The sequence below is a fragment of the Lolium perenne genome, chromosome 2, assembly GCF_019359855.2.
Source record: "Lolium perenne isolate Kyuss_39 chromosome 2, Kyuss_2.0, whole genome shotgun sequence".
Classification (NCBI taxonomy): domain Eukaryota; kingdom Viridiplantae; phylum Streptophyta; class Magnoliopsida; order Poales; family Poaceae; genus Lolium; species Lolium perenne.
The window spans coordinates 73,608,470-73,752,648 of NC_067245.2; the positions used below are offsets into that span (position 1 = coordinate 73,608,470).

Below are 144,179 nucleotides of genomic sequence, written 5' to 3' on the forward strand. Positions count from 1 at the left end.
TTGATTTAGTGCAGCAAACAAAGTAGTAAATAAAATAAAGCAAGACAAAAACAAAGTAAAGAGATTGGGAAGTGGAGACTCCCCTTGCAGCGTGTCTTGATCTCCCGGCAACGGCGCCGTAAATTTGCTTGATGCGTGTAGTTGACACGTCCGTTGGGAACCCCAAGAGGAAGGTGTGATGCGCACAGCGGCAAGTTTCCCTCAGTAAGAAACCAAGGTTTAATCGAACCAGTAGGAGTCAAGAAGCACGTTGAAGGTTGATGGCGGCGGGATGTAGCGCGGCGCAACACCAGAGATTTCGGCGCCAACGTGGAACCTGCACAACACAACCAAAGTACTTTGCCCCAACGAAATAGTGAGGTTGTCAATCTCACCGGCTTGCTGTAACAAAGGATTAGATGTATAGTGTGGATGATGATTGTTTGCAGAAAACAGTAGAACAGTATTGCAGTAGATTGTATTTCAGTATAGAGAATTGGACCGGGGTCCACAGTTCAATAGAGGTGTCTCTCCCATAAGATAAACAGCATGTTGGGTGAACAAATTACAGTTGGGCAATTGACAAATAAAGAGGGCATGACCATGCACATACATATTATGATGAGTATAGTGAGATTTAATTGGGCATTACGACAAAGTACATAGACCGCTATCCAGCATGCATCTATGCCTAAAAAGTCCACCTTCAGGTTATCATCCGAACCCCCTCCAGTATTAAGTTGCTAACAACAGACAATTGCATTAAGTATTGCGCGTAATGTAATCAGTAACTACATCCTCGAACATAGCACCAATGTTTTATCCCTAGTGGCAACAGCACATCCATAATCTTAGAGGTTTCTGTCACTCCCCCAGATTCACGGAGACATGAACCCACTATCGAGCATAAATACTCCCTCTTGGAGTTACAAGCATCTACTTGGCCAGAGCATCTACTAGTAACAGAGAGCATGCAAGATCATAAACAACACATAGACATAAATTGATAATCAACATAACATAGTATTCTCTATTCATCGGATCCCAACAAACGCAACATATAGAATTACAGATAGATGATCTTGATCATGTTCGGCAGCTCACAAGACCCGACAATTAAACACAATGAGGAGAAGACAACCATCTAGCTACTGCTATGGACCCATAGTCCAGGGGTGAACTACTCACTCATCACTCCGGAGGCGACCATGGCGGCGTAGAGTCCTCCGGGAGATGAATCCCCTCTCCGGTAGGGTGCCGGAGGCGATCTCCTGAATCCCCCGAGATGGGATTGGCGGCGGCGGCGTCTCTGGAAGGTTTTCCGTATCGTGGCTCTCGGTACTGGGGGTTTCACGACGGAGGCTTTAAGTAGGCGGAAGGGCAGGTCAGGGGGCCACACGAGGGGCCCACACTACAGGCCGGCGCGGCTAGGGCCTGGGCCGCCCTAGGGTGTGGCCACCTCGTGGCCCCACTTCGTCTCCTCTTCGGTCTTCTGGAAGCTTCGTGGCAAAATAGGACCCTGGGCGTTGATTTCGTCCAATTCCGAGAATATTTCGTTACTAGGATTTCTGAAACCAAAAACAGCAGAAAACAGCAACTGGCTCTTCGGCATCTTGTTAATAGGTTAGTTCCAGAAAATGCACGAATATGACATAAAGTGTGCATAAAACATGTAGATATCATCAATAATGTGGCATGGAACACAAGAAATTATCGATACATCGGAGACGTATCAGGCTGCCAGCAGCAGAGGGCGTGTGGCCACCACGCGCCGGGGAGGGGGCCACGCAGGCAGGGCGACGTGGCGCACGGAGGACCGCACGGAGCGGTGTGGCGACAGGGACCTCGAGCGCCTGCGCCGAGGCTGATCTCCTGATGCGTCTGCCGACGCGTGATCCAAGGACTGGGCGGGAGAATCCTCCTAGGATCTGGCGCTAGGTTCGTCATCTTGTGCAACACCATTAGAATCATCATTTGAGCTAAATTCTTTATGGTTTTCACTCAAATTTTTTCTGTCAACTCTTGTTCATCAAGTGCATATGCAGGGGCAACATCTACAGGAGCATCATTAGTAACAACAGGGACAGAAGGCAAAGGCATATAGTCATTAATGTGTGTCTCCCTATGAGTGGATGTGAAAGGTGAATCGGTGGGTAAAAGAAAATTTTCTTGACGGATACGAGAACCAGTATTGGGGTTGAGTGAGGCAAAGGGAAAAAGATTCACATCAAAAACCACATCACGGGAAATATAAACACGCCTAGTGGAGGGATCAAGACACTTAAATCCCTTGTGGGGAGAGCTGTAGCCAATGAAAACACACCGAGTAGAGCGAAAGGCAATCTTCCTTTTGTTATAGGTGCGCGGATTAGGCCAGCAAGCACAGCCAAAAACTCTAAGAGATTCATAGTTAGGTGTGGTTTTGAGAAGGCGCTCAACTGGGGTGTCATGATTTATCACTTTGCTGGGAAGAAGATTAATCAGAAAGGTTGCTGTAAGAAAAGCTTCATCCCAGAATTTAAGAGGCATAGAGGCATTGGCAAGTAAGGAAAGACCAACTTAAACTATGTGACGGTGTTTGTTTTCAGCAGACCCGTTCTGTTGATGAGCATGTGGACAAGAAACATGATGAGTAATGCCAATTTTCGGAAAGAACCATGCAACTTTTCATACTCGCCACACCAGTCAGTTTGCATACTAACAATTTTCCTATCAAAGTTGCGCTCTACTAACTGCTGGAAATTAAGAAACACTTGAGACATCCGACTTCTTTTTAAGCAAATAGATACAAGTGAATTTGCTAAAATCATCAATAAAGCTTACATAATATGAATGTTTTTCAACAGATACTAGTGCTGAACCCCATACTTCAGAGAACACTTGTTCCAATGGAACAGTGGAAACACTAGTAGAGACAGGGTATGGTAATTGATGACTCTTAGTTAGCTGACAAGAATCTCAAATGTATGGGTTTATTTCAGGAGAAAAGAAAATTATATGCTTTCTAAGAACTTGATGCACCACAAAAGAGGATGGATGTCCTAGGCAGCGATGCCATGTAGATGAAGATGGATTTATTGTAATGAAGGCTTGCTTGGAGGACCCAGTAGAGAATAGCACTGGTGGGTATAGATCATCATGACATGGACCTTCAAACAGAGTGCTCCCGGTGGCCAGATCCTTAATCAAAAAGAAAAAATGATGAAACTCAATGAATACATGGTTATCAAGTGTGAATCTATGGATATACATAAGATTTTTATATGCACTTGGGACATGAATAATGTCTTTAAGATGAAAAGAACTATGGGGAGTACGCAATATAGAATGACCAATATGACTTATTTGCATACTGTTGCCATTGATCATGTGCACATGATCACGACCTGTGTACTTCTCCTGGGTGGATACTTTGCTGAACTTGCTTGTAATATGATTTGTAGCTCCAGTGTCAGAATACCAGTTTGTGTCCACATCGTAGGATGCCAGATTTTCACCCTTGTTGTCTTGATCATCTCGGCGACCACCACCATAGAGCCTATCACGCTGGAACCTCCACCAACACTCATTGGCAGGATGCACATGCTTCTTGCAGATCTGACACTCCACATCAACAAAAGGAGTAAGGATGCGGTCATGGCGACGTCCATCATCACGAGGCCCATCTCTTGGACCATCATCCCGGCGCTTGGGCCGGTCATCATAGCGAGGACGTCTGTCATCACGATCATCATAGCGAGGACGCTTGTCATCATAGCGAGGGTGCTGGTCATCACGTCTATCACGGCTGTCATCACGGCGGTCGCGGTAATCATCAGGGCGGCGGTCATCACGACGCTCACAGTAATCATCACGTCGGTGATCATCCTGGAGGGCACCGTATGCTGGCGGGCGGTCAGCGGTGCGGCGTACCAGATTTGCAGAGGAGACAAATTCTTCTCCCATTGCATCTCCCAGCTTGTGCATCTGATCAAAAGACTGAAGCTGGCTATAGAGGTCTGTCAAGGTGGTCGAAGGATTTGCACGAATCGCTGTCTTCATATTATTGTAGTCATCATCAAGTCCACGAAGGATGGACCATGTCAGTTCATCATCATCAAGTGGCTTTCCTGCAGCAGCAAGCTCCGAGCTAAGAACTTTCATCTTCGCAAAATACTTTTCAGCGGACATACTTCCCTTCTTGGTATCATTGAGGGCAGAACACAGATGTTGGGCCCTAGCCTTCGACTGAGATGTGGTGAGAGAATTGATGGTTTTCCACACCTCAGCAGAGGTCTCAAGTCCAAGCACGTGAGAGAGCATCTCTGGTGATAAATAGCCTAGGACATAGTGCAGAACGTGTTGATCTCGAGCTATCCATGGGTCATATGCAGGGTTTTCAACTTCGCACTTGACGCCATCAGTGTCCACTTCAAGAAATTATGCTGGAGCTTTGTCATCCCCTTCAACGAGCTAGAGAACACGGGCACCGCGAAGTGCCGGGACGACGAGGGCCTTCCATATCAGGGTATTGTCGCGAGTCAGATCTGTGCTGGTGGCGCGCCAAGGGCAGCAGCCAGGGAGGAAAGCGACGAGGAACCCATCTAGGTTTTTTTTGGGTTGTTTTGATCGCTGTAAAGGATGTCCATCAGGTTTGCAGCGGCGGCGGCAGCAGATGGCTGCGACGGCGGCTGGTTATAGATGTATCTGGTTGCTGGTTTTCAGGGCGGAAGCGGCAAAATATGCGGCGGCGGCTGTAGTTTTGGACGTTTTGGTTTTGGGCTGAAGGTGCGGTGACTGATAACTCTGCGGTGGCAGTTGTCTATGGTTGTTTGGTTTTGGAGCGGCAGCGGCGGCGGTGATCAGGCAGCGATGTCGAGGAAGAGCGGCTCTGATACCATATTAGCGACAATAGGTTTTAAGTTGAGCGACTTACCCTTCTGGGTGTCGGCTTCGTGTTTATATAAGATGAAAGCCCATCAAGTCATTGTACAGGGAGGGGGAGTTCAATAGGTATCGGAGTACTACTCCATATACGGTATAGACAAAACTAAACCGAAACTATAACAAACTATGTTTAACACGTATAACTAAAGACATGGGTTGATCTCCTGTTCATGCATTTTCAGAAAAGATAAGGGGACACTATAGAGGATATTAAATTAGTAAGGAAAATGAATTAATGATAAAGGACTGATTTGGATTTTGGACTGCACCGGATATGAAGGGAGCATGCTGCTAAAGCGGACTGCGTCGTTTGGTATCAGAGCCTCGTTCGTCGAGGTCGGGGTCTTCATCATCGTCGAGCTGTGTCGCGAGCGATGGAGGAAGGTGTGCTGCCTGGTAAGTTGCGCCACCGGCGGCAAGGAAGTGATGGCCAAGGTGCGTGGCCATTGCCGCGAGGAGTTCATCATCCATGTACGAGTCGTCGACAATGTGCGTCATCGATGGCAACATGGAGGCAAGTCACCGGCGAGGTGCGGCACTAGTGGCGAACAAGAAGGCGAGTCGTCGGCGAGCTGCGTCACCAAAGGCAAGCACGAGTCAACGAGCGTGTCACGTCGGCGCGCTTGTGGTGAGGGCTTAGGAGGTGTGTCTCTCGGAGAGGCCAGCGGCGACGGCAGCAATCGGCGCGACAAAGATGGCATTGGTGGCCATCTCCGTGTTGCCTCGATGGCACCGTCGATAATGGGCTTCGAGCGAGGAATAAATAATAACAAGATTAGGGAGGTGATTGTAGGAACTAATCTTGTTAGTTAGCGTCTGATTTTAGTTCATGCATGTATTAGATCAAAGATAGCACATAGGCTACGGCAAGTACATACGTGGGTACACATGCAAGCTGATGTGTCAGTGTTAGTTAGCTAGCTATATGCAAGGCGCATTGTGTTTGGCCTAGTCGTGTGGCCGTTAGAGGAGTCGCACTAGTGCTGAAAGTGTGTGAGCATGCAGCTAGTTAGTGGAGAGATTAGTGGATCGTGGTTAGTTAGTGCATGGCGTGAGTGGCCGGTGTGGTGCTTAGGTTGTTGGCCTGTGAGTTCGTATCTTGTATGGCTATATAAGTCTGAACAAACGAATGAGCACTGGTGGAAAAAGGGGCTTTGGTCGCGGTTCGCAACTGCCATTAGTCGCGGTTGCGCAACCGCGACCAAAGTAGCGCGACTAAAGGCCCCCCCCTTTAGTCGCGGTTCTTACGAACCGCGACTAAAGGCCCGTCCACGTGGGCCGCAGGCGAGCGCCAGGGCGGAGGACCTTTAGTCGCGGTTCTTCTGGCCAACCGCGACTAAAGGCCTCCGCAGGGTTTAGGGTTTAGCCCCCCTCCCCCTAAATCTGGTTTCTTTTTAATTTGTATTATTTTATTTCTTTTGGGTTTTAATTTTGAAGGAGTTTCACATATTCTATGGTACTACATACATGCATATGAATGTACAATTTCAAACAAATTTGAAATTAGAACCAAAAAGAATTCAAGAGGAATATACAATATATATTCAATATCGGATGACCATATACAATATATATTCAATATCGGATGACCATATACAATTTTGAACAAGTTAGTTACAAATTCTGGTGCATATAAAGTTCTACGTCATCGTAATGGTGTTCTCCTCTAGGATCGATGACTTCCCTCGCCAACCATCCAGCTAGTTCCTCTTGAAGTGGTCGGAAGCGAGCTTCTGGACTAAGCGTCTTCCGGAGGTTATTCCTCAGGATGTTGTTCTCACACTTCTGGTCCCGCTCATTGCAGTATCTCCGGATCCTCTCACAAACATAGTATCCACATAGATTGGTCCCCGGTGGCTGAATATCCCCAGTCGTCCGCACTGCCATTTTAAAATGTAGCTCTTTTTTGAATTCACCGACCTTGGTATCTACGAACCGTCTCCAAACCCTACGAGGCAAAGAAAAATAAATAAACAAGAGAGTTATTAATTAGTTACTTGATATTAGGAAATGATGAACGAAATAGGCCGATCGATATAGAGCGCAAATGAATGAAAATAATTACTTTTGCATCATTTTTCTCATGTCGGCCCAAAGCGCCGGATCCATATTCAGAGAGTCGTGGACGAGAACTGAGGAGGTCTGAACTTGAATTACCATAAGAATCCAGTGGAACCTGCGGACACGATACATGCACGATCATGCATAACTCATCGATTAGCCACATACCATGCATGGAGTAAACAAAAGAGAATGTGCTCAAGACAGAAACACTCACCCAAAATGGTAAGGAAATAGAATATCACTTTTCTGTTGCTGTTTTCTAATAAACCGCCACAGTCATCCTCCACGTCGGCGGGGTGGTGTTCTAACACATGTGAATTAACGATGTGTGGGTCAATGAACCCAACATCATGGATGTTCCTTATTCGCATTTCCCGCTTCTTCATTCTGCATAATAGCGTACACAACAAGATAGTTAGGACAATATATATATATAGTGCAGGCAATGAACGAGATGGGGTAGAAATTAATAAATCACTTACAGAACGTAGCAACTGATGATAGATTTGTCGAGGTCGCGCAGATTGAACAGCTGGAACAATTCACTCAGATGAATTTGTACCCAGTAATGTTTGAAGTGATGCTCATATCTAACTTCCGCATAGATATAGTCTTTGGCATTTTTATGTTTTATGTAACCCTTGTACCAATTTAGCAGACCTTTCATTTGTCGAGGTAGATCCTCTTCCTGCGCAGGCTCGACGAGAGGGCCATTCTTCACATATGTAAATACTACGTCCTTCATTGGCGCCTCATCAAGGCCTAGCGATTGCATGAAGAGTGATACCTAAGTCGGCCGCTTGTTCTACGGCACTCGTTACAGTCAATCCATGTGCTGCCGCAGCTGCTATGATATCGGGGCATCCGGATCGGCGGCTTGCACTATGAGCGGGGCGATCGATTGTTTACTTTGTTCCCCGAGCTGGGCAACTTCTTTCCCCCTTTCTAAGTTTTTCTCGGCCTCCTCCAAGGCTTTCTTCTCCGCCAACTCTTGGTTCCTCTTGAACGCGAGTGCTTGCCTACGAAGTTCACGTAAATAGTCGTCAGGCAGATTCTTCGCGGCTTGGGACGGTGTGTTCAAAAATGACTTAGCCCACTGCTTTTGCTTCTCAGAATATACTGGCTTGGGCTCGCCCTCTCTTTTCTTCTTGCACTCCTCCTTCCATTTCTCATGCTGAGCAGCCACGGCCGCTGCATTTTCCTCGACACTAAGTTCCCAAGGCCTCGGGATGAGAGGCTTCAGTGATGGCTCTGGTATCTTTGTGGTTCTAGGTACATAAGGGTCCGGGTTAATAACCCAGACTGCTTCTCGCTTCTTCGCCGGAGGTGGATTGGGGCGGTACCGGTGTCTGATCACCCGCCGGACGAGGACTGGGGGGCGGCGTCTGCTTACCCGCCGGAGGTGAATTGGGGGGCGGCGTCGGCTGACGTGAATGAGGTGTATTAGGTGAAGCACCACCACCACCACCGCCACCGCCACCGTCACTGCCACCGCCACCGTCACCGCCACCGCCACCACCACCACCGTACGGGGGTGGACTTGTTGGCGCCTCGCCTGGAAACTTGATAAATTTCTTCTGCCATAGAATGAACTGGCGCTTGACATCTCCAAGTCTTTTCACCCCTTCAGGTGTAGCAATGTCAATGTCCAGGTCCTCAAACCCTTGGACTATCTCCTCCACCGTGACACGAGCATAGCCATCTTGAATGGGGTTGTTGTGGTGGAGTGCTCCAGGTGGTAAAGCACTGCCGATGGCTACCTTCATGGACATGTTCCCGATAGGATAATACAGATGACATGCTTTCATCTCCTTTATATCGTCCACGGGGTAGCGAGGAGGCTCCGGTGCAGTAATTTCGACCACCAGAGGCTCCGATGCAGTAATTTCGATCGTCGGTGCACCAGCCGGTGAGGCCTCCGTGGAAGCCACGCTGCTTCTTCTCCGCTGCTGGCTTCCGAGATCCATTGGATGATCTTCATGCTGCGCCCGAGCTGCATCTCTTTCGGCGACTAGTACACTCACGGTTTTCTTCATCACATCCATTTCCGTTACCAACTTCGCCACAACATCTGCATCCCGGATCCATCTTTCTCTTACGGCTTCTGTAACCGTACGGGTCATCGTTCTGGGGGAACCCTACTTTCCACGGAATGGGCCCCATGCCTCGTATACGTCCTCCGTGTTCAGGATTCCCGAGGGCTTTTGTCAGGGCGTCGTTCTCTCTGTTGAACTTGATCCTCCCCTCTTGAGCTTCCCTCATTGCCTCAATAAGCTTTTGGGTGGGTGTAATTATTTTGCCCCGATAAACACACTCCCTGTCTCCGGGTTCGGCGATCCCCCATGCCCGTACCACCAGCTTTTGGCCCTTGGGTCCCATCCCTCCGTACTGACGGATTCCTCGCGCCCTCAGCTCGTTCTCCATCTTCTCCCACTTAGGCTGCCAAAAGCGACACCCTCCTGGCCCCATGATATGATTGTACTCCTTCTTGGCCGCATTCTCCTTATTTTTTTCGATATTTCAAGGAACTGCTCCGATTTCTTTTGCTTCACAAATTCTGGCCAATCATGTTGCAGTTTCTCATATTGTCCTGTGAAATCCGGAGTCTTGCCCGGCTTGACAAAGTCATGGGCTAGATTTTGCTTGTATTTCCGGAATGCGTTGGCCATCCTAGAAAGAGCGAACTGTTTGACTAGCTTGCACCTCTCCTTGTTTTCCTGAATCTTGTTACCCGCCTCATCGTATCTGCGGTATTCCGGAGGTAGAACGAAATGTTCCATAAGCTTCTTGAAGCAATCTTTTTTTGTTCTCTTATCGACAAAAGTGAAACCAAGACGTGCCTTCTTTGGCTCATTCCACTCCTGGACGGTGATCGAGACGTTGTCTCTAACAACGGCTCCGCATTGGCTGACAAACTTGGTGGCGTTCTTGCTGGGCTCCAGCGGCCTGCCGGTTTGTTCATCGACAACATCGATGGTGCATGTTTCGTTTGGTTTCATCGTCTTGGTTGCGCCACGCTTTGACGACGTACTCGATTTTTTCGACGATCCGGCCGAGGGCTAAAATAAGAAAGAGAGTCGCGCGCGTTAGTACACACACATTTATTCAAATCAGTTAGTTTGTATCACCAGACGCTCAATATGTATATATATATACCTCGGCGCCGGAGGTGGTTGCTACTTCCAATTGAAGATCGTCGTTTATCGACGTTTCTTCGGCATCATCTGCTTGCTGACGGCGCCCTTCATCTTCACCCTCAAGGTTCAGATAAGAAGAGATATCATCTTCTTCTTCTCCGGTCGGCACATATAGAATATCGCCTTTTATGATGCCGAACATATGGTCTTCAGCTTCCGGATCATAGTTGTCCAGAATCGGGTCAGCTCTATCGTCCGCCATATGTCAGTCCTGAAAACATGTAGTCAAAAAGGCGGTGGCAAAAGGAGGGGGCGAGGAAGGGGTGCGCGCGGAGTCGGAGTCGGTGACGAAAGGGCGGTGGCGAAAGGGCGGCGGTGGTGAAAAGGCAGTGGTGGTGCCGCCCCCTCTCGACCCAAAAAAAAAACACCGCTCGTATACGGACGGGGCGACGAGGGGCTCGCTGCCCCCTCCGTATACGCGCGGTGGTTAGTTTTTTTTTACACAATCTTTACTTCATTTTTATTAAGTCAAAATTTTAGTTTTTTTTAAACAATCTTTACTTCATTTTTATTAAGTCAAAATTTTAGTTTTTTTTAAACAAAGTTTTTAATTAAGTCAAAGTTTTTAATTAAGACATAGTTTTTAATTAAGTCAAAATTTTAGTTCTTTTTTTAGTACCCATTTTAGTTCAACTTTTATTAAGTCAAAGTTGTAGTTTCATTTTTACTAGTTTTTAATTAAAAAAACTTATATATAGTTAAACAAAGTAAAAAACTAAAAAACTAAAAAAAAAAAGAAAAAAAAGGCAGGCCGCGGGGGCTCGTCTGCGCGCTCCTCCGGACCGGCCCATCTCTCTCTCTCTCCCGCGGTGGCGCGCGGCAACGGTCGGCGCGCGTGTGGCGGCGGCGACGATGACGTACTCGGGGCGGCGGAGATCGAGCGGCGGACGACGAACTCGGGCGGCGGACGAAGAACGCGCGGCGGTGGACGACGAACTCGGGCGGCGGACGACGAACGCGCGGCGGAGGAGCTCGATCGGGCGGAGAAACGAAGAATGAACCGCCAGGGCGCGCGCGCGAATTTATAGCGGTGACCCTTTAGTCGCGGTTGGGGTCCCCAACCGCGTCTAAAGGGGTACCTTTAGTCGCGGTTGGCCTCCCCAACCGCGACTAAAGGGTATTTTCGGCGGGTTTAAGTTTCTCGCGGAAAATACCCTTTAGTCGCGGTTGGCGCGGCCCACCGCGACTAAAGCTATTTTTCAAATTTCTTTTCTTTTTCCGAGATATATCAATAAATTCAGAAAAATTAAACTAATACATTTCAAATTTTTTAAAATACAAATAATATATCAAAAAAAAGAAAAATAAAACTAATTCAATTTAAAATCTTAAAAATACAAATATTATATCAAAAAAATTAGGAAAATAAAACTAATTCAATTCAAAATATTAAAAATACAAATTATATATCAAAAAAATCAGAAAAATAAAACTAATTCATTTCAATATGTTAAAAATACAAATAATATATCAAAAAATTCAGAAAAATAAAACTAATTCAATTCAAAAAATTTAAAATACATATAATATATCAAAAAATTCATAAAAATAAAACTAATTCAATTCAAAATCTTAAAAATACAAATAATATATCAAAAAATTCAGAAAAATAAAACTAATTCAATTCAAAATGTTTAAAATACATATAATATATCAAAAAATTCATAAAAATAAAACTAATTCAATTCAAAATCTTAAAAATACAAATAATATATCAAAAAATTAAGAAAAATAAAACTAATTCAATTCAAAATGTTTAAAATACATATAATATATCAAAAAATTCATAAAAATAAAACTAATTCAATTCAAAATCTTAAAAATACAAATAATATATCAAAAAATTCAGAAAAATAAAACTAATTCAATTCAAAATTTTAAAAATACAAATTATCAAAAATTCATAAAAATAAAACTAATTCAATTCAAAAGTTCGTTGGCCCCCTCTTCCCGCCTCTTTCCGCCGACCCCCTCTTCCCTCCTCGTCTTCCCGCCATTTCTTCCCTGTCTTCCCGCCTCTTTCTTCCCGCCAATTGTTTCCCGCCAATTTCTTCCGGCCTCTTTCTTCCCGCCAATTTTTTCCCGCCAATTTCTTCCCGCCACTTTCTCCCCGCCTCTTTCTTCCCCGCCTCCCCGTCTTCCCGCTCCCATTTTTCCCGCCATTTGTCACTACATATAGGTAGCCGGCTTGGCCAGCATCACATCTCTACAATATCTCTCATCACTCTCTCATGGCTTCCACCGCACCCACTCTAACCTACCGGCGGGTGGAGGAGCTTTGCGCCTCGAACTACCCTTGCCCTCCGGCTACCGCGTCCCTGCCGGCTGGAGCCTAAGCGCCGGCGGCGTGCCGGTCCCTCCCGTCCCTCGAGTGCTGCGCGCCGGCGGCCATCACGAACCACTACTACCTCGACCTCACGCCGGAGCAGCGGATGAATCCCCGTTGGCATCCCGATAACCAGCATACTTGGGACGCCTTCTTCATCAATCGGCGTGAGAGGGCGCTCGCCAGGTATGAGGAGGACGGTCTGCCTCCTGGAAACTTCCACGAGGCCGGCCGTCGGCTATGGTGGTACGGCCGGACTCTGCAGAGCGTTATGGACTACATCACGGCCGGCGATATCCCCCGCCTGCGCTACCCTCAGTTCGAGCCACGAGCGCCGCCCGACGACAGCGATGACAGCAGCGGCAGCACGACGCCGGCAACTTAGAAGGCGACGACTACCGGTACAACGGCGGCGGCTATGAAGACTACGAGTATGCATATTATACGCCTAGGCAGGAGTATGACTAAATCACTCCAAATTTCATGTATGCAGGAGTATGACTTAGTCACTCCAAATTTCCTGTATGAAGGAGTATGACTTAGTCACTCCAAATTTCATGTATGCATGCAGGAGTATGACTTAGTCACTCCAAATTTCATGTATCATCAGTGCTATCTCGAGTCAATTGAATCATTCGAAAATGGACACCAAACACATCACGGGTAATATAATTCACATGATTCATTCAACAAAGTTTGGTACAATAAATTATTACACATCATTTCTTCCCTTGTGTCCCTGCTTGCTTACGATTGTGCCGTATCCATGGAGCATCCTCATCATTTAACTTAATGCTTGGGTCGGTGTTCACTTTGAAGGGCGGAATTTCAGCAAACATATTATAATCTTCGACATGTCTGTCTTGTCCTCCACTCCCACGATGTTTCTTTTCCTGAAAGAACAATGTGGCGCTTTGAATCATCGCATGATGTACCGATCGTTTTCTTATCTTTCCGTTTCCTCGGTTTGCTACTCATGTCCTTCACATAGAAAACCTGAGCGACATCTTTCGCTAGGACGAATGGTTCGTCAAGGTAACCAAGATTGTTGAAATCCACCATTGTCATTCCGTATTGCTGGTCCACCTTTACCCCACCTCCTGTTAGCTTGAACCATTTGCAGGAACAAAGGGACCCTAAAGGAGGGTCCATAGTCAAGTTCCCATATCTCCTCTATGTAACCATAATATGTGACCTTTTGCCCATTCTCGGTTGCCGCATCAAAGCGGACACCACTGTTTTGGTTGCTGCTCTTTTTATCTTGGGCGATCGTGTAAAATGTATTCCCATTTATCTCGTACCCTTGGAAAGTCGTTATAGTCGAAGATGGTGTCTTGGCCAACATGTACAGCTGATCTACAACCTTATTGTCACTCATTAAATGTTTTCTCAACCAACTGCCGAAAGTCTCCATGTGGGCCTTCCTAATCCAGGATTCGGGCTTCCCGGGGTTGTCCGAGCGTAAAATATTCTTGTGTTTCTCAAAGTACGGAGCCACCAAGCTGGAATTGGTCGAAGCTGTGTGGTGTGCTTCGATCGAGAGAATGGCCGTCCATACATATCATTGATTTCCTTCCGATCGTGCCTTTTCCACTTAGTCTCCCCTCGTGCCGCGATTGAGGAAGACCAATCGGCTTAAGGTCAGGAACAAAGTCAACACAAAACTCAATTACCTCCTCATTTCCATAGCCCTTGGCGATGCTTCCTTCGGCCTAGCACGGTTACGAACATATTTCTTTAATACTCCCATGAACCTCTCGAAGGGGAACATATTGTGTAGAAATACAGACCGAGAATGGAAATCTCATCGACTAGGTGAACCAGGAGGTGCGTCATAATATTGAAGAAGGATGGCGGGAACACCAACTCGAAACCGACAAGACATTGGATCACATCGTTACAGAACCGTGGTAGAACTTCTGGATTGATTACCTTCGAGAGATTGCATTGAGGAATGCACATAGCTTCACAATGGCTACTCGAACATTTTCCGGCAGGAGCCCCTCAAAGCAATCGGAAGCAATTGCGTCATAATCACGTGGCGGTCGTGAGACTTCAGGTTTTGGAACTTTTTCTCCGCCATGTTGATTATTCCCTTTATATTGGACGAGAATCCTGACGGGACCTTCATACTGCTCGAGGCATTCAAAAAAGATGACCTTCTCTTCTTTGGTCGTAGCGTAGCCGGCACGACCTTGAAACCGTTCCGGATGCCGGTCATCGGGGTCTTTCAAACTTTGCTGGTCCCGCCGTGCTTCCTTTGTATCATTTGACTTCCCATACACGCCCAAGAAGCTTAGGATGTTCACGCAAATATTCTTCGTAACGTGCATCACGTCGATTGCGTAGCGGACTTCTAGGACTTTCCAATATTCTAGCTCCCGAATATAGATTTCTTCTTCCACATGGCTACGTGCCCATCAGCTCCCTTCGGAACCGATTGTCCGCCAGACCCTTTCCAAAGATGACTTTCAAATCCTTGACCATATCAAATACCTCAGGCACCAGTGTGTTCCGCAGCTTCGGTCGGTGATCTGCCTTGCCGTTGTAATGCTTGCCTTTCTTTCTTCTTTGGATGACCTTTCGGAAGAAATCGACGATGCCCAAGGTACACGTTCTTCTTACAATTTGGCAAATGTACACTTTCGGTCTCATGTAAGCGGTGCGTGCATGCATTGTATCCCTTATTTGACAGTCCCGAAAGGTTACTAAGAGCAGGCCAATCGTTGATGGTTACGAAAAGCAACACTCGTAGGTCAAATTCCTCTTCTTTGTGCTCATCCCACACACGGACACCAGGTCTGCCCCACAGCTGTAAAAGTTCATCAACTAATGGCCTTAGGTACACATCGATGTCGTTGCCGGGTTGCTTCGGACCTTGGATGAGCACTGGCATCATAATGAACTTCCGCTTCATGCACAACCAAGGAGGAAGGTTGTAGATGCATAGAATCACGGGCCAGGTACTATGGCTGGAGCTCGCTCGCCAAAAGGATTCATGCCATCCGTACTTAGACCAAATCTTATGTTCCTTGCGTCGGCTGCAAAATCTTTGAACTCTCTGTCGATCTTTCTCCATTGCGTTCCATCTGCGGGGTGTCTCAACTCCCCGTCCGACTTACGGTCCTCTTTGTGCCATCGCAACAACTTGGCATGCTCTTTGTTCCTGAACAGGACGTTTCAACCGTGGTATTATAGGAGCATACCACATCACCTTGGCGGGAACCCTCTTCCTGGGTTTCGGCCCTCAACATCGTCACCAGGGTCATCGCCTCGATCTTATAACGCAATGCGGTGCATACCGGGCATTCATTCAAATTCTCGTATTCACCGCGGTAGAGGATGCGATCGTTGATGCATGGATGTATCTTAAGAACGTCTAACCCTAGAGGGCTGACTACCTTCTTTGCTTCGTACGTAGTGGCGTGCAACTCGTTATTATTTGGAAACATATTCTTCAACATTTTCAGCATGTTTTCAAATGCCGAGTCAGCTACACCTGCCTGTGCCTTCCATCTCAGCAAATCCAAGTGTGCAGCCCAGCTTTTTCGGACCATCATCGCATCCGGGGTACAGCGCCTTCCTGTGATCCTCTAACATGCGATCCAAATTCTCCCTCTCTTTTTCAGTTTCGCAGCGTCTCCGTGCATCAGCAATGGTCCGACCAAGATCATCAACGGGATCATCACGTGCCTCTTCTTCACCTTCCCCTTCACCTTCCCCTTCACCTTCAGCATCCTCCATGAAAGTATCACCGAAATGAGCAAGATAGCTTTCATCGATGAAATCATCCCCTTCTTCATCTTCTTCCATTATAACCCCTCTTTCTCCATGCTTGGTCCAACAATTATAGCTTGGCATGAAACCGTGCCGAAGCAGGTGCATGTGAACATCTCTTGAGGAAGAGTAACCCTTCTGATTCTTACAGTTAACACATGGACAGATAACAAAACCCCCCTGCTTGTTCGCATTAGCCACTACGAGGAAATCTTTCAAACCCGCACTGAACTCGCCGGAGAGTCGGTTACCGTACATCCATTGTCGATTCATCTGCATTATTATAATATAAAATATATAATTAACCATCATGCATTTGTTAAACTAACTAGCTACAAACAATATAAATTAAACAATGAACTACACACACATGCACATTTTATCAACGACACATCAAAGGTTCAAGTTGCTAACCGCGATCGAGGAGGAAAAAATAAATGAGAAAGCTCAAGTGTGGCTCCAACACTTCATATCATGTTTGTTTCATGCTCTTGGGGCATTTCATCAAACACCTTATGTGCATAAGAGGAACCAAAAGCAAACCTAACACCCACTTGTGAAGCTTGTGAAGAGAATGGCACCAAATGGCTAAGTGTTGGCTGCTGGGTGGGTATATACAGGGGAGGGGCTTTAGTCCCGGTTGGCCTGGCCAACCGCGACTAAAGGCCTTCGGGCACCTTTAGTCGCGGTTGGCCTGGCCAACCGCGACTAAAGCCCCCCACGTGCACCGGCTGGCCACCGAGCGCCCAGGGCCCAGGCCTTTGGTCGCGGTTCGCCTCCCGAACAGCGACTAAAGGTACCATTAGTCGCGGTTCCTGCAGCTTCGCGACTTATGGGGCTCACCCGAAGTCTGTTTTTCCACCAGTGGAGAAAGATGATCCTGCGGGCAGAGAAACAATGTAGTCTTTATGAGTGCCAAGGATGAGAGTCTAGGCAAAGCCTTTATGTTCTTTCTTGGTACCTGTCTGCGTGTGTGTGTTTTTGGGTTTTGGTGTGTTTGTGAGAGATCGTGAGGGAGAAGAGGCCGGGGCTGCAAAGTGCAGCTTCTTCACGGACTGCTGGTGTCCGAGTCATATCCCTCCTCATCAACATCCAGTCATCATGTAGTTTGGGACGCGACCGGATGATCATGTCAGCTTATGGAAATCCAGTATGAGAGGTCGAACCACCAGAGGAAGCCTTTGTGGGAGAGGACGCTCTCTCTTCTGACCATGATGTTGGAGGACTCCTCGACCCAGTTGTACATGTCCACCGTGCAGCGGATCGTCACGCAGCCGTGCTCTGCAAGCACCCATGGGTTGAGCTCAGCAACCATGAGATTGCTCCGACTATAGATGAGGCCGACAGAGTGGTGACACTTGAGTCCTACGCCGTTGGGGACGATGCTCAGCTTCTTGCGGACCAATGGATCGCAGTTCGCAGAGGTAGTAGGTCCAGCCGATCTCGCTGTAACCGCAGAGAAAGATGCCGCAGCGGTGGCGACCGCGATGTACGAGAAGCTGAAGAAGTCGATGGGGAGGAGGGCGCTACTCGCGACGGTTACGTGTGGGTGGGAGGGGAGCGGCGCTTTGTTAAAGGCGGAGGACATGTCGGTGGATTCCTGGAAGATATATTCCTCGGTAATCCCAGACCTACGGAATTGTTCCTACAGAAAAACCTTACGGACGGACGTGGACTAAATTCCTGCTTGGCCGCCACCTTCGGGATGCTGTATACAAGATGAACCACTCCTGCTCCTGAGCCGCCGAAGCCATTGCTGGATGCCTGAATCGGAGGAATTCGAGAGATTAGAGTTTCGTGTAATGTGAGCGTGGATCATTTTCTTTTCTACTTAGCTTATACTATTACGTAGTAGTAGCAACAACGGGCCCTTACGAAAGAAAGCCCGCAGCCTAAATGAAAGCCGGAGCTTACAGCAGCTCGACTTGTGTAGCTGATCACTATATAGGCCTGGGCTGGGCTTAAAGTTTTACAACCTGATACTGCCGAGTACTGACTTGCGCATAGGCCATTCTAAAAACAAGAAGTTCATGTTCAACAAAAAAAAAAAGTCGAGCATGTGTTCTAAAAAAGGATGGAAATAAGTTATTAAAGCATGTCCACTTGACCCCCTACAGATAAAAAATGTTGCACAACCGCCGCTCCCATCACATCAATAGCGTACGCAACGGCGTTAGTCCTAGCCACCTGCCTGTTCTTGCGCGTCCTCCCGGCGGTTTCCAACCATTCCCACTATTTCTACCTCTGCGGCTCTGCCTCTTCCGCAGCTCCTATTTCCTCACTTTGCCGCTCAAGCTTCGATCTCATTGCCTTCTCTCCTAACAGCCACGCCAAAACCGCCACCAGATTAGACCATGGTCGAGCTCGACATGGGAGATAGTACCGCCACAAATGGCTTTCGCAACCAGACCCTGCTCGAAGGGGAAATCTATGCGTTGTATGAGGTGACGTGGCCCCACCGAACATGCGCACATCAGGTGAGTGGTGGCTCGGCGTGGGACGGATCAACATCCCGATGGAGCCGCACGATGTTGCGCAGGCGGCGGCGATCCAACAACACTACTAGGACAAGCTCATGCTAGACGGCTAGAGCAGCGAGCGGATCCCCACTGGGACCCGGATAACGGCATCACGTGGGACTCCTTCTTCCGACAACACCGCTTGATGGATCTCGCGCGTTACACCAGAAAAGGCCCGCCACCGCCGAACAAGAACACCATCGTGCGCAAGATCTAATGGAGACACCGGGACGTAACCACGGTGCTCAAGCACATCGCAGCCGGAACAAGCCGCGCCTCACCTATCCCCCACCTGGGCCATGGGTGACGTGGAGCCGCGTTCCCTGAAGCCCCCGAAGAGACTTGGGGCGCGCCGGACGTTTCTTCGCTCCTAGCCACGTGACCCAAAGCCTTTTTCCGTCTGGTGTGGTCCAATACGGTGTCTGGCAGCCCGAGCCCGTCTCCACTACACAAGAGACGCTACGGGAGCACCAGACGGAACCAAAACCCACGTCGCGAGTGGCGGGCCAGCCTTGTCAGCGACGCAGATTGCCGCACACATGTCGCCTACCTCTAGCCAACGTAGGAAAATTAATTTCCGCCCAGCGATATTGTAGTTTCCGAGACATCTCACTGCGCCTTGTTCTGTGTGTTGGCGTTAATGCGCCTCACCGCCCCCTCCCTTGCCTTCAGCGTATAAAAATGGGGTGGTCGCTCATCTTCCCTCACACAAAACCCTAGCACCACCCATCGACAACCCTAGCCGCCACCCAACTTTCTCCTTCTCCATCCGCGCTCCATGGAGGGTTCAACTGGTCGCGGTCGTGGCAGGGGAAGGGGCGGTCTTGTTGCACACTCGCCTTCGCATGAGGAAGAGGAGTGCCCCCACAAGAAGTATTTCGAGTTCGTCGTCCTCATCAATGATGACCCTTTCGGGAAAAAGAAGGTCCTGGACAAGTTCGTTGAATTTCTCACCGGTCGGGAGCCAGTCGAGGTGACCCTATGGCAAGCAAACTGCGGCTTCTGTCGGTGGACCGTGGAGGTCTTGTTCGACGGGAAATACAAGATGTACCTTCACACCAGCTGGAAGAAGTTTGCCCGCGTCCACGACGTGGAGGTCGGTTGCATGGTGTACTTCTACGAAGGCAACAACGAGATGAGCGTGAAGATGTTCGATAATGAGTCCTGCCGTATCCACTACTACAATGACGGCAACGACGACGTCAGCGAAGAAGACGAGGGCTATCACAACCTCTAGTTTAGGTTTCTATGACCTACCTTGATGTTTTTGAAGGTTTCTGGATGTTCTTCATCAGCCGTTTTTTCTTATGTAAAGCGACAAAGCATCTCCGAAATTATGAATAAAACGTTAATTCTAAATAAAAGGATTTTTAAGGGTCACTATTGGGGACACGGTTGAAGAGGAAAGCTTCCAAGCGCGGCACCAAGGTGCGACGTCTTTGAAACGATGAATCTGTCACTTTTTCTAGACCGGGGCACGGCTGCAGATGCTCTTGAAAAAGCCGAACCTCAACGAAATACAATTTGACGCGATCTCTTGAGCAGTACACGCACACGACGTGCCTGGTTCAAAGTTGTATTCCTCTTTCGTACCATGCCATTGGCATGACACCGTTGGTACGTCCAGGCAGGACATGAATAATAGGGCGACAGTTGGTACGACTGCCCTACCATGACAACTCATGTGGACCGATGCTTAAACAGCAGCACATGGCCGCAACATGGCCCAATCATTCCAGCCAGCCAGCCTTCGTATCGCTCACCCGATTAACAACCTGGCAGCCATATCTCCAAACAAACATTCAGTGGTTTAGAAAAATCAAAATGCTTGTTTGGTTTCCACTGCCAATTCAGAACGCTCCGTTGGTTTGTAACCAAAGATATTGATGGAATGAATCGTTTTTTCTTTTGAATCGGCGCGTTGTTTAGTTCTTGCGATGCAGAAACCAACAGCTCCGAGTGTGAAGAAGAACTGAAGTTTTGCCGGCCACAAATGCGTTGTTCTTGGGCGCTGAACAGAGTTAACCTGTGTGTTTGAGTTTTGTAACTGCGGTTTTTAACTTTTTAGGACGCAATTCGACCGATGAAATACAAATTATTGGCGTCGCAGTAAGAGAGCATCAGAGACCATGGTTGCACATGTAGTTCAAGCATGAAGAAAGAATCAAATAAATGGTCTCATTCACAGCAAGAACGAGAGTATGAGCAAGTACATGATGACGACCACGAAGAATGGCACGCCGGCGCACGTACTACGCACCTCCCTCCCACACCACAGGCACACACACCGCCGCGACACATCCATACATACACTCACACCTCCACGCGAACACACGCACCCACCAAGACGAGGAAACCAGACGACGACGGACGGACGGACGGACGGACGGACGGATCTAGCAGAAGAGGTATCCGACGGCGGCGGCGGCGAAGGAGGCGGCGGCGAACGGCAGCGCGGCGGCGGCGTCGGAGGCGGGCGCCGGGGCCGGGGCCTCGGCGGCGGCCGCCGAGGCGACGAGCGCGGCGGCCATGGCGGCGACGGCGACGAACTTCATCCTCAGACCGGCCATTGGGTTCTTGCTTCTTGGTGCGGGGAGGACGGAGGCGGTGGTGGGTGGTATCTGGCGGTGAGATCTCTCTAGGGAGAAGCTAGAGAGATGCTGCACGCGGAGGAGGAGGAGGGCGGCGGCTTGGGTTGGAGGTGGGAGGAGAGGCGAGCAGGGGGCGAGGGTTATATAGCGGCGAGGTAGGTCGCGTAGGGTGGCCATTTGTTGGGCGCGCCGCGTTCGGTGGTTTGCTAGGCTGGAGTTACGGTTAGGCCGCCGGGATCCTCTCTGACTGACCACGCGGGTTTGGGGTTTGAGTTGAGCGCGTCGCATGGCGGCGGGAGCGAAGGGCGCGCGCGCGTTCGGCGTTCATCAACGTGCACACCGCCGTTTCCTTATTGTTGGTCTGACTTTTGCTCTGGGTTGAAATTTTCTCTCTCGAGGTTGGCACGTCTAGTTTCGAAACCGACGTTCGAGAGCGTGTATTTTTCTCGATGAAAGCTGACTAACGTGCACGAAATACCCATTATAAACATACGGAGCCTATAGACGGTAGTACTATTTATATTGGGGATGGGGGTGGGGATATATATCTAGTGATCTCACACTTCAAACGTTACCATGATAGCACTACTCCTCAAAATTCAATTTTACAAGTGTCTAAACTTTTTTTTAAAAAAAAAAATATGTGAGTGCTCACAAGATATTCCTCCTATAAAAGCTCCAAGACTACCCTCTCAACCAGGCCATCTGAAGGGGGCAAAATGATCTGATCCGTCCGTTTCAGCCGCACAGTAAATTCTGGTTCCCACTTTTACCTACAGCCGTCCGATTCAGTGATTTTTTTCTCACCCGCTGCTGCTCGTTGAGGGTGTATGACGTCTGGGTCCGCGCTTAAGTGGGACCACTTGTTTGCTACGGTGGGCATCCGGAGTCGCGTCGCTCAGAAAATGAAATGCAGCGAAAACCTAACCTACCGCGAGCCTCTCCTCCCAATCCCGTGCCTCCTCTCCTCTCCCCCAATCGCGGGATCCTCTCTTCCTTCCCAATCAGCCGCCGCCTCCTCTCGTTTCTCCTCCCCAATCCGGTGCAGAGGAGTGGAAAGGGACGGCGGCGACCCGTGCGGCGCCAGTGGTGGCGGACTCGCCATTCCCCGCGAGCGAGGAGACAGGGACGGCGGCGACCCGTGCGGCGCCAGTGGTGGCGGACTCGCCGTTCCCCGCGAGCGAGGAGACAGGGACGGCGGCGACCCGTGCGGCGCCAGTGGTGGCGGACTCGCCGTTCCCCGCGAGCGAGGAGACGAGATCGGTGGGGCCCTCGACCTGCGCGAGAGGCGGCGTGCGGCGTGGCGGCGGCTCCTGTCCTCTCGGCTCCAGGGCTCGAGGTTTTCTTCTCCCCTCACGTATTTGGGCCTCTCGCGCCTAGCGACGGCGCGGTGGAAGGTGGCGGCTGGACAGGGCAGTGGAAGGAGGCGTGCGCCAGCCCCGCCGGTGGTTTCCTTCATCTCCACGCGGCGGTTGGCGACGCAGAGATGGGCGACGAGCCGCGGCAACGCGCACGTCGTGCATGCCCCTCCTCCTTGGCATGTTCTCTGTCGGGCAGGTGAGCTGTTGCTTCTTTTCTCTGTCTTGGGTACTGCGTTGTGGGCTACTGAGGCCCTCACGTTGATATTGGATCTGCAGCAAGCAACATGGAAGAAACTTTGTTCCCACAGCACAAGTGCACGAGAGGAGAGGAAGAGCACCAGACTTGAGATGTTGAGCGTCACAGTGACGCAGCCCGCTCGCCATGGCAGGTTGTGAGTGAGTTTTGCTCCTTCTTTTCTGAAGTTTCTTCGTGTGATTAAATGCTTTCGTTATGTGATTATTTCACAGTGCAGATCAGGTGCAAAACTGTGTCATTTAGATTTATTTTCAGTGGAGTATCCTGAACCACCAAAGATTTTCTTTTTTACAGAGCATGCAAGATTGAGGAATTTGATTGGAGCGCTTCACATAGTGGTCTAAGTCTCTGGTTCCTCCTATGCCAATGTCCCTTTAGTTCCGATTGTATTCACCAACTTTACACTTTCTTCCTGATTTTGTTTTGTAGTCACAATGCTACATAACTCCAGAAATGCTCCTATTCTACAAGTAACCAAATATGTTAATATTGTAGTTGTTTGTGTCATTTAGATTTATTTTCAGTGGAGTATCCTGAACCACCAAAGATTTTCTTTTTTACAGAGCATGCAAGATTGAGGAATTTGATTGGAGCGCTTCACATAGTGGTCTAAGTCTCTGGTTCCTCCTATGCCAATGTCCCTTTAGTTCCGATTGTATTCACCAACTTTACACTTTCTTCCTGATTTTGTTTTGTAGTCACAATGCTACATAACTCAAGAAATGCTCCTATTCTACAAGTAACCAAATATGTTAATATTGTAGTTGTTATGCCACCTTCAGGACACATGTTAATAGTTTATTTTATATTTGAAACCTGTCTTTGTTCGTCTTTAGACAAATGAAAAGCTTGAGTGTTGCCGAGTCAAAAGAACATGCTTTTCGAGACAATCATTCCGGTTCTAATGTTTACTAAATTTTGGAAAGCTTTTAATACTACTTGATTTTAACTGTCTGGCTTCAAATAGATTTATTATACAACAAAGTAATGTTGTGGAGATTTTGCCAATGATATTGATCTAATTGGGCATGAATTTTTTCCTCTTTGTGTACGACACATGCTAGAGAATGTAAGGAACCTTAAAAGTGTTTTCTTCTATTTTGCGGTTGACAGAAATCCATCATCTGAACAATGGGGGCATGGCATACTCTCTGCAGCTCACTACGGTAGGGAAGTACTTCACGTCATGTCCAAAAGCCGAGTGTACGTCGACACAGCGGGTGGGGTCGGTGTCACGTCCACTGACTGAGCGGTTTGTATGGACCTAGATATATAATTTCTATTTTGAGTTATTTGTGATTTTTGCTTGCTGAAACAATCTGATGTTTTTAATAGCTTCCAGATCATAACATGGTGGTAAATGGAAACTTATAAAATAAATTTGTTTGCAGGGTGTTGCTGAGCTGGGATGAACATTCATGGATTAATATATGTCTATATTTTTACTAGAAGACGATGAAGATTTGAATGTCTGCATGTAATGCTTCACAATTTTACTCCTTGCTTTTGAAGGCTCTGCATGCTTCTCTTCCAACCAATTACTTACTAGGTACAACTTTATTCCTTTACCACATCATAATTGTTTTATTTACTCTTGGCGTCCATGTTTTATATTAGTACATATCCATGTATAGGCTCAAGGTGCTAATATATGCATTGTGCTTTGTGTTGATTCACCGGTTATTTAATACCGAGTTGCGTGCGTGTTTCCTTTTTAAGAATGTTTGATTTCCATGCAAACAGTGTCATATATGCAAAATGCCAAGTTAGATTTTTGCTAAACCATAGTACATACATAGCGGCAATGCTCGTTTAGTTGAGCTGTATATATGTCTTTCTAAGTTTGTGTAGTTCAATATATTTCATTTAATTGTTGAGAAAATTAGCACCTTCCCTATATCTCCTTCCATGTGCACTCTCTGTTGTGTTTTTGGTTTGCAGTGAGTAAAGGTGCAGCTTTGTTGTTCTTCCTTGCATTGAAGCATGTCGACTAAACCTTCTGCTCCTATCATGCCGCCCAAGGATTTGTTTAGAATGTGCTAATAAATATAGGTCTATGGTGTTCTCCGCTGTTGTAGCAGCAGTAGATGAGGAGCCCTACGATATCCTATATGCCCAACCTATGGTCTAAATTTTATCTACGTCTATGTATGCCACGAACTACTGACTGAAATTAAAATTTATCTGCTTTTATGCATAGCCGATATTCTCTACATATGTTTTGAATCGCTGGTGTTGTCTGTATTTATGCTGCATTTGTTGCTGTCATCTGTTTCATTTTGTGGGTTAAGAAAAAATGAAAGCAGATCTATTGAAGATATCTTTTTTAAGTACATCGGCTTTCTATGGTGTGCTTTCTGAGAGGCATTTGTGTAGCATGTCTGCATTTACTTTGTTATTTTCAACGCACATGCTCACGACATGGGTAGGCACTGAATGATTGTATTGGTCTGATGGCCATCTTTTTTATTTAGCAATTTGAGTATTTCAGCTTACTCTCAGAGATCTATCACTTGCTTAGCTATGTCAGTGTTTTCTTTTCAAATATCTTAAGGAAATGGGAGCTTCTTGGCCAAAGTATTCTGTTTGAAGCACATGTTGCTTCAGGATTTGAGCTGTGTTCATGTGCAGCTATAATAAGAGTAAAACAGAACCAATGTTTCCATAGATCAAATTTGGGACTAAACACTGACGTCTGCCTTATGTTACTGCCCTATGCTATAATTTCTATTAGATTTGAATTTTCTATGCTATGTCTATGAAGTTTTGTCTGCATTTAAGACCTGCTGCTGCTCCATGGTAATCCTAAGGTAAATCCACATGTGGTAGTTCAGATCCCAACATCAAACAATCCTCTGTTTTTTCTGAGAGGCATTTGTGTAGCATGTCTGCATTTACTTTGTTATTTTCAACGCACATGCTCACGACATGGGTAGGCACTGAATGATTGTATTGGTCTGATGGCCATCTTTTTTATTTAGCAATTTGAGTATTTCAGCTTACTCTCAGAGATCTATCACTTGCTTGAATATTGTTACACATGGCTTGACTAGTTGTAACCGGCGACGAAGGTGCCGGAGACTGCCGGAGATGACCGAATATGTCACTGAATCCGTTTTACAATTTCTCCTCTTGAGATATGACAATCATTCCCAAACCATGTATTAGCTCATGCCCAGATTTCATTCAGAAAGTAGTCTGTTTCCGAAATGTGTAGATGGATAATTGTTCAGATTTTGTTCTCAGGGTTCCTAATTTGCTTACATATAAGAGTTGCACATATATACATATATTCTCATGCCAATGCATATATTTGTCTCGTGAATGGCAGCTGCAACAGCCTGACAGTATGTTCCTAAGATTGTTGTTGCTGAAGAGATGATTGCATGTGAAGAACTGCTACAGATCAGATGGCAACCTTTGATCAGGTTTTCACCTTATGATCTCTTGGAGTGATCTTACCATTCTATGGCAACCTTTGATCAGGTTTTCACCTTATGATCTCTTGGAGTTATCTTACCTTTCTAATGTGTATTCGTAAATTTCCATTTTATTTTGCTTCTTTGACTTTTTTACATTTATGCGATTAAACCTCTCATTCTCTTTGAGTTTTTACATTTCTTTGATTTGTCACAACGAAGAGATGCTTGATGAATCATATATATACTGATATATATATGTTCCTTTCAGGTTATCAACAACAGGTTTGGCATCGTTGAGGCTGCCTTTTTTATGTTAGTATTTGTGCTAAATTTTTGAAGCTGCTGCATCGTAAAGAATTGCTTTGAAGAAAATATGTATTTGGTTCTAAGATAGATGTGTTCAATTTTTTTAATTTGTTGAATAGTATACACGCAGCGTTTATTATTGTTACTGTTTAAACTCTGAATTATTTGAGCTGAAAAATACGAGTTTGAACCTGAAAAGTTATGAGTTTCGGCAATGCATATGCCTCCGATTTAGATTCAACACACGTACAGAAGCATGCTGTCACTAAAAAGAATGACATCAGTTTGTTGATAGAATAGGACTGCTAAACTGCCTTGAGTTCGTTGATACTGCTAAACTGCCTTGAGTTCGTTGATACAATGACAACATATGGTTCCGGCCATGGGCAGTGATATGGTTCATTTATTTTCTCAAGAAAAGAAAAGTGCTTTAGTTTTTTTACATCTATTTTAATTTTTGGTGCAAATGGGGTGGCATTTGATGTATGCAGTCAATGGAGATTGACCATGATGATGGCTGCATATGAGTGAAGAAGACAAATGCTCTGGATGATGCCAATATGTACAAGGATACAGGGGTGGGTCTATCAAATTCCTGCTATGCATCTCTGATACTGGTTAAGGTGAGCTGTGGCGGAGAGAGTTACATTGGTATTTCATTTTCCATATCCTTGCATTTATGCATCTTACTCAATGAATGTGTTAACAAGCTCATATTTCAAGGGATTGGTCATTCATGGTCCGTTCAAAATGGTTTCATGGTCCATATTAAAAGGGATTGGTCATTCATGGTCCATATCCAGAGAGTATTGTATACATGTTATTGCAGCATTGGTACATTCCTTTTAGGTGAAGTAGAAAATGGTTTTTTGTTTTGTATATAGTTGGTTGTAGTAGCCAGTGAATAGTAACCCTATCCCATGAATATCCCCCAAGCCATTGTTTCATTTTGCATCTCTGATTTCATAGTAGCCAGTGAATAGTAACCCTATCCCATGAATATCCCCCAAGCCATTGTTTCATTTTGCATATCTGATTTCATATTCGGGCTGACATAGCATATTCTCCTTGTGCAGAAGCAAAGTGCCATGGTTATCATCACTGTTTTGGAGGATATAGACTCTATGCCTCTCCATCCCTTGGGCTTCTTTGAGTGCCGAAGTGTTTCATGCTGAATGGTACATATAATCTTGCGCCGTTTTTGTATTTGGAGTAAAACAGTGATATATTATGTGCAATTCAAAAACGGTACATTTTGCTTTCAGTTCTTATGTATATTTATTACTAGCAGTACAAGTTTCCTTTGCTCTTCCCCTAGAAAAGAACATTTTTAAATTTTCCCGAATGGGGATAATTATTTTTGACCCTTTCTCTTATTTAGGTTGGTGTTGGCATGTGCATGGAGGGAATAATAGAGCATAATCCACTTGTTTATTATCTAAATAGCATTCTGTGGTCAAAAGATTAAAGCTGATGTATGCATTAGAAATACACATGGTCCCTGATGTGCCGTAAATTATGTTTTACTCCTCTCATTAATCATTTTAGACAAAGCTTTTCAACTTCATAGATCAATGCATAAGTTTAAACTTGAAAGATTAAGTTATAATTAATCTGGTCTAAAGTGCTTCTGCCGAGGCTTTCTTTATGTACTTCCTGGTTTCAGTAACCCCATGAGATTTATTGATATTTTTATATCTACAGGGTCTATGTTGGTTGATGATATAGACCCACGTAGCAGATCAGGCGTCAGCTTGACTTTCTTTTCACCATGCCCCAATCTCTGAACTACTCAATTCTTACATGGAGTAATTTTCTGGTTAAAAGGTACTTGGTAAATGGAGCACGGTGCTGGAGGGAACAGAGGCGGCTGGACGAGGCAGCGGCCCGATGGGTTTGGGCTGGTGCAGGGAAGGGGGGCTGCCGTGCGTGCGGGAAAAGGTGGTGTTGGTCATCGCGGGAGCTCGGACAGCGATGGCGGTCGGACAACAGAGTGGCCCCTTCTCAGTGGAGGATCTTCTCTTCTCCGTCCTTGACTTCCTGGCGATGCGGTTTGCCGGGTGAACAGAGGCGTCTAAACAAGGCAGCGGCGCGATGGGGCTGGGCCGGTGCGGGGAAGCGAGGTTGCCATGCGTGTGGGGAAAGGAGGTGCAGGTCATTGCAGACTCATCTCTTCCCGCCCACTTCATCTCAACCAGGCAGCATGACCAGCAGCGACGTGCCGCTGCCGCCGAAGCGGTTAGGGGTCCGAAGCTGCTCGCCGAGCCCTGTCACCGCAGGTGTTCTGCCAGAGCGCCGCAACTCCCTGCCTCGACAAGGAGGCGTAGCATTGATGGCGGGCGACGACCGGACCAGGCAAGTCCATCCCCTCTCCTATCCTCTTCCATCTCAGTATTTGTTCCTCTATGCGTTGTCGGCGTGGCAGTGTATACTCGATAGCGTGTGGCAGTGGAATCTAGGCGTACAACACCGACATCTTGGCGTGGTGAGTGCGAGGAAGCACGCTGCTGGCTGCAAAGCTAGCTTAATTTAGCAAGCTATCCAGATCGATTGGATACTTTTTTTTCTTTGGTAGCACGCTATGCACATGTCTCTGAATTCTTCTTCTCTCTCAGTGCTGGGAAATTGTAGAACAGATAAGCCATGGCTGAGATGTATCTCACCGAGAAAAGCTGAAGATGGAATCATCTATTTTGGGTGATTAGTCGGCTTTCAGTTTCAGCTCCTTTTTTTTTGAAATGGGGCAGCCCCAGCCTCTTCATCAATTTCAGCTCATGTGTCTCCCATCTCGTCATCCACAAAATCATGGAAGTTGGAAAGAACCTTCAGCTTATGTAGAAGTAGACATGAAAGTGTGAAGACCTCAAATAATACTATGAGAGCATATGATATACTTTTAACAACATGGCATCAGTAATGAGCAACTTTCTTCAGATTTTCAATATATCTTGTTATCTTTCTATGTTTGGGAGTCGAATAATGTCTGATTGGTTTTCCATATTTCAGCTGAAGAAGTACTTCAACGACACCGGAGATTTAATGGACATTCAGATGGTACATCATCATATTCCTTGCTCACCTCATTCAAGTTATCCGCATGCAGTAGAATTTATGCATTTACTGCTGCCAGCTGTTCTGTACTAATTAATGTATGTTAAATTTCATTTTCCCAGAACAACGTTTGGAATCAGCTGATCCAGTTTGAGCTCCTGTGATCAAACCACAATATTTTGTCGATCTGCTCCATTTATGATCACGATAGTTGAGCATTTATTCATCTCTCAAATATTTTCTGCGAATAAGTCTTCACATAATCATATTCTCTCTTACTGCTCTTTTAATAAGAGACTTGCTCGTTGCTCCTCATAAAAAGAACAAAAATATTGATATTACGTTGTATAATTACTAATATTTCTGACCGCTCACAGAATTTGTGTTCATTTTGTTTTCTTGTCAGTATGTAACAAGGAGGCAGTATGTCATAGTGGCTGATTTGGAGGAAGGATTTATATTTTTTAGCTTCCCATTATGATTGAATAAGAACAATAGATTAATTTTCCTATTGGCAGCAGACACGTGCTGATTGACTATTCAACATTAGCTTGCAGTTCACTATCAGGGCCAAAATGAAGCTGCAATTCACTCGCATAGTCCTTCTCATGAGGTATTTCTTTTCCTTTGACCTGAAATAGTAGTAATAGTGGTTCCAGGAGGCTATGATGGTTTTCTAATTAGCTATCCCTGCCATGAGGTATTTCTTTGGTTTATTTTAATCATTTCCATGCTGTCAAGCTTTTGGCTTTTGGCTGATGATAAATATTACTAGGCAGGACCTGGAGGTATTCTGACAGCTGTGAATCGAGTGCGAGGTCTTCCTTAGGTACCCGTGCATTACTACCTTTTTTTTTTGAAGTAGTGCAATTACTACCTTCTCAGCTGGTGTTAGTTCATGTTTGGAAACTCTCACAGCCACTACTCGGTTTGATTGATGTGTACTTGTTACAATTTTCAGTAGCAAGTGTGTCACATATTTCCAAATACCATGAGTCATCTTTTCTGTTCGACTTCTTACTTCTGATTGATATATTTGATTTGTATCTTCTGCTATGACATGTCTCCGCATTTAGATTGACCATATCAGTGTTACATGTACAGTTATGCCATCCTGATTCCAGTTATGCCATCCTGATTCCGCCTTCTCTTTGCTTAGTATATATATGTTTAATTCATGTTCCAGTATGTGCTGCAAAAATAGTTTTATTGTTATATGCTAAATAAATTAATATGGTCTGACTTAGCGGTGGACCAAATTAATTTATTTTCCTTTCTGAAGCCTCCATTTCTAGGTAGATATAAATCGCGACATCGAGCACGTGACGAGTTTATCTTTCTCTTGCATGAGCAAGAACAAGCCAATTGCTGCATGAAAGAGATAATTTGTTTGCCTTCTCTAAAATATTTACTTTTCTTTGTAAAGTTTTAGCCTATAAATATAACAGTTAACATGTCAGTAATCACACCAAGTAATGGCAGCCTCGGCTATATATAATAAAATAAAGTATTTGCCAGATGTTGGTTGTCATGTTTTATAGTTCTGTCCATGCTGCTTATTATGTGTTGTTCATGCTTTAACTTGTTTCTCATGCAAAATTATTCAGCCTTTTGTGCAAGCTATGGTTGATTCTGCTACAACATACATATTGGTCTTAGGACCAACACTGTTGCCAAGTCGGGTGGGACGGGTAAGAAACCAAAGCAGTAGTTGGTCTGCTATGCTATGTCTGCACATGATGTTTGTATATTAGGTACAACCTAATTACATTGTGTATACACGTTTCTGATCTTCCATACTGCTACGCAATTGTTCTGTTTCTATATCATTCCTTTAGAAATTATGATATATATTCTGAATTTCTATTGGCAGGGTGGTGGCGATGGTGCTGTCTTGACACACTGGCAAAAGATGAATCGGTTGCAGATTAAATGAAATTGTTTTATTATGTAGCTTCTATTTCTTGGTTCAATGCAATCTGGTATTTTTGCCGTAGAGTTTTATGTTGACATTACTGTCACTTCACTTGCAATATGGTATTGTTGCCACTTCAAAATTTGCATTATTATTTGATCAAATTCAATCTCGTGTTGTTCTGGATATTTCCTCGCTATTTCCGTGAACAATGAAATATATACTAATTATTAATACTAAAATAAGATGAAATTATGGTTCAAATTGTGACTTGATTATGCCATTTGCGCGATAGCGCAACGGGTCATCTAGTGTGTTTATAATCCCCAAAGAATTTCAAAACTAAACTTGAAATGCACTCAGAGAAACAAAACAAAAAAAGGCAACGACAAAAATACAAATAACACTATTTACGTATGAATTTGTCTCTATTTTTTTGTTGCAAGGAGTTGTACTGAACGGGTTAAACAACATACCATGCACCTGGCGGCCCCATTGGGTGAAAACGGTGTAAACAGATCATTACAACTCCTTGCAAACAATTACTATCCCTAAAGTCACGTTTTGTGCAACAAACAATTTGACTCATTGGTTCATACAACAATGACCCCAAGAGTTATTTTGTTGGGTAACTCACAGTTTGGACCATGTAGTGTTCCAACGGTTGCAATTGCACTATGTGTGTTCAAATCATCATGCATTTGACACATGAATGGCTTTGGGTAACTTTTCATACTCCCTCTGTTTTTTATACAAGGCCACAAACTAACATTTCAGATACCAAGAAAATATAGCTTAAATGAACCAATTAGTTATGTTAAAATACTCGCGTAGTTTGGCTAATTTAACATATTGCATGTTGTGTCTTTTTCTCTATGGATGCATGAAATTTTTGCACTAATGTACACCATTTTGCGAGGTGGAATTGTAATCAATTTTACACGATTAGTTTTGGTGGCCTTACATGTTAGTAAAGTATAATTTTAATAGTGGCCCTACATATAAAAAGGAGGAAGTACATAAGATGTGTACAATGGGCTTACATCGGAGGTCTACATAAGATCGTGTTGAAGATGTAACTTTCTTTTTTGCAAGTTTTTGGCTAAATTTAGAGCTGAAATTCGGTGTTGCTAGGCTCCAAAAACTTGTTCGCCAAAATCACGAGGACAGCGGAAGAGATCTTGATAACAGATTGGTCACCAGATTTTTCGTGTAGTCATAGCCTCGTCGGGATCCAGAGGGTTTCCTTGTAATTTTTCTTTTGTTTCTGAACCTTTCTGTAAGTTCGGAGATTTAATATATCATCCCTTTCGCAAAAAAAAAAATAGCCTCACGGTGACATCAAACGGAGCAGCAGCAGCTCTATCACACGGAGCCGCAGCTCAGAGGATCGGAGGTGCATGTCCATGGACGCATGGGGAAGACCAGCCTAGTGGAAACAGCTGGCTCGACGGTTGCCGTTGGACCCCCAGCAGAATTAGCTGTCAAAGCTCGTAAATAAATAGTCCCGCCATACCACTGCCACCGGTGCATAAAAAGAAAAAGCCTCTTCTCCTCTGTCTATGGCCCTCCTGTCCGTCCACCACCGATTTTGCGGCGGAACGTCGGAGCCATTTGCGGCGAATCGCGACAGTATCACGTTCCAGTAGAGAATGTAACCGTAAACTGGCAAGCTCAAGCTGGGTTCAGCTATGCATGATCGCAGCCTGCTAACCAACGCTGAGAACAGAGAAATCCAGTGCCTAGTACCTGCAGGTACCAGGCAGGTAGTACTGTAGTAATCTGAACGAGCACAGCACACCACGGAGTTAGAAGAGGGTGCTGAAAGTCGTGGCGTTAATCAATTTCCTGGATGCAGCAAATTCGGCAGCGGCTTTTAACATGCGTTGGGTACAACTCCTCCTGCTCGTGGGGTAGAATTTTATGTTTCATGGCGACGGTTATGGTAGTCGGCCGTCACTGCTTTTGCGGCGTGCGTGCGTGAACCGCCTTTCCTCGCGCGTCACGGCAGAGGGTGTGCACGCCGGAGTTATGGTGGCCATCGCAGGTCGCAGCACGGCCGTGGAGCGCGTCGTGGGTGGGGGAGCTCGCGCTGTCGTGCTGCTACGGGAAAAGGGGTCATGGTGTAGGACTTGTGGGGTTTAGACCACTCTAGCAAAATCCTGGAAAATGAGGCAAAACAGTTTCGGTCCACAAAATGTGCACCGAAGCCTATCCCGTGATAACACTGAAGAAAATATCCATCACCACCGGTCTCACCCGGAAGCTTCAAATACCCAGTTTTTTGGCCAAATTTCCAGCACCCCGATAGGGACAAAAAAAAAGGCGGTTGCTGGGATGCAAGTTTCAGCTCCCATCGATGACATTCAACCGATGAACTCGCTGGAGTCTAGCCAAATTACGGCGAATAACTAACAAATTTGTTGCCATTCTCGAGCTGAGAAGCATGGTGCCATCGCTAGCTTCCTAGATGCGTGCGTGGGCGGGCGGGCGGCCAGGGCGAGGAGTAGATTGTTGACGGCGCAGGCACGAGGCGGCTAAGGCGAGAAAGAACAAGACCACGTAGGGGAGAAAAAAATAGAAGATAAAAGGGGGAAATCAGGCAGGTGGTTCCATGATGATTTTGAGGGACATTATTTGTTTCACTTGACCAATTTTTTTTTATCCGGTACATTCCATACGTATTTTTGGCCAACTCGGCTACCGTCCTAAAAACCATCACGAACCCACATGGTATCATAGGTCTGTGACATCTTACCCATCCCCAACCGGCTACCTTTGATGCGTCTTTCCCACAATGGCGCGCTTCCTTCCGGCAACAACCACATTAAGCTCACGTCCTCACCATAGCGGTGGCATCCAACTAGTCTTTCCCAACCAGCTCGGCCGCGATCTGCCTCGCCAATGTCATCCTAATTGTCAACAATGACAAATTAGCTCGAAATGCTTAAACTTTTTGCTCGAAATCCCTGCAATGATCCTTTAAATAAGCAGCCAAATCTCTAGAAGCCCCAAACATGGAGTACCCAATTCCTTCGAACTTCTTCACTACTCATCGTTTCCTTTTTTGCGATCAAAGAGCTTTATATATTACTTAGGAAGCTGGGACGATATTTCCCCATTTCGAAAAAAAGTCTATCGCCCAAGAGGACGGGCATAATTCTAGTACTTTGATCCTCGTAGCTTCCTTCAACTCGTGCCAAAACTGGTTGGCCCATGTGCATTCAAAAGGAGTATCTCCTCCTCATCGTTTCCCGGCTTTAAGCATAAGCCCGAAAGTGTCGGCTTAAACAGCCCATCTCGTAAGCATTCAAGCCGGGCCGAACGCCCGAAAGCTCGCATGAGCGATCGACCACCAAAGTCCACCAAGTTGCCCTCATCACAAAGAAGAAGTCAAGTCCAGCAAGTCGCTCAAAAAAATCAAGAACCAAGCTCACCAAGTCCGCTCCCCGCAACCAGGCACCCACACCTTGTTGACACGCACGCGAAGGCGCGCACGCAATGAGCCCCTTCCTGCTCACGCCGGTGGGCGCCCGGCTCGCGCCGGTAGCTCCGCCGTCAACGCTCTCGCGCCTGCTCCTCCCGCTCCACCTACAAACGCGCCGCGCTCACGCCCGCCACTCCCCGATTCCTCACCGCCGCAGCAGCAGCTACCGCCTCTTCGCCTCCTCGTCGGCCCCTCAGGTCCGTCTGCCTGGCCTCTCCGCCCTACAGCCTCTAATTCGACCTGTTTGAGAGGCGGTGTCCGACCAAGTGTTCGATGGAATGCCTCGTCTGGCTTTGGCTGATGGTGTCGCCTGTGTTGCAGATGGCCGCGCCTGCCGATGCCCCCGGAGGATCCGCGGACGCGTTCGAGGTCATCCGCGCTCACCAGGTGCGGCGGCCCTTGGCCTGTATTTGCTTGTGATAACCTCAGGACGCGATTGCTGTACAATTGAGTGGTTGACTCAGTTTGGCTGTTTTTTTTAATTAGAAGTCAGATAGATTGGCAAGAGGACTAAACATTGTACTACTGTGAACCAGGATTAAAATTATTACTACCTATAACTAAAATGTTGACAATCAGTATGGCGAGGGGGAAACCTACTATCTGACAATTCATCAAATGGTTGACTGAAGCTGGCAGCCGGTGGGTAGAAAGCTGGAAGATGGATGAAGGAGATCGGGCTCTTTCCTCCCCTTTTGCAAGTTTTGTTTGGTTCCGTAATAGTCATCTCTGAAGTGGCCTTTCTTAAGTGATCTAGCTAGTGTGCTCAAGTCACAGTGTGGGCTGTTTGTGATGGAATGTTGAACCTGACCAACAGTCCAACACTAGGTTGTTACTTCTTATTTCATTGATGAAAGTGGGAGCTATGCTCCTTTAATCAGCATTCCCTACCTCAACCAATGTCAACTAACTTCACAAAATATGATCTTGCCGCTCCTACTAGATATTCGAAAGCCTGTAGAACAAGTACGTGCAACATCTAAGACAGCTCTGAACAAATATCTTGGCTGTTAAGTTGATCAATAGGACTCTTAAAAAATGTACTCCAGGTTTTAATGTTTCACCAGCTCGAGATCTCTCTTATTCACCCAATATCGTCGTAATTATAGGCAAAAGCTGCCCGGCTTCCTCCTGTGGAAGAAATACGAACCATGCTAGACAAAAGTGTCAGAGGTGTCCTGGCTACCCATTCCCAGGTATGTTACGAGTATTCTTCTATTTGGATTCTTACTGGATATGCATTTTGCCTGTCTTTTCCTGGGTCTACCGTTTAGAATAATATTGAAGCTGGTTGCACTGGTTGCCAAATTGCCATGTGGATATGTGGAGTGAGCTAGTCCTTTTTCCACAAAGAGTTTGTCTTATTTTATTGAAACTTCACTATTTTGTTTGATGAGTCCACCACTTTCCAGTTTTCACTGAATTGTTGCATGTACTTGGCTAATACGTCTCGCATATTTTACACATTATGGTATGTAGTTTTGAACCATGTCATAGGGTTGTCTCTTTCAAGTATCTACCTTTTCTGTTTCCTGAATGGAAAAGGATTTTTTTCCCTATCTTCATCTGTTGCCAGTTAGTCGATTGCAGAAATAGTAATTTAGAGCTTTAGAACTACAGAGTAGCTGAGATTGCAGAGCTCTTCATGGAGCTTGTTGGAGCATGTATAATATGGCATTCTTATTACAGGAACATGTGGGCTATCCATCGGGTTCAATGGTTGATTTTGCATGTGATCAAGATGGTTCCCCCATATTAGCAGTGAGTAGTTTAGCAGTTCACTCAAAGGTAAGATAGTCTTGTGCTCTCATGATTATGTATACATTTAAAACTACCTGTGCATACCGTTTGGTATGAATGGAGGCCTTACGGATTTGGTGCCTTTACTCCCAACACACATGATAATATTCACACTGGAAGGAATACTACTACTACATACTTGTGGACCTAGAAGGCAAACGATAGATAGACATAAAAAATGTAAATCTGATGGCCTTTTTTCTGTCAAAAAAATAGCGTGCTGCTCTAAATATACTAAACTCAACATGCTTCTCTAGTTTTATTTTATTATTCCAATGCTCTCTTTTTTTGCCACCATATTGCAGAATCTCTCGGGAAGTACCAAGTGCTCTCTTCTGGTTGCCAAAGACCCAGAGGACAGAACAGATACTGTAATCACTGTATATGGCGATGCTACACCTGTAATTGCCTCCTGTCGCTTGCCCCTTATTTTAGTCTGCTTTTGTCCCTATAGATATATGTACCGATAATTGCTAAAGTATACTGGACAGCACATGCTACCTGATAATTGAGTGATGGCTCACTTTTTATTGGATGTTCTATTCCAAAGGTTTCTGATGAACAAAAAGACGCAGTGAGAAGTGCATACTTAAGGAGGCACCCTGAGGCTTTTTGGGTATGTGTGCTAAACACTGTACTGTTTCTAGTCTAGAGTAATTAAAGAATATCTCATTGAGTTATAATCTATGAACAATTTCGAAATCAAGGTTGACTTTGGTGACTTCCGTTTTCTGCACATCAAACCAAAAGCTGTCCGTTACGTATCTGGGGTTGCAACAGCTCTCCTTGGCTCCGGAGGTTTGTGACCTGCCTTTTTGAAGTTCCAAGTTAAAAACTAACATCCTATCCTTTTACAAATGATCAGCAGCTCAAGCTCTAATAAACTGATCATTTGTATTTTGTTACTTCAAGGTCAAATTCTGTAAATGCGAAATACAATATTATTTGGTGATGATGGTGTCTGAGATAATATTCTGTTCTCTACATTTCCAGAATTTAGTCCTGCTGAGTTCAAGGAAGCAAAAGTGGATCCTATATCACAATTCTCCGCTCCTATTACAGTATGTTCTTATATTTTGTGCCTGCATACTAAATCTGTTGAACTTTCATTATGCTCAAGTTTCGCTGTATGTATCCCACAGGGCCACATGAATAAGGATCATGCCGATGATACAAAGCTCATTGTGCAACACTCGACCAATGTTAAGGCAAGTTACTATAGAGATTATTTACACCGTGTTTGTTAGATAAAGAAACATGGTGTTTGGTCATGAACGTCAGTCTGCAAGATATACTATAAAGCAAGTTGTACCTATGTTTGTTTGTGAGACAGTTATACTATGAACGTTTTTATTCGTTTTGTCTTCAGTTTCTTTCAGTTAATAAATGACTAGTATTTGAGTTAAGTAAGTTTAGTTCAAAAATTTTATTTGTAAAAGTAAATATTTTAGTTTAAACGTATGATTCCTACTGTCTTTTCTAAACATATAAGCTAAACATATGCAAACATCATGCAGAGCTATGCCAGTCTTGACTCAGGAAAACACCTGCACATTCAGACCAGTTTACCTGTGAAAAAATCAACTAGTTTTATATGTAGCTGATTTCTCTCTTCATCTGCTTAGTCTCTTGGGCACCGTGAAAACTATTAATTGCAGTATGTCGAGCCTGCAACACGACCAACTGGGTTCAGACTTTAAATTGCGAGGCATTACAAGGCGTCACTTGTCAGTGCTAACTAGTAACTGTCTATGCTTTGTATCCCCCTTGTATTATCAAGGCGTCACTTGTCAGTGCTAACTAGTAACTGTCTATGCTTTGTATCCCCCTTGCATTATCTTGATTTTGACACTTTAGTACTCGTAGAAAATGTTTATATTCCCATTTCAGTATATTGAGGGATGACAAATGTAAGCTATTTCAGGTGGATTTTGCTCATATGCTGGATGTGGATAGCCTTGGTATCAATGTGAAGGTAACAACTCTATGAAGATGTGCCTTATTCTTTATTGCTAAAAACATATCACTGAATCACACTGATGATTTCTGGACATAATATTCCACCTTCAGAACGGCAATTCAACCGGTAAAATGTCATTTGCACTCTATTTATGGCTTCATCAGAACTGAATACAATATACTCCCTCCGGTTCAAATAATAATTGCCTAAAAGTGGATGTATCTAGACATATTTTAGTGGGTACATACATCACCGGAGGGATTAGATCATTTTATTTTTTAGGGTTGTGCTCTAGTTGAACAATGATGAACATTGTTTTCATGTCTTTTAATTTATTTGATCCGATATATTCTAGTGAAATCCAACCATGTGGTAACTTGTTATCAACACTAATCTAATTATGCAGGCTGGTTATGATGGAAGTGTTCTGAAGCTGCGCATACCTTTCTCTAGGCGTGCACAAGACAGAAAGTTGGTCCCCTGCTATGTTATAATTTTTCTTATACTTATAATTGATGCATACTCTATGCTCATATCTGCTCCTCTCTTCATAATCATGTTCTTTAATTTGGGTTTAAACATGATAAATGATAGTAATGTATTTTCTTTTCTTGTCCTGTTCCACTGTATGCTTTATAACTGCTCTGTTGTTCACTGTATATATTACCTTCTTTGGGGATGATTACACTTATTTTCACAAAAAACTCCTAGGTCTATAACCTGCTGAATTACGATTTAACAGAAAACTATGACATGGTTCTTTTAATTATTTTTTTGACCAACTCTAAATGGTCTTGTTCTTCTTTTGTACGTAGGGATGTCAAGACACTTATTGTGGAAATGCTACAGGCTGCAAAGGCCTCATCGTCGCACGCTGAATGACCACTTTGTTCCAGAAGGACATGGCTTTGTCAATGTAAAGAAAATCAGCTTTTAGGTTGCTGCCCAGTCTCAGTGTCAATGAAGATGAATGATCCACAGGAAATTCCATGGTTCCACACATCATTCAGTACCATTGTGACAGCGAACTTTGTGAATTATTTCCAGTAGAACTGAAAGAAATGCAAAGCGACTTGTATATCACACTCGAACTGTTTTGCACGCATACGTCATACACGACTGAGGTTGTTGAGCAACATAGGTCATCTTATTAAAAAGGTTCCATATGTCAAAATTGTATACTCGCCCAAATTAATTGACGCAGCTAAGGAGTACATTTGTCTGGGCAAGTAATGTACTGGTATCTCGCCGCCGTGGTACATTTGTCTGGGCAAGTAATGCACTGGTACTCGTCCCCCAAAGGGATTTGAGGCGTGTCCTCCAAAGCCGCTTTTTGTTCGGCGCGCCCGATACGGTGTCCGGCGCCCCGAAGCTGTCCCGCCTCACAGGGGACGCTCCGGGCACGCCGAACACAACGAAAAGCGATGCGAGCTTCCACATGTCAGCGACTATTTTCATAAAAACCGTTGGTTCGCGTGTTTTTTCTCGTCGCTCCTTCCCTCCGACGCCTCTCACCCCTTCACCGCCGCTGGATTTGCCGGTCGTTTCGACGACTAATCTCTTCTGAGAGTCGGCACCATCGTCGCGGCTGGCACTTTCGCCGGTCGTTCTGCTGCCGCCGCTTCGCCCGCGCGTCCCAGAACGCGGCGTCTAATATTAATCATATAATTTTAGTCAACTGAGAATATTGTTTGTCGTACCATCAGGATAAGATCATATTGATGCTCACGGATTGCTTCGACTCCATTGTTTCTTGTCTATTCCATAGCCCAGCAGCACCAGCATTGATTTTCCCCACCAATATATTGACTTTGTTATCTTCGACAAGGAGGATTATTGCCTTACTGCTACTTGGAGAACACTTGGATTTCTTGTTAAGTGATTTTCCTTCAAAAGCTTTGCATGCTTTCCTTCCCTCCTGAATGCCTGCCCCTGAAACCGATGTCCTGCCGCCCCATGAACAGTAAATCCATTCAACTTGACTATTTAGTTCAAAGACCATTAAATCATCATCTTGCTCGTCATCTATTCTCCTAACATTTACAGTAAGAACCTTCTATATCACCGACAGTAAAATCATAATGAGAACTGGACACATCATCAGGATCATCAATGTGCACCTCTTTTACAGTAAGCTTGCAAGGTATCTTGAATGCAAATGTTAATCCTTCATTCTCGTTGCTAACCACAGTTAGAGTACCACCCATCAACTCCACCTAAATCATTGTGGAAATTCATTAAAATAGTTAAACAATTTTATAAGTTACAGTGGACCTGCTTTAGTTACAACTAACATTGAAACAATTATTTTTGTGTTCCCAGGTATTAGTATTTAATACATACATAAATAATGTAGTAACTGTGTCTTTTATATGAATCGGTAACTGGAATTGAAATAAAACATACCAATTGCTTGCAAATCGCTAGTCCAAGCTCTGTCCCACAATATTTTCTTGCATGATCAGTACTGGTTTGCATATACCTCTTGAATAGAAATGGCAAGGACTTTTCTGCAGTTGAGCATAAGCTGAGAGAATCCGCATTAGGAAAATATAAAAACACACATTAATTTGGAGACACTCTGAATTATTTTATTTGATCCAATCTTTTGCACCTTTTTACCTTTTCTATTTAATCTACTATCAGGAGCAAAAGGATGAGTGAGACACAAGAAAATAAAGGCGTTGCAAATTCAAAATCCTGCAATATATGATAACACTGCAGTAGACATTTAAGGTGAGATGGACAATTTGAAGGTCAAGACTAATGATGATGAACAATAAATAACATTGCCAATGAACAATATGGCTCCATAAGAAACTGGAAAACAAAACATCACCTCAAATCCTGAGGTTCTAATGGTTATGTTATTAATCCTGCACCAAGTTCTCCAGCAGAAAAACACTGTCAATGTCAACCATAGCATCTGATATCTCAAGAAAAAAATCAGAATCATTCAGAAGCTCATCGATCTAAAAAAGACCAACTGTACTCAGATCAGAACATCATAAGAAGCTAAATGAGCTAAGCATCAGAAACACATGTACCATTTGCATTTCTTGTTCTACCATTTTGTTCTGCTTCTGAACTTTACAATATACATGAGATGATCCGATTGACCAATGTCATACGTGTGGCATGTTTCATTGGACTAAGTATCTTCTGTTTGCATTCTTCCTGTTACCTTGTTACCTGACCCAGGTATAGTGATTATTGTTGTTCAAGTAGGGAACGAGTCTCCAAGATCACATTTGGCTCTAGTCTGCGAATGAATGCTGGATAAGAAGATGAAGTCATAAACCAACGCATTATCTGCAGCTTGAATCCTTGGAGGCCTACAGAGATTTTCTCTTAGAAAAAAACTTCGATGTGCAGACCCAAATAATTTGCCCCGCAAAAAAATTGGTTATATGTTTCCTGTTGGTGACCAAACAATACACAAGCCATTCAGTCAAAAATTATATTGTGGCCCAACTGTTTGCTTGCTTTACTGTGTAACTGTCAACATGTTGTGTTTTCTTTTGAAAGGATGTAGTCTATAAAAAATTTCATATATTATTTCATTGAGATAATTGTATTTATCTAGAAATCCAAAGCGAGCTACTATTTTGTAAAGATTGGCATAGTGGACTACACCTTGAGTGCTTTTAAAGCACGCCCATATATCTGAAGGGAGAACCTGGATAGTAGTTGAAAATAGGAGGGTAAGAGGGTTATATATCTTCATCCGCAATAATGGAATATTACTGCATATTTCCACTCCAAGACGAGACTGAAATTCTTGCTATGCCTTAATTTTCAGTTATTTACTACACATTTTGAATATGCCTTGCTCCCATATTACTCTGAATGTTAAGAGGTTCATCTTTCTTCCAACAGACGCTCTTGCATGTGTTACTTTTACAGTTTTGATATGCTCCAATTTGCAGATAAATTGAGACTCAGCACTACGGGATATATGCAGGTATACAATGTTCAACAACTTCAGGTGTCTCACATGTACCCATGATTTTTATATTGTTTGACTATGGCTGTTCGGTAACATGTACCCAGGTCGTATCTCACCTGATCCACTCTCCCATGTACAGCCCCAAGGTTCTTCTACTTCACATGAATCAAAAACACTATTGGGACCATCTCCCTAGAAATTATAAAAGCCTCAACAGTCAACACCGCACAATGTTCACGCAGGACAACAAATACAAAGCAGAGACATTAAATCAAACACTTGAAGAGCAATCCACTTCACCTCATCATACTGTCGTGGAGAAGATCTGGAGCGGGGAGTGGAGATATTCAGTCCAAGCAGCGCCGAGATGCCCGGAATTGTGCCTGTCCTCCTCAGTCGTCTCCTAGAATCAGACCACCCTGCGAGATCCGAGCTGCAGAGGCATGACGGCGGCGCGAATCAGGAGGATGGGCGGAAGGATTACATCGAATCATGATGGCGGGAGGCTCGAGAGGGAGGACGGGATTGGTGGAGGACGCGGGCCAGGCGGTCGAGGAAGGATGGGACTGGTGGTAGCATGTAGGGAACCAGGCGGGTGAGGGCGGCGTGGGAGGGGCACGGGTCCTGGAGCGTGGGAGGCGGGTGGAGGAGGGTGTCCACTGCGGAAGCTGCAGTAGAGGACGATGGGGCGGAGAGCGCAGCCACAACCTCGTCTACCATGCTCCACGGCGAGCGGCAGTGCTTGTTGCAACGGCGGGAGATGGATCTCCATGGCTGGCCTAGGAGGTGGGCGGGGAAGATAGCGCGTGGAGCACGAACGCGTGTGGGTGGGCGGGCCGGTGGTGGCAGTCAGGGTGCCCAACGGCGCACGAACTGGGGGAGAGGTGGAGATCGCCGGCCACGGAGTGCGCTTTGAGGGATATACGACACGGACCACGGACCGATGGACGAAGAGGGTGCTAATGATTTGCTGGGCTTGGCCCATTTGGGCGCGGGCGACGCTCGACGAAGGACCCGCGATGACGACGAAAGGAAACGACGTAGTGGCAGAATAAGGAACACATTCGTTCTTTTTAAGTAGTTTTTTAAGTAGTGCAGATGACTGAGTTTTTTTAATACTCTAATAAAAATAGGGCCTCGGTTGGAATATGATTAGGCAGCGGCGCCCCTAAAGCGCGCTAGAAAAAAAAACATCTTCCAATGCTAAATCCGACGCGCTTTAAAGGACTAGTACAAATGCCCGTGCGTTGCCACGGGGCTTAAAGTATCTTTGGTTGCCACAATATATAGAAATAATTTATGTGAAGATATCCAAGCTATCGTAGGAGAGCCGCCACCAGCAAGGCGAGCTAGCAACCCTGCAGATCAGCCTCTAGGTTTCCCTGATTTCTTAAGCTCAGATCATTTCATGTTAATGTTGTCTTGGCTCTTAAGCTCAGATCATTTCATGTTGATGTTGTCTTGGAAATGTTCACTGTCCAAACCAAGTTCTTTGTGTGGCTACTCATATAGTTATAGGTGCATACTCGTGACCACTTGCTGCGCAAGACCACCATCAATAAGAGTTATCACAAATAAGGGAATAGAATACTAATATTGTGTAATTATCATTTTGGAGTCGTACAACCATTTCCTCAGCTACACACATGTATCATATTGGCATCTTTCACATATCATTCCTTTTAGAAAGTTATCAATCACTTCTCTTATATTGTTAACTTATATTGTTCACTCGAAAACTGTTTATAAGACTGAATGAGTCTATGCCATGTTTAAATAGGGTAAGAGGTTATGCAGGAAAGTTTTATTTGTTTGGATTTTAAATTTTTAATTGAATGAAAGCCCTATTAATAAGTAATATAAAAAGTTATTTTCCAAATGTATAGGAGACAATGTAACAATTTTTTTTGAATAAAAACTATAATAGAACTGAACACATGGTGAGTCTAACTCCCTCCTCTTTCGTTCCATATAGTTATTGTGTTATTCACTTCTCTTATTGTTCTGAATAGAGGAGTCGATGCTATGTTTAAACAAGATAAAACTTTATGCAGAGAAGTTTCTTTGATGGAATTTTGAGTGAACATAAGGCATGCCAATGACATATAGAAGTAATGACTGTTTTCAAACACATTGGAGGCACTAACATAAATTAATTTCAGAAAACTATAGACCAATAAGATTACTATACAAACATATGAAGGATGTGAATGGAGCCTTGCTTTCTGCTGAGGAGCTGCTTTGGTTCGTCTCAAAAATCGAAAAAGAACTCGAGAGTATGGATTGCTTGCTGATCGTACCATGGGGCTTGGCTTCCAAATTTGAATTTGTTTTTTTTTGGTTTGTTTTCCTCATCGATGGCTCTTGCCAGGTTCAAATTCTAGCATCCCGATCAGATCTCTTTCAACATGGTGAGTAAGTTCTGGTTTTGCAACATTTTAATTGTTTAGTGTTCTGCTATTATTTTACCTCTTGTTTCGAACGCATGCATCATTGTTATTTCTCAATTTTATCAAAATATAATGTTAATTATCATATAATTTACGGAATGCAATAAGCAAGGGAAAACTGAGCAATCTAGGTAGTTGTACTCACTTCCGTCTTCACCCATTTCGTCAAAGAACTTCAGGCTGCTAATTAGGGGTGCAAAGAACTTCAATGAGAACTTCCATACTCACTGACTCACTTATTAGCACTTCAGGCTGCTAATAATAACGGAAGCTAATTAGACAGCTCTTCAGCACTAATTCAAATGAATATATTAGTACCTCAGAGAGTTGAACGACAGTAGTCTCTGGTACAAAGAATGCTCTTTCATCTGAAGGTGGAGAACAAAGGTCTTCTTCTTCATCATCATCAGCATCCACAATAAGAGATTGTATATGGGAGTATTGACTTCAGTTATTGACGAACAAACTGATGAAAGGTCATTTAGACAGATTCATCTCGTTTGCCTGCAAGGTTCATATTAGTAGTACTGACTTCCAACCATTAAAACATGAAAAGCAATCTAAGATGTGCACAAAAGTTTGCAAGATTGGTTTGAAATACAGTAGCTTGATGGAGCAGGCGGGTCTGCGCTGGCCGTGCGTGGTGAGGAAGCAGCGGCCAATCTAGCGAGAAGAATTAGCAACCACTCAAAACAAAACAAAATGTAGTTGTATATTTTTCATAGGAGAGAGAGAGATCTTAGCAACGCAATTATCTCTGAATGGTCGAATAATTATCACACCACATTTTCCTTCACCTCATATTCTCTTCAGCGCCATTGAATATTTTTATTTCTAGAAGATTGAGCAGCTACAAGAGAGAACAAAACTTTGCTAATGCCAAAGAGGGACTGAGGAGCAAGCAAGGCAGCACATGAGATATATTGGATGATCGTGGAGGGAGAAAACTTTGCTAATGACAAAGAAGGCACAGTGTATAATGTGGGACTGAGTGCATGCTATATGATCAACAACCTGGGGCAAAAAAATTGCCGCAGCATGAGTAAGACAATTGCTATTTATCAATGTTAAAAGAAACAGATGGAACAACGGCTATACTACAAATCAAAAGTTCAGAACTCATGCTAAAATAACCTACAAGATACTGTACTGTAATTTTACCAATAGCACATTCTTTCAACTCTGCTCCTGCAGAATGTTCTTACCAGGATTTGCATGGCAAAGGCTAAGGTTGTGTTCCCATACTTGATTAATCTACACCAATGGAGAGTAAAGCATAAATCAGGTAACGATGCGCATGTCGATGAACCAAAAGAAGATACTTATAGGTCAGAAATCTAACATATTAACGTGGCCGAATAATTGAAAATCTGCATCTATGTTGGTCCTATAACTGCTCATGGATACTAATTAAACTCAAGATCTAAAAAATCTTAATTCACAACTATACCGAAGTACTTCACAATTCCTCAAAAGTGCTTATCCTCGAAAATATTCAGGCTAATTGGAGGGAACCTAAAATACCAAGGCCTAGCAGCAACAGAGTTGATGTGTTCAGTATAACTGAATTAAAAGGAACAGAACTTCAATACACATCCATTAATGTCTGTACAAGCTTATTATACTGGCTAGCAAAAAATAAGTGAGGTCGAATCCATAACTATATGACTTTTAATGTAAGTCTGAACAAGCATATTGCATCGAGATATATAGACTCAATATAAAATGGCACTCCATACCACTATACTTACATATATGAATAATGAATCCCAATAATTCCTTTCTTCATGTCCGCATTCTTCCAATTAAATCTTCATTCAATAATGAATTCAGAATACCTGTAGGCACAAAGCTCTTCCAATTTACTAAGTTACTATTGTCAAACTTGAGGAATAATGAGATTTCTCAACATGTTTTCCTCTTGTAAACGATAAGTGTATAAAGTGCTTCATATAGATTATTATGACATCTCCGAGTAAATTACCTGCACCTTTACATATATATGCCTCATATATTTTTTGGTAAGGGGGCTCATAAATTAGATGCTCATACTTTTTCATTAAGATGCAATAAAGGTCAATGATTCCACAACACAATTGTTTCCAACTTGAATGGATAGAGAACTAATGCTAGTTTTCATGCCAAGTATCTAACGTTTGGCTGATGCTTTCTATATAATGCATACAAATGTCTAAATATAATGACCATAGTGAACCATCATACTTTGCGTGAGGTTTTGGCAAGCAGTGAAACCAGAATACATAACATGTTAACAAATGCAGTAAACGATTATGAAACAACTGCGAGAAAGATTTTTAACCTTGACCATTCCAGTGCCACTATCACATACAAGCAGTTGTATGTCCTCACTGTCAGTGTCAGCCATTTTCTTGTTAACTGAGAACTGAGAAGTCTGCGAAAGGTAATACAGTGCATAGTTCGTTCATCTTCTTAAGTAAGAAGTTTGCCAAATGTAATGCACTTACGCATTACTCTGAATCCTTGTCCTCTTCCTCCACTCTCTTCAAGCGACCTTGCCTTGTACTTGCTGCCGCCGCATGGCCAGCACTGACGATGGCCCCTCCCTGTTCACGCTCAATAGTAAAGAAAAGGTCATCAGTTAGTGTGCAATCAAAGTAAACCATCAGATAAAGCTACAATGTCACTGGAATGGTCAAGGTAGTGTGCAATCAAAGTAGGTCCTACTTAATGTGTCAATACCTAGCTGTAACTTATTACTGAAAATTAGTATTTTCTATAATATACTCCTATCCTTGTACTAAAATCCATTGATTTCACCTCTTGTAGTTCTAAACCGAGTCATACAGGTGCATTACTATTCAGAGTACAAATAAACATGGCACCATGTTTAATACATTGGAGGCAGTCGGAGTTCTTGGTCTCCTTGCGCTTGCAGACCATGTCGAGGACAGAGTCGATGAGCTTGGCCATACCATGATTCTGATGCTTCTCGCACAAAAATTGAACAATCCCCTCTACTAAACCATAACCCATCCCAGAGTAGATAAAGTTAAGTCTAACTTCCAGTGGAGTCTCCTATTTAAGCACCACGAATCTTATTCCAGAATATTACCCCATGATATCAAGAGGGGAATTCGGATCTGGGCTTCCATCCATGATCTCGGGGACCTATGCCTCGTTCCGCGTATCCGTGCGTTTGTTCTTGTTCATGGTCTGGGTAGTACGCCTAGCCTCCATGCCCCCGAGACGAGCGGTGGAGGACAGGATCAATGCAATGGAGGCGGTGACGACAGGATCCGGCTGCCGGTGTGAGGAGGCGTTGGAGGAGGTCGGAGGGGCGTCGGATGCGGGGGTGAGGTGCGGGGGGGGGGGGGGGGGGGAGTAGGGGCTAGAGCAAAGGGCGCGTCCGCGGGCGAAACGCGGTGGGAGCGATGACGAAAGGGCTTGATGTAGTGGGAGAATAGAGAACATGTTTAGTCTTTTTAAGTAGTAGAGATAATAATCTGAAGAGACTGTTTTCATCCTCCATTGTCTTGGATAAATGTGCTTTCAACATGATGACTAAATTCAATCGGTCGATCCCATGTTAAAAACCCACTGTCTGGAAATGGCGGGATCGACATCATAACTGGCTCTTGAGATGTAGCACAACAGTAACAAGTACTACACTCGTTACAAAATGTATGTCATTTTAGAATGCTAATTACATTTTGGAACAGATGTAATAGCAATGTAAGTGTAAGAGATAGATCCAATTAGTAGCACCAACTGTTGTAATTGTAAAACATTATTCACATCCCTACCAGTACTACGTATTGTCAACAGTGGGGGGTTTAGTAAAAGCAGTAGTGACAACGAAAAAGTGGAAATATAGATTTGATATTGTGAATCAAGAACTCAAAAGTAAATACATATGCTATTCTTTCAAGATGTTTCTGAAAGAATATTGAAATAGTTAAGAGAAAGAAAGTACCCTTTCATTCTCAATATGAAGGTTTGTTTTATTGTCGGCACAACATTTTCATTCAGCGGTAAAACATTACCTGCAAACACGATATATTTAAATACTCATGTTCCCACAAAGATTCACAGGTAGACTGCAAAATCCCAAGCTGAATACAATAGCATTTTTTTACTGTAATAAAATCCCAAGCTGAATTGCACCATACCTTTGCAGCTTCAGTAATGTACACATATCACCATCATATTGGCATATCGCACAAATACACATGGAGTTGGAAGTTGTGTAACCCCAATAAACAAAATAGGGTAGTATTCAGATTTTGTAGGTCCTGTGGATCCAATACTAAGCGCAGCCTGAACATATTGAGATAAAGGTTAAGTCGCTAGTTGTAAACAAACTCATACATCAGAAAACTGATAGCATAAATCTGTACTGTATTCATCCCCTTTGCCTATAGGGGCCACTTTATTAGTACTGACCCATTCATCAACCGGAACTTTCCAACCACAGAAAAACGAAAAGCAAGCGACCAGTTCCGTTTCTCAAACCAGTTTGGTAGATCCATCCAAAAAAAAAAAATCAGACGACATCAAAGATCGTTTGAAGGGGAAAAGACAACTAAAGATTGAGCCTAAGATCAATTAGGTTAGAGGAATCGATCAAAAAAAAGGAACAAAAGGGGATGAGATGGCCTCACACCTTGCTGTTGGGAGCGAGCTTGGATTCGCAGGAACTTGGTATCGTCGCCGGAGGATTTGTGCAGCTCCTTCCCACGCGTTCGCGTCAGCAGGATTCAGAAGTGTTGGCCTGGATCCTTTCCATCGCCAGAGAGGTAGGAGATCCGACGACGGCACTCTATGGCTACCGGGCCATCCGATGCGTGTGTGCCCGCGGTGGCCATCGATGTCGCTCGCTCGCTGGCCTAGGGACGCTGCTGCTCCTACAAGCGGGTCGTGGAGCCGGAGGCCTGAGGCTGGTCCGACTATGGGGTGGGTGTGGACTGTGGAGCAGCGCGAAGGGCTGAGGCATGGATGTATGGCGGCGCCGCGGCGGGGAGATATGGAAACAGAAAGCGAATGAGATGGGGTGGGTGTGGAGCTTCGATGGTTGACAGGGAGCGAAAGATCGATCAATGGAGGATTTGGTGGCGGAATTTTCGGAGCCCTTATTTCGCGACGCGGAGGAAGAGACCGACGAAGGGGTGACCGAAACAGACGACGTATTGGTTGACGACGAAAAGGTGGGCAGAATAAGGAACCAGTTCCTCCTTTTTAAGTAGTGTAGAAAACGCGAGTGAAGATGCTCCGCTCGAAACCAAAGTGTTTTTTTTTTTTTTTTGAATCTCAGCAGGAGAGCTGCTGGTTTCATTTATAGAAGGAGGAAAAAAACTGTACAAACAAGTCCGGTGGTTAAGACCACCAAGGTCCTAAGCCTACTCTCGCCTCACAAGGTGCCGCGCCCCGGCAAGCACCCAACTGTTAGCCTCGTCCGAGATGAGGTGGACAAGGCCAGACACACTCAACTCCTTATTACAAAAAACACGTCTGTTCCTCTCACGCCAGATCTCCCACGCTACCAGGGTGGTGAGTGAGGCGGCACGCCTGTCCGCACCTGCCAGCTTGGATACCACCCAAGAGAGGGCGAGATCGTCGCCGTCCGGTTCCCTAATGGCTGGGCAGCGAAACAACGAGGCTGAGCGTTCCCACACTTGCCTAGCCCAGGGACACTCCGCGAAGAGGTGCGCCGGAGTCTCAAGGTTTCGCCGGCACAAGGGGCGTAAATGCGGTTGGGCATCTGAAAACGTAGCAGCCTGTCCGCTGTGAAGACCCGACGCTGCATAAGGAGCCACATGAAGAACTTGCATTTTGGCGGTGCCCAGGTCGGCCAAATGTGGCGTAGGGGGGACTGCTGGGAGCCGACAAACTGTAGCGCATAAGCGGAGGACGCGGAGTATCCACCGGAGGAAGACTTCCACCGGAATGTGTCGTCGGAATCTGGGTCAATGTTGCAGCTTCGCACGACCTGGCGAAGTGCAACGAAGTCTGGCAGCAGGGCTAGAGTGATCCTTCCTCGCAGATCCAAGAGCCAATGGTCGCCCTCAATAGCATCCGCCACCGTTCTGTTTTTGCGCCTAGACGCCTCAAAGAGCATGGGCCATCGCTTCCTGAGCGGCTCCCCAGCCCAACTGTCAGACCAGAAGCTCGTCGCAAGTCCATTTCCAATGGCAACCTCCGTCATCGAGGCGAACAGGGCCTGGTCAGAAGGGGAAGGCGGCTCCAACAATCCTTTCCAAGGCTTGTTCGCCCCTGTCTTCGCTTGCCAGATCCATCGCATGCGAAGGGCGTTCTTGAAACGATGCAGGTCCAAAACCCCTAGGCCACCAAACTCCCGCGGGCGGCAAACCAGCTTCCAGGCAACCCTGCACTGGCCAGGGTTGCAGACGTCCTTCGCGGCCCAGAGCCAGGCCCGACGCAGCCTATCAATCTGCTCCACCGCCCAAGCAGGTAGGGGGTGCGCCGTCATGAAGAAAACAGGCAACGCCGAAAGGACGGCCCGGAGCAGGGTGAGTCGGCCCGCTCTGGACATAAGCTTGCCCTGCCAGTGGCCAAGTCTAGCGGCAATCTTGTCGATGAGAGGCTGGATGTCGACTCTCCGCAGGCGACGAAGTGAGAGGGGCATACCCAGGTAGGTGCAAGGCAGCGTGGAGATCTGCAAACCGGCCGGTTGCAGGATGGTGGCGGTGTCAATGTCGCCACAGCGTATCGGGATGGCCTGACTCTTAGAGAGGTTGACAACCAGCCCGGAGACTTCGCCAAAGACCTGAAGGATGGCCTTAGCCGCAGAGACCTCCCCAGCGGTGGGCTTGATGAAAAGTGCCACGTCGTCGGCGTATAGGGAGCAGCGGATGGATCCCGCCACCGGAGAAAGGAGGCCGTCGTCGGTGGCCAAATCGAATAGGCGAGATAGCGGCTCCATCGCCAGGATGAACAGAAGCGGGGAGAGGGGGTCTCCTTGCCTCAGTCCACGTCTATGGGAGATGCTGGCTCCCTCTTCACCATTGAAGAGCACGCGCGAAGAGGCGGAAGAGAGGAAGGCAGCAATCCAGTTCCTCCAACGCACCCCGAAGCCTCGCACCCGCAGCATGTCAAGCAAGTACGCCCAGGAGACTGAGTCGAAGGCCTTGGAGATGTCAAGCTTCAAGAACAGCGAAGGTGTCTTTGAGCGGTGCAGGCGTCGGAGGAGAGCACGAACGTAGATGAAGTTATCCTGGATGCATCGGCCTTTTATGAAGGCGCTCTGCTCGATGCCAACGAGCTCGTCGATCCGGGAGGCGAGTCTGGTGGCGAGGACCTTCATGAACAGCTTAGCGAAGCTGTGCATAAGGCTAATGGGGCGGTAGTCCTTGACGGCGGAGGCGTCGGCCCGCTTAGGCAGCAAAACCATGTGAGAAACGTTTAGCTGGTGCAACCCCGCAAAGTTGCCGTCCGCAATCTGCTGGAAGGCTAGCAGTATGTCAGGCCCAACCAAATCCCAGGAGGCCTTAAAGAAGTTGGTGATGAAGCCATCGGGGCCGGGTGCCTTGTCCGCGGGCATAGACTTGACGGCGTCGTGGATCTCGTCAAGCGTGAAATCTGCGTCGAGCGCGGAGAGGTCAAGGGTAGATAACCCAAGCGATTCCCAGTCAAAGGTCACAGCCGCAGCCGGAGCCGTGCCCAGGATTGCATGGAAGTGTCCATCGACAACCTCCCGCTTCTCCTCCTGCGAAATGGCGTCCGTGCCACCCTCGCGACTGAGCGAGTGAATGAAGTTCTTGCGTCTTCTACCATTGGCCTTGACATGGAAGAAGCGTGTGTTGGCGTCCCCGGCACGCAGCCAACACACCCTAGATCGTTGACGACAACGGATGCGTTCAAGCACCGATAACCCCAGAATGCGGGATTTCAGCTCGTGACGAAGGGCGGCCTCCTCGGCAGTGAGGGCCCTCAAGTCCTGTGCGGCATCCAGCAGCCGTACCGTCTCCTCAGCCCGCAGCAGCTGCTCCTTGACGTCACCGATGCGTTTCTTGTGCCAGGCTCGAAGGGCAGACGCCGTTCGGGAGAGCTTTCAGTGTAGACGGATAAGCGCGTTGAAATGATTGCAGGGCTGGACCCAAGCCGCAGCGACGGTCTGTGCATAGCCCTCGACGTGCGGCCAAAACGCCTCAAAGCGGAAGCCATTGTAACGCTTAATCTTCCCTGCACAGGACAACACAAGAGGGCAGTGGTCCGAGATGGAGGACGAGATGGCCGTGAGCTGGGCCGTGGGGAAGGAGGTGTCCCATTCCACGTTGCAGATGGCCCGATCAAGGCGGACGAGGGTGGGTGGGTCTTGCTCATTACTCCAGGTGTATCGACGGCCCACCAATTTGATGTCCTTCATCTCCGTTATGTTGAGCATGGCCCGAAACTTGGTCATGAGACGTCTGTTGAGCCGGTGGTTGCTCTTGTCCGCAGCAGACAGGATGACGTTGAAGTCCCCTACAATGAGCCAGGGACCGGTGACTGAGTGTCGCAGCTCCGCTAAGTCATGAAGGAAAGCCTCCTTATCCGCATCAGCATCGGAGGGCCCGTAGACGTTGGTGAGGGTCCAGGCTATCCCTCCAGCCCGGCTCACGAAGGTAGAGGTGATGGAGTGGCGCACGGAGCTAATGAGCTGGGCGTCGTATATGTCCGGGTCCCAAGCGACCAACAGACCACCCCTAGTCCCCTCAGCCGGAGAGGCGAAAGCCGAGCGGCAACGGTTGCCCAGCGAATCCCTACGAACATCATCAGAAAGGTGAGCTAGCTTCGTTTCTTGGAGGCAAACAATGTCGCAAGCCGATCGCTCGATGACACCACGGATCGCCGCCCTCCTCGAAGGGTTGTTAAGACCTCGCGGGTTCCAATCGAGAAGCTTAAGGTCTAAATCCATCGGAGACCAAGCAGACAACAAGCATGGAGACACAGAAAGGTTGCACGTTTCACATGAACGACCACACAGGTTCGGAAACGGGGACAGGCATCCGGAGCTAATCTCGACGGGGATTTGAAGGCACGGCACATGCGAGGTCCGTCAAGCTCGCGACACACACACACAGGACGGCTACAGCAGCAGGGGTCCAGCACAGGGGAGGCCCTCTGCGACACACAGCGAAGACGATCTAACATGGAGAACGGGAGGCAACGGCTAGCACGATACCCTGGGCCTAAGCCTCCATGTCCAGGATGGACAGGAGCTCAGCATCAGGCAGTGCAACCCGCGCGCCCTGGAGCAGGCCGGTGTCCTGGCGGATGCGGGCGATCGCCTCCGCGTCGAGTGGTGCGGGGCAAGGCAGCGCCGCGGCCCCCATCTCTCCATCGGATCCCAGCACGAGCGGCGCGGCCTCCTCGAGGACGCACGGCAGGGGCCCACCCATCTTCATGGAGCTGCAGAGACGCGATGAGCGCCGCGATGGCAGCAGCTCGCCCTTGGACTTCCTGCGACGTCCAACCCTGGGCCTCGGCGCGGCGAGCGGCGGGACGGCACCCATCACGGACGGTGGCAGCAAGCTCAGCACCTTGGCGAGGAAGGTGGTGACACCATCCACCTCCAGCGCGCCAAACTTGGCCGCCAGCAGGTCGAGGACGTCCTTGTCAGCGTGCTTGCCGCCAACCTCACGCTCTCCGCGGTCACCGCCAGACGCCGGCGACAGCGTAGCCGCCGCGCCAGGCAGCTGCGCCCCAGGCCCAAAGAGGACTTCAGAGCCAAGGACCCCTGTGTCGCTCGGCATCTCCATGGCGTCCACCAGTTGATCGCTGTGGAGCTGCTCATCCAGCTCCGGCCACGCCATGGGCGCCGGGGTCGACCACCCCTGAGCCGCATCGATCTCGATGGCCACCGGGTCTGCGCGCGCAAGGTCCTGCCAGAAGATAGCAGGGTCAAAGCGCACAGGCAACATGTCCACCTCAGCGGGCAACACACAACCGTGCAGCAACGCCGGCTCGGGCTGGCGCAGGTCAGCATGCGAGGCCGCCAGGTTAGCGCCCAGCGACGGGTCCAAGACGGACAGCCCTGCAGGCTCGGCGACAACGGCGGCGACAACGCCATCCTCCTGGGCGGCTCCGTCTTCAGCCCGGCGGCGCCCGCCACCACCTTGACGCTGCTGCTGGCGGCGGTTATAGATGTTACCGCCGCCGTTCCCCTGCTGCCCGCCGCGGCCCGCGCGGCCAAGTAGAGCGTCGCGCCAGGGCCGGCGAGGACGGCAGCCACCGCGGCCAGGGAGCTCGTCATCGTCGTCATCACGATCCTCGCGGCGACGAGGGCCAAGGCGGGCGCGCATGTCTGGCGCGTCGCGGCGCGCCCTCTGGCTGGCGTCCTCCACCCCCAGCCTCCACTCAAAACGCTCCGTGGGGACGTGCGCGTCGAGCAGCGCCACCTCCGGAGAAGGGACGCCGGAGGCACGACTGCTGGGCGTGCGCCGGTCCGCCGGCGCGAAGTCCTTTGTCTTGTCGAGGTGTATGAGCAGCGGCTCCCTCGTGTCTTCAAAGCCCTCCTCCCGGGGTGTGCCGTCGGGGAGGGAGCAACGCAGTGGCGGCGCCGCGCCCATGCGCATGAGGAAGGATGCGTCACATGCGCGCGGGATGTCATCAGGGCTGCACGCCCAGCACCAGACGTAGCAGACCTGGGCGTCGTCAAGCGCCTCCGAGCGATACTCCAGAACATCGACCTTGACGGAGGAACCCAGCACCTGCTGCATGACATCCTTGGTCCAGAAGTTGAGGGCGACGCCCTCCACCGCGACGCGGCAGTAGTAGCGCCAGACGCGATGCGACGCGCGGATGGAGGCTTGCTGCCACGGGGCCATGGTGAGGGCGATACCCCGGCAGGAGACCACGCCGGCGTCCATGGCCTGGTCTCGGTGCCAGGACATGTCGAAGCGCACCAGGAAGCACCCAGGCCGGAGCATGGACACCTGGAACCGCTCAGCAGGGATGTTGCAGTCGCGCGCCACTGCTCTGGCGACGAGCTCGTTGGTGAGGTCGCAGCGGCGCTCGGAAGCGGTGAGCACGACGGCCTTGGAGTGGAGGAGTTGCGCCGCGCTCTCCGTCTCCGGCGTGCAGACGATGACGGCCGTTGCACTCGCCGGGCGCCGGTGCGCCTCGCCAGGGCGGGCCGCCATCAGCACGGGCGGCGGGGCGGAGGTGCCGAGGACGGTGGCTGGAGGCGGTCCTTGACCGTGCGGCACGGGCTCGGGCCCGCACGGCACTCCTTGGCGATGTGACCGCTGCGGCGGCAGGAACGGCACCGGACCGGGTCGCGGCAGTCGGAGATGTGGTGGCTGGAGCTCAGGCACTTGAAGCACTCCCCACGCGGACGCTTCTTATGGTGGTGGAAGCGGGAGGGCCTCATCACTCCGGTGGCAGGAGGAGCGTTGGCGCGTGGGCGGGAGGCGGCCGAAGAAGGTACGGGCGGCGGGCGCCTCCGTCTCCTCGAAGCCACCACTTGCCACTCTAAGCTTTGGTCTTGAATGCCCAGGCCAGGAGCGAGAGGGGAAGGGGGTGCGCGCGCAGGCGGCGATTCCAGCAGGGGGCCGGTCCGTACGACCATGGAGCGCACGCGCAGCTGGCCTCCATAAGTCCTTCCTTGGATAGCCACTGCCCCACGCGGCGTCGCAGGGCCATTACACCCCGGCAGGCTACCTCCAGCCGGCGGCGTAGGGGGATGGGGGCGCGTCTGGCCCGAGGCGGCGCAGATCTGGATCTAGCCGGGAGATCCGCTCCGCCCATGGGATCCGAGGTTTGACCCACGGACAGGGGAGCGGGGGGTGGCGGCATGGACAGGAGAGGTGGGTGAGGTGGTCGCCGCGGACCGGCCGGTCGACGGCGAGAGGCTGGTGGCTAGGTAGGTGGCCGCCGGTGGCAGAGAGCGGGAGCGGGTGCGAGCGTGCTCCATTATCTCAGAGCTCAAATATTGGGACTGCTTCCAAAACCAAAGTGTAACCAATGTAAAAAAACAAAGTAACCAAATTTTCTGTTGTACCCGCTGTGCCCATCGAAATAAACCCAGGAGGTGGCTTTGCGTCGAACTGAACCCCACTCGTACTTGAGGACGGAGCCCCGACCACCGTCCGCCGTCCACCACATCTCCCCCCAGCCCGGCAGCGGATCTCCTCGGTGGCGCGCCTCCCTCGCCGGCGAAGCCAGCTCCCGTAGGCGAGGCAAAGTGGGCCGCCCGAAACCTAGACCGAGCGGTCTGACATCCCCGACGCGGGCGCCGCCGTCGCACCTCGTCCGGCCGCGGTACAACCTCCGCGCCGCCCCCGAGCTCCTCCCCGTGCGCGCTCCTTCTTCCTCTCCTGCGAAAGAAACCGCAGGGGCAGGAGCGGCCAGGGACCGGGGGTCGAGAGGAGGGAGTAATGGAGTACAGAAAAGTGAAGGATCAGGTGAGGGTAACCCCCGCAATCTAGAGAAAAATGCCGCTCCTCCCGCCAGATCGCCGTGGGACGAGCCTTTAGGCTAGATCGCTGCCGCGGCGTTTTCTTCCTTTTCCTCTTTGCGTGCTTGTTAGTTTTCTCGCCGTAGGGTTTCAAGATTCCTGGTCTACTGAGTTTTTTCATGTCACTACTAGTAGATGGCGTTTGTTTGTTATTAATTCGATTAAGGACATTTGGAATGTTGAGGGTGTCGGTCGTCATCATATAATTGTGGTTGCTGGCTAGTGCCCAATAAGACGGTTTCGTAGTGTGACCAGTAGTGCGTGGATGCAATTGCAGTTCTGGATTAGAATTCCGCAGCAAGTGCCGTGTGCCTTACGGAGTTAGGGGAACATTCCAGTGTTTTGTTGGTGACTGACTTCAGTTTGTTGTAAAGTTCGATAGTAGGTCGCCGGGAATTGATTTTGGACATTTTGGTGGCTGGCTCAAGAATATTACTCCGTATGTTATTGTGTCCATTGGGGTTTTCTAACCTATATACTACATGACTGATGAATTAAACCTGTACAAACGCTCGTTGTGGATTAATGATAATATAGATGTACAAACCAGCACACCTGAGAACAACACTCTAATACACTTGTGGGCATGCTTTGGTTTTATTCTTTTTATGTGATTGCAAGGTTCAGGCATGCTTGCCAGATTGTCTTACAATTGACAGTAAGTCAGTCTATAGGTGACCGATGTTTCCTCTTATAACATACAACATCGATTGGTAAACCACATTTGCATTTTTAAAGGGTGAGTATTTGAACATAGGGTCATTTACAACTTCAGCCATTTATGAACTTATTAGTTTGCACATTGATCTTCTTTAACACTGGAGCATCTTACTGGAAGTAACTTGTTCATAGCAAGTTTTATGAGTATATTATGGCAGAGCTTAAACCATACTATGACTTACCTTTGAATATGATTAAAGTTGCCCAGTCACTTTATCATGTTGATCTTCACCATTGCCCCCTGGTAGCCTAGGACTAATTAAAACTTTCATGCTCTGGCTCTCTGGCAATGTCTTGCCCTATCTGTTTGAACTTGGAAGTTCCGTGTGTTACAATAGACTTATGCTTGTCAATTGTGTTGTGTGCTGACGAGCGCTGTATTATCCTGGAAATCTAAAGGAGACTTATGATGTCATATTTCAGGACATAGAAAGCCCTGATGGGAGGTCCCTTTCTAGCAGTAAGTTCCCGGTTCATCACTGAAATGTTCTCTTTGGAATGTCCTATAATCAGGAACCTCGTTCTTTAATGCATGTATTATATACAGCTGCAGCATCTTCCACACTTGGCGACGCAGGAGGTTTGAAGGGCAAGCATACCTGGAAGCAAAAGTAATAGTTAATGTTCCATCTTTCTGCCACATCACATAGTTTCAGAAGATCAGAAAATTTACTGGCAAATGTCGTTCGTTGTGGCAGGTCCATTGTTACAGTTGCATTGACATTACTAACAAGTTCCCAGGCAATACTGATTGTGTGGTCAAAAAGAGCTGGAAAGTATGAGTATAGTGTCACAACAGCAAATTTTTCTGTGAGTATTTGAATTATTTTTCTCTTAGTAACAGTTGAGGCAGGAGCTTTTCCTTTTGTTCTCTTGATACCATGATTTTAATTATCTATCTAATTCTTGTTGTCTAGGTGGAAGCTCTGAAATGTCTATTATCACTGGTAGCCCTGTACAGAACATGGAACAGTCAAGGTGTTACAGAAGATAATAGGTGACCATTCTACCATTATGTATTGATTGAATTCGAGTATTTACTGTATTTTCAATACTCTCCAGTGATATACCATCATTATTTTCAGGTTAAGTACATCACTAGATGAAGTTAGTGTTTATCCTATTCCCGCCGCACTTTACATGGTAAAGAATCTATTGCAGGTATTCCCACTTCTGAAGTTTTTGTGCGATAAAATGATGTTGTATTTGCAAGAACAAAAGCTTGACACATGCTTCTACCCCCTGTCAGTATTACATCTTTGCTTATGTGGATGCACCAGCTTACCAGATCCTGAAGAACCTGAATATTATTAGCACTGGTGTCTTATACCGTATCATTCTAAAGAAGAAGTAAGCTCTACTCACTTAATGTGGCCTGGAAGCTGGGAATAAAGGGATATGATCATCTCTGCTCTTTTTACTACTGTTGCCGGCATTTTTATTGCATCTACTACCTCTGGTCGACTTTAATCGACGCGGGAGTGTGCCTGCCATTACTGTACTTATATCTTCCCATTGCGTAGGCACTTTCGTACAAAACTGGTGTAGTATAATTCAACTGCTTGCAAACTTTTATCATTATGCAGGACACAAACATGAAATGTGATAACCTGTTATTTTTTTAATAAGTTCCTAGCATGAGCTCGCCATTGTAATCCATGTGTTCTTTAAGTGCCTTAAATGTCTTTAAATGTTCATCAATTTCATCTTCATTCTTTCCAGAACACTTCATGACATTTTCTTCCCCAGCAGGCATCACCTGTTTTCCATCGTTTATAGTGATTGTTGAATCTATTTCCATCACTGAATGCTTTGTGACCAGGTTAAGTGAAATTCAGTGGGCTGCATTTATTCTTCTATGTGCTGGCTGCACTACTGCTCAGCTTAACCCCTCGTAAGCAACATAAATTTCAAAAAAAAATCCATTGCTAGTGTTTCATAATTTCTCTAATCAATATGTTCAACTAACAGAAATAATATGCCCCTTTCAGATCAGACCATGTTCTTCAAACCCCTCTTCAAGGTTGGATGATGGCAATTGTAAGCATGCAAGAAAAAAAGAAATCATCTAATCTAGTAACTTGGACATGCTAGAGGAAGTTATTTCAACTCAACTTGCTGAATGCTCTTTCTTTTGTAGGTGATGGCTCTTCTGAGTGGATTTGCTGGGGTATACACAGAAGTATGTAACTTTGTGCAATTGCTCCTATTAGCATATGTATCTTGCTTTAGAAAGATTTATTTGATTCGACTGCCAAGGGAACTTCTGAAGAGTTTAAAGACATATATTCATCTTTGAACAATGCAGGCTATCATCAAAAAACGTCCTTCAAGAAACATCAATGTGCAGAATTTTTGGCTGTACATTTTTGGAATGATCTTCAATTTAGTTGCCATCTGTGTTCAGGACTTTGATGCTGTCATGAATAAGTCAGTTGTGTTGTAAATTGCTTCGTTTCATGTTATAATATTATATTACAATGCACAATATTGATTATTTTAATTTGATCGTGCCATCTAATGCAGAGGATTTTTTCATGGCTACTCATTTATTACATTTCTGATGATCCTAAACCATGCACTCAGGTACTACAGTTGGATCTTCGAATTGGTTGAATGTTGATTCCTTGGATTAACATTACTTGTGGCTGTTTTGTTTTGCTTCCAGTGGAATTGCTGTATCAATGGTGATGAAGTATGCTGACAACATTGTCAAGGTACAGATTGTAAACTTCTACAGCTGCTTTTGTTGTTTAAATGATGTGTTATAACCGTATTTGCTACGTAAAATAAACATTCTATTAACTGTAGCAAGTCCATTATAATCTTTTTTTTTTTTTTTTGAGAACACAGTACAACGCAGACGCTCACAAACACGCACGTACAAACACCCCTATGAACGCACGCACGCACACCCTACCCCTATGAGCACCTCCGAGGGACTGAGCCGGCATATCTTGAGGTTGACGAAGTCACCACTGGCGCCTCGCTGTTGACGGGCACGTCACGTACCACTGAAAGCATAGCGCCGGTTAAATCCTGGAATAAATCCAGGTAAATGCAAACACCCATGTCAAGTCTAGGACTTGAACCTGGGTGGGCTGGTTCCACCACAAGGGACCTAACCACCAGAGCCAAGCTCTGTTTGCCAAGTCCATTATAATCTTGGATGTTCGTATCAAATATTAGCCCCCTCCTGTTTTTATTTGAACTTTTTTTTCGGAGAAAATATGTGGTTTATATACTTGTTGCATGGCATTTGAAATTTTCACGCAGCACTAGTTCAACTTAAGTTTAAATGGCTATCTCATTGCATTAATGCCAAGTAAAGATTTTTTTGGATCTTTCTATTATAAATGTTTGGTGCCTTGATGAACTACTGAAGTAGATCACCGAGTTAAGCAACTATGGATTGTTTGTCAGTTAACAGTCCTTTTTCAGTGGTGCGGCTGCTTTGTTTACCCTTACAGTTAGATGCGACGACAATATTATGTCCGTGCCTCCTTGGTAGGAATTAACTTGCAACATTTTGTATGCTCACATTCTGCTATCCAGAAACTAGAGCATTCCACATTATGTTATCAGGGAATATGTTACTCCATTATCCTGTCAGCCCACATTGTGTTATCAGTGAAGCTATGGTTATAGAGAGACCAACTAAATCTCTTCACTAAACAAAAAACACATTCCGTTCATATATTTCTAATGGAAGAAAACTAGAACGCATCAGCCTGTTATCCTGCAGTGTAGGTTAATGGTCTTTGGATATCAAACTTTCTGATATCTTTTGATGCTGTGGCTATTGGATTTGAGATTCTATGAATCATTCAATGCTGTAATAATTATTGAGGCAGATCAAAAAAATTGATGATATCACACTATTTTTCAGTCTTTATATACTTCAACTAATGTATTTGATTGTCTAACCATGTGTCTGTGCATACGTGTAGGTGTATTCAACTTCAGTCGCAATGCTTCTGACAGCGATTGTATCGGTCTTCTTGTTTGGCTTCCATCTATCCCTTGCATTCTTCCTCGGATCTACGTAAGTCCGGATGGAAGTGCAACGACATATTATCTTGATTGTAGCATTTTAACCCATGATGTGGCCTAACAAACTGATAATATTCCAGGGTTGTTTCTGTCTCGGTATATCTGCATTCTGTCGGGAAGCCACAGCCGCAGAAATGAGTTCCGCCCCCGTCTCTCCAAGAGTTGGCAGAGAACGCTTTGATGTCATTGTAGAAGGGTTTATGGATAGCACCGCCAACATCATTGCACAACGTCGAAGACGCAAATTCACCCTTGGCCATGCCACTGTTCTTGAGCTAAAGTTCTGAAGGAGCACTACTTAAATTTGAGCATCAATGCCCATCCAAGGGTTACTGACCAACAACCTGTTGACGTATCACTTCGCTGCTGTTTGAACAGCTTGAGTGGTTTAATTTTGATTTGTGGTTGAAGTGGCGTTAGTTTCCTATCCGGGGAGGTCACTGAGATACAATTTGTTTTCTCCCGCTAGCTTGTGCTGTACAAAAATCTGAACATTGACTGCGTGCAGCAGCAGCAGAGCCTCTTTTGCCACGATTGAAATGGCCGCTATTGCAGTAGCTTGTGCTAGCCTGTAGTCAGAAGGAGTATAATAACAGTGGTTGACGTGGATGAGGGCTGACTAGGAAGAACATACTTCGATTTTGGAGATTTGCTTAAGTTTGGATGTATCTATACACTAATAGGTGTCTTCGGTTCATGAAAAGATGTCAGTGGTTTGTCTAAATTTGGATGTATCTATACACTAAAAAGTGTCAGATACATCTAATGTCTAGATATTTAGATAAACTTACGATATCGGCCAGAGATAGTATATTTTTTTTTCTAGAATACACAAAAAAGCAACTACAAAAGGATCAAAAGAAAAAAGAAAAACAGTATGCCCGATGGGGACATGGAAGCAACCCATGACAACGACCGTTAGCTGCAACCGTACAGCGCAAACATAACCGAGAGGAAGCATCAATCCTTCCAGGCAGAGGCAGAACTCACTTACTCACCATGGCTCCCGCATCGCTCTATCAGTGCCTCGTCTGCCTCGCCGTCCTAGCTGCTACCGCCACCACCGCTACCTCTCACTCTCAGTGCCTCGACAACCCTCCGGATCTGACGGCCGGTGGTCACCAGGCCGGTGTTGTCGTCGACGACCTGGCCGGTTTCAAGGCCTACGTCACCGGCGATGTCCACTCCCACAGGGCCATCGTCCTCGCCTCCGACGTCTACGGTTTGTGCATTTTGAGTAAACTGTTTATTGAATATGCATGCAAACAACTAGAGTGCAACTTAGTTTCCCTGGCGCACTGTTTTGATTTTCCATTTCAGGATTCGAAGCGCCCTTGTTGAGGTACGAGCTTCTTCTTGCCGTAGTTCCTTTCCCTAATTTTTATTGCTCCTATCTTCCCTCTTGATGATCAGAAAAATTGTCAATTGAAAAGTTATTTATTGCGATATGATTCGGAAAGTGTCTTTGGCTCCTGAGCTCAAGTGATCCCCTTATTTAATAAAGTCACGAAAAAATATTTTTAAGATTAAAATTGAACGAAAACAGATCTGGACATAGTCAATGATTAAACCTACAATAAGGCAAAATCGCAATGCGAAGTTCTTCGTGTTGTGGGCTACACAAAAAATGACAAAATCTGATAAAATTTGGAGATTTGAATATATGCATACTCATTTTCACAGTTTTATTATTTTTGTGTCGCCCAAAATACAAAGTATTTGAAATTAATATTCTGCATGTTTGTTGGATGCATCATTAGCTACATCTGGATTTTTTTTTTCAATTTCTTTTGGAACTCATAAATGTGATTTTTAAAATTTTAAAACAACATGATTGGCTGATCGCTAGAGCCTGGTAGCCAAAAATCTCCACTTGATATTTTGTTATTCAAATTACTCTGGAATGAATAAAAGCCTTTATACTTCGTCGTGGGTTCACGGAAATGAAGGAAAATTGCCGACAAAGTTGGTGAGGCTGGATACTATGTTGTGGTGCCCGATTTATTCAATGGACAACCTGCCACTAATAGTACTGACATAACAGTGTGGCTCCCGGCTCATTCTCCGGTAAATCAACTTTATTGATAATAATCTGCTGGAAATTCGTTTTATCCTGTCTTTTTACCCATACAAATCGATTGTTCTTACAGGTAAAGGCAGCTCAAGATGCAAAACCGATCTTCGCGGCCTTGAAAAGGGGACAAAATTTTGTTGTTGGAGTTGCGGGCTATTGTTGGGGCGGTGAGTGAAACCAGAACAAGAGAATATGTTTGTATTGTTTGACAAGCTAAGAATACAAAACCCTGCAAGATGAAGATAGGAATTATGCGAATATGATTATTTTTATTCCTTTGTTCAGGGACAAATTTTGGTTGATGCTCTCTTCCTGTACTGAATTTAATTAACAGGGAAATTCGCTGTGGAGGTGGCGAAAACGAACGAGGTAGAAGCAGTTGTCATCTCCCATCCTTACGCAGTAACTGCTGACGATATGAAAGGTGAGCTTTTTTTAAAAAAAATCCTTTTCTATGTACTTTTGTTGGTGAAGACCCGTCTTCTGATATTAAGTTCAACTGCCACTCAGAGGTCAAGAACCCCATTGAAATTCTTGGAGGTCAGAATGACACTGTTACACCGCCAACATTGGTGTATCGGATTGTGCATACCCTGCGGCAACGAAATGAGGTGAGTTCCTGGTGATTCCACTCCAGACATTTCAGTGGAATAACTAACATGGAATGCAGGATGTTTGTACTTGCCTTGTTATGCTTTGCATGATAGTCTGTAATTCGGTTTGAATGGATGTAACCGAAGATTCAGTTAGAATAACTGAAACTAAACCATAAACCCAGAAGGCAAATATCATCCCGGTTGCAGTTTGCTAGTTTTAATTGCTATCAAAACATTTGGCGTGTTAGCACTTGTATAACCAAGTTTGAGACATGCATTTAGCTGTAGATCAGTTAGAAAATTGAGGCTCTAGGTTTATTGCTGTTAACATGAACAGATTTTTCATGTTCTTTAGCAAAAAGGAAGATTTTTCATGTTCTTTAGCAAAAAGGAAAAACTATTGACCCTTATATGACTTCGCATGTTGCAGATTCCATACTATGCAAAGATCTTTCCACGAGTTGCGCATGGCTTTGCTTGCAGATACAACGCTACCGACCCGTTCGCAGTCAAGACAGGTGAAGAAGCGCTTGCCTTAATGCTCGATTGGTTCCACAAATACTTAAAATGAAAATACCTCATCATGCAATGATGCGTCTTTTACAGCTTTGTACATCAAAATAAAATTTACTTGCGTCCACATATAAACTTACAAAGCTAGCCATGCAGATTATATGGCTATGATCTCTTTACAATGATACTCTATTTGTCCTGTGATTTTCTATACAGCTTTAAGTAGTGCAATTTTCATCAATTCACGTGTCCAATGCACGGGTATTTCGCTAGCTGAAATGTGCAGACGGCAGGGTGATTATATATGCTAGTTATTTTTCCAAGCATCCATCCCAGGCGAAATATATTCCAAATACAAAATGGCATTAAATCTTTCTTTTTAAATGTTTGGTGGCTTGGTGGACTACAAAAGTCGATCACGGATTTAAGCAACTATGGATTGTTTCACTCAGTCCACAGTCCTTTTCCAGTGGCGTAGCTGTTTTGTTCATCCTTACATTTAGATTACATCTTATAGCATGCATGTTATGCATGTCTACATTCTGAACCACAACAACATTATGACCATGCATCATGACTGCTTGATAGAGACTAACTCAGCAGCATTCTGCATGATCAGTTGCTCACATTTTGTTATCAGAGAAACTATGGCATTCCATATTCTGTTAGCTGGTGAAATATGTTACTCCACTGTTCTGCCAGACCGCATTCTGTTACCTACCTGAGAAACTCTGGTTATAGACAGACCATATAGATGAATTCACTAAACTGTGAACAAATTCAGTTCGTCCTTTCTACAGGAAGAGAACTGTAATGTATTAGCCAGTTACCCTGCAGTTTGGACGGCCAATGGTCTTTAGATATCAAAACTTTCTGATATCTGTGATGCCGTGACGATTGGATTTTAAGATTCTATGAATCATTAATTAAATGGTCTAATAGTTATCGACGGATGAAAGTTATTTTTGATATCACACTACTCCCCGGTCTGTATAATTCACCCCGTAGTGTATTTGGTTGCCCAGCCATGTGTGTCTCAGTGCAAACATGCAGGTGTATTGTACATCAGTCGCAATGCCCCTGACAGCAATTGTATCTGTCTTCTTGTTCGGCTTCCATCTATCCCTTGCATTCTTCCTCGATCGGGTCTACGTAAGTGCTGACGGAAGTGTAGCAACAAGTTATCTCGATTATAGCCTTGTAACCATGATGCGAGGCTACCAAACTGTCGGGAAGCCACAGCAGCAGAAATGAGTTCCACCGCAAGAGTTTTTTTTTTTTTTTGAGGAACCCACCGCAAGAGTTGGCGGTGCCCTCCTTAATTTTGCTCTGTGACCAAGCTGACGCTAGGTTCTTATCAGGGGAGGTGGCCGAGATGCCGGCTATTTCTTCATGCCTCTTTCTAGACCTCTTTAGCAAGTTCAGGCCTTCAGGGCCACTTACTAATTGGTGCAGCGAGATCTCAGATGTATGGGTATGCGGACGAGAGTAGTGTTTGTTCCGTGCACGGGACCACCCATTTTGTTGCATACCAATTAGTTTAAGATTTCTGAAACTTATAATAAACTAGCAGAATGCCCGTGCTTCGCTACGGAGAAAATGGCAGTTAATATGTTTCATATGTATCTAAGGGCAGTGCCAGATACCTCGCCATGTAGTATACAATCTATGCACACACAAGTAAATGACCTTTGATTTGTTCATATCTTCCATAAATATATCAGTAATATAGATAGGAAGATAGTAATATATCTTTATGATACTTGACAATCGGCGGCTAGGGCGATGATAGTCAGTGGCGATTGGCCACGGTGCAAGAAGAACTGAAGAAGTGATATGCAACGCCCTCTACGACAGATTAGGATGGGGAAGCGGGGCGACTGGACAATTGCGATAGGTTTGTTAGTTGCAACCAATTTACACGAAGGAGTTTGTTGAGATAGTAAGTAGATGTTACCGAGGCAAAATTATCGGGAGTGAAGGATGTGAAGGATAAGGACTATCAGTTACAGGTGGCATTTGGTTTGTAATTTTTAGAGGTGTGACGCCAGTCATTTGCACACATTTCACCTAATAGTAAAGATAATTTTGGTGTCATATAACTTATATTTTGTTAGTCAAATCTCTAACACACAATGGGATGTCTTCTTATATATAACCCCTCCGTTTTGTATTACTTCCCGTTCTAGGATTTTATAGTCAAACTTTCTCAATTTTGACAAGTAATATAGAAAAAATATCAACATTTATCATCCCAAATGCTAATATTATAAAAATATAACTTATTACAATTTTAATACTATATGTTTTGCGTTGTAGATACTTTTATTTTTGCTAAATATTTGGTCAAACTTTAGATAGTTTGACTTTGATTAAAACCCAAACTCAGGATATGCAATGTAATTGTAAACGGAGCGAGTAAAGTAAAAATGAAAGGAGTACATACATTTCAAATTTCAATGACATCGAATTCTAGGCAGACGAACCAGAGGCGGCCATTAATGAAGCTGATGCCATGGTGATAACTTGTCGGTAGCTGTGATCTGCTTCATCAGCATGCGGCACATGCATTCGACCCATCCGATGGTGCTTGCCACCGTGATCACACTGGACACATCTCATGGTAAAAGATTTGAGAACTGCTATGGGGATTTCAACCGGGAATATCTTGTGGCAATTCCACGCGCTGCGTCCTAGATGTACGACCGTGCCTTGGAGTCCTAGGTGGAGCAGAAATATGTTGCGCGTTTAGTCGTCCTGAACAAGAGCTGCAATGGTGTAGTGGTGCCTGGTGGGCTGGTCGCCCGCCTGATGGATTATGTGGCAACGATTTCTGGGTGCGGTAGCAGTGTGAGTGACACCCGTACTTCTACTGTGAGGAACGGTACCGCGGCACGTTCGTCAGTAGTTTCCAGTTCTGCCTCGGCATCAGCTCGCTCGGCACTGACAGCCCACATGATCCACTTTGGCACCAAGAAGATCTGGGGACGGGTGTGGGTGGCGCGTCTCGCTAGCCCTCCCAGCATTGTTGAGGGGGCTCCTGGCCTCCTGCTCGTCAGTGTCATGTTCCGGCTAGACGGCCAATAGCCTTGCTAAGCAAAGATCATGCGATGCTGCTTCGGAAGAATCGCGACACCGACGACTTTGATCACGATCTAGATGACTGACCTGGCCGTTGACAACGCCTTGGTGGTGGTCGGTGGTGGACTACGGATGCTCCTCCCCAGCGTGATCGCCATTTACACGTCGGTGTTGCTGCGCACGATCAGCATGGGCGATTGCGTCTCTCCAATTTGTGGTGGCCATGGGCCGTCGGTGCGGCGTCCACATTGCTCTCCATGTTCCTGGTATCAGGTTGCAGTAGGTGCTGATCGGCGGTATCAAGGTCACGAACGTTTGCGATGTCGTCGGCGCGAGCAAGGCATGGGCGTCGGCACTCATCTTCCTGATCCCCGTGTATTCTTGGGTGATCGTGGTTGGTCCCTGGAGTGGCTGGTACCCTACAAGATCTTCCCGCTAGAGGTGCGGTCGACTTCTTCTTCGTTGCGTGGCGCTGGTCACCATGTCATGGTCGAGAGATGAAGGCGGTGCTTTGACTCTGCACAAAAACAAGAGAGAGACCGTAGGTGCGAGGAGAGGTGTCATCATTGTCGAGAGATAAGTTGTTTTGATGCTAAGGATATGTGAGAGAATCGTGGCCATTTTGTTAGACTTGATAGTCATCTGTTTTGTGTATGGTTCCCTTTTTTCTCTATCTGTTTTGCATGGATAACACTTCGCTAACTTTTTTTCTCAGTCTGTTTTGCGTGGATAGCTCTTCGTCCACGCCTAATAGTAGAGATTAGTAAGCGTGGATGGGTTGTTTTGTTAGTTGCGTTTTCTTTGTTACGTGGAGGGTATTATTGTCCATCCTGAAAATGTGACACCAGGCATTCACCAGTTTGCTCTTAATAGTAGAGACTTAATGAAATCTAACAACACGGATCCTCAAAGCATGAAACAATATGAATCTAATGGTATAAATATGCACGGGACATATGCATTTCTGTTATGCAAACATGCTACTAGGAATTCTCAGCAGACACCCTGCTTCACACTTAGGCAGTGTTTGGATGCTTAGAATTGGGCTCTGAATTGGAGAATCTGGAATTGAGGGCCGAATTCCGCTGTTTGGATGTGTTGTGTATTGGGTTCTGAAATCACAGCCCAATTCCGTGCGTACCCCCGCGGGCCAACTTAACACATCGCTCAATTCAGAGGTCCACAGCTCTGTATTCGCTCTGAATCGGTCATATCGTCTCTCTCCCGAAAACACGAGCGCGAGTACGAGGACTCGCTCGTCTCCAGTCGTCGCCCTCGCCGGCGAAGGTGTCGCGCCGGCGCCGCTGGGTAAGCTCCGCCGCCTGCCCTCTCCCCCTCCTCCCACTCCGCCCGCCTTCCCCTGCCCGCTCGCCGTGCGCCAGTCCTTCGTGCGCCCCCAGCCGGCCATCGTGCCAGCCCTCCGTGCGCCCCCAGCCGGCCGCCATGCCAGCCCTCCGTGCGCCCCCAGCCGGCTGCCGCTGCCAGCCCTTCGTGCGCCCCCAGCCGGCCGCCCCGTCCCTGCCAATGATGTGCTACCGAGGGTCTTCTTCGTGCGCCCCCAGCCGTCCCCATTCGCCGGCGGGTCTCGATTTGGCCAGCAGCACGGCTCCTCTATGGAGGCTTGGGCGCGCGTGCTCTGTCTCACTCGATCTAGTCTGACCTGAGAGCGTTGATCTCACCTCGATCTGATATGTATATTTCTAGTTGTATGATGTTCAATCCCTCAATCTGATCTGTAGATCACGCTGTAGGCTGTAGCTAGTTGTATATTTTATATTTTATACATTTAAATTTTGCAGATTCTGAGTACAAGAACTAAAATGAGGATAATTATTCACTTTGTGCTATTTGTGAGACATTATGTATCCATTTTGTGCTATTTTTTGTCATGTGTCTTATATTTTCTGGATTATTAACATATTATTGTGTGAAAAATAATATTGAGAAACTTCTGAAATATACTGGTTTATTTTCATTCATATTACAGAGGTTATATTATTCAAAGTCAAAAATACTCTCATTTCCACACATGTGATATCCAAACAACATTTGGTATTCCATTAAAATCTGAATTCTATAGCTGAATATCACGCGCATCCAAACATCATTTGTAGTATTGAATTGAATTGGTTGATTTGGTTTTCCATTGCCAATTCAATTCAGAGCCCAATTCATTGTAACCAAACACAGCATTAGGGCATGTTTGGATACTTTTAATGTCGTTTCTTGCATCCACAGATGCAAAAATGGATAGTTTGGTTGCCATTGTTGGCGCTCTTGGCTATCACGAACTTTAAAGCACCCTCGGGCCTGTTCCCCGAGGAAGTCTTGATTCCACCGTTCTCGCTAGGAGGCCCTTGCGGGCACAAAAGGAGGGAATACGTGCGTGGGGGAGAACAATGGAGATGGCGGGAGCCAAAAAAATTGGCACCACGTTTAGCCGTGAAAAGTAGCCTCACCGCCCTCTTAGTCGGCTATGGTAGACGCCCTGCAATTCTTCCACCCTTCAGGTCAATAAGGTACCATCTCAATTTGTGCAACGTTCTTCCCCAAAAATGGCAAGAAACTTTTCAATATCAGACACTCAAATCTTCGAGTGATGATCGAGAGGGCATCCACTATTTAAGATCCTTGATCAGAAGCCATTCAAAACTTTCCCCCACCCAAGTTAAGCTATTTCTTGCATGTTGCATTCTGCACAATCTTAGTGTGGGGTGTTGATGAGTTCTTTCCGGATGATATTGATGTGACGCCTGAAGAGGATGATGTTGGCCATGGTGTCAGTGCTACTGATAACGAGGCCTAGAGGAATAAGAGTAGACTGACGCTATGTAGGCTGGTAGAGGCAAACCCAATATTTGAAGAAGAAGAAAAATAGGAAGATCATACCGTTGTGTTCTACGAACTATTATTTGTGTGTTTAACATGTACCTATGGTGAACTTGTATATGATATTAGTTAGGTAACATCTTGAGGAACTGCCATTTTCTCGTAGCTAGAGCTGTGCTAATTTGGTGTTGCATGCTTGTTTGACATGCTTACTATTTGTCCCATATGTTGGCTGTTAGTTCACTATAGTGTGTGGTAGTTGCTCCACTTGCGAGAAATGGTTACCATAACACCAACATGTATGCAACCAAACAATCAAAATTGACATTCCCTACCTGAATCTAACTTTATCGGCAACCAAACAAAATACACAAATAAATCGAAAATAAATTGTTAACAACCAAACTGAATGATGCAATATGAATTTTGGACTTGGCCCGATAAATCATGACTCCGGGAAGAAGATGTCTCCAGATATTAAAAATGGTGCGAGTATCCAAGCAGGTCTTCACGGAGACAACTAGGAAGAGCTATGGTTGCGATTTTCAAAGAAAATTTAGCCATGCCAGCTCGTTGTGTAATTCAAATTTAGCTACCCCTTCAGCTCAGATTTTGGCTCCGTCCCTGCTTGAAATTACCATAACTTGGTAGCTAGCTTGTGCTGCTGAGGCATCTGAAACATGCAGCAGCATCATCTCTTTGCCAAGGCCTCACGGGCTGAGATCGAACGGCTGCTATTTCAGTAGCTTGTGCTAGCGTGAACCCGGTAGCTGCGTCTTGGAGCGCTGGAGCAGCGGTGCCTCGTGCCCGGCACATACGGTGCCCGGCACATACGGTGATAGGACGGCACGGCACGAGGTGGCAAACACGGGATGCCATGCGATGCCACAGAAGCCGACCCGTGAGGCGCCGATTGCTGCACGGCTGCTGCCCCGCGCCCGCGGTGCCGGCGGCGACGGGCTGGAGCTGGGATTTCGCGGCGCAGCTCAACAGCCGACCGGTGATGGAGACGAGAAACCACGCAACGCAACGTCCACATTCGATGGTCAAATCACACAGCTGAGCCTCGCTCGCAGCACTGTGTAGATGATCAACCCCGGGTGCTCGGCCATGCCGGCAACAGTGAGCGAGAGCTACCTGACGGACAGATACGCCTGAAAGAAGCACTCGCTCCCCATTCCAATTCAAACGACGATGATGCGCACAGCACGCTAACTTCTTCTCAATTATCGAAGCCGTCTTGTCGCCTTCAGACAGGAAATAGTACACCCAAACGTACAATCCCTGTCTCCGCTGCGGCTGCACTGCAGGTGGTGTACACTCGCACGGAGTCACACACGCACGCACAACTCCATCGCACATTCACGAACTACGCGCCCAGCGTCACATTTCAGGAACTCGATCACAGGTCGCCATGGCTGCTCCAGCCCTGCTCCTCCCTTTCTTGTTTGACGAATCGCTCTGTCCCCCTCTCTGATGAAAGGCTGCCGGAAGTGGCCAGGGGGGGGGGGGGGAAGAAACGTGCAATGAGGTCGTGCCAAGTAGAAAGGCCACGTGCTTTATCTCTGCTGCCGTATGCCATACCGATAAAGTACGGAGGAGAGACCACAGCACAGCCTATAGTCGTCTCTTGGAAAAGCTGTATATCATCTTGAAGAGGGAATTCATCTTGAACATTACCGTTTCAGTTACCTATTAGGCAGTGTTTAGTTGCAAAGAATTGGGCTCTAAATTGGGGAATCTAGAATTGAGGGCCCAGTTCTGCTGTTTGGATGTGCTAGATATTGGTGCGTGGAATTGTTGCCCAATTCTAAGCACAGGCCCGCGCGGGGCAACTTTGGCCGTCGCCCAATTCGAAGCTCTCGACCTCCATATTCGCTCTGAATCGAGACGGGTCGCTCTCCTTCTCTCCTCTCCCGAAAAAAGTACGAGCTTCTCGCCCTGCTCCGTTCCCGTCGTCGCCGCCAGGTACCTCGCCGCTCACCCTCTCTCCCTCCGTCCCCACTCCGGCCGCCCTCCTCCGCCCTCCTCTGCCCCTCCCATCCCTCTCCCCCTTGGTCCCCTTCCCCCGGGCTGCCCACTCCCCGCGCGACGGTGGCGCCTCCTTGCTCCGGCTCCCCTCTCCTCCACCAGCTCGGATTCCGACGCCACCTCGCTCCTGGTCGGCCATCTCCGGTGCCGCCCTGGCCGGCCCTCTCCGGCGTCGCATCGCCTGGGGCTGCCCTACCCCGCCCCTCCCTCCCCGTCGTCTCCCTCCCTGCCTCCGACCGCTGGGAAACCGCCGCCGCCTGGAGGGATCTCGCGCCGCCGATAGGAGGGCCGGCATGCAGCAGCTCTGCAACCGCCGCCGGTGACTAGGGCAGTATCTGCCTTTTTTCGTTTTCTAATTTATTTCCACACATGTGACATCCAAACAGAATTTGGTATTCCATTGAAACCTAAAATCTATAGCTGAATACCACGCGCATCCAAATAAGATTTGTGGTATTCCATTGAATTGGTTGATTTGGTTTTTCATTGCCAATTCAATACGGAGGTCAATTCTGTGCAACCAAACAGGGCAGGGTATATCTCCAGCGGCCCAACGCAAAACTAACACGAAAAATGATCGCGCGCGTCTGTTTGCGTCGAGCCGTGGACATCGAAATAGTCGCCAGTTCACGGTTATCCGTTTGCATCGGGTGGCAGCCCCAGCACCCCGGCGCGTTCTAGTTGCGATTTTTTCATTGCTTTTGATTGCAAGATAGATATATACATAGATTTTCATGCATAATTTAAAACATTGCAAAATGAGAAAACCTAACTAGTGGGTTGTGATGGCTCTCGTGTTCGAAGAAAGAACATACAATCACCCAAACTAGAGTTCCATGCGTTCGCGGTTTCTTCGCTGCAATGGAAGAACATCTAGATACCTACACTAATGGCTTCAACTGGCACTTGCCTTCTTCGCTGCAAAGAAAAAAAACACCCTAAACCTAGAACTGGTCGTCGTTGCTTTCACCGGAGTCATTGTTGTGGTAATACCTGGGGCAGGATGAGTCGTCGAACACACCAACGCTCATATCTCCATCGCCTTCGTAGCGACAAAGCAGCAGTCTTGCCCATCAAACAGGACCTCGGCGGGCCACTGGCACTCACCGCAGTTGTCTTCCTGCAGGTTCACGGAGGCCGGCTCCCGGCCGGCGAGAAACTCCACGAACTTATCCGGGAGTTTCTTTCTTTCTGTAGAAGGGGTCCTCGATGATGTGGACGACGGACTCGAGGTGCATGGAAAATAGGCACTCCCACTCCATATGGGAGGGTGAGCGCGCAAGCGATAGCGAGCGTGCAGATCTAGCATGGCCGCCCCTGCCCTGGCCTCGGCGGCCGCGTCCTCAGCCTCGGCCCCTAGGACCCCGCCATGAAGCGCGTGGGGAGAAGCTGGATTGAGAGAAGGTGGATGGTAGCGCTAGGGTTGGGGATTTGGAAGGTAGCTAGGGTCGAGGAAATGGATGCCCCCAGCACCCCTTTTATACGTCGGAGGCAGCCGAGCGGGCGGTGGCACGCATTAAGACGAACACCCATTGCTAGGCATGGAGAAACTGCATGCGATGCACGGCCATTAATTCACTTGGCAGGATGCGGAAGCGATGTTGCCCGCCAGTACTACCGCACCGTGCAGAAGACGAAGCAGACGCGGTCGCTGCCAGGCGGGCCCAAGGCAGATGGGAGCGGTCACGTGATGCGTCCATGCAGCATCCGCGCAGACACATTTCGACCCCAAATTTTGGTCGTGTTTGCGTCCTCGTTGACATGCCGAACATTTTGCGTTGAGCCGATGGGCTGGGGTGCAGGCCTATTTTTCGACCGCACGGACGCAAACGCTCGTCTTGCATCCGTTGACATCGAGCCGCTGAAAACGCCCTTATACACACGAACTTTTTGTTTGTTGATTTGTATTCGCAGTTGTGCCTGCCGCACGATCAGAATCTACGGATGAACTTGGTTATGGATTTTTTTAGAAGACACAACCTTTATTGTTGCGAGTTCGAAGATCAGTATGTTTGCGGATAGACGATTATAGAATGCCTATACATATATCAACCAACGGAAAAGAAACATCACGTAGCAAAGCCTATGATGGGAGTCCTCTAATGTGCTGCATGTCAACCAACCTGGTTATAGAGCCCCGCTGATACGATGGCAGAACGAAAAGTCATAGGCGAATCCAATGTGCAACCAAAAGGATAACCCGCAAAATATTTGTACCTTTCATCTTGTTAAAATTTAAAAATAATATTGTTTCTATATATCCAAATAGACTAACATGTAGCTGAAACATCAATGCGTATTCCATCCTTAGTTTTTTTAAATCAAATTCGTTCAGCCAATTTGCAAACACATTGGTAATATTTTTTGGTGAAGGTATATTACATGCCATATGCACCTTGCGCCATGCAATATGATCAAACGGGCAAATGAGAAATAAATGCTTAATATTCTTCTCTGAGGCACAAAAATTCCTATCAGTTTATTTTAGCCAAAAGTTATCCTTTGTGAGTTAAGTTTTATGTTTCGGCAAGTACATAATTTTTGGGAAGGTGGGGGGATCACACATAATAGTTTGGGAAACTAGGAAAAATAGGTCATAATGAAACTTTGCAATACAATATCATAGAAATAATAGAAAGCAAAAAAATAACACATATCAAAACTATTTTTTAAAAAAAATCACAAATTTTAGCAAGAAATTTGGAATCCATTATTAAAGTGTGTTATTTGGATGATGTTATGTGTCGATGGATACATGAAATGCAATAATAGATTATTTATAAGATGGAATCTCCATAGCATATTATCTTTTTAACAATTTCTTTGATTTCAAATGTTATTCTCCGACTTTTTTTTTGACAATTTATGATTTCAAATGTTATCCTCCCAATTTTTGGGAACTATTTCCACATTTTATTTTTGAATGATTTAACTATTTCCATTTTTCGAATTTATTTCCCATTTTCTTGTAAATATTTATATTGTGTTTACTATTTTTTAATCTAAAACTTGGTGATTTTGACTCCTATTCCCTCTAAGAGGATGTTTTTCTACATAAATACCGCATAAGCCGAAAACAACCCAGTTTTTAGCATTGGGCAAGTAAATCTTATAAACAATATTTGCACAGAGGGTTGGTTATTGAACTCTGAGTCAAAGAGTTACCTGGAAGAAACTCCATTCATAGTTGAGGCGAAGGGCAACAAGCAAATGAATAAGACCATTCCAGTCATGTCCCTCAAACGCTGTGTGGCACATGCCCCGGAGAGACCAAATGGGGACGCCGACGTGGCTTGCCGTTTTGTTGGGGCGCCTCTGCTTAGCGGCGTTCCCCAAAGGGCTAGAAGAAACTAAATTTTATATATATTACAAAGTACAATGAAAAAACAATAAATTTAAAATAAAACCTAATAATAACTAGCATAATCACCATCGGCCGAGGGGCACAACGTACTAACCTCATCATTGTTATTTCCCTTGTCCTGCTGCGCCTATGCCCACATTTCCGCCCAGTCAGCCGACGCACGTGCCCTTGCTTCATGCGCATGTCGGTGCTCGATCGCTGCTGGTGAGGAGAGAGCTTCCATGCGACGTTGTCCCTTCAAAGCAGACCGACACCGGTGGAACTCCTCGTTATGGGTGACCCACACTAGTTCGTTGGCGGCTTCCTTGCCAGGGGTTCGAGCGTTGAGATCGATGATCCTCGGCCGCCATGAGTAGGAGACCAACCTCCTCCGTTGGCGCCCACTGGTGAGAAAACTAGGTGGCACGCTGCAGGATGGCCACATCAGCCTCCTCGATGGATCGAGTAGCGTCCCTCAACCGTCGCACCGTATGGAATGAGGCGAGGATCAACGCCGGCTCTAGCCCATCTGAAAGGATCATATGGGCACCTAGAGGGGGTGAATAGGTGTTAATCAAATTTTAATTTTGTTACCTTAACACAAAAGGTAACTTCTCTAGATATGAAGCTATGTAAGTTTACCTATATGATAAGATACAAGCAACTAACAAGATACATCACACAAGTAATAAAAGAACGGTAAAGAATAGAAGTAACCGAGCATGGAACATGCGAAGACACAAGGGTTGACTCCCATAGGTCCTTACTTTTGAGGGGAAGTGCGTCCATGTTGGAGGCATATGGTGCCACAAAGGCCTCACCTATTCTCCGTTGAGAAAACCACGAAGGTTAGCTCATGCTCCATTAAGCGATAACTTGTAGGTGGCAGCCTGAACCTTTACACAAAGGTTAGGGCATGCATCTACAACTAAATTGAGGCTCTCAAGTGAGGGCCATGAAGATTTACACAAAGAACTAGCTTCAGAACGACCTCCTCCATCTAGGGTTCCAAATAACCCAAGAGTAACAAGTTCCAATGGAATGAAGGGGAAATTCAAATTTCTTTGGTGGGATTGTATATCTGTGTATCCTCCCTCAATTCCCAAAAGGGAATCAAGAGTTCTTGGAAGAATGTATGGGGAGATCTAGCGGAAACTGAAGCTCAAGGTAATGGTGGAGAGAGAGAGTGTGTGTGTTCAACCTTGGAGGTAGGAGATGAAGTGGATGGATATTGATACGTTGCAAACATATCTATAATTTTTGATGCTTCATGCTTGTTTTACACCAATTTATATATGTTTTGTTTACACTTCGTTGCACTTTTATACATTTTCCGGCACTAACCTATTGACAAGATGACACAGTGTCAGTTCCCTATTTTCTGCTGATTTGTATTTCAGAAAAGTTGTACAGGAAATATTCTCAGAATTGTACGAAACAAAAGCCAAAGTTATTAGTTTACCGTAACGAAGACGGAGTCCAGAGGAGAGACGAAGGGGCACCATAGGCCGCGCCATGGGGTGGTGTGGCCCCCCTGGCCTCCACCGACCTCGCCCTTCCGCCTATTTATTCACGACCTCGGGATACCTAAAGACCCGAGCCTCTATCCACGAAAAGTTCCGTTGCGGCCGCCATTGCAGACCCTAGCTCGGGAGGGTTCTGAAACTTTTCTCGGAACCCTACTGGAGGGGGAGATCCCTCACCGGAGGCTTCTACATCGCCATGCCTGCCTCCGAAGTGATGCGTGAGTAGTTCATCCCTGGACTACGGGTCCATAGAAGTAGCTAGATGGTTGTATTCTCGAATTTGTGCCTCATGTTTAGATCTTGTGAGCTGCCTATCATGATAATGATCATCTTTATGTAATGCTACATGTTGTGTTTGCTGCGATCCGATGAATATTGAATACTATGTTGAGATCGATTATATATTGGTCATATGTTATTTGTGATCTTGCATGCTCTCCGTTGCTAGTAGATATTCTGACCAAGTAAATGCTTGTGACTCCAAGAGGGAGTATTTATGCTCGATAGTGGGTTCATGCCTCTAGTTTTCTGGAAGAGTGACAATAAGTTCTAAGATTATAGATGTCTTGTTGCTACTAGGGAGAAAACAATAATGTTTTGTCTAAGGATAATTTTATTGTTTACTTTACACACATTACTTAATGCGATAGTCTGTTGCTTGCAATTTAATACTAGAAGGGGTTCGAACGATAACAGGAAGGTGGATTATCAGTCATAGACGCAGTTGGACTACGGTCTATGTATTATGTTGTAATTCACAAACGAATCTCATAATAATCATCTTGTCATTTTGGTCTTTATTCTATCAATTGCCCAGCTGTAATTTGTTCACCCAACATGTTATTTATCTTTATCACTACAAGAAAAGTTCTGATAGACAACGTCTCAAAATCGTCCGCTAAGGGGTATTTTTCGTCGCCTATGGGCCTAACCCGACGATATGGGTTCTGTTGTGGAAACTGCGTCAGGCAAAGTCCTACGACGATTTTTTCGGTCCGTCGCGCTTGGGCGCCCTTCCGCCACGGAAAATCGGACCGTTGCCCAAGTGTTTCCGGGGGGCCGTTGACTGCTGACGTCATGCAAACTGACACGTGGCAGACGCCGTTAATCGGCGCTTAACGGCGTTAACCGGGCCGAAACCCCGTGGTAGATGGTAGGCCCACACGAGGCCTCGCCACGTCTTAAGCGGCCAGCCATTAAGTTTATGCCGAGCCAGCTGACTTAGTTTGACCGGTCAACTATATAGCTGGGCTGGTCTATTAGTTACGTGGGCCGGGCCTAACCTCTAAGGTTGACTGGTCAAAACTTTAATGGGCCGGCCCACTAAGCATGTGGGCCGGGCCGAATGCACTCGATTGACCGGTCAACAGGCAAAAGGGCCGGCCCACAAGACATGTGGGACCCACTTTGCTGGTATCGGGCCGGCCCATTTACAAAGTGGGGTCCACATTAAAGCAACTGGGCCGGCCCAAGAAGTTATTGGGCCGGCCCAATTAGCATGTGGGTCCCACTTTCCTGCCATCGGGCCGGCCCATTTAGTACGTGGGGTCCACATTTGATCAAATGGGCTGGCCCAACAAGCCAGTGGGCCGGGCCAAAAGCACCGGTGGGTCCCACTTTCCTGTTAAAGGGCCGGCCCATTTAGTATGTGGGGTCCACCATATAGCAAGTGGGCCGGCCCAACAAGATAGTGGGCCGGGCCAAAAACACAAAGTTGGTCCCACTTTCCGCTTAAAGGGTGGCCCATTTAGTATGTGGGGTCCACCATATAGCAAGTGGGCCGGCCCAACAAGATAGTGGGCCGGCCAAAACACCGGTGGGTCCCACTTTCTGTTAAAGGGCCGGCCCATTTAGTATGTGGGGTCCACCGTATAGCAAGTGGGCCGGCCCAACACGCTAGTGGGCCGGCCAAAAACACAGTGGGTCCCACTTTCCTGTTAAAGGGCCGGCCCATTTAGTATGTGGGGTCCACCATATAGCAAGTGGGCCGGCCCAACACGCTAGTGGGCCGGGCCAAAAACACAGGTGGGTCCCACTTTCGTCTAAAAGGGCCGGCCCGTTTAGTATGTGGGGACCACCACAAAAGCAATTGGGCTGGCCCAACTAGTTAGTGGGCCGGCCCAGTAGTGGGTGGGGTCCACCTTAAAGCAAGTGGGCCGGCCCAATAAAAGTGTGGGGTCCACAGTAAATCAAGTGGGCTGGCCCAATAAGTAAGTGGGCCAGCCCGTTTAGTTGCTGTTTATATGCCGGCGTAATAGGCGCTTTAGGATTTTGCGGGCGGCCACATATGTGCTTTCGCTTAAGTGGGCCGGTTTGGGGATGGGAATTCGTGCTTTAGATATCGAGAATATTTACGCAAAGATTGATTTCTCGGATAGCCTCACTTACCACAAGCACCAAAGAAAAAATGCGCGAAAGAACTATAAAAACTAACTAAATATTATATCACCGCAAGGCATTGAAAAAATATTACGTAACCCGAGAGAAATTGAATGGTAATTAAACCTAGCAATACAATGAAGGGATCCAAAGAATCTTTTAAGTTGTCCATGCAGCATCTATATCCGAAACAAAGACATTACAAGTTAAGACAAAGAACAATGGAAAGGCAAAGACACTACAATATTGTTTGCCAAAGAATTTGGAACTCATCATTTCGTCGTTATAACAAGATCATTGTAATGCGCACAATAAGCAAACAAAGAGTGCATGCCGCATACCAACAGGCAATATAACAGAGCATGTTAGAATGAAACAGCAGACTTACTACTATCGAGTCCCATGCAAACCAACATGTTCAGGGAGTACAAAATTGGCATGAACAACATAGTAGCAGGCTATAAATTTTGTAACAACGACTGAGCAAGATGAAGTTATGATGGCTACATCTACAGAGCAGGGAATGTAAACCAAAAATAGAAGTTACGATGGCAAAAGCTAAAGAGGAGGGAATGTGAACCAACATGTGCCAAGTGCAATTACTTCATTTTGGCCGTGAACTAAATAATACTCCTGAACTTATAGTGAAGGGGATGCAAATCAAGATGTTTCGGGATATAAACTTGTAATGAGCAACACATAGAGGATAGTTAATGCTGGAGCTTAGGATGGACCAGATACAGAATATAGTGGGATCACCTGTGAACTTGTATAAGAGGGAATGCAAACCAATATGTTCAGCTTTCCATATGTGAGCGTCATGCCAAGTCAGAGAAACAAGTCAATAATGCAGCTTTTGAAGAACAAGATGGCACGCAAAATTATTATCTAGTAGTATGACAAGTTTATTTGTACTACAGGCTAGATAGCAGAGTGATAGCATGCCAAACCCTTACTTTGTTAGCTTACAATGAACTAGATACAAAAAATGGCATCACCTGTAGTACAGGGAATGCAAGCCAACATGTTCATGGAGTAAAAAATTGGCACAAACAACATAGTAGCAGGCCATAATTTTTGTAACAACGACTGAGCAAGATAAAGTTATAATGGCTAGATCTACAGAGCAGGGAATGTAAACCAAATATAGAAGTTACGATGCCAAAAGCTATAGAGCAGGGAATGCGAACCAACATGTGCAATTACTTAAAATTGGCCATGAACTAAATAATAGCAGGATGTCACTATAATACCTATAATTTTTGTAACAACGACTGAGCAAGATAGAAGTTATGATGGCTACATCTACAGAGCAGGGAATGCAAACCAAAATGTTCAATCGCTTAAAGTTAGCAATGAAGTAGAAAATAGCAACGTGTTACGGTCATAGCTAGGAATGAACTAAAAGAGCTTCAGACAAACAAGCATCTGAACCCAGAACATGGCGCTAAAACAAGGGACTTACATTAGGAGAAGCACTATGTGGGAGTCACAGCAGATCTTCCCGGGGTTGATAGATCCGGTGATGAAGTACGCTACATGTGCTACTTGGGGTTGGAGAGACGGCCATTACACTTCATGATTACTCATCTCATCTGCAAAAACATAACGGCGCGTCGTTAGGACAAACAGGTTCCCCCAAGATTAAACAAGAACTTGCAGGCAAGCAATAGAAAAGCGACAGTAGAAGAGTTTAGATCATGCACGACGCCGGTGAAGCAGATCCGGTTCGTGCACAGCGGTGTCGGTGAGCAAGATCCGATGCGGTGGACGACGGATCCGGCGAAGCGGCTCCGGTGGGGTGGACGATACCGCAGCTGAAGCGACTGCGGTAGACTGCTAGATGAGCATATGGTTTCGAGGTTCGGCGGGGATGATCCGATCCGGTTGATGACGGCGTCGATGAAGCGGCTCCGGCAGGCAGCCGGATGACGAGGATCGCGAGGGCTCGGGTAGGCCAGGGAAGTCCGGCGGGGATGTTCCGGTGCGGTGGTCGTGGAGGTGGGAGAGAGGGACTTGGGAAGTTCCGGTGGGTGGTCTGAGGGAAATGAATTTTTTGGGAGGGTTTCCGGGCTAGGGAGGTGGTGATCCAAAAAATGACGGGCAGACCCCCCACCAACCGACTTTCTTTGTCATCTCCACAGGGGTAGAATGGGAATTTGGAAGCGTGTGAAATTTTTGTATTTTGTAGGCGGGAAGTTTTGCCGCTATGAGATTTTGAATTTCGCTAAGGTCCAAGTATAATGATAAAAAATTGTGAGACCGTACTAGTACCTCTGTTCAAGGCCGAGTGCAAAATCAAATCATCGTCACCTTGAATATTGGTCACTACCATGGTCATGATCTATCTCTGAAATTAGCGTATCCGCTATATCTTGCAAAGTATAATGATAAAAAAAAATTGTGAGACCGTACTAGTACTTCTATTCTAGGCCGAGTGGAACATCAAATCATCATCACGTTGAAAATTTGTTACCATGATCATGATCTATCTCTGAAATTGGCGCATCCGCTATATCTTTCAAAGTATAATGATAATAAAAATTGTGAGACCATACTAGTACTTCTGTTCAAGTTCGAGTGCAACATCAAATCATCATCACGTTGAAAATTTGTTACCATGATCATGATCTACCTCTGAAAATGGGCGCATCCGCTAAAACTTGCAAAGTATAATGATACAAAATTGTGAGACCGTACTAGTACTTATGTTCAAGGTCGAGTGCAACATCAAATCATCATTACATTGAAAAGTGTGTTACCATGATCACGATCTATCTCTGAATTTGGCGCATCCGCTAAATCTCGCAAAGTATAATGATAAAAAAATTGTGAGACTGTACTAGTACTTCTGTTCAAGTTCGAGTGCAACATCAAATCATCATCACGTTGAAAATTTGTTACCATGATCATGATCTATCTCTGAATTTGGCGCATCTGCTAAATCTTGCAAAGTATAATGATAAAGAAATTGTAAGACAGTAGTAGTACTTCTGTTCAAGGTCGAGTGCAACATCTAATCATCATCACGTTGAAAATTTGTTACCATGATCCTCTGAAAATGGGCGCATCCGCTAAAACTTGCAAAGTATAATGATACAAAATTGTGAGACCGTACTAGTACTTATGTTCAAGGTCTAGTGCAACATCAAATCATCATTACATTGAAAATTGTGTTACCATGGTCATGATCTATCTCTGAATTTGGCGCATCCGCTAAATCTCGCAAAGTATAATGATAAAAAAATTGTGAGACTGTACTAGTACTTATGTTCAAGGCCGAGTGCAGGATCAAATCATCATCATGTTGAAATTTGTTACAACGATCATGACATATCTCTAAAATTGGCGCATCCGCTAAATCTTGCACGTGGCGCATCTCGGTGCGGAGCAACAAGCCGGTGCTATCAAGGTTGAGGCGTCGGTAGCGTCATCGGGCTCTCCTCTTTTGATAGATCTTCTACATGGCGTGGCGCACCGCCCACCGAGAAGCAGTCACATGTGAGATTGAGGTGGAGACGTCGCCGGCATCCTCGAGGCGCGACCGCCCTTCTACGAGCCAGAGTCGACTCAAGGTATGAATCCATGCGGCTGTCGCGTCCCTTCGCATATGAAGTGGGATGCCTTAGATTTATTGTTCTTCTCTTACGATTATTTCTAGCCGACATGTGTGCTCTTTCTCTGAATATATTGCTTGAAAAGCTAACCAAGTTACTTAAATTCACTTCTGCTCTTAATCTTGCGTGCTAATTTTGTTATTTTTGCTGACGATGGTGCGCGCAAGGAAATTTATTTCTGGGTGTCTTGAGCTGTTAGGCCTAAGTCGAAATCCTCAGCTAAACAAGGCCTCGGCTTAACACATAAGAAGGTGTTCAATCTCGCCCACAATGTCCTCTTTCTTTCCTCTTCCTTTATTGGAACTTGTTTTGCACAAGGAAAGTGGCACGTGTAATGTGAGTAAAACCCTCTTAGCCAAAATCAGCAACGAGCAAGATTTTATGTATTGTAGATTCCCCAATTGACTCTCATCCCCAATGTAGTCTTTTTTATGTCAGTATAGACTTCTTTACTGGATGTATACTATCGTACATGGCATGCATTTGCCTAATGAGGAGCATTGTATTGCCATTCTAGCCAACCTGATCGATCTGTCAAGCTTCATGCACGAGATGCCATGTTTAATTTACTCCCTCGCTCCGATCCATATTTCTTGGTGTAAAATGAATGTGAATCGGAGGGAGTACTCTTCTTAGATAGTACTATACCAGTTCAAAAAAAAGTACTGTACTACTACATCACAAATGCATCAAAAGAGTACTACATCACAAGACCACCACGGTTGTACTAGTAGAGTTTAATGCTTAACTTCCAAAGGGAATAAGATTACACATATGAACTTTAAACAAAGCGCCGTCCGATGTCTGCTTGTTTGGGAGCACAACATAAATAATACTACCCCCGTCCATACATAAGTGACTAAACTTTGTCTGAAGATGGTTTCATCTATATATGTTTTTAGTGTGTAGATACATCCGTATCTTGAAGGAAAAAGGTGAGCCGCTAACTTTTTGAATAGAGTGAGTAATACAATTCGGATAAACAATGGTGTAGTAAAACAAATACTCCTGCCCATCATAAAACAAAACACAGATCGACTCAAATATATGTACGAGATCACACAAAGGTTTCATCAGAACCCGAACATATACATGCAGAGATGACCGTTTGATCACATAAAACAAAGGTTTCGTGGCATATTTATGCCCCCAAAACAAGCAGACGTAGGACAACGCCAACGTACTAGCAGCTAGCACTATGGAGCTGCAGTACAAACAAATGGTGCAACGACATTTCCACCAGAACGAAAACTAAAAGACATCAGACCAAACAAAAGCTGGGCTATCACTTCTTGCCCAAACAAGCCTTGCTCCTTCATATGCGACTTCCTTTTCTCTTATGGATGTTGAACTTTGAATTAGATGGGTTCCTGACAATAGCGTTCTTTTTCGTGTCCTTGATGTTGCACTCTGGATCAGGTCGGTTCATTGTCGGGAAATGAACAAATTGATCAGCAAAAGTCATATGTAAATGAATGCAAAGGTTACATATGAATGACTAACCCGGTCTAACTGAGTAGGGATGTAAAGTGCACCAACGTCTAGCAGAATTGTACTTTCTCCACTGCCAGTTGCTCATATCTAATTGGAATACTCCCTCCTTTGCCCGTACAACCAGCTCATTTTTGTCCTCAAATACGCAGAGTAACCTTACTGCATGTTTCCAATTGTATGGAAATGATGTGTCAAGGCCAAAAAAAGTATCCAATTCAAAATTTATATGACATGTCCATGACTCGTGATCGCTGTTGATGATCTTGTCTTGGCCCATATTTGTCGGGTGAAGTCTCTTATAACAAAGGCAACATCTCCATTATGTCCCTTGAAGATGTGAATGTTAAGCATGAATATATCATGCATCTCATGAGGGCACCGAATATATTTCAGAGCCTTCTTTGCATGGTCAAGCTCAATGATATATCTAGACTTCGTTGGCCAAGACAAAATACCCCCTATGAGAGTTGCTTAGGTCTACGGTCAATCTCTGACAAGATCGGAGTTGATCGAGCTAGAAACTCCCATTCTTTTGAATCTCGGTGAGTAGATATGAGCACGTGCATCGTAACGTTTAGTTGTTATCCAAACAACCGAGAACTTGCCACAATGTGTAAACGGTTCGTAGTTGTTTCTCGAACAGAGAATTGAGCCGCTGCTTTCAATTGTGTGATTGCGCCACAATGGTGGTTACGGTATCATTGTGAGAACTTGCCTAATTGGATCCCAAACTGATATATACCCACCGGATACATTAGAATGGAGTAGCACCATACCATCGCGGCATCCCAGACATAGATTTTGGGACCGTTCACTTGAGACGGGATTGCCGCATCTTCAAGATGGCCGGGTGAAGATCATGCTCTGTGATGAATCGATTGTCCTCGGAGTTGTTGGTGAAAAACCCTAGCAACGGGTTTCCTCCGTTGTGTGGCACGATTAGCTTTTACGAAATAATTGCTTCCCATACATTGCCTCCATGCTTTCTTGGTGCACGATGCAGCTAGTAAGCAGGTTGGATGGGGAGGAAGCCTGACAAGAATCTGAGAGACTACATCTCCAGGCGGATCGTTGATTGTTGTGGGTGTCCTTCGACTGAAGCTGGTAGGATTATGCAAATCGCACGATGCATCGTCAAAATTATGTAAACAACACACTGCATCATCTATTTTTTAAAACAAAATGCAACATCTAATTTGACTAAGCAGCAAAATGCATCATCTAATTCATCATCAAAGTTTCCTAAACTGCACGGTGCATCAAAGAAATCAAAATAGTGTAAACAGCACAATGCATCAAAGAAATCAAAATAATGTAAACAGGACAATGCATCAGCAAAATCAAAATAATGTGAACAGCACAATGCATCAGCAAAATCAAAATATTGTAAATAGGACAATGCAATTGTAATCCTGTTGCATAATCAATGAAGCCCTTAATTTGCAAAAAAAAAAACACCACAAAAATAGGACGCACCAACGGAAGGCAATCTCGCATATACAGTAACAATTGCTAACGTGTCAACACGATTGGAGGAAAAAGAGACCTCTACAGGACCCAAAACGCTGTGGTAACATCAGATGGGGTTAGCTTTGATATAGGTAATAAAATGTAAACAACACAATACATCATCTAAGTTGACAGCAAAATTCTTCATCGAAATTTCCCACACTGTTCAAGGAATCAGAAAAATTACCTAAAAGGCTAAAAGAGCAAAATGCATCATCAGAGTAAAATATATGTAAACAGTACAATGCATCATCCAACTTTTGGCTAAACAGCAGAGAGCATTAGCTAGGTTGACAGAAAAAAAAAACAAAAAAAGACCATGAAAAATTCCTGAAGAGGTGAGTGCATCAGAAAAATTACTACCTAAAAAGCATAATGAATCACCCAAATTACAAAAGAAGCAAAATGCATCATCAAAAATACAAAAACATCTCAATGCATCATCACGTCTGGTTTGGGCAAAAAACCCAATCCACCAGATCTAACCTCATTGCAGTTGGGGAAGGTAGAACTTACAAAGGGGTTGACGAGTCACGATCATATGCAACAAGCGCCGCCTTAGATGAAGTCACCATCCAAGCTCTCGACGCGTTCAAAGCAGCCAGCTTCGAAGCCTCCGACGGTTCTCCCGGCTGCGCCGCCAAAACTCTCGAAGCACGCGCCAAGACTTTCCAACAAAATGCAGCTTCGATACGAGCATTTGCCAGCGCCACAGCGCCCGGGCCCGTCCTAGCCACCGCCTTCGCCTTTGCCTCCGCATCCGCATCCGCTTTACATGTCTCCGCCGATGTATGCAGAGCATCCGTCTCCGCTTTCCATGTATCCGCCGACGCAGTGTAGGCATCGAGCGACGCCGTTTTCATTTCCTAGAAAACCCAGTAAGTTACTCACATTGCAATCCCCAAATTAAGGTTATATCGAACACAATGACCGATGAACCTCTGTACTCGCCGGAGGTTGGAGATGTACATACCTGTGAAGATCGGTCCGGTGGTGCTTGACGGTGGTGCGTCGGGGACGGGGGAGAACTCGGCGGGGAGAATGGTGGCGCGGCCCAAGACGGCGGCGCGGAGAGGGGCGACGGTGGGGTCATCGAACCTCGGTGGACAGTATTTTGTATATATATATGAGAAGAAGAATAAAGTCTGGTCGAATGAGGCAGCGCGACCGGCAGAGTACAACCGAAGGCTACTAGTGCTACCTTGGAGTATTGTAGTAATATAACATAATAAAAATAATGGCCTTGTTTAAACCACTCTTGTCAGTGTGGCATCGCGTCCAAATTTAATGCATTCTGTGGAAATCGGAATAATGCTGTAAAAACTCTCATACTAGTGTGGTATATAGCATGCACCGACACTTTTCAACAAAATGTCGTCTCCATTTCATAGGAGACTGCTTGCACACTGGGATACGATGCTGACATGACGAAGGGCGCAGAAGTATTTTGGAGTATTTCATTCGAGCAGATCGGGGCGACGGTGCGTCTTTGGAGAGAATACCGTGTGGTGTGTCTTTGGAGGGAATACCGTACGTACTTAGGAGTATTTCATTTGAGCAGACTGCTTGCACACTGGGATACGATGCTGACATGACGAAGGGCGCAGAAGTTTGCGAAAATGGTTGTACTACCATCCGACCATTAGTATAATCATTGCGCGATAGCTTACACGAGAAGGAAAAGAGCCGAACAGCTGTGGATAATAAAAGCATTTGGCTCTTCGAGGATCCTTCTTCTACTGCCTTCTCAAAGGAGTACTACTATTGTAATCTTTTTTGTTTTTCCTGGGACCTTCGGTCCCTTCCCGTTGAAAAGTGAAGTGTTTCGAATACATTCATATGCCTATGTTTCTATTTTTACAAGCAAATAAATAACAAAGGATGACTCAATGCACAAGTTGATCTCATTTTGAATTTTTTTTAAACTTCTTCTATTGTATTCAAATTTGATTAGAAGGAGTCGATCGATTGTACATGCCAATCGTATAGCTTGGTGGGTGGATTGCATTTGAAGTTTGGTCATTGTGTTCTTGTTTGTTACCACCCTCGCAAGGCACGTCCAAGTATTTCCTGTCAGAATTTATGGCATGTATGTAGTTAAATAACCTACATTATTTCAATTATGAGTTTAATTACTAGGCAAAAGCTTAAAAATCCATATATAGTTGCAGATTAAGATGAACAAATCCTTGAACCTATATCTACAAAATTGATGGCACTAACACATCCTACCAAGCGGAAAGCATATCTACCCTACTGCTTCCAAAAGGTGGAATTATGACAATAATGTGCAACTGTTAAAATTTGGTAGCCCTCCTTCACAAATAACACACATCTAGCCATTTTTGTAGAGTAATAAAAAAGGGAAATCATTCTTTCATGCATGCATATAATTGTTAGAATCTCTTGTTTGTGAAGTTGCTTAAAATACGATCTCTTCCAAACTTGAGGTCATATGATAACTAAAAAGTTTTGTATGGCGGGATTTTGCATCAAAGTACATGCGCACAATACTCACTTGTGGGCAGAAAGCCAAACAAACTCATATTACTAGGTTTGTATTAATTTGTTCTAGAAATTTCACCATCACACATGATTTTGTGCTTGCGTTAATTTTACTTAAAAAACTTCTTCCAAATTCAAATTTTCTTCAAACATGCCAATGGTACATGTCTACCAATTAATAATTAAGGGTACACCACACGTACTGCCTCGTAGGGTACATAAAAAATTACTATATTTTATGGCATGTACTAATTTCACATAATCTACAACTCAATGTTGAGTTTAATGATCAGCCCTAACTAGAAAACAAATATACATATAGTTGCAAATTAACCTAGAAAAGCTCTAGTATCCTTTAAAACCCTAGAAAATGGCCATGCATGCATGCATCCTACCCATAATAATTAATTAAGGTCTCGTTCTCTATACTGCTCACGGAGTTTGGAATTCTGGCAAATATGCAACTTGTTTCATTAATTTACCATGGCGAGATAGATGCATGCACATCGATCTCTTAAAAAATATAAGGGCTCCTTTGATTCATAGGATTGATATAGGAATTATGTAGGAATTGGATCCTATAGGAAAATTTCTATACAAGTCATTTGATTCATAGGAACATATCCTATAGGAATTATTCCTACAGGAATCTTGTAGTACAAATCCTATAGGAAAAAAGCATTAGCTCATACCTCATGGAAAAATTCCTTTGCTACAATCAAAGACACACCATATTCCTATAGGATTCAACTTGGCATGACATTCCAATCCTACACCTTTCCTATTCCTACACTCTTCATATTCCTATGAATCAAAGGAGCCCTAAGTTTGTAAAGGATTTGGCATCCATATATGCTCACCGGATATATAGATAAGGCCAAGCAAACACATCGAATATTTGTGAAGAAATGTTTTTGCTATAACCTTCAAATTTTTAGATTTACATCACACACAAAGAACACACCTTTAATTTCGCCAGGTTTGTGCACTAATAAAGTACTCCTACAGTACTAGAAATTGGATTGTTCTACTCCGGAGTGATATGCTCACCGGAGTATTTTTGGATCTTAGCTGGAGCGGCGTTTGGCGGTTGCACGAAGCCGTGCTGGATGTTAAGCCTGTCGAGACACGCCTGGTGGAAAGCGTGCGCCACCTTAGCCTCATCGGCGCGCCGCTGCAATGCTGCGTCCCTGGGATTTGCAGCCGCCGCATTCTTAGCCTGCACGAAAGCTTGCAGAGCATCCCGACATCTACAGAGTGCCGGGAACATCACATTATATACGAGCTCCTTGGCGGTGTTGCTCCTGCAAAGGGCGTCGCCGTGATGCGCTTCGAAAGAACGGCCTGGCTCCACGGCCGGCACCGCCTGAAGTGCGGTCGGATTAGGCGGCTGGCCACGGGAGCTCCCTGCCTCCGCATAGTTCGCGCCGGCCGGGAAGGGGATCTCACCTGCTGGCAAAGAAAACCATGCGGCATGCGCGGGCGGAAAAGCCGGCCAGGGCCGAGCGGGCGTCGCATGCGGGGTTGCGTGGGAGATCCCTGCCTCTGCATCCATCGGCCCGCACGGGAAGCGGCTGGCGAGGGGCTCCACGGCCAGCGCCGCCGCCGCGGGCTGAACAACCGGCCAGTGCAGAGCGGGCGGGTTATGCCTTGGTGCGCGATGGACGAAGCGAAGGCGGCGCTGATGCTCCGCTTCCTCGTCGGTGGTAGGACTACGCGCGTGGCGACCAGAGCCAAGTCGGAAGGCCATAGCTATGTCGATTGGTCACTTAAGCTGGAGAGGTTCTCTTACCATTTCGGAGAAGCGGAGTAAGAGGAAGTTGTTGCTTATACGGGTTCACTGCCACGTTGGGTTAAGAGGGGCAAAGTTGGTCAATGCCTAGGAAGTTGGAATCGTTTTGGCCCCAATTTTTTAATTACCTTGCGGTTCATCTCTCGGTCTCTCCCACCTCTTCACTATCCCTCCCCTTGCCTCCTTTCATGCTTCATCGTAGTGCATCTTGTTTTTCTAGCACCTTCACAAAAATCGTACACATTTGGCCGATTCTGTCATTGTGTGCACTAATAAAGTAAAAAAATCCATTATATGTGAATAAACGTTTAATACACTAGCTCGCAAAGATGTTTCTCAAGGCGATATGCACAATGCCTGCCAAAAATGGGTCATGATAACTAAATTTCGTGTTAATTTTTGCATGACATGTACTCACTTGTGTATGAAGCCAAGCAAACTCATAATCTATACCAAAAAAATGTGAAAGAGTTCTTTTTATTATCCTTCATACATGGGGTTCCTATTTTTACTTTCTATTTTACTAGTTACAAGTACTCATGCATGAAAACTTTTGAAAATATGTGCATTTTGGGCTGTGTGGAGACATGGTACAATAATATATTCAAGTTGATATACAAAGTCTAGACATATTCAAACTAGACAAATAATGTATCTAACCCCAAAACCCTAAACTCTGTCTTATGAAGTCAAGCATGCATGAAGAGAATTGGTTTTGGGTTTCAAACATGGAAATTTCAAAATCATCCCAAAAGCTTCATTTTAGAGCGACTAAGAAGGATCCAGGCTTACCTTTCCATTTTCATGTTTTAAACTTGTTTAAATCTTGGTCAAATCTAGGATTTGACCACGATTCAAATGGGCATAAAATAAAAAAATGAAAAAATGAAAAACCAAAGCGCACATAGTCTTCTTATATGTCATATAGTAAGCATTAAAGTTGGTAAACAAGGTCTATACATATTCAAACTAGACAAATCATGTATCTACCCCCTAACCCCTAAACTCTGTCTTATGACGAAGTCAAGCATGAAGATTAAGTGGTTTTGGGTTTCAAACATGGAAATTTCAAAAACCTCCCAAAAACTTCATTTTAGGGTGACTAAGAAGGATACAGGCTTCCCTTTTCATTTTCATGTTCTATACTTGTTTAAATCTTGGTCAAACCTAGGATTTGACCAAGATTCAAATGTGCATCAAAATTCCAAAAAAATCAGAAAAATGAAAAACCAAAGCACATAGTTTTCTTATGTCATATAGTAAGCATTAAAGTTGATAAACAAGGGTCTAGACATATTCAAACAAGAAAAATCATGTATCTACCCCCTAACCCTAAACTTTGTCTTATGTAGTCAAGCATGAAGAGAAGTGGTTTTGGGTTTCAAATATGGAAATTTCAAAAACCTATCAAAAGCTTCATTTTAGAGTGACTAAGAAGGATCCATGCTTACCTTTTCATTTTCATATTTGAAACTTGTTTAAATCATTGTCAAACCTAGGATTTGACCAAGATTTAAATGGGCATAAAATTAAAAAAATCGGAAAAATGAAAAACAAAAGCACATAGTCTTCTTATGTCACATATATATATAGTAAGCATTCAAAAGTTGATAAACAAGGTCTAGCTAGACATATTCAAATAAGACAAATCATGTATCTACCCCTCTAACCCTAAACTCTGTCTTATGAAGTGATACGTCTCCGACGTATCGATAATTTCTTATGTTCCATGCCACATTATTGATGTTATCTACATGTTTTATGCACACTTTATGTCATATTCGTGCATTTTCTGGAACTAACCTATTAACAAGATGCCGAAGTGCCAGTTCCTGTTTTCTGCTGTTTTTGGTTTCAGAAATCCTAGTAACGAAATATTCTCGGAATCAGACGAAATCAACGCCAAAGATCTTAGAATCCCCGGAAGCATCCAGAACACACCAGAGAGGTCAGAGGGGGGCCACAGGCCCACCAAACCACACCCTGGCGCGGCCTAGGGGGGCCCGCGCCCCCCTATGGTGTGGCCACCCCAGAAGCCCTCCTGCGCCGCCTCTTCGCCTATATAAAGCCTCCGTCGCGAAAACCCTGATACGTTTGACGAAAACCACAGAAACCTTCCAGAGCCGCCGCCATCGCGAAGCCAAGATCTGGGGGACAGGAGTCTCTGTCCCGGCACGCCGCCGGGACGGGGAAGTGCCCCCGGAAGGCTTCTCCATCGACAACGCTGCCATCTCCATCGCCATCTTCATCACCGTTGCTGCTCCCATGAGGAGGGAGTAGTTCTCCATCGAGGCTCGGGGCTGTACCGGTAGCTATGTGGTTCATCTCTCCCATGTACCTCAATACAATAATCTCATGAGCTGCTTTACATGATTGAGATTCATATGAGTTTGTATCACAATTTATCTATGTGTTACTCTAGCAATGTTATTAAAGTAGTTTTATTCCTCCTGCACGTGTGTAAAGGTGACAGTGTGTGCACCGTGTTAGTACTTGGTTTATGCTATGATCATGATCTCTTGTAGATTGCGAAGTTAACTATTGCTATGATAATATTGATGTGATCTATTCCTCCTACATATGCATGAAGGTGACAGTGTGCATGCTATGTTAGTACTTGGTTTAATCTGTTGATCTATCTTACACTACAAGGTTACTAAAATATGAACAGTAATTGTGGAGCTTGTTAACTCCGGCATTGAGGGTTCGTGTAATCCTACGCAATGTGTTCATCATCCAACAAGAGTGTAGAGTATGCATTTATCTATTCTGTTATGTGATCTATGTTGAGAGTGTCCACTAGTGAAAGTGTAATCCCTAGGCCTTGTTCCTAAATACTGCTATCGCTGCTTGTTTATCGTTTCTTGTGTTACTACTGCTGCAATACTACCACCATCAACTACACGCCATGCAAGCTATTTTCTCGGCACCGTTGCTACTGCTCATACTTATTCATACCACCTGTATTTCACTATCTCTTCGCCGAACTAGTGCACCTATTTGGTGTGTTGGGGACACAAGAGACTTCTTGCTTTGTGGTTGCAGGGTTGCATGAGAGGGATATCTTTGACCTCTTCCTCCCTGAGTTCGATAAACCTTGGGTGATCCACTTAAGGGAAAACTTGCTGCTGTTCTACAAACCTCTGCTCTTGGAGGCCCAACACCGTCTACAGAAAGGAGGGGGAACGTAGACATCAAGCTATTTTCCGCGCCGTTGCCGGGACCAAAGCTACACAATAGGGATTTCCTCCCTCGTCAACCACGCGCCGATCCTGGACAGCATCAAGTATTTTTCAAGGCGCCGTTGTCGGGAGGAAAGGTAAAAGGTACTCACACTCCGGATCTCGGCTACTAAGCTATTTCCCGGCGCTGTAAGTACTCAAAGCTATTTCCTTTAGATCCTGCAATTGCATCTTTTTGTTTCTTGTTTACACTAGTTTGGCATAATGGACAACAATGAGCTTTTTACTCTATTTCCTGATTTAAGACATGGATGGTTTGATCCGAAAATTAAAAAACCCATAGAACATATTAATATGAACACTTTGAACACCATTGTTGCTAATGATATGGAAAATTCTAAGCTTGGGGAAGCTGGTTTTGATGAGCATGATCTTTTTAGTCCCCCAAGCATTGAGGAGAAAATTTTCTTTGATGATACTTTGCCTCCTATTTATGATGATTATAATGATATTGGTCTTTTAGTGCCGCCTACTATGGAGAGTAATTTTTATGATGATAATACTAAGCCTCCTACACTTGATGAGAATAATAATGATAGCTACTTTGTTGAATTTGCTCCTACTACAATTAATAAGAATAACTATGCTTATGTTGGGAGTAGTAATAATTTTATGCATGAGACTCATGATAAGAATGCTTTATGTGATGGTTATATTGTTGAGTTTGCTCATGATACTACTGAAAGTTATTATGAGAGAGGAAAATATGGTTGTAGAAATTTTCATGTTACTAAAACACCTCTCTATGTGCTGAAATTTGTGAAGCTATACTTGTTTTATCTTCCTATGCTTGTTACTTTGCTTTTCATGAACTTGTTTATTTACAAGATTCCTATGCATAGGAAGCATGTTAGACTTAAATGTGTTTTGAATTTGCCTCTTGATGCTCTCTTTTGCTTCAAATATTATTTCTTGCGAGTGCATCATTAAAACTGCTGAGCCCATCTTAATGGCTATAAAGAAAGAACTTCTTGGGAGATAACCCATGTGTTATTTTGCTACAGTACTTTGTTTTATATTTGTGTCTTGGAAGTTGTTTACTACTGTAGCAACCTCTCCTTATCTTAGTTTTGTGTTTTGTTGTGCCAAGTAAAGTCTTTGATAGTAAAGTCAATACTAGATTTGGATTACTGCGCAGAAACTGTTTTCTTTGCTGTCACGGATCTGGGCAAAATTCTCGGTAGGTAACTCAGAAAATTATGCCAATTTACGTGAGTGATCCTCAGATATGTACGCAACTTTCATTCAATTTGGGAATTTTCATCTGAGCAAGTCTGGTGCCATTTTAAAATTCGTATTTACGGACTGTTCTGTTTTGACAGATTCTGCCTTTTATTTCGCATTGCTTCTTTCGCTGTGTTGGGTGGATTTCTTTGTTCCATTACCTTCCAGTAGCTTTGGGCAATGTCCAGAAGTGTTAAAAATGATTGTGTCACCTCTGAACATGTGAGTTTTTGATTATGCACTAACCCTCTAATGAGTTTGTTTCGAGTTTGGTGTGAAGGAAGTTTTCAAGGGTCAAGAGAGGAGGATGATATACTATGATCAAGAAGAGTGAAAGCTCTAAGCTTGGGGATGCCCCCGTGGTTCACCCCTGCATATATCAAGAAGACTCAAGCGTCTAAGCTTGGGGATGCCCAAGGCATCCCCTTCTTCATCGACAACATTATCAGGTTCCTCCCTTGAAACTATATTTTTATTCAGTCACATCTTATGTACTTTACTTGGAGCGTCTGTTTGTTTTTGTTTTTGTTTGTGTTTGAATAAATTGGATTACATCATGCTTGTGTGGGAGAGAGACACGCTCCGCTGTAGCATATGGACAAGTATGTCCTTAGTTTCTACTCATAGTATTCATGGCGAAGTTTCTTCTTCGTTAAATTGTTATATGGTTGGAATTGGAAAATGATACATGTAGTAATTGCTATAATGTCTTGGGTAATGTGATACTTGGAAATTGTTGTGCTCATGTTTAAGCTCTTGCATCATATACTTTGCACCTATTAATGAAGAAATACATAGAGCATGCTAAAATTTGGTTTGCATAATTGGTCTCTCTAAGGTCTAGATAATTTCTAGTATTGAGTTTGAACAACAAGGAAGACGGTGTAAAGTCTTATAATGTTTACAATATGTCTTTTATGTGAGTTTTGCTGCACCGGTTCATCCTTGTGTTTGTTTCAAATAACCTTGCTAGCCTAAGCCTTGTATCGAGAGGGAATACTTCTCGTGCATCCAAAATCCTTGAGCCAAACACCATGCCATTTGTGTCCACCATACCTACCTACTACATGGTATTTCCTGCCATTCCAAGTAAATTGCTTCATGTGCTACCTTTAAACCTTCAAAATGCTTCTCAATTTGTGTTAATGTTTTATAGCTCATGAGGAAGTATGTGGTGTTTATCTTTCGACCTTGTCATTTACTCTTGACAGACTTTCACAATGGACTAGTGGCTTCATCCGCTTATCCAATAATTTTGCAAAAAGAGCTGGCAATGGGGTTCCCAGCCCCAATTAATTACAACTTGCATTAATAATTCTCTTCACATGTTTTGCTCTGATTCATCAGCAAGCAACTTAATTTTGCAAATAGACACTCCTTCATGGTATGTGAATGATGGTAGGCACCCGAGGATTCGGTTAGCCATGGCTTGTGTAAGCAAAAGGTTGGGAGGAGTGTCACCTATAATGAAACTAAAATACATGTGTAAACAAAAGAGAAGAGGGATGATCTACCTTGCTGGTAGAGATAACGTCCTTCATGGGAGCCGCTCTTGAAAGTCTGGTTGATAAGGTAGTTAGAGTACCCATTACCATTCGTTGACAACAACAAACACCTCTCAAAACTTTACTTTTATGCTCTATATGATTCCAAAACTTAAAAAGCTCTAGCACATGATTTAATCCCTGCTTCCCTCTGCGAAGGGCCTTTCTTTTACTTTATGTTGAGTCAGTTCACCTATTTCTCTCCACCTCAAGAAGCAAACACTTGTGTGAACTGTGCATTGATTCCTACATATTTGCATATTGCACTTGTTATATTACTCTATGTTGACAATTATCCATGAGATATACATGTTACAAGTTGAAAGCAACCGCTGAAACTTAATCTTCTTTTATGTTGCTTCAATACCTTTACTTTGAATTATTGCTTTATGAGTTAACTCTTATACAAGACTTATTGATGCTTGTCTTGAAGTGCTATTCATGAAAAGTCTTTGCTATATGATTCACTTGTTTACTCATGTCATATACATTGTTTTGATCGCTGCATTCACTACATATGCTTTACAAATAGTATGATCAAGATTATGATGGCATGTCACTTCAGAAATTATCTGTGTTATCGTTTTACCTGCTCGGGACGAGCAGAACTAAGCTTGGGGATGCTGATACGTCTCCGATGTATCGATAATTTCTTATGTTCCATGCCACATTATTGATGTTATCTACATGTTTTATGCACACTTTATGTCATATTCGTGCATTTTCTGGAACTAACCTATTAACAAGATGCCGAAGTGCCAGTTCATGTTTTCTGCTGTTTTTGGTTTCAGAAATCCTAGTAACGAAATATTCTCGGAATCGGACGAAATCAACGCCAAAGATCTTAGAATCCCCGGAAGCATCCAGAACACACCAGAGAGGTCAGAGGGGGGCCACAGGCCCACCAAACCACACCCTGGCGCGGCCTAGGGGGGGCCCGCGCCCCCCTATGGTGTGGCCACCCCAGAAGCCCTCCTGCGCCGCCTCTTCGCCTATATAAAGCCTCCGTCGCGAAAACCCTGATACGTTCGACGAAAACCACATAAACCTTCCAGAGCCGCCGCCATCGCGAAGCCAAGATCTGGGGGACAGGAGTCTCTGTCCCGGCACGCCGCCGGGACGGGGAAGTGCCCCCGGAAGGCTTCTCCATCGACACCGCTGCCATCTCCATCGCCATCTTCATCACCGCTGCTGCTCCCATGAGGAGGGAGTAGTTCTCCATCGAGGCTCGGGGCTGTACCGGTAGCTATGTGGTTCATCTCTCCCATGTACCTCAATACAATAATCTCATGAGCTGCTTTACATGATTGAGATTCATATGAGTTTGTATCACAATTTATCTATGTGCTACTCTAGCAATGTTATTAAAGTAGTTTTATTCCTCCTGCACGTGTGTAAAGGTGACAGTGTGTGCACCGTGTTAGTACTTGGTTTATGCTATGATCATGATCTCTTGTAGATTGCGAAGTTAACTATTGCTATGATAATATTGATGTGATCTATTCCTCCTACATATGCATGAAGGTGACAGTGTGCATGCTATGTTAGTACTTGGTTTAATCTGTTGATCTATCTTACACTACAAGGTTACTAAAATATGAACAGTAATTGTGGAGCTTGTTAACTCCGGCATTGAGGGTTCGTGTAATCCTACGCAATGTGTTCATCATCCAACAAGAGTGTAGAGTATGCATTTATCTATTCTGTTATGTGATCTATGTTGAGAGTGTCCACTAGTGAAAGTGTAATCCCTAGGCCTTGTTCCTAAATACTGCTATCGCTGCTTGTTTCTTTTTTCTTGTGTTACTATCGCCGCAATACTACCACCATCAACTACACGCCAAACAAGCTATTTTCTCAGCACCGTTGCTACTGCTCATACTTATTCATACCACCTGTATTTCACTATCTCTTCGCCGAACTAGTGCACCTATTTGGTGTGTTGGGGACACAAGAGACTTCTTGCTTTGTGGTTGCAGGGTTGCATGAGAGGGATATCTTTGACCTCTTCCTCCCTGAGTTCGATAAACCTTGGGTGATCCACTTAAGGGAAAACTTGCTGCTGTTCTACAAACCTCTGCTCTTGGAGGCCCAACACTGTCTACAGGAAAGGAGGGGGAACGTAGACATCATGAAGTCAAGCATGAAGAGAAGTGGTTTTAGGTTTCAAACATGGAAATTTCAAAAACCTCCCAAAAACTTTATTTTAGAGTGACTAAGAAGGATACATGTTTCCCTTTTCATTTTCATGTTTTAAACTTTTTTAAATCTTGGTCAAACCTAGGATTTGACCAAGATACAAATGGGCACAAAAAATGAAAAACAAAAAGCACATAGTGTTCTTATGTCATATCGTAAGCATTCAAGTTGATAAACAAGGTCTAGATATATCCAAACACGACAAATCATGTATGTACCCCGTGTCGATCTTATGAAGTCTAGCGTGAAGAAAAGTCGTTTTGGCCGGGTTTCAAACATGGAAATTTCAAGAACATCCCAAAAGCTTCATTTTAGAGCGACTAAGAAGGATCCAGGCTTACCTTTCCATTTTCATGATTTAAACTTGTTTAAATCTTGGTCAAATCTTGCTCAAGCATGAAGATAAGTGGTTTTGGGTTTCAAACATGGAAATTTCAAAAACCTCCCAAAAACTTCATTTTAGGGTGACTAAGAAGGATACAGGCTTCCCTTTTCATTTTCATGTTCTATATATACTTGTTTAAATCTTGGTCAAACCTAAGATTTGACCAAGATTCAAATGTGCATCAAAATTCTAAAAAAATCAGAAAAATGAAAAACCAAAGCACATAGTCTTCTTATGTCATATAGTAAGCATTAAAGCTGATAAACATGGTCTAGACATATTCAAACCATACAAATCATGTATCTACCCCCTAACCCCTAAACTATGTCTTATGAAGTCAAGCATGAAGAGAAGTGGTTTTGGGTTTCAAACATGGAAATTTCAAAAACCGCCCAAAAACTTCATTTTAGAGTGACTAAGAAGGATACATGCTTCCCTTTTCATTTTCATGTTTTAAACTTGTTTAAATCTTGGTCAAACCTAGGATTTGATAAACATGGTCTAGACATATTCAAACCAGACAAATCATGTATCTACCCCCTATCGACCCTAAACTTCGTCTTATGAAGTCAAGCATGAAGAGAAGTGGTTTTGGGTTTCAAACATGGAAATTTCAAAAACCTCCCAAAATTAAAGCTTCATTTTAGAGTGACTAGTTAAGAAGGATCCAGGCTTACCTTTTCATTTTCATGTTTTAAACTTGTTTAAATCTTGGTCAAACCTAGGATTTGACCAATATTCAAATGGGCATAAAATAAAAAATAAATAAAATAAAAAACCAAAGCACATAGTCTTCTTATGTAATATAGTAAGCATTCAAGTTCATAAACAAGGTCTAGACATATTCAAACCAGACAAATCATGTACCCCCAAACCCTAAACTTTGTCTTAATTATATATGAAGTCAAGCATGAAGCAGAGAAGTGTGGTTTTGGGTTTCAAACATGGAAATTTCAAAAACCTCCCAAAAAGCTTCATTTTAATTAGATTGGCTGGTTAATTAAGAAGGATCCATGATTAATTACCTTTTCATTGTCATGTTTTAAACTTGTTTAAATCTTGGTCGAACCTAGGATTTGACCAAGATTCAAATGGGCATAAAATTTCAGAAAAAAATCGAAAGAATGAAAAACCAAAGCACATAGCCTTCTTATGTCATATAGTAAGCATTCAAATTGATAAACATGGTCTAGACATATTCAAACCAGAAAAATCATGTATCTACCCCTAACCCTAAACTCGTCTTATGAAGTCAAGCATGAACAAGTACGGTGGTTTTGGGTTTCAAACATGGTAAATTCAAGAACCTCCCAAAAGCTTCATTTTAGAGTTACTAAGAGAAAGATCCAGACTTAATTACCTTATCATATTCACATGTTAAACTTGTTTAAATCTTGCTCAACAAACCTAGGATTTTACCAAGATTCTCAAATGGGCATAAAAATCAAAAAATGAAATACCAATGCACATAGTCCTCTTATGTCATATAGTAAGCATTCAAGTTGATAAAACAAGGTCTAGACATATTCAAACAAGACAAATCATGTATCTACCCCCTATCGACCCTAAACTTCGTCTTATGAAGTCAAGCATGAAGAGAAGTGGTTTTGGGTTTCAAACATGGAAATTTCAAAAACCTCCCAAAATTCAGCTTCATTTTAGAGCGACTAAGAAGGATCGATGCTTACCTTTTCATTTCCATGTTTTAAACTTATTTAAATCTTGGTCAAACCTAGGATTTGACCAAGATTCAAATGGGCATAAAAATTCAGACAAAAAATCTAAAGAATGAAAAACCAAAGCACATAGCCTTCTTAATTATGTCATATAGTAAACACTCAAGTTGATAAACAAGGTCTAGACATATTCAAACCAGAAAAATCATGTGTATATCTACCCCTAACCCTAAACTCTGTCTTATGAAGTCAATCATGAAGAGAATTGGTTTTGGGTTTCAAACATGGAAATTTCAAGTACGTCCCAAAAGCTTCATATATTTTAGAGTGACTAATTAAGAAGGATCTTGGCTTGCGTTTTCATTTTCATGCTTGAAACTTGTTTAAATCTTGGTTGAACCTAGGATTTGACCAGAATCAAATGTGCATAAAATTCTTAAAAAAAATAGAAAAATGAAAAACAAAAGCACATGGTCTTCTTATGTCATATAGTAAGCATTCAAGTTGATAAACAAGGTTTAGACATATTCAAACCAGACAAATCATGTATCTACCCCCTAACCCTAAACTCGGTCTTATGAAGTCTAGCATGAGGAGAAGTCGTTTTGGGTTTCAAACGTTTAAGCCAAAAGCCCCATTTCAGATATTTCAAACTTATTCAAATTTGGTTCAAATTTGAAAGACACACAAGTTATAGCACACATAGTGCATACATTCTCACACATACTGCACTAGATGCTAACCCGGCCTATAGTTTGAGGCCATTGGATGAGGTCGAAAAATCTTGGATTAGAAATGGGGTTGTTCGAACCCCGTAGTTGGATTTTTAGAACCTTGATCTGTAGTACTGGCAAAAACCCTAGTATACCCTATTTTATTATAGATTCGTAGGTCGATTTTTCTACCTTTTTATTATTACTATGCATCACATGTGTGTTTGCCCGTCGAGTGAAACTCGGAGGAAGAGGGATCACTCAGAAGGAGAGAAGAAGGGAGAGAATTATGGTGTCTCCCCTTTTTCGGGTGATGATGTTGACTTTTGTGCAGGGTTTGTCAGTGAGCAGGAGGTGCGAGCGAGCGAGCGAGTCGAGCGAGGCCGAGAATGAGAGAGATTTGTTTTTTTTTTGTGAGAGGGACAACCTAAGGATCCAGAAGGACCCACAGACTTCCAATACGCATCCTGATGCGTCTTCTCTTGACAAAGAAAATGGCTGGGAGTTTGCGTACCTATTGCACGTGACTTGTGCTCATCAAGTGTGGGACCTCACGCATGGGCACCACACGTAAGTGACAGACCTGCTGGTGTAAAAGCTCGGTTGATTATTATAGTGCATTAGAACAAAGTTTCCTATGGATTCAAGGGTAGGAAATCCAAGTTAACTCATTTACATGACATTATTTTTTCCATGAAGCAAAGTTAACGCACCTATCAATTGGTACATTTTGGAGTGACTAAGAAGGATCCAGGCTTACTTATTCGTTTTCACGTGTAAAACTTGTCTAAATCTTGGTCAAACAAAATTGGCAGAAAATTAAAAAAAAATAGAAAAATGAAAAACCAAAGCACATAGTCTTCTTATGTCATATAGTAAGCATTAAAGTTGATAAACAAGGTCTAGACATATTCAAACCATACAAATCATGTATCTACCCGCTAACCCCTAAACTATGTCTTAAGAAGTCAAGCATGAAGAGAAGTGGTTTTGGGTTTCAAACATGGAAATTTCAAAAACCTCCCAAAAACTTCATTTTAGGGTGACTAAGAAGGATACAGGCTTCCCTTTTCATTTTCATGTTCTATACTTGTTTAAATCTTGGTCAAACCTAGGATTTGACCAAGATTCAAATGTGCACAAAAAAATAAAAATAAAAAAGCACATAGTGTTCTTATGTCATATCGTAAGCATTCAAGTTGATAAACAAGGTCTAGATATATCCAAACCAGACAAATCATGTATCTACCCCCTATCGACCCTAAACTTCGTCTTATGAAGTCAAGCATGAAGAGAAGTGGTTTTGGGTTTCAAACATGGAAATTTCAAAAACCTCCCAAAATTCAGCTTCATTTTAGAGCGACTAAGAAGGATCGATGCTTACCTTTTCATTTCCATGTTTTAAACTTATTTAAATCTTGGTCAAACCTAGGATTTGACCAAGATTCAAATGGGCATAAAAATTCAGACAAAAAATCTAAAGAATGAAAAACCAAAGCACATATATAGCCTTCTTAATTATGTCATATAGTAAACACTCAAGTTGATAAACAAGGTCTAGACATATTCAAACCAGAAAAATCATGTGTATATCTACCCCTAACCCTAAACTCTGTCTTATGAAGTCAATCTAGGATTTAACCAAGATTCAAATGGGCATAAAATAAAAAAACAGAAAAATGAAAAACCAAAGCGCACATAGTCTTCTTATATGTCATATAGTAAGCATTAAAGTTGATAAACAAGGTCTGGACATATTCAAACTAGCTAGACAAATCATGTATCTACCCCCTAACCCCTAAACTCTGTCTTATGACGAAGTCAAGCATGAAGATAAGTGGTTTTGGGTTTCAAACATGGAAATTTCAAAAACCTCCCAAAAACTTCATTTTAGGGTGACTAATTAAGAAGGATACAGGCTTCCCTTTTCATTTTCATGTTCTATACTTGTTTAAATCTTGGTCAAACCTAGGATTTGACCAAGATTCAAATGTGCATCAAAATTCCAAAAAAAATCAGAAAAATGAAAAACCAAAGCACATAGTTTTCTTATGTCACATACATATATATAGTAAGCATTCAAAAGTTGATAAACAAGGTCTAGCTAGACATATTCAAATAAGACAAATCATGTATCTACCCCTCTAAAACCATAAACTCTGTCTTATGAAGTCAAGCATGAAGAGAAGTGGTTTTTGGTTTCAAACATGGAAATTTCAAAAACCTCCCAAAATTAAAGCTTCATTTTAGAGTGACTAGTTAAGAAGGATCCAGGCTTACCTTTTCATTTTCATGTTTTAAACTTGTTTAAATCTTGGTCAAACCTAGGATTTGACCAATATTCAAATGGGCATAAAATAAAAAATAAATAAAATAAAAAACCAAAGCACATAGTCTTCTTATGTCATATACTAAGCATTCAAGTTCATAAACAAGGTCTAGACATATTCAAACCAGACAAATCATGTACCCCCTAACCCTAAACTTTGTCTTAATTATATATGAATTCAAGCATGTATCTTAGATGTGTGGTTTTGGGTTTCAAACATGGAAATTTCAAAAACCTCCCAAAAAGCTTCATTTTAATTAGACTGCTGGTTAATTAAGAAGGATCCATGATTAATTACCTTTTCATTGTCATGTTTTAAACTTGTTTAAATCTTGGTCGAACCTAGGATTTGACCAAGATTCAAATGGGCATAAAATTTCAGAAAAAATCGAAAGAATGAAAAACCAAAGCACATAGCCTTCTTATGTCATATAGTAAGCATTCAAATTGATAAACATGGTCTAGACATATTCAAACCAGAAAAATCATGTATCTACCCCTAACCCTAAACTCTGTCTTATGAAGTCAATCATGAACAAGTACGGTGGTTTTGGGTTTCAAACATGGTAAATTCAAGAACCTCCCAAAAGCTTCATTTTAGAGTTACTAAGAGAAAGATCCAGACTTAATTACCTTATCATATTCACATGTTAAACTTGTTTAAATCTTGCTCAACAAACCTAGGATTTTACCAAGATTCTCAAATGGGCATAAAAATCAAAAAATGAAATACCAATGCACATAGTCCTCTTATGTCATATAGTAAGCATTCAAGTTGATAAAACAAGGTCTAGACATATTCAAACAAGACAAATCATGTATCTACCCCCTATCGACCCTAAACTTCGTCTTATGAAGTCAAGCATGAAGAGAAGTGGTTTTGGGTTTCAAACATGGAAATTTCAAAAACCTCCCAAAATTCAGCTTCATTTTAGAGCGACTAAGAAGGATCGATGCTTACCTTTTCATTTCCATGTTTTAAACTTATTTAAATCTTGGTCAAACCTAGGATTTGACCAAGATTCAAATGGGCATAAAAATTCAGACAAAAAATCTAAAGAATGAAAAACCAAAGCACATAGCCTTCTTAATTATGTCATATAGTAAACACTCAAGTTGATAAACAAGGTCTAGACATATTCAAACCAGAAAAATCATGTGTATATCTACCCCTAACCCTAAACTCTGTCTTATGAAGTCAATCATGAAGAGAATTGGTTTTGGGTTTCAAACATGGAAATTTCAAGTACGTCCAAAAGCTTCATATATTTTAGAGTGACTAATTAAGAAGGATCTTGGCTTGCGTTTTCATTTTCATGCTTGAAACTTGTTTAAATCTTGGTTGAACCTGGGATTTGACCAGAATCAAATGTGCATAAAATTCTTAAAAAAAATAGAAAAATGAAAAACAAAAGCACATGGTCTTCTTATGTCATATAGTAAGCATTCAAGTTGATAAACAAGGTTTAGACATATTCAAACCAGACAAATCATGTATCTACCCCCTAACCCTAAACTCGGTCTTATGAAGTCTAGCATGAGGAGAAGTCGTTTTGGGTTTCAAACGTTTAAGCCAAAAGCCCCATTTCAAATATTTCAAACTTATTCAAATTTGGTTCAAATTTGAAAGACACACAAGTTATAGCACACATAGTGCATACATTCTCACACATACTGCACTAGATGCTAACCCGGCCTATAGTTTGAGGCCATTGGATGAGGTCGAAAAAAATCTTGGATTAGAAATGGGGTTGTTCGAACCCCGTAGTTGGATTTTTTGAACCTTGATCTGTAGTACTGGGCAAAACCCTAGTTTAACCTATTTAATTATAGATTCGTAGGTCGATTTTTCTACCTTTTTATTATTACTATGCATCACATGTGTGTTTGCCCGTCGAGTGAAACTCGGAGGAAGAGGGATCACTCGGAAGGAGAGAAGAAGGGAGAGAATTATGGTGTCTCCCCTTTTTCGGGTGATGATGTTGACTTTTGTGCAGGGTTTGTCAGTGAGCAGGAGGTGCGAGTGAGCGAGCGAGTCGAGCGAGGCCGAGAATGAGAGAGATTTGTTTTTTTTTTTTGTGAGAGGGACAACCGAAGGATCCAGAAGGACCCACAGACTTCCAATACGCATCCTGATGCGTCTTCTCTTGACAAAGAAAATGGCTGGGAGTTTGCGTACCTATTGCACGTGACTTATGCTCACTGAAGTGTGGGACCTCACGCATGGGCACCACACGTAAGTGACAGACCTGCTGGTGTAAAAGCTCGGTTGATTATTATAGTGCATTAGAACAAAGTTTCCTATGGATTCAAGGGTAGGAAATCCAAGTTAACTCATTTACATGACATTATTTTTTCCATGAAATAAAGTTAACACACCTATCAATTGGTACATTTTGGAGTGACTAAGAAGGATCCAGGCTTACTTATTCGTTTTCACGTGTAAAACTTGTCTAAATCTTGGTCAAACAAAATTGGCAGAAAATTAAAAAAAAATAGAAAAATGAAAAACCAAAGCACATAGTCTTCTTATGTCATATAGTAAGCATTAAAGTTGATAAACAAGGTCTAGACATATTCAAACCATACAAATCATGTATCTACCCGCTAACCCCTAAACTATGTCTTAAGAAGTCAAGCATGAAGAGAAGTGGTTTTGGGTTTCAAACATGGAAATTTCAAAAACCTCCCAAAAACTTCATTTTAGGGTGACTAAGAAGGATACAGGCTTCCCTTTTCATTTTCATGTTCTATACTTGTTTAAATCTTGGTCAAACCTAGGATTTGACCAAGATTCAAATGTGCACAAAAAATAAAAATAAAAAAGCACATAGTGTTCTTATGTCATATCGTAAGCATTCAAGTTGATAAACAAGGTCTAGATATATCCAAACCAGACAAATCATGTATCTACCCCCTATCGACCCTAAACTTCGTCTTATGAAGTCAAGCATGAAGAGAAGTGGTTTTGGGTTTCAAACATGGAAATTTCAAAAACCTCCCAAAATTCAGCTTCATTTTAGAGCGACTAAGAAGGATCGATGCTTTCCTTTTCATTTCCATGTTTTAAACTTATTTAAATCTTGGTCAAACCTAGGATTTGACCAAGATTCAAATGGGCATAAAAATTCAGACAAAAAATCTAAAGAATGAAAAACCAAAGCACATATATAGCCTTCTTAATTATGTCATATAGTAAACACTCAAGTTGATAAACAAGGTCTAGACATATTCAAACCAGAAAAATCATGTGTATATCTACCCCTAACCCTAAACTCTGTCTTATGAAGTCAATCTAGGATTTAACCAAGATTCAAATGGGCATAAAATAAAAAAACAGAAAAATGAAAAACCAAAGCGCACATAGTCTTCTTATATGTCATATAGTAAGCATTAAAGTTGATAAACAAGGTCTGGACACATTCAAACTAGCTAGACAAATCATGTATCTACCCCCTAACCCCTAAACTCTGTCTTATGACGAAGTCAAGCATGAAGATAAGTGGTTTTGGGTTTCAAACATGGAAATTTCAAAAACCTCCCAAAAACTTCATTTTAGGGTGACTAATTAAGAAGGATACAGGCTTCCCTTTTCATTTTCATGTTCTATACTTGTTTAAATCTTGGTCAAACCTAGGATTTGACCAAGATTCAAATGTGCATCAAAATTCCAAAAAAAATCAGAAAAATGAAAAACCAAAGCATATAGTTTTCTTATGTCACATACATATATATAGTAAGCATTCAAAAGTTGATAAACAAGGTCTAGCTAGACATATTCAAATAAGACAAATCATGTATCTACCCCTCTAAAACCATAAACTCTGTCTTATGAAGTCAAGCATGAAGAGAAGTGGTTTTTGGTTTCAAACATGGAAATTTCAAAAACCTCCCAAAATTAAAGCTTCATTTTAGAGTGACTAGTTAAGAAGGATCCAGGCTTACCTTTTCATTTTCATGTTTTAAACTTGTTTAAATCTTGGTCAAACCTAGGATTTGACCAATATTCAAATGGGCATAAAATAAAAAATAAATAAAATAAAAAACCAAAGCACATAGTCTTCTTATGTCATATACTAAGCATTCAAGTTCATAAACAAGGTCTAGACATATTCAAACCAGACAAATCATGTACCCCCTAACCCTAAACTTTGTCTTAATTATATATGAAGTCAAGCATGAAGCAGAGAAGTGTGGTTTTGGGTTTCAAACATGGAAATTTCAAAAACCTCCCAAAAAGCTTCATTTTAATTAGACTGGCTGGTTAATTAAGAAGGATCCATGATTAATTACCTTTTCATTGTCATGTTTTAAACTTGTTTAAATCTTGGTCGAACCTAGGATTTGACCAAGATTCAAATGGGCATAAAATTTCAGAAAAAAATCGAAAGAATGAAAAACCAAAGCACATAGCCTTCTTATGTCATATAGTAAGCATTCAAATTGATAAACATGGTCTAGACATATTCAAACCAGAAAAATCATGTATCTACCCCTAACCCTAAACTCTGTCTTATGAAGTCAAGCATGAACAAGTACGGTGGTTTTGGGTTTCAAACATGGTAAATTCAAGAACCTCCCAAAAGCTTCATTTTAGAGTTACTAAGAGAAAGATCCAGACTTAATTACCTTATCATATTCACATGTTAAACTTGTTTAAATCTTGCTCAACAAACCTAGGATTTTGCCAAGATTCTCAAATGGGCATAAAAATCAAAAAATGAAATACCAATGCACATAGTCCTCTTATGTCATATAGTAAGCATTCAAGTTGATAAAACAAGGTCTAGACATATTCAAACAAGACAAATCATGTATCTACCCCCTATCGACCCTAAACTTCGTCTTATGAAGTCAAGCATGAAGAGAAGTGGTTTTGGGTTTCAAACATGGAAATTTCAAAAACCTCCCAAAATTCAGCTTCATTTTAGAGCGACTAAGAAGGATCGATGCTTACCTTTTCATTTCCATGTTTTAAACTTATTTAAATCTTGGTCAAACCTAGGATTTGACCAAGATTCAAATGGGCATAAAAATTCAGACAAAAAATCTAAAGAATGAAAAACCAAAGCACATAGCCTTCTTAATTATGTCATATAGTAAACACTCAAGTTGATAAACAAGGTCTAGACATATTCAAACCAGAAAAATCATGTGTATATCTAACCCTAACCCTAAACTCTGTCTTATGAAGTCAATCATGAAGAGAATTGGTTTTGGGTTTCAAACATGGAAATTTCAAGTACGTCCCAAAAGCTTCATATATTTTAGAGTGACTAATTAAGAAGGATCTTGGCTTACGTTTTCATTTTCATGCTTGAAACTTGTTTAAATCTTGGTTGAACCTAGGATTTGACCAGAATCAAATGTGCATAAAATTCTTAAAAAAAATAGAAAAATGAAAAACAAAAGCACATGGTCTTCTTATGTCATATAGTAAGCATTCAAGTTGATAAACAAGGTTTAGACATATTCAAACCAGACAAATCATGTATCTACCCCCTAACCCTAAACTCGGTCTTATGAAGTCTAGCATGAGGAGAAGTCGTTTTGGGTTTCAAACGTTTAAGCCAAAAGCCCCATTTCAAATATTTCAAACTTATTCAAATTTGGTTCAAATTTGAAAGACACACAAGTTATAGCACACATAGTGCGTACATTCTCACACATACTGCACTAGATGCTAACCCGGCCTATTGTTTGAGGCCATTGGATGAGGTCGAAAAAAATCTTGGATTAGAAATGGGGTTGTTCGAACCCCGTAGTTGGATTTTTTGAACCTTGATCTCAGTAATCTTGGGCAAAACCCTAGTTTAACCTATTTAATTATAGATTCGTAGGTCGATTTTTCTACCTTTTTATTATTACTATGCAGCACATGTGTGTTTGCCCGTCGAGTGAAACTCGGAGGAAGAGGGATCACTCGGAAGGAGAGAAGAAGGGAGAGAATTATGGTGTCTCCCCTTTTTCGGGTGATGATGTTGACTTTTGTGCAGGGTTTGTCAGTGAGCAGGAGGTGCGAGCGAGCGAGCGAGTCAAACGAGGCCGAGAATGAGAGAGATTTTTTTTTGTGAGAGGGACAACCAAAGGATCTAGAAGGACCCACAGACTTCCAATACGCATCCTGATGCGTCTTCTCTTGACAAAGAAAATGGCTGGGAGTTTGCGTACCTATTGCACGTGACTTGTGCTCACTGAAGTGTGGGACCTCACGCATGGGCACCACACGTAAGTGACAGACCTGCTGGTGTAAAAGCTCGGTTGATTATTATAGTGCATTAGAACAAAGTTTCCTATGGATTCAAGGGTAGGAAATCCAAGTTAACTCATTTACATGACATTATTTTTTCCATGAAGCAAAGTTAATGCACCTATCAATTGGTACATTTTGGAGTGACTAAGAAGGATCCAGGCTTACTTATTCGTTTTCACGTGTAAAACTTGTCTAAATCTTGGTCAAACAAAATTGGCAGAAAATTCAAAAAAAAAACAGAAAAATGAAAAACCAAAACACATAGTCTTCTTATGTCATATAGTAAGCATTAAAGTTGATAAACAAGGTCTAGACATATTCAAACCATACAAATCATGTATCTACCCGCTAACTGATACGTCTCCGACGTATCGATAATTTCTTATGTACCATGCCACATTATTGATGTTATCTACATGTTTTATGCACACTTTATGTCATATTCGTGCATTTTCTGGAACTAACCTATTAACAATATGCCGAAGTGCCAGTTCCTGTTTTCTGCTGTTTTTGGTTTCAGAAATCCTAGTAAAGAAATATTCTCGGAATCGGACGAAATCAACGCCAAAGATCTTAGAATCCCCGGAAGCATCCAGAACACACCAGAGAGGCCAGAGGGGGGCCACAGGCCCACCAAACCATAGGCTGGCGCGGCCAAGGGGGGGCCCGCGCCCCCCTATGGTGTGGCCACCCCTTCAGCCCTCCTGCGCTGCCTCTTCGCCTATTTAAAGCCTCCATCGCGAAAACCCTGATACGTTCGACGAAACCCACAGAAACCTTCCAGAGCCGCCGCCATCGCGAAGCCAAGATCTGGGGGACAGGAGTCTCTGTTCTGGCACGCCGCCGGGACGGGGAAGTGCCCCCGGAAGGCTTCTCCATCGACACCACCGCCATCTTCATCAACGCTGCTGTCTCCCATGAGGAGGGAGTAGTTCTCCATCAAGGCTCGGGGCTGTACCGGTAGCTATGTGGTTCATCTCTCTCCTATGTACTTCAATACAATAATATCATGAGCTGCCTTACATGATTGAGATTCATATGATGATGCTTGTAATCTAGATGTCATTATGCTAGTCAAGTGAATTTTACTTATGTGATCTCCGGAGACTCCTTGTCCCACGTGTGTAAAGGTGACAGTGTGTGCACCGTGTGGGTCTCTTAGGCTATATTTCACAGAATACTTATTCACTGTTGAATGGCATAGTGAGGTGCTTATTTATATCTCTTTATGATTGCAATTTATTTTGTATCACAATTTATCTATGTGCTACTCTAGCAATGTTATTAAAGTAGTTTTATTCCTCCTACACGGTGTAATGGTGACAGTGTGTGCATCCGTGTTAGTACTTGGTTTATGCTATGATTATGATCTCTTGTAGATTATGAAGTTAACTATTGCTATGATAGTATTGATGTGTACTATTCCTCCTACATAAGCATGAAGGTGACAGTGTGCATGCTATGTTAGTACTTGGTTAGTCGAATTGATCTTTCATGCACTCTAAGGTTATTTAAATATGAACATTGAATTGTGGAGCTTGTTAACTCCGGCATTGAGGGTTCGTGTAATCCTACGCAATGTGTTCATCATCCAACAAGAGTGTAGAGTTTGCATTTATCTATTCTGTTATGTGATCAATGTTGAGAGTGTCCACTAGTGAAAGTGTAATCCCTAGGCCTTGTTCCTAAATACTGCTATCGCTGCTTGTTTACTGTTTTACTGCGTTACTACTGCTGCAATACTACCACCATCAACTACACGCCAGCAAGCTATTTTCTGGCACCATTGCTACTGCTCATATATATTCATACCACCTGTATTTCACTATCTCTTCGCCGAACTAGTGCACCTATTAGGTGTGTTGGGGACACAAGAGACTTCTTGCTTTGTGGTTGCAGGGTTGCATGAGAGGGATATCTTTGACCTCTTCCTCCCTGAGTTCGATAAACCTTGGGTGATCCACTTAAGGGAAAACTCGCTGCTGTTCTACAAACCTCTGCTCTTGGAGGCCCAACACTGTCTACAGGAAAAGGAGGGGGCGTAGACATCACTAACCCCTAAACTATGTCTTAAGAAGTCAAGCATGAAGAGAAGTGGTTTTGGGTTTCAAACATGGAAATTTCAAAAACCTCCCAAAACTTCATTTTAGGGTGACTAAGAAGGATACAGGCTTCCCTTTTCATTTTCATGTTCTATACTTGTTTAAATCTTGGTCAAACCTAGGATTTGACCAAGATTCAAATGGGCACAAAAAAATAAAAATAAAAAAGCACATAGTGTTCTTATGTCATATTGTAAGCATTCAAGTTGATAAACAAGGTCTAAATATATCCAAACCAGACAAATCATGTATCTACCCCCTATCGACCCTAAACTTCGTCTTATGAAGTCAAGCATGAAGAGAAGTGGTTTTGGGTTTCAAACATGGAAATTTCAAAAACCTCCCAAAATTCAGCTTCATTTTAGAGCGACTAAGAAGGATCGATGCTTACCTTTTCATTTCCATGTTTTAAACTTATTTAAATCTTGGTCAAACCTAGGATTTGACCAAGATTCAAATGGGCATAAAAATTCAGACAAAAAATCTAAAGAATGAAAAACCAAAGCACATATATAGCCTTCTTAATTATGTCATATAGTAAACACTCAAGTTGATAAACAAGGTCTAGACATATTCAAACCAGAAAAATCATGTGTATATCTACCCCTAACCCTAAACTCTGTCTTATGAAGTCAATCTAGGATTTAACCAAGATTCAAATGGGCATAAAATAAAAAAAACAGAAAAATGAAAAACCAAAGCGCACATAGTCTTCTTATATGTCATATAGTAAGCATTAAAGTTGATAAACAAGGTCTGGACATATTCAAACTAGCTAGACAAATCATGTATCTACCCCCTAACCCCTAAACTCTGTCTTATGACGAAGTCAAGCATGAAGATAAGTGGTTTTGGGTTTCAAACATGGAAATTTCAAAAACCTCCCAAAAACTTCATTTTAGGGTGACTAATTAAGAAGGATACAGGCTTCCCTTTTCATTTTCATGTTCTATACTTGTTTAAATCTTGGTCAAACCTAGGATTTGACCAAGATTCAAATGTGCATCAAAATTCCAAAAAAAATCAGAAAAATGAAAAACCAAAGCACATAGTTTTCTTATGTCACATACATATATATAGTAAGCATTCAAAAGTTGATAAACAAGGTCTAGCTAGACATATTCAAATAAGACAAATCATGTATCTACCCCTCTAAAACCATAAACTCTGTCTTATGAAGTCAAGCATGAAGAGAAGTGGTTTTTGGTTTCAAACATGGAAATTTCAAAAACCTCCCAAAATTAAAGCTTCATTTTAGAGTGACTAGTTAAGAAGGATCCAGGCTTACCTTTTCATTTTCATGTTTTAAACTTGTTTAAATCTTGGTCAAACCTAGGATTTGACCAATATTCAAATGGGCATAAAATAAAAAATAAATAAAATAAAAAACCAAAGCACATAGTCTTCTTATGTCATATAGTAAGCATTCAAGTTCATAAACAAGGTCTAGACATATTCAAACCAGACAAATCATGTACCCCCTAACCCTAAACTTTGTCTTAATTATATATGAAGTCAAGCATGAAGCAGAGAAGTGTGGTTTTGGGTTTCAAACATGGAAATTTCAAAAACCTCCCAAAAAGCTTCATTTTAATTAGACTGGCTAGTTAATTAAGAAGGATCCATGATTAATTACCTTTTCATTGTCATGTTTTAAACTTGTTTAAATCTTGGTTGAACCTAGGATTTGACCGAGATTCAAATGGGCATAAAATTTCAGAAAAAAATCGAAAGAATGAAAAACCAAAGCACATAGCCTTCTTATGTCATATAGTAAGCATTCAAATTGATAAACATGGTCTAGACATATTCAAACCAGAAAAATCATGTATCTACCCCTAACCCTAAACTCTGTCTTATGAAGTCAAGCATGAACAGAAGTACGGTGGTTTTGGGTTTCAAACATGGTAAATTTAAGAACCTCCCAAAAGCTTCATTTTAGAATTACTAAGAGAAAGATCCAGACTTAATTACCTTATCATATTCACATGTTAAACTTGTTTAAATCTTGCTCAATAAACCTAGGATTTTACCAAGATTCTCAAATGGGCATAAAAATCAAAAAATGAAATACCAATGCACATAGTCCTCTTATGTCATATAGTAAGCATTCAAGTTGATAAAACAAGGTCTAGACATATTCAAACAAGACAAATCATGTATCTACCCCCTATCGACCCTAAACTTCGTCTTATGAAGTCAAGCATGAAGAGAAGTGGTTTTGGGTTTCAAACATGGAAATTTCAAAAACCTCCCAAAATTCAGCTTCATTTTAGAGCGACTAAGAAGGATTGGTGCTTACCTTTTCATTTCCATGTTTTAAACTTATTTAAATCTTGGTCAAACCTAGGATTTGACCAAGATTCAAATGGGCATAAAAATTCAGACAAAAAATCTAAAGAATGAAAAACCAAAGCACATAGACTTCTTAATTATGTCATATAGTAAACACTCAAGTTGATAAACAAGGTCTAGACATATTCAAACCAGAAAAATCATGTGTATATCTACCCCTAACCCTAAACTCTGTCTTATGAAGTCAATCATGAAGAGAATTGGTTTTGGGTTTCAAACATGGAAATTTCAAGTACGTCCCAAAAGCTTCATATATTTTAGAGTGACTAATTAAGAAGGATCTCGGCTTACGTTTTCATTTTCATGCTTGAAACTTGTTTAAATCTTGGTTGAACCTAGGATTTGACCAGAATCAAATGTGCATAAAATTCTTAAAAAAAATAGAAAAATGAAAAACAAAAGCACATGGTCTTCTTATGTCATATAGTAAGCATTCAAGTTGATAAACAAGGTTTAGACATATTCAAACCAGACAAATCATGTATCTACCCCCTAACCCTAAACTCGGTCTTATGAAGTCTAGCATGAGGATAAGTCGTTTTGGGTTTCAAACGTTTAAGCCAAAAGCCCCATTTCAAATATTTCAAACTTATTCAAATTTGGTTCAAATTTGAAAGACACACAAGTTATAGCACACATAGTGCATACATTCTCACACATACTGCACTAGATGCTAACCCGGCCTATAGTTTGAGGCCATTGGATGAGGTCGAAAAAAATCTTGGATTAGAAATGGGGTTGTTCGAACCCCGTAGTTGGATTTTTTGAACCTTGATCTGTAGTACTGGGAAAAACCCTAGTTTAACCTATTTAATTATAGATTCGTAGGTCGATTTTTCTACCTTTTTATTATTACTATGCAGCACATGTGTGTTTGCCCGTCGAGTGAAACTCGGAGGAAGAGGGATCACTCGGAAGGAGAGAAGAAGGGAGAGAATTATGGTGTCTCCCATTTTTCGGGTGATGATGTTGACTTTTGTGCAGGGTTTGTCAGTGAGCAGGAGGTGCGAGCGAGCGAGCGAGCGAGTCGAGCGAGGCCGAGAATGAGAGAGATTTGTTTTTTTTGTGAGATGGACAACCGAAGGATCCAGAAGGACCCACAGACTTCCAATACGCATCCTGATGCGTCTTCTCTTGACAAAGAAAATGGCTGGGAGTTTGCGTACCTATTGCACGTGACTTGTGCTCACTGAAGTGTGGGACCTCACGCATGGGCACCACACGTAAGTGACAGACCTGCTGGTGTAAAAGCTCGGTTGATTATTATAGTGCATTAGAACAAAGTTTCCTATGGATTCAAGGGTAGGAAATCCAAGTTAACTCATTTACATGACATTATTTTTTCCATGAAGCAAAGTTAACACACCTATCAATTGGTACATTTTGGAGTGACTAAGAAGGATCCAGGCTTACTTATTCGTTTTCACGTGTAAAACTTGTCTAAATCTTGGTCAAACAAAATTGGCAGAAAATTCAAAAAAAAAACAGAAAAATGAAAAACCAAAGCACATTGTCTTCTTATGTCATATAGTAAGGATTAAAGTTGATAAACAAGGTCTAGACATATTCAAACCATACAAATCATGTATCTACCCGCTAACCCCTAAACTATGTCTTAAGAAGTCAAGCATGAAGAGAAGTGGTTTTGGGTTTCAAACATGGAAATTTCAAAAACCTCCCAAAAACTTCATTTTAGGGTGACTAAGAAGGATACAGGCTTCCCTTTTCATTTTCATGTTCTATACTTGTTTAAATCTTGGTCAAACCTAGGATTTGACCAAGATTCAAATGTGCATCAAAATTCCAAAAAAAAATCAGAAAAATGAAAAACCAAAGCACATAGTTTTCTTATGTCACATACATATATATAGTAAGCATTCAAAAGTTGATAAACAAGGTCTAGCTAGACATATTCAAATAAGACAAATCATGTATCTACCCCTCTAAAACCATAAACTCTGTCTTATGAAGTCAAGCATGAAGAGAAGTGGTTTTTGGTTTCAAACATGGAAATTTCAAAAACCTCCCAAAATTAAAGCTTCATTTTAGAGTGACTAGTTAAGAAGGATCCAGGCTTACCTTTTCATTTTCATGTTTTAAACTTGTTTAAATCTTGGTCAAACCTAGGATTTGACCAATATTCAAATGGGCATAAAATAAAAAAATAAAATAAAATAAAAAACCAAAGCACATAGTCTTCTTATGTCATATAGTAAGCATTCAAAAGTTCATAAACAAGGTCTAGACATATTCAAACCAGACAAATCATGTACCCCCTAACCCTAAACTTTGTCTTAATTATATATGAAGTCAAGCATGAAGCAGAGAAGTGTGGTTTTGGGTTTCAAACATGGAAATTTCAAAACCTCCCAAAAAGCTTCATTTTAATTAGACTGGCTGGTTAATTAAGAAGGATCCATGATTAATTACCTTTTCATTGTCATGTTTTAAACTTGTTTAAATCTTGGTCGAACCTAGGATTTAACCAAGATTCAAATGGGCATAAAAATTCAGAAAAAATCGAAAGAATGAAAAACCAAAGCACATAGCCTTCTTATGTCATATAGTAAGCATTCAAATTGATAAACATGGTCTAGACATATTCAAACCAGAAAAATCATGTATCTACCCCTAACCCTAAACTCTGTCTTATGAAGTCAAGCATGAAAAGAAGTACGGTGGTTTTGGGTTTCAAACATGGTAAATTCAAGAACCTCCCAAAAGCTTCATTTTAGAGTTACTAAGAGAAAGATCCAGACTTATTTACCTTATCATTTTCACATGTTAAACTTGTTTAAATCTTGCTCAACAAACCTAGGATTTTACCAAGATTCTCAAATGGGCATAAAAATCAAAAAATGAAATACCAATGCACATAGTCCTCTTATGTCATATAGTAAGCATTCAAGTTGATAAACAAGGTCTAGACATATTCAAACAAGACAAATCATGTATCTACCCCCTATCGACCCTAAACTTCGTCTTATGAAGTCAAGCATGAAGAGAAGTGGTTTTGGGTTTCAAACATGGAAATTTCAAAAACCTCCCAAAATTCAGCTTCATTTTAGAGCGACTAAGAAGGATTGATGCTTACCTTTTCATTTCCATGTTTTAAACTTGTTTAAATCTTGGTCAAATCTAGGATTTGACCAAGATTCAAATGGGCATAAAATAAAAAACCGAAAAATGAAAAACCAAAGCGCACATAGTCTTCTTATATGTCATATAGTAAGCATTAAAGTTGATAAACAAGGTCTAGACATATTCAAACTAGCTAGACAAATCATGTATCTACCCCCTAACCCCTAAACTCTGTCTTATGACGAAGTCAAGCATGAAGATAAGTGGTTTTAGGGTGACTAATTAAGAAGGATACATGCTTCCCTTTTCATTTTCATGTTCTATATATACTTGTTTAAATCTTGGTCAAACCTAGGATTTGACCAAGATTCAAATGTGCATCAAAATTCCAAAAAATATCAGAAAAATGAAAAACCAAAGCACATAGTTTTCTTATGTCATATAGTAGCATTAAAGTTGATAAACAAGGTCTAGACATATTCAAACATGAAAAATCATGTATCTACTCCCTAACCCTAAACTTTGTCTTATGTAGTCAAGCATGAAGAGAAGTGGTTTTGGGTTTCAAATATGGAAATTTCAAAAACCTACCAAAAGCTTCATTTTAGAGTGACTAAGAAGGATCAATGCTTACCTTTTCATTTTCATATTTTAAACTTGTTTAAATCATTGTCAAACCAGGATTTGACCAAGATTTAAATGGGCATAAAATTAAAAAAATCAGAAAAATGAAAAACAAAAGCACATAGTCTTCTTATGTCACATATATATATAGTAAGCATTCAAAAGTTGACAAACAAGGTCTATACATATTCAAATAAGACAAATCATGTATCTACCCCTAACCCTAAACTCTGTCTTATGAAGTCAAGCATGAAGAGAAGTGGTTTTTGGTTTCAAACATGGAAATTTCAAAAACCTCCCAAAAGCTTCATTTTAGAGTGACTAAGAAGGATCCAGGCTTACCTTTTCATTTTCATGTTTTAAACTTGTTTAAATCTTGGTCAAACCTAGGATTTGACCAATATTAAAATGGGCATAAAATAAAAAAATAAAAAAAACCAAAGCACATAGTCTTCTTATGTCATATAGTAAGCATTCAAGTTCATAAACAAGGTCTAGACATATTCAAACCAGACAAATCATGTATCTACCCCCTATTGACCCTAAACTTCGTCTTATGAAGTCAAGCATGAAGAGAAGTGGTTTTGGGTTTCAAACATGGAAATTTCAAAAACCTACCAAAAGCTTCATTTTAGAGCGAGTAAGAAGGATCGATGCTTATCTTTTCATTTTCATGTTTTAAACTTATTTAAATCTTGGTCAAACCTAGGATTTGACCAAGATTCAAATGGGCATAAAAATTCAGACAAAAATCTAAAGAATGAAAAACCAAAGCACGTACATAGCCTTTTTAATTATGTCATATAGTAAACATTCAAGTTGATAAACAAGGTCTAGACATATTCAAACCAGAAAAATCGTGTATCTACCCCTAACCCTAATTAAACTCTGTCTTATGAAGTCAAGCATGAAGAAAAGTGGTTTTGAGTTTCAAGCATGCATGGAAATTTCGAGAACCTCCCAAAAGCTTCATTTTAGAGTGACTACGAAGGATCCATGCTTACACATTTTCATTTTCAAGTTTTAAACTTGTTTAAAACCTGGGATTTGACCAAGATTCAAATGGGCATAAAATTCAAAAAAATTAGATAAATGAAAAACCATAGCACATAGTCTTCTTATGCCATATAGTAAGCATTCAAGTGGATAAACAAGCTCTAGACATACTGAAACCAGACAAATCATGTATCTACCCCTATCCCTAAACTATGTCTTATGAAGTCTATCATGAAAAGAAGTGGTTTTGGGTTTCAAACATGGAAATTTCAAAAACCTCCCAAAAGCTTCATTTTGGATTGACTAAGGAGGATCCAGGCTTACTTTTTCATTTTCATGTTTTAAACTTGTTTAAATCTAGGTCAAACCTAGGATTTGACCAAGATTCAAATGGACATAAAAAATCAATAGTTTACAACAGCACACAAAATAAACATGAAATTACATCTAAATCCCTAACTTTTACATGGAGGACCCCAGGCTGAAAGCAAGAAATGCGATCGGGTCTTGAATCTTGATGCGTCTTCTCTTGACAAAGAAGATCGCTGGGAGTTTGCGTACGTACAGCACGTCACTTGTGCTCACTGAAGTGTGGGACATGACGCATGCATGGGCAACACACGTAAGTGACATGGATTCAAGGGTAGGGAAGCCAAGAGAAAAAAACGAGAATTTAGACAAAAATAACCCAATCTTGCTAGTATGTCGAAAGTTTGTTTTTCCCAATCTTTTCGACTTTGGGTTATTTCTGTCTATTTTGCCGAAAAAACGAGGACAGAGACTGGAAACGGTGATGCATCTAGCTTCAGAGTACGTCAGATTAAGACTTCATGAGCAACACTAGTCTGACGTAAGTACAGTGTATACAGACAAGACAGGGACTAGACATTGCTACCCACGTCCCTCTGCGCCCCTTCAAAGAAATCATACTCCGTACTAGAATCTCGAAACGTAGGAATTAGTCTGACACGATTTCTGATTGTTTAATTCATAGGATTGCAATTTTCAGAATTCATTGACAATACATTTTTATACAAAAACAAAAAATCCTTCATTGTGTAACCGTATGTTACTACTAGTATTTCTTTTGGTTTTCACACGCAATCAAATGTTATTGGATCCAAATACCGTTGTTTCTCAATCCTATATATTTGGAGATGATCATCACTCTCTAATCATACAATTTTCATATTCCCGCACTTTGAAAATCTTGCGAATAATCAAAGCAGCCAAAATGTATGGTGTGTATTGTATATGTTTATACCATGCTTAGTTTCATCGAATATTGTTTGGTTGCATCGCGGGGAAACCGCGTGAATTTAGATTAATTGTTGCATGTTTGTTTGTGGTGTGACCAATCGCTTTTGCAACGAAACAACCCCCCACCATGTACGCATTGTTTGGGTCGCATGCATGATGTGTACAAAATGTTAAAATAGAAATAATGTAGGAATTGAATATGATTGCATGTTGAATTAATCCTATATGAGAGAAATCACACAAATTTGAATTGCATGTTCTTTGGTTGTAGTGCTACACAAAAAACACGTGAATTAGTATGAATTATCATGTATTCAAGAATCAAAGGAGCCACTGAGATTTGAATCCCACAAAATTTCTATGAATTTTCTTCGAACCAAACAAGCCCAACAAGATTCCAAAGGAATATAATACAACGAACAAACAACTTCCATTGTTGGAATATTTCCTTAGGACATCAATCCAATAGAAACTATATGATCCAGTTTCAGCGACAATCTGGTCGGTGTAGGCTCGAGGAGGCCAATTGTATATATATGTTTGGACCCGGTTGGTTGAGTGATCATGCTCGTGACATCCAGCCTGAAAGGTAAAATTCGGGCAAGGCCAGCGTGACGCCACAATACTTTTGAAATATTCAAAAGCGCGTAATATTTGTGAAATTTTAATAATAGCTACTACTTATGTGAATTTTTTTCGTTCATACGCTTATTGGGGGGTAGGCTAACCCTAATGGCCTCCTCAAGATCCCTACCTCTACCAAGGTTTCCCGAGTTCATCCACCTCGACGGGTTCCTTGCCACTTTCGACCATGTTGTGGGCATCATTTCGGGTTCCCGTACCACGGCCAGTCCTTTTCAGGAGTCCCGAACCCGATGCCATAATATTTGTTTGAAAAAAATTCAAGACCGCACAATATTTGTTGAAATAAATGAATAAGCATTTTTAAATAGGTAAATAAAAGAAGTATGAATTTTGAAAAATTTATTTTTTCTAAAACATTAATTGGAGCATTGACATGTTGAACCCACTTGTCGATTTTGCTATCAACACGACTAACTAGCTGATTAGATAACCAAGTGGTGAAATTTGCAACATATTAGACCACCACATGGTGGAAACTGCAAAAAAAATGTCCAAGTGGTGGTTTGTGCAACATATAGAGCAGTACAGTATATGGTAGTACAAGATGAATGTGCACTGCCGTGGGCCCGTGGTAATATATCATGATGATGGCAAAGGATCTTTTCTCTCATTGAACTGTCCAGAGCTGATTTGATGAGACAAAATACAGCTCCACGGCGTGCAAGGACAGTATACAGTACATTAGCTTCTTCTCGGGTCACACGCCTTCACGACAGGTGCAGTAGTGCAGCAGAGACCAGAGAGAGAAGGCACGCCCGTAGTACTCGTATTATTGATTTCAATTCAAATTGTTTTTTTTGCCTGCTTCTCCGTCTTCTTCATCTCCATCTTCTCTGGCGACCCCGCCTACACCAGCAGCCCCTGCACCACCGCCGCCATGCCTTTTTCGGATCATCTCGAGCCACCTGTTTGATGGTACTAGTAGGAGTTGTGGACTTTTATCCATATCGCTCTACCAGCTGCCGCTCGCACTGTCCTCCAATACCTCATACCCAAACGCCAGCGTCCCACTCCCACACCCCCACACCCACTTGACCGCATCCTTCCAATGGCGAGATCGATCAATGAGAGTGGCAGTTCTTGGGTGTTTCCTGATGGCCCCCTTGAAGAAATCGCATCCCGATGCGATGTCATCACCGCCGCGAGCCTCGTCGGTTCATGCAAGTTTTATCATGATTCAGCAACACAAAGTGTAGCTCTGCTTGCATCTCAGCCGTTTGGCATGCCCTGTGTTCTTCATACTCACCAAACTGAGGTACCGCCCGCGCACAATCCCTTCTCCCGCGTCCACAAGTTCAAGCAGCAGGGTGCGCAGAAGGACAAGCAGCATGATGCAAAAGATCGCAAGGGTACCTTGTGCCAACTGACGCCGCTGGACAGGATATCTTCCGATGCTGTGATTCCAGATGGTGGTACGGGCATGTGGGCAGGCGCAAATGGAGATTGGATCGCCCTTCTTGGCTTCCCCTGGAATTGGGAGCTTGTCAATGTGTACACTGGTCGCCGGATTCCTCTACCACCAATAAGTGAGTTTAAATCCACCCCGGATAAACTTGTGTTCGAGTCTAATGATTAACATCTTCAACCGCCAAGATAGCTATTTGCCGAGTTCCAACAGCTGCTTCAAATTATACTAGTTTCTCTGTTCTTGCCATCTTCAACGCGGCAATTGCAGTCCTTCACTGTGCTTCTAGCAGATGGACAGTTCTTGACAACCAGTTCTTAGCGTACGGCTACTCCGATGCAATCATCCACAAGGGTATTGTATTTGCTGTAACTCAGACAGGCGAAGTTTATGCATGGAATCAACTTTCTTGGGGTAATTTTTCTCATCTCATATGATGTGTTTTCGCTATTACCTGCTAGTTTCAGATTTAGCTTTAGCCTTTTTCTTTTTGTTGTGCAGTTTTCGTGTCATGCCTGTACCTTTTCCCCTCTATATTCAATCAAAATCAGCAGCGATATGCCTTTGAGTCAAAATAAAGTACTCCCTCCGATCCAAATCAAATTGACTCAGCTTTGTCTAGCCAGTGCATCTAGCTAGACAAACTTGAGTCAATTAATTTGTGCATATCTAGCTAGACACATCCAGTTGAGTCAATTAATTTGGATCGGAGGCGTATTTTAGCTACATCATTATTCATGTATGTAATGAACTAATCAAGTTTTGCTGAACCGACTTCAAGCTGTGCTTTCCTTTGCAAGGTCCTTTGTTGATCGGCACGGCACCTATTTCGCTTTAACTTGATGAACAAGGTCGGTACAATCTTGGCTCCCTGGTGGTTAGCACGATCTCCGATGGTTCTAGACTTTTTCTCGGTCCATACCGCGTTATCGACGGGCGGGATTATACTGGACTGGTTCGGATTTTACCCGCTGCTACCTCCGAGGGTCGTCATGGTCGCACTATTCACGGGTATGGTAAGGGTTTACTTGGCTGCGAGGTGTACAAAGCATGGACACCGGTCGCTTGATGCCACCGAGGCCATGGAGGAGGATTATTTCCCTTGGATCATATTCTCTCTTCCTTGGAGTGAACTATCCGATTATCATTCCAGAGAAGACGGGGCGTAACATGACCGTCCAAATATGGCGAGAAGCAACTCTGTTTACACATCGCACCATGCGCAGGGCCTTGCATATCCTCCTTCTCCGTAAATTTGCCGCTTCAGTTTGAATTCTAAGATCTGCATCGTTGGTTTCCAAACCAACATTAGATGGACATGGCGGCAGGTTCCGTTGTGGCTCATCCCAAGCTTCGCCAACGCCGGCAATGGAACCTGCCTTTCGTCACAGGTCCGTAAAGAAGGGCTGATGTACTTTATGTAATACTCATGTTGTAATGCAAGATTTGTATCTCATTGAACTATTTCATTTGCATGTTTATCTCTACCTAGGCTACTCCCTTTCCGTAGTTGTGTTGTACTATCTCGTTGAACTATTTCCTTTGCCTCGTTATCTCGCCTAGGCTACTCCTCCGTAGTTGTTAAATTGATGTAATGCTCCTACAATGCAGGCTACACTGGGCGTGTGGCCTGTAATGTTATCAAACACCTTTTGTACTCGTTCTAGTAAGCATTTCACACTATAGCTCACATAATTAAAGTACTCCTACAACGTATTAGTTGAAAGATATCTCTCATAAGTAAGTACCCCTCTTTGAGCTTATGCGAAACATAAATGACTATTTTAGAAATATATACTCTCGACACAAGATTATATTAAAAACAATGGTACATAGTTCTATTAGAAAAAGAAAGTGTGAATAGTAGAATGATGGAGAAGTGTTTTTTGAGGTCTCAGGCATAGCTAGTGTTCATGGTGCAAAAGCACTTAGACTAGTCACAATGGGAAGTATCGTAGACTGATACTAGTCTATGATACAACACCTTCAATGCATAGTATCATGAATTAGTATCATGCAATGTTGCGAAAAACCAATTATTCATTTCTTTCCAAATAGACTAGCTTTGCGAGGATGACAAAACATTTCTTTATTGCCCTCTCGTATGAATCACCTCCATACATCACCTCTCATACCGATTGAAAGCCATGCCAAATCGTTGGTTCAAGACCATGAATACCAAGCCAATTTTGTTAGCTAGTTGGACCACCCTCGGATTGAGAACCAACGGTTGAAAGAAAGGTGGGCGCCAACTCATATTTTTTTCTCGAGAGTCCGACACTTGATGTTGATTGCAAAGTTCACAAAGGCCAAAATTTTGACATCCTCTTTGTGCAAGTCTTGCCACCATCCAAACTCGGTTTTGAAGTACCAACCAAGAAAAAAAGCTTGCACTTTGGAGGACCCCATGGACCATGAAAATTTTGAAAAACTTCCAAAAATCATGCATATTTCGATTTATATTTTGGTGAAGTTTCATTCGATTTGAATCATAGGTTTGTGAGCAAATATATATTTAGCTTAAACTAGTGCTCGAGTACGTAAGAATCTATTTAATCACAAGCTAGTCATCCGAATGGGATGAAATATTCATAGATTTTAAAACAAGGAATCTACATATTACTGGATTTTTTTTCAAAATTTTCTGAATAGTTTTTCTTTTTTAGCTTCGAAATAAGAGATAGTTTGGAACGTTGGATCTCAAATGGATGGTAGATGGTGGGACACAAATACAATGTATCTTGGAAGCATCAAGTCACTGAAGCTCTGTCCGGTTTCCAAACCAAGCTAGGAAAGGCATCGAAAATGAAGTTCTGCTCTAAAACATTTCTCATTCCATTTTGGTGCTCGCGCGGTTGCATGCTGCCCACGTGTTAAGGTACGTGTCTCTGGCATGTAGAGAACTACGATTATTGGCGAAAAATATATCGAAATGGAAACTGTAAAAAAAGCCCCTCTCTGGTCAACCTGATGTGACGAGACATCACTGCACCAAACGTCGTCGCAAATTTATAGATGGGTGGCGTGCTAGTCTACCAACAGTCAAATCGGCGCCCAGTCGCAGCAGCAGCCTAGAGTACTACCTAGTTTTTGCCCCTTGCATGTCTATCATCTTCTTCTTCACCCCGTTACAAGAAAAATAAAAAATCTTCTTCTTCACCCTCCCAGAATCACGCGCACGCGCAGGATCTCGATCCCCACCACGCCGCATCACTAGTACTACTCCGTATACCTTTCTCTCCTTACCCCGGCCGGCCGCGCGCCGCATCGTTCCTTCCATAGCGCTCGCCCTCTCCTCCGAAAACCCCAAGCGCAGTTGCATCCGCCATCCACCTAAATCCATCTTCACGTGATGGATTATTCTAGGCTTTGCCGGGCGGCGGGGACGGCCACTTGGAGGCTCTCACCGGCGACAACATCGACCTCATCGCTGCGCATCTGGACGTTACCTACACCGTCCGACTTGCTGCATGTTCCAGGGAGCTCTACGACATGATCAGCAAGGATGAAGGTAAGATGCACCATTGGGATGAACCCCGCCCGCCGATGCCTCCGCTCGCTTATTGGTTCGGTGAACACCGGGACCCGGCGACAAGATCTCGTCTCGCATGATACCGTGTACGACCTGGTGCCCCTCGACCATCCTCGCCGTTCTGTCGCCCTGCCGTTCATGCACGACAGAAAATGGCTTGGCGCGAACGGCGACTGGATCGCCGCCGCCGATCATCATGAGTGGTGCCTCGTGAACGTCTACACCGAGCGACATATCCCCCTTCCATCCCTACCTGATTCGAAGATTCATCATAGTATTGTTTCATATCGACCTGCATACTCTTTTAACTGGGGTCCAGCAATTTATTTGTTGAAGATTGTAATCTGCCAAGTGCCCACAAAAGGTGGGAGGTACGCAGATTACAAGCTCATCGCCTTGTTCGACAAAACGATTTTCTACCTTGAAGGGGGTGGCGACTGGAGAATGCTGGAGGCCCTTACACCTGCACCTGATTATCCAAATTACTGTGATGCCATTGAACTCCGTGGCCACGTTTTTGCGGTGGACGAAACTGACGGCTCCACGTACTTCTGGGACACCGCAAATGGTATTTTTTCAGTCCTTATGTTGCATTGCATGATACACTGCCTTAACCAATGAAGTTATTCATGAACTACCTTGTTTATATTTTACCTTTCTTATATGACTTAATGATCACACCCCCTTTTGCTGAATATGAATGAACCGTTGCTTGCAATGAATTAGTAGTACTAATTAGTCACCAACAAACATAGTATGCTCAGTATGTGATTGCATTCCTGAATTAGTAACTCTACGCCATCAGAATATGGGTGTAATTAACCAAGATCTCAAAAGATAACGTAGCACTATGAAGGCACCCTTTTTGATAACCTTTTACACCCATTGTTTCATATATAACTAATTGATTTTGCCTCCAAAAGGAGGACGAGAGACCCCGCCATCTCGCATCGTAGAGATGCATAAGGACTTTCATAAGTATATGACTTAATGATCACATCCTTTATCTGAATATGAATGAACCGTTGCTTGCAATGAATTAGTACTAGTCAGTCATCAGCAAACATAGTATACTCCGTATGTGAATGCATTCCTGAATTAGTAACTCTATGCAACTGCAGAATATGGATGTAATTAACAAGTATCTCAAATGTTAACGTAGAAACAGAAAAATAGAAGAAAATCGTTTGTAATTACATGCGTAGCTTATATTTTCTAGAGATCGGGGAAAAAGCCTTGATTGGATGTACCTACATGCAGATCAAACAGTTCTTTGTTTATATCGGTTAACAATCTGCAGAATGGTATAATTAATTTTGTTTTTGATACATTTTTTCTCCCATTTTCTTGAATAGATTTTAGTTTCCCACAATTATCTTTCATTAGTGATTGTGACGTCCCCTCATTCAAAATAACTCAGGTTATCTTTTTCCTAATTCAATGATATTTAAGTTTGAGTAAGTTTACGATTAATATCTACAACCTCATATATATATAAGATTTAGCACATGCAGGCCTAACAAAGTTAGCTGCCTCTAGTCCCCTGTATAGTTCTTTCTTTTTTGCTTTCTCAGTTTTTCGTAGCCTTGCTACAACCCTGTATGCTCTAATATATAATGATGCTCGACTAGGCATGTGTTCAAGAAAAGAAAATCTAAATATCTTTTGTAATATATGAACCTATATTGATGTTTTAGATGTTGGTAGTATAATTTTCGATAAACTTGAACAGACTTAAATCAGTTTAACTTAGCACAACCATATAGCGTACCTTTTTTAGAACGCGAAAATGAGGTAAACAAATACCATGTGTACCCTTTACTATCAATAGTAGAGAAGAGATTATGAACCTTCAACTCTAAAATGCAAATTCTTCTACTGAATGGATAGCTGCATCTGATACCTATTTTGCAAATGTTACCAGACTTGGGGTTAGCTACAAAGAGCATTTCTTTCTTGTCAAGCTTCATGCACTACCAACACAACCAAAAGTCCGAACTGATCGCAAGGTCGGCAATCCACTTATACAATTCAACACCCCCCCCCCCCCCTCACGTGTGATGGGAGACAAGTCAACATGTGGAAAGACTCAGAGGTATAGCTCAAGAGGCATATACGTGGACTCCGAGGGGGCAACAACAATTTTAGGATAAATTGCGAAAGCCAGGACTCGAACTCGAGACCCTGGCTCTGACACCATGTCAAGCTTCATGGACTAGCCAACGCAACCAAAAGTCCGAACTGATGGAAAGGTCTAGGCAATCCACTTATACAGTTAAACATTTCTTACCCTTCGGGTGGTCACAGGGAAGCTCTCTAATAGATCACTTAAGACAAAGGGAATTAACTACAACACAGGACTTAAACTTAAGATGATATATATTTGTCAAAATTTGAATGTATCTATATGCTTTCACTGTCTAGATACATCTGAATTTGGACAAATCTCAGACACTTTCGGTGGGACAGAGGTAGTATATAACTGTGTATACACTAACTAGTGTCTAGTTTTGGCGAAGTTTAGACTAGTTTCGTGGGATGGATGCAGTATAACTGATATATTGGACACTCGATTTGAACACATGAATGACCAATGTCCTTAGCTTACATAGTCGTATTTATACTATGAGCATGAACGATGAACAATGCTGCTGTTTGAATATGGTTGCCAGTAACACCCTATTCGTCTCCATTTCTAATATTGCAGAAAACCTGATGCTCCCGTTTGTAATCCCGCCACTGCTGGTGGATGATCAGCAAGACGCGTGGTTCCTCGCTCCATCTCGCCGATGGCAAGCGATTGATGATCATCCTTACGAGAAACAAGATTGGGATTGCCAATGCTGAAGTACCTCCCGACATTCCCTATGCTGCTAATGGGCTTCACTACGGCAGTATCCTCCTGTTGCCACCTACGTCTTTGAGCTGGATCCCTTATCTACTGCACGTGCAGGAGACTTTCTTTGGAGGCAGGTTAACAGCCTCAGCGACCACTCTCTGTTCCTCGGACTCAATTACCCAATCATTGCCAACCTGGAGAAGCGTGAATCGAAAGCTCCTGATGGCACATTGGTTCCATTCATGAGGAAAAACTGTGTCTACACAGCATACCGGAATATTCGTTATAATCAATACCCTAAAATTTTGCGCTGCAACCTCCAGCCAGATGAAGGTGAGACTGTGGGAGTTATCAGCCTTCCCAAGGATGGTTGGGATAGTGTCCGACAAGCGGCTATGTGGTTTAAGCCTGCTTTAAACATTGCCCGTTCGGTGTTATCTTTAAAAAAACAGTGACACTTTTTTATTATGCTTGAAGTGTTGAGAAGTAGTACACTGTTTTTAGTATGTACTAGTTTGAATCAGTTTATTTGAACACTGTCCTGCTTTTGTATTTCGTGTTGCCTTCATATTATAACCCATGCATGGCTGTTTTAGGATTGACTTTATTTCAGCACTATAATTACAATGTGTGTACGTCCTTTATAATATAGCCACCTCTTGTTGATCATACTCATGAGAGGACCATTCCTATGTTTTTCGCCGCTAAAGGGTAAAGTACATCCACTGGCACGGGGGTGTGTTCGGTTCCACCCCATCCCCAAACCGAACATGCATCAACTACGAGCAAGGAAGTAGATGTGCGACCTAGTTTAATGTCCGGACCCCACATGTGAACCAAAGAAAAAAACATGTCAATACGGAACTGATGTACATACTACAACTCCTATATGATATGCGTATGTACGATTGAGCATCTGGAGGTGTGCTGCCACCTGCTTCCTCACACGAAGGGTTGGATCTTGTGTTTCGTACACGGATCGGACTGAAATTGTCGTGTGCATAGCAAGGTTCATGTCAATAAGGCTGAGTTTGGCATATCTAAGTCTAGGCAACAAATACTTTTGGGTTCCAACGGCCATCTACAAGGTATTTTCTATAGGCCTACTTGCTCCGGCTGTCGAAGCCCAATAACTACAAATGGGCCTTTCTGCTCATGCAATGTTGGCCCTTTTCTAAAGAACCACAGATCCTATGATTGGCAAAAAACAAAAACACGGAGATTCTACATAAAAGTTGTTTGTATTTATTTTGAATTATTGGGTTGCAATTTTTGAAACTGCTCATGGCCAATATGAAAATCCTTGATCGCTCCATACCCACATAGATCACGGTATTTTCAAAAATTCATAAAGTGGATTTGAAATTTAAAACATATCCTAATAATTCCATGATTTATTCTATTAACTTGCAAGATCTTGGAGCGAAAGAGCTTGTATTAGTCTGCGAAAATAATACTGATAAACCTGTCTTTAACAAGAAATGAAGGTTTATCGTTCAGAGAGGATGCCATGTGGGACCCATGAGACAGTAGCGTCCTCAACGTTTCAAAGAAAAAGGCAAGTAGCCCGAAAATAGGGGTAAAAAATAAATCCTACAAAGGAAACATTTATAGTTTATAGAGGCTGACATGTGGGACCGATCTGCCAGCTGCATCCTCATCATTTCGAAGTCGGCAGGGATTAGAAGAAAAAGGCAAATAGCCAGAAATTAGGGGTCAAAAATAAATCCAAAAAGGAAACTTTTATTCTTCATAGAGGATGACATGTGGGACCGACCTCGCAGCAGCGTCCTCATCGTTTCAAAGGCCGCAGGGGATCAAAAGAAAAAAAGGCAAATAGCCAGAAATTAGGGGTAAAAAATAAATCCAACAAAGGAAAGGTTTGTTGTTCATAGAGGCTGACATGTGGGACCCATGAGCCAGCGGCGACCTCAATTTCAAAGGCGGCATATGATCGAAAAGAAAAAGGCAAGTTAGCAAAAATCAGGGGGTAAAAAAATCTAAGAAAAGAAACTTTATTGTACATAGAGGATGACATGCGGGTCCCATGAGCCAGCACCTTACTCAACGTTTCAGAGGCGGCATGAGATCAAAAGAAAAAGGAAACTGACCAAATATCAGGAGCAAAAAATAATCCAAGAAAAGAAACTTTTATTGTACATAGAGGATGACATATGGGTCCCACTTATACAAGCTCTTTCGCTCCAAGATCTTGCAAGTTGATTGTACATAGAGGATGACATGCGGGGCCCTTGTGTCAGCAGCTTAATCAACGTTTCCAAGGCGGCAGGGGATCAAAAGAAAAAGGAAATAGCCAAAAATAAGAGGGTGAAAAAAAAATCCAAGAAAAGAAACTTTTATAGTATAGAGGATGACATGTGGGTCCCATGAGCCAGCAGCTTCCTCAATGTTTCAGAGGCTGCATGAGATCGAAAGAAAAAGGCAAGTGACCAAAAAAAAGAAAAGAGACTTGATTGTACATAGAGGATGACATGCGGGTCCCATCAGTCAGCAGCTTACTCAACGTTTCCAAGGCGGCAGGGGATCAAAAGAAAATGGAAATAGCCAAAGATCAGAGGGTGAAAAAAATCCAAGAAAAGAAACTTTTGTAGTACATAGAGGATGACATGCGGGTCCCATGGGCTAGCAGGTTCCTCAACGTTTTCAAGGGCGGCATGAGATCGAAAGAAAAAGGCAAGTGACCAAAAATCAGAGGGTGAAAAATAATCCAAGAAAAGAAACTTTTATTATACATAGAGGATGACATGCTGTCCCAACGTTTCAAATGCGGCTTGAGATCAAAAGAAAAAGAAAGTAGCCAGAAATTAGGGGGTAAAAAAACTCCAAGAAAAGAAAATTGATTGTACATAGAGGATGACATGCGGGTCCCACGAGTTAGCAGCTTACTCAACGTTTCCAAGGCGGCAGGGGATCAAAAGAAAAAGGAAATAGCCAAAAATCAGAGAGTGAAAAAAAACCCCTAGAAAATAAACTTTTGTAGTACATAGAGGATGACATGCGGGTCCCATGAGCCAGCAGGTTCCTCAACGTTTCAAACGTGGCATGAGATCGAAAGAAAAAGGCAAGTGACCAAATATCAGGAGCCAAAAATAATCCAAGAAAAGAAACTTGATTGTACATAGAGGATGACATGCGGGTCCCATTGTACGGCAGTGGTCCCAACGTTTCAAATGCGGCTTGAGATCAAAAGAAAATGAAAGTAGCCAGAAATTAGGGGGTCAAAAAAAAACTCCAAGAAAGGAAAGCTTTATCGTTCATACAGCCGACATGTGGGACCTATGAGCCACAGCCTACTAAACGTTTCAAAGGCGGCAGGGGATCAAAAGAAAAAGGAAATAGCCAAAAATCGAGAGGGTGAAAAAAATCCAAGAAATCAAACTTTTATTGTACATAGAGGATGACATGCGGGTCCCATGAGTCACAGATTCCTCAACGTTTCAAACGTGGCATGAGATCGAAAGAAAAAGGCAAGTGACCAAATATCAGAGCCAAAAATAATCCAAGAAAAGAAACTTTATTGTACATAGAGGATGACATGTGGGTCCCATTTTGCGCAAGCAGCGGTCTCAACGTTTCCAAGGCGGCACAGACCAAAAGAAAATGAAGTAGCTAGAAATCGTGGGGTGAAAAAATCCAAGAAAAGAAAGATTTCAATTGGGCTGCATCTGGACATCTGGGCCTTCGAACTATCCTTCTGGGCCTTTTGAGTCGTACAATTTCAGCCCACTCCAGAACATGAAAGTTCGGATTTTTCTCAAAAAAAAAACAGGAAAGTCCTATGCTTCGCCAAAACAAAAAACAAGGAGATTCAAGATATAAGTTGTAAAAATAAAGATTTAATTTATCCGTTTGCAATAGCTCAGAGCGAAATACACTGTTTATTGTCTGCAAAATAATCAAGATATCACATGTTTCTTGTAGGAGAGGCTGACATCAGGGACCCATGAGCCAGCAACGTCGTCAACGTTTCAAAGGCGGCAGGGGATCGAAAATAAAAATAAACCAAATATCAGTTGGTAAAAAAATCCAAGAAAAGAAAACATTTATCGTTCTGAGAGGATGACATGCGGGACCGATGAGGCAGCAGCATCCTCAACGTTTCCAAGGCGGCAGGGGATCAAAGAAAAAAAAGGAAATAGCCAGAAATTAATTAGGGGTTCAAAATAAATCCATCAAAGGAAAGTTTTATTGTTCATAGAGGATGACATGTGGGACCGACCTGCCAACAACGTCCTTATCGTTTCAAAGGGGGCAGGAGATCAAAAGAAAAAGGCAAATAGCCAAAAATTAGGGGTAAAAATTAACTCCAAGAAAGGAAACTTTTATTGTTCGTAGAGGATGACATGCGGGACCCATGAGCCAGCAGCTTACTTAACGTTTCAAAGACGGCATGAGATCGAAAGAAAAAGGCAAGTGACAAAATATCAGGAGCCCAAGATAATCCAAGAAAAGAAACTTTATTTACATAGAGGATGACATGCGGGTCCCATTTTGCAGCAGCGGTCCCAATGTTTCAAATGCGGCTTGAGATCAAAAGAAAAAAAGAAAGTAGCCAGAAATTCGGGGGTCAAAAAAATCCAAGAAAATAAAGTTGATGCACATAGAGGATGACATGCGGGTCCCATGAGCTAGCAGCTTACTCAACGTTTCCAAGGCGGCAGGGGATCAAAAGAAAAAGGAAATAGCCAAAAATCAGAGGGTGAAAAAAAACAAAGAAAATGAACTTTTATAGTACATAGAGGATGACATGCGGGTCCCATGAGCCAGCAGGTTCCTCAACGTTTCAAACGTGGCATGAGATCGAAAGAAAAAGGCAAGTGACCAAATATCAGGAGCCAAAAATAATTCAAGAAAAAAACTTGATTGTACATAGAGGATGACATGCGGGTCCCAATTAGCAGCAGCGGTATCACCGTTTGAGAGGCTGCACGGGATCGAAAGAAAAAGGCAAATGACCAAATATGAGGAGCCAAAAATAATCCAAGAAAAGAAATTTTATTGTACGTAGAGGATGACATGCGGGTCCCATTTTGCAGCAGCGGTCTCAACGTTTCCAAGGCGGCACAGAACCAAAAGAAAAATGAAGTAGCCAGAAATCAGGGGGTGAAAAAATCCAAGAAGAAAGATTTCAATTGGGCTGCATCTGGACATCCTGGGCCTTCGAACTATCCCGCTTGGCCTTTTGACTCGTACAATTTCAGCCCACTCCAAAACAGGAAAGTTCCGAATTTTCTAAAAAACAGAAAGTCCTATGCTTCGCAAAGACAAAAAACAAGGAGATTCAACATATAAGTTTGTTTATGTAAAAATAAAGATTTAATTATCCGTTTGAAATAGCTCAGAGCGCAATACATTGTTTATTGTCTGCAAAATAATCAAGATATCATATGTTTCTAGTACGGGGAGGCTGACATCGGGGACCCATGAGCCAACAACGTCGTCAACGTTTTAAAGGCGGCAGGGGATGGAAAGAAAAAATAAACCATAAATCTGTTGGTAAAAAATCCAAGAAAAGAAACATTTTCGTTCTGAGAGGATGACATGCGGGACCCATGAGGCAGCAGATCCTCGCGTTTATTGTTCATAGAGGTTGACATGTGGGACCCGTGAGCCAGCAGCCGTCCTCAACGTTTTAAAGGCTGCACGTGATCGAAAGAAAAATAAGCCAAAAATCGTTTGGTCAACAAAATCCAAGAAAATAAACATTTACCGTTCGAGAGGATGACATGCGGGACCCATGAGGCAGCAAGATCCTCAACGATTCCAAGGCGGCAGGGGAAATATCCGTAAATTAATTAGGGTTCAAAATAAATCCATCAAAGGAAACTTTTATTGTTCATAGAGGATGACATGTGGGACCGACCTGCCAACAAATGGGCCCTCATCGTTTCGTGAGGGGGCAGGAGATCAAAAGAAAAAGGCAAATAGCCAGAAATTAGGGGTAAAAAATAACTCCAAGAAAGGAAACTTTTATTGTTCGTAGAGGATGACATGCGGGACCCATGAGCCAGCAGCTTACTCAACGTTTCAAAGGCGGCATGAGATCGAAAGAAAAAGGCAAGTGACAAAATATCAGGAGCCAAAGATAATCCAAGAAAAGAAACTTTATTGTACGTAGAGAATGACATGCGGGTCTCATTTAGCAGCAGCGGTCTCAATGTTTCAAATGCGGCTTGAGATCAAAAGAAAAAGAAAGTTGATTGTACATAGAGGATGACATGCGGGTCCCATGAGTCAGCAGCTTACCCAACGTTTCCAAGGCGGCAGGGGATCAAAAGAAAAAGGAAATAGCCAAAAATCAAAGGGTGAAAAAAAATAAAGAAAATAAACTTTTATAGCACATAGAGGATGACATGCGGGTCCCATGAGCCAGCAGGTTCCTCAACGTTTCAAACGTGGCATGAGATCGAAAGAAAAAGGCAAGTGACCAAATATGAGGAGCCAAAAATAATTCAAGAAAAGAAAGTTTTATAGTACATAGAGGATGACATGCGGGTCCCATTTAGCAGCAGCGGTATCACCGTTTGAGAGGCGGCAGGGGATCAAAAGAAAAAAGAAATTGCCAAAAATCAGAGGGTGAAAAAAAAACCAAGAAAATGAACTTTTATAGTACATAGAGGATGACATGCGGGTCCCATGAGCCTGCAGGTTCCTCAACGTTTCAAACGTGGCATGAGATCGAAAGAAAAAGGCAAGTGAAAAAATATCAGGAGCCAAAAATAATTCAAGAAAAGAAAGTTTTATAGTACATAGAGGATGACATGCGGGTCCCATTTAGCAGCAGCGGTATCACCGTTTGAGAGGCGGCAGGGTATCGAAAGAAAAAGGCAAGTGACCAAATATGAGGTGCCAAAAATAATTCAAGAAAAGAAAGTTTTATAGTACATAGAGGATGACATGCGGGTCCCATTTAGCAGCAGCGGTATCACCGTTTGAGAGGCGGCAGGGGATCGAAAGAAAAAGGCAAGTGAAAAAATATGAGGAGCCAAAAATAATTCAAGAAAAGAAAGTTTTATAGTATATAGAGGATGACATGCGGGTCCCATTTAGCAGCAGCGGTATCACCGTTTGAGAGGCGGCAGGGGATCGAAAGAAAAAGGTAAGTGACCAAATATGAGGTGCCAAAAATAATTCAAGAAAAGAAAGTTTTATAGTACATAGAGGATGACATGCGGGTCCCAAGCTAGCAGCAATGTGTATCACCGTTTGAGAGGCGGCAGGGGATCGAAAGAAAAAGGCAAGTGACCAAATTTGAGGTGCCAAAAAAAACTCCAAGAAAAGAAAGTTGATTGCACATAGAGGATGACATGCGGGTCCCATTTAGCAGCAGCGGTCTCAACGTTTCCAAGGCGGCAAGGGATCAAAAGAAAAAGGAAGTAGCCAGAAATCAGGGGCAAAAAAAAATCCAAGAAAAGAAAGATTTTTTGTACATAGAGGATGACATGCGGGACCCATGATCCTGCATCGTAAACGGCTCGATCGGAGAACGTTGAACGAGATGGCGCGATCTAGAAAAAAAAACAATGCCAGAGAGGCTGCCATCTGGGCCCTACATCCCTCGGCGGTGCGGATTTGCGTTGACTCGGCCGGCGAACCCGAGATTTCGAGATGCACTGATACGTCTCCAACGTATCTATAATTTCTGATGTTCCATGCTTGTTTTATGACAATACCAACATGTTTTGTTCACATTTTATGTCATATTTATGCGTTTTCCGGAACTAACCTATTGACGAGATGCCGAAAGGCCAGTTGCTATTTTCTGCTGTTTTTGGTTTCAGAAATCCTAGTAAGGAAATATTTTCGGAATCGGACGAAATCAACGCCGAAAGTCTTAGAATTCCCGGAAGCTTCCGGAACACCGAAGGAGAGTCGGAGGTGGGCAGGAGGGGGCCCACACCATAAGGCGGCGCGGGTGGCCCCCTGGCCACGCCAGCCTATGGTGTGGGGGCCCCAGCCGCCTCCTTGCGCCGCCTCTCCGCCTATATATTCGTCCCTGACCTAAAAACATCGACCAGTTGGACGGAAACAGAGAAAACCATCCAGAGCCGCCGCCATCGCGAAAGTCCAATTCGGGGGACAGAAGTCGCTGTTCCGCACTCGCCGGACGGGGAATTGCCCCCGGAGCCATCTCCACCGCCGTCTTCACCGCCATCTTCACCGCTGCTGCTCCCATGAGGAGAGAGTAGTTCTCCATCGAGGCTCGGGGCTGTACCGGTAGCTATGTGGTTAATCTCTCTCCTATGTACTTCAATACAATGATCTCATGAGCTGCTTTACATGATTGAGATTCATATGAGCTTTGTATCGCTACTAGTTGTGTGCTACTCATGTGATGTTATTAAAGTAGTCTATTCCTCCTGCATGGTGTAAAGGTGACTAGTGTGTGCACCATGTGGTTCTTGTCGTAGGCTATGATCATGATCTCTTGTAGATTGTGGAGTTAATTATCATTACGATAGTATTGATGTGATCTATTCCTCCTTCATAGTGTAATGTGGACAGTGTGTGCACTATGTTAGTTCTTGGTTTATTTTGCAATGATCTATTATGCTCTAAGGTTATTTAAATATGAACATTGAATTGTGGAGCTTGTTAACTCCGGCATTGAGGGTTCGTGTAATCCTACGCAATGTGTTCATCATCCAACAAAAGAGTGTATGTAGCACATATGAGAAAGAGTTATTTATTATGCGATCAATGTTGAGAGTGTCCACTAGTGAAAGTATGATCCCTAGGCCTTGTTCCTAAATACTGCTATCGCTGCTTGTTTATCGTTTTATCACATTACTACCGCTGGCAAGCATTACCGCTTGTTTATCGTCCCTGGGCAAAGCACTTTTCTGGTGCCGTTGCCACTGCTCATATATATTCATACCACCTGTATTTCACTATCTCTTCGCTGAACTAGTGCACCTATTAGGTGTGTTGGGGACACAAGAGACTTCTTGCTTTGTGGTTGCAGGGTTGCATGAGAGGGATATCTTGGACCTCTTCCTCCCTGAGTTCGATAAACCTTGGGTGATCCACTTAAGGGAAAACTTGTTGTTGTTCTACAAACCTCTACTCTTGGAGGCCCAACACTGTCTACAAGAATAGAAGCTCCCGTAGACATCAAGCTATTTTCTGGCGCCGTTGCCGGGGAGGAAAGGTAAAAAGGCACTCATACTTCGGTTCCCGGTAAAGTACTTTTCTGGCGCCATTGTGTTTGTGCTCGAAGCTATTTCCTTTAGATCCTGCAATTGCATCTTTTTGTTTCTTGTTTTTATTTTCACTAATTAGGCATAATGGAAAACAACAAAAAATTTGGTGAGCTTTTTAATCTTTTTCCTGATTTAGAATTGTTCGATGCGAAAATTAAAAAACCTATGGAACCTTATTTGCATGCTAGTAGCGATGTTATTAGTATGAATGCAATTACTGCTAATGCTATGGAGAAGTCTAAGCTTGGGGAAGCTAGTTTTTGTGATCTTTTTAGCTTCCCATCTTTAGGGGAGAAAATTTGCTCTGATAATACTTTATCTCCCATATGCGATAACTCTAATGATGCTTCTGATATTTTAAATCCACCTGCTGAAAGTATTCCGTATAAAATACCTATGAAAATTATTGAACGTGTTATGGACAACCACTATAAAGGGGATGGAACTGTCCATCCTAGAGATCATTTACTGTTTTTGCACGAATTATGCGGGTTATTCAAGTGTGCAGGTATCTCTATGGATGAAGTGAGGAAGAAGCTATTCTCTGTTTCGCTGTCTGGTAAAGCGGCGCATTGGTATAAATTGTTGGAGAATAGACATTCTCTTGGTTGGGAGGAAATTGCATCTCTCTTTTATTCTAAATTTTATCCTCCTCATGAAGTGCATATTGATAGGAATTATATTTACAACTTTTATCCTCGTGATGGAGAGAGTATTTCTCAAGCGTGGGGGAGACTGAAGTCGCTAATGCTCAAATGTCCCATTCATGAGCTCCACCGTAATGTTATTGTTAACAATTTTTATGCGAGGCTTTCAGGACAACACAAGGACCATCTGGATGCCTGTTCGGAAGGATCTTTCACAAGCAAAGAGGTTGAAGCTAGGTGGGATCTTCTTGATCGGATTGAGGACAACGCTGAAGGATGGGAGAACGACAAAGGTAAAGAGTCAGGTATAAATTATGATTATGAATGCATTGAAGCTTTTATGGATACCGATAAATTTCGAAATATGAGTGCTACTTATGGTCTTGACTCTCAAGTTGCTGCAAATCTTTATAAAGCCTTTGCTTCTCATTTTGAATTGCCAAAAAAGAATTTTGATAAGTATCATGAACCTTTTAAAGAGGCTTGTATGAAGGATGAAATTGTTGTTAATGATTGCAATAGACATGCTCAAACTCCTAAGAATGCTATTTCCTATAAGCATGTTAATTTTTGTGGAATGCATAGACCTTGTGGAATTAATCAAATCGAAGATGATTGTATCCATCATACTAATGAAAAAACTAGAAAGTGGTCTAGGGCGCTAGATGATGTTGGTAAAAAAGTTTGTGCCCTCTATCCTTTTATTTGTGAAGTTTGCCATGAAGTGGGTCATTTTAATTTTCAATGCTCCTCCAATGATAATTTGAACCCAATGAGTGCTGCAAATTTGTATTGTGATGGTGAAATTACTCCTAATCAGCATGATGAACTTACTTTATTTTGGGGGTGTGAAGAACTGTCGAGAAAAATCTCTTTGTTACATATGAGTGATCTTGATATTGATGATGTCCTGCATGGGTGTTTTTCTTATTGCATTGATAATAGCCATACAAATACTTACATACAAAATATTTTAGAAAATGACACCTTGCCAAAATATGATAGGACCGCCACGTGTTTTGAACTAATTAATGAAAAGGAGGAATCCTCCCAAGTTTCTTCTATTGTTTCTAAAAGTAAATCAGGTTATGCGGACAAGCCACCCTTCAAGCCTCTTCCTCCTAAAGAAGGAAATGAGGAGAAGGAAGAGAAGAAGAAGAAGAAGAGAATGAAGAAGAAGAAGAAGAAGAAGAAGGAGAATAAAAAGAAAAAGGTAACGGCATATCCCCGCGTGAATGAGATAATGCTAAGTAACCGTAAGTATGTTGCTCCTAATGATTATTGTGATAATGAATCTAAATATGATGATCTTCCTATGCCCTTTACATACATTAGAGATCATGATTTGAATGAGCACACTACTTTTGATATTGCAAATCTCTGGGAAACTAATTCTGAAAATGATGATGATAATAATTGCCATAGTGTCAGTGCTATCCATGCTTCCTCCCATAATGATATAGAAAGCTCTAAGATTGGGGAAGAGGTGTTTGAAAATCCTTTTGCTACTGATCATTATGTGTTTGATACATCTCTTTCTAATAACAACGATGGTATGGTCATAGATAAACCGACTGTGAAAGATAACTATTCTATTTCTTATGATGACACTGTGCCTCCGATCTTTGATGATTATTATAAAGAATGCTATGATATAGGTTATAACTATCCTTATGAAACTTGTCATAGTCATGATTGGATTACAAAAAACAATTCTTTTAATATGCAACTTGTTTACCATGTTCAAATTCTTGATAATAATCTTGCTCCAATTACTATTAATGAGAAGAACTCTTCTTATGCCAAAATTAATGATACTTCTATGCATATGAACCATGATAAGAATGTTTTAAGTGATGGGTATATTGTGGATTTCATCAATGATGCTACTGAAAGTTATTATGAGAGAGGGAAATATGGTTATATGCATCTTAATAATATTAAGTTTCCCCTCTTTATGTTGAGAATCTTGAAGTTACTCGTGTTTTATCCGCTTATGCTTGTCACTTTGTTCTTCATGAATTCATTTGTGTACAAGATTCCTCTTCATAGGAAGCATGTTAGACTTAAATTTGTTTTGAATTTGCCTCTTGAAGCTCTCTTTCGCTTCAAATACTATTTCTAGCGAGTGCATCATCAAAACTGCCGAGCCCATCTTAATGGCTATAAAGAAAGAACTTCTTGGGAGATAACCCATGTGTTATTTTGCTACAGTACTTTGTTTTATATTTGTGTCTTGAAAGTTGTTTACTACTGTAGCAACCTCTCCTTATCTTAGTTTTGTGTTTGGTTGTGCCAAGTGAAGCCTCTAATCGAAGGTTGATACTAGATTTGGATTTCTGCGCAGAAACAGATTTCTATCTGTCACGAATCTGGGCTGTTTTCTCTGTAGGGAACTCAGAAAAATATGCCAATTTACGTGCGTGTTCCTCAGATATGTACGCAACTTTCGTTAGTTTTGAGTTTTCTGATCTGAGCAACGGAAGTATTTATTAAAAATTCGTTTTTACGAACTGTTCTGTTTTGACAGATTCTGCCTTTTATTTCGCATTGCTTCTTTCGCTGTGTTGGGTGGATTTCTTTGTTCCATTACCTTCCAGTAGCTTTGAGCAATGTCCAGAAGTGTTAAGAATGATTGTGTCACCTCTGAACATGTGAGTTTTTGATTATGTACTAACCCCTCTAATGAAGTTTATGAGAAGTTTGGTGTGAAGGAAGTTTTCAAGGGTCAAGAGAGGAGGATGATATACTATGATCAAGAAGAGTGAAAGCTCTAAGCTTGGGGATGCCCCGGTGGTTCACCCCTGCATATTTCAAGAAGACTCAAGCGTCTAAGCTTGGGGATGCCCAAGGCATCCCCTTCTTCATCGACAAATTATCAGGTTCCTTCTCTTGAAACTATATTTTTATTCGGTCACATCTTATGTACTTTACTTGGAGCGTCTGTGTGCTTTTGTTTTTGTTTTTGTTTGAATAAATGCTTGTGTGGGAGAGAGACACGCTCCGCTGGTTCGTATGAACACATGTGTTCTTAGCTTTTAATTTTCATGATGAAGGTTGAAACTGCTTCGTTAATTATTATATGGTTGGAAACGGAAAATGCTACATGTAGTAATTGGTATGATGTCTTGAATAACTTGATATTTGGCAATTGTTGTGCTCTTGTTTAAGCTCTTGCATCATATACCTTGCACCTATTAGTGAAGAAATACATAGAGCTTGTTAAAATTTGGTTTGCATGAGTGATTTCTCTAGAGTCTAGATATTTTCTAGTAAGATGTTTGAACAACAAGGAAGACGATGTATAGTCTTATAATGCTTGTAATATGTCTTTTATTGAGTTTTGATGTACTAGTTCGTGCTTGTGTTTGCTTCAAACAACCTTGCTAGCCTAAACCTTGTATCGAGAGGGAATACTTCTCATGCATCCAAATCCTTGAGCCAAACAACACTATGCCATTTGTGTCCACCATACCTACCTACTACATGGTATTTCCTGCCATTCCAAAGTAAATTGCTTGAGTGCTACCTTTAAATAATTCAAAATTTATCACCTCTGATTTGTGTCAATGTTTTATAGCTCATGAGGAAGTATGTGGTGTTTATCTTTCAATCTTGTTGGGCAACTTTCACCAATAGACTAGTGGCTTCATCCGCTTATCCAATAATTTTGCAAAAAGAGCTGGCAATGGGATTCCCAGTCCCAAATTAATTAATCTAAATAGACACTCCTCCATGGTATGAGATTGTTGGCAGGCACCCGAGGATTCGGTTAGCCATGGTTTGTGAAAGAAAGGTTGGAAGGAGTGCCATCCAAAAATAAAATAAAATGGGAGCCGCTCTTTGAAGGTTTGTCTGGCAAGGGGGTTAGAGTACCCGCTACCATTCGTTGACAACAACATACACCTCTCAAAACTTTATTTTTATGCTCTCTTTATGTTTTCAAAATAAAAGCTCTAGCACAAATATAGCAATCGATGCTTTCCTCTTTGAAGGACCATTCTTTTACTTTTATTGTTGAGTCAGTTCACCTATCTCTCTCTACCTCAAGAAGCAAACATTTGTGT

The 144,179-nt window shown here is 43.2% G+C and overlaps 4 protein-coding genes and 4 long non-coding RNA genes across 29 annotated transcripts; 5 read left to right on the forward strand and 3 right to left on the reverse strand.

Moving 5' to 3' along the window:
• Nucleotides 1-20,933: 20,933 nt before the first annotated feature.
• Nucleotides 20,934-21,571, reverse strand: LOC139836020 (uncharacterized). The gene has a single exon (XM_071826049.1). The coding sequence runs from the start codon at nt 21,554-21,556 to the stop codon at nt 21,185-21,187; it is 372 nt and encodes a 123-aa protein (XP_071682150.1). The 5' UTR covers nt 21,557-21,571; the 3' UTR covers nt 20,934-21,184.
• Nucleotides 21,572-24,259: 2,688 nt separating this feature from the next.
• Nucleotides 24,260-29,099, forward strand: LOC127332949 (uncharacterized). Its single transcript, XR_007870788.2, has 6 exons — nt 24,260-24,545; nt 26,328-26,482; nt 26,687-26,730; nt 27,216-27,347; nt 27,801-27,902; nt 28,552-29,099. It is a non-coding gene; the product is annotated as an uncharacterized lncRNA (long non-coding RNA).
• Nucleotides 29,100-29,359: 260 nt separating this feature from the next.
• Nucleotides 29,360-31,524, forward strand: LOC127332950 (uncharacterized). The gene is made up of 3 exons (XR_011750903.1): nt 29,360-29,778; nt 29,898-30,388; nt 31,383-31,524. It is a non-coding gene; the product is annotated as an uncharacterized lncRNA (long non-coding RNA).
• Nucleotides 31,525-35,131: 3,607 nt separating this feature from the next.
• Nucleotides 35,132-40,111, forward strand: LOC127332951 (glutamyl-tRNA reductase-binding protein, chloroplastic). Its single transcript, XM_051359266.2, has 12 exons — nt 35,132-35,374; nt 35,499-35,564; nt 36,287-36,373; nt 36,867-36,965; nt 37,283-37,378; nt 37,528-37,593; nt 37,685-37,775; nt 37,971-38,038; nt 38,120-38,185; nt 38,902-38,952; nt 39,344-39,408; nt 39,753-40,111. Exons 1-12 carry the CDS (start codon nt 35,192-35,194, stop codon nt 39,817-39,819), a joined length of 1,005 nt encoding a protein of 334 aa, XP_051215226.1. The 5' UTR covers nt 35,132-35,191; the 3' UTR covers nt 39,820-40,111.
• Nucleotides 40,032-43,933, reverse strand: LOC127332952 (uncharacterized). Of its 20 annotated transcripts, none has more exons than XR_011751665.1 (6): nt 43,187-43,933; nt 42,574-43,078; nt 41,777-42,354; nt 41,344-41,655; nt 40,667-41,153; nt 40,032-40,587 (listed from the first exon to the last, which is right to left on the reverse strand). It is a non-coding gene; the product is annotated as an uncharacterized lncRNA (long non-coding RNA). The 20 variants fall into 20 exon arrangements; XR_011751663.1 differs by having other exon boundaries at nt 41,344-41,863; nt 41,985-42,354; nt 43,187-43,932; XR_011751671.1 differs by having other exon boundaries at nt 40,667-40,970; nt 41,058-41,153; nt 41,344-42,354; nt 43,187-43,932.
• Nucleotides 43,934-47,182: 3,249 nt separating this feature from the next.
• On the reverse strand, nt 47,183-50,525 carry LOC127332953 (uncharacterized). Of its 2 annotated transcripts, XR_007870819.2 has the most exons (5): nt 49,982-50,525; nt 49,488-49,635; nt 49,292-49,361; nt 47,823-47,921; nt 47,183-47,749 (listed from the first exon to the last, which is right to left on the reverse strand). It is a non-coding gene; the product is annotated as an uncharacterized lncRNA (long non-coding RNA). The 2 variants fall into 2 exon arrangements; XR_011751674.1 differs by having other exon boundaries at nt 47,183-47,921.
• A 6,786-nt stretch (nt 50,526-57,311) lies between these two features.
• LOC127332954 (CMP-sialic acid transporter 2) lies at nt 57,312-63,079 on the forward strand. 2 transcript variants are annotated; one of them, XM_051359267.2, is made up of 15 exons: nt 57,314-57,722; nt 58,919-58,955; nt 59,043-59,106; nt 59,194-59,305; nt 59,413-59,492; nt 59,581-59,656; nt 59,745-59,845; nt 60,318-60,389; nt 60,487-60,535; nt 60,636-60,677; nt 60,804-60,925; nt 61,022-61,081; nt 61,164-61,212; nt 62,446-62,540; nt 62,629-63,079. In XM_051359267.2, the coding sequence occupies exons 1-15, from the start codon at nt 57,696-57,698 to the stop codon at nt 62,684-62,686; spliced, it is 1,044 nt and encodes a 347-aa protein (XP_051215227.1). In that variant the 5' UTR covers nt 57,314-57,695; the 3' UTR covers nt 62,687-63,079. The 2 variants fall into 2 exon arrangements, with proteins under 2 accessions (XP_051215228.1, XP_051215227.1); XM_051359268.2 differs by lacking the exon at nt 60,318-60,389 and having other exon boundaries at nt 57,312-57,722.
• A 448-nt stretch (nt 63,080-63,527) lies between these two features.
• On the forward strand, nt 63,528-65,972 carry LOC127332956 (endo-1,3;1,4-beta-D-glucanase). The gene is made up of 7 exons (XM_051359269.1): nt 63,528-63,770; nt 63,869-63,890; nt 64,498-64,615; nt 64,699-64,789; nt 64,957-65,046; nt 65,133-65,233; nt 65,649-65,972. Exons 1-7 carry the CDS (start codon nt 63,548-63,550, stop codon nt 65,787-65,789), a joined length of 786 nt encoding a protein of 261 aa, XP_051215229.1. The 5' UTR covers nt 63,528-63,547; the 3' UTR covers nt 65,790-65,972.
• The last annotated feature ends 78,207 nt before the right edge of the window (nt 65,973-144,179 follow it).

Excerpts from the sequence above, each read along its gene's own strand:
- LOC127332951 (XM_051359266.2), top strand. The coding sequence starts at position 35,192 with ATGAGCCCCTTCCTGCTCACGCCGGTGGGCGCCCGGCTCGCGCCGGTA. Across the intron at positions 35,375-35,498 it reads CCTCCTCGTCGGCCCCTCAG|ATGGCCGCGCCTGCCGATGC; the intron begins GTCCGTCTGCCT and ends CCTGTGTTGCAG. Across the intron at positions 38,039-38,119 it reads AATTCTCCGCTCCTATTACA|GGCCACATGAATAAGGATCA; the intron begins GTATGTTCTTAT and ends TGTATCCCACAG.
- LOC139836020 (XM_071826049.1), bottom strand. The coding sequence starts at position 21,556 with ATGGCCACCCTACGCGACCTACCTCGCCGCTATATAACCCTCGCCCCC.
- LOC127332954 (XM_051359267.2), top strand. The coding sequence starts at position 57,696 with ATGGAGTACAGAAAAGTGAAGGATCAG. Across the intron at positions 57,723-58,918 it reads ACAGAAAAGTGAAGGATCAG|GACATAGAAAGCCCTGATGG; the intron begins GTGAGGGTAACC and ends GTCATATTTCAG. Across the intron at positions 61,082-61,163 it reads ATCCTAAACCATGCACTCAG|TGGAATTGCTGTATCAATGG; the intron begins GTACTACAGTTG and ends TTTTGCTTCCAG.
- LOC127332956 (XM_051359269.1), top strand. The coding sequence starts at position 63,548 with ATGGCTCCCGCATCGCTCTATCAGTGCCTCGTCTGCCTCGCCGTCCTA. Across the intron at positions 63,891-64,497 it reads TTCGAAGCGCCCTTGTTGAG|GAAAATTGCCGACAAAGTTG; the intron begins GTACGAGCTTCT and ends ACGGAAATGAAG. Across the intron at positions 65,234-65,648 it reads CCCTGCGGCAACGAAATGAG|ATTCCATACTATGCAAAGAT; the intron begins GTGAGTTCCTGG and ends CGCATGTTGCAG.